Source organism: Lampris incognitus, chromosome 1 (genome assembly GCF_029633865.1).
Source record: "Lampris incognitus isolate fLamInc1 chromosome 1, fLamInc1.hap2, whole genome shotgun sequence".
Classification (NCBI taxonomy): Eukaryota; Metazoa; Chordata; class Actinopteri; order Lampriformes; family Lampridae; genus Lampris; species Lampris incognitus.
The window spans coordinates 79,315,436-79,459,614 of record NC_079211.1 but is presented as its reverse complement, the minus strand read 5'-3'; the positions used below and the strand labels follow the sequence as shown (position 1 = coordinate 79,459,614).

The 144,179-nt window shown below is 47.1% G+C and overlaps 4 protein-coding genes across 5 annotated transcripts in view; 2 read left to right on the top strand and 2 right to left on the bottom strand.

Moving 5' to 3' along the window:
• The window catches only part of LOC130127051 (dynamin-1-like), a 308,168-nt gene extending 301,802 nt beyond the window's left edge, over positions 1 to 6,366 (bottom strand). Inside the window, exon 1 of the mRNA XM_056296600.1 lies at positions 6,206 to 6,366. Coding sequence (XP_056152575.1) covers positions 6,206 to 6,366 — 161 coding nt within the window. The remainder of the gene's footprint in view (positions 1 to 6,205) is intronic.
• Positions 6,367 to 31,571: 25,205 nt separating this feature from the next.
• On the bottom strand, positions 31,572 to 67,791 carry LOC130114893 (transcription termination factor 1-like). Of its 2 annotated transcripts, none has more exons than XM_056282749.1 (12): positions 67,728 to 67,791; positions 63,806 to 64,621; positions 62,985 to 63,180; positions 62,246 to 62,370; positions 55,353 to 55,538; positions 48,310 to 48,388; positions 42,268 to 42,392; positions 39,747 to 39,945; positions 39,444 to 39,536; positions 38,318 to 38,383; positions 34,398 to 34,483; positions 31,572 to 32,554 (listed from the first exon to the last, which is right to left on the bottom strand). In XM_056282749.1, coding segments are annotated over exons 1-12 (2,145 nt in total). In that variant the 5' UTR covers positions 67,729 to 67,791; the 3' UTR covers positions 31,572 to 32,381. The 2 variants fall into 2 exon arrangements, with proteins under 2 accessions (XP_056138724.1, XP_056138725.1); XM_056282750.1 differs by having other exon boundaries at positions 62,985 to 63,177.
• Positions 67,787 to 98,594, top strand: cfap77 (cilia and flagella associated protein 77). Its single transcript, XM_056282751.1, has 7 exons — positions 67,787 to 68,086; positions 69,255 to 69,319; positions 84,630 to 84,729; positions 85,488 to 85,755; positions 94,658 to 94,757; positions 94,897 to 94,992; positions 98,448 to 98,594. The coding sequence occupies exons 2-7, from the start codon at positions 69,257 to 69,259 to the stop codon at positions 98,451 to 98,453; spliced, it is 633 nt and encodes a 210-aa protein (XP_056138726.1). The 5' UTR covers positions 67,787 to 68,086; positions 69,255 to 69,256; the 3' UTR covers positions 98,454 to 98,594.
• Positions 98,595 to 119,351: 20,757 nt separating this feature from the next.
• barhl1a (BarH-like homeobox 1a) lies at positions 119,352 to 141,542 on the top strand. Its single transcript, XM_056278088.1, has 4 exons — positions 119,352 to 119,673; positions 134,216 to 134,420; positions 136,770 to 137,049; positions 141,447 to 141,542. Exons 1-4 carry the CDS (start codon positions 119,352 to 119,354, stop codon positions 141,540 to 141,542), a joined length of 903 nt encoding a protein of 300 aa, XP_056134063.1.
• Positions 141,543 to 144,179: the final 2,637 nt, after the last annotated feature.

Below are 144,179 nucleotides of genomic sequence, written 5' to 3'. Positions count from 1 at the left end.
GAGTCATACCAACATGTCTCCACATCACCATGTCTTCTCATCAACAGGTCTTCTCATCAACACGAGCCATACCAACATGTCTTCTCATCAACATGTCTTGTCATCAACGTGTCTTCTCATCAACATGTCTTCTCACCAACACGTCTTCTCATCAATGTGTCTTCTCATCAACATGTCTCCAAATCAACATGTCTTCTAATCAACACGAGTCATACCAACATGTCTCCACATCAACATGTCTTCTAATCATCAGGAGTCATACCAACATATCTCCAAATCAACATGTCTTCTAATCAACATGAGTCATACCAACATGGCTCTGCATCAACATGTCTTCTAATTATCACGAGTCATACCAACCTGGCTCCACATCAACATGTCTTCTAATCAACACGAGTCATACCAACCTGTCTCCACATCAACATGTCTTCTAATCAACACGAGTCATACCAACATGTCTCCACATCAACATGTCTTCCAATCATCACGAGTCATACCAACATGTCTCCACATCAACATGTCTTCTAATCAACACGAGTCAAACCAACATGTCTCCACATCAACATGTCTTCCTATCATCACGAGTCATACCAACATGTCTCCACATCAACATGTCTTCCAATCATCACGAGTCATACCAACATGTCTCCACATCAACATGTCTTCCAATCAACACGAGTCATACCAACATGTCTTCTAATCATCACGAGTCATACCAACATGTCTCCACATCAACATGTCTTCTAATCAACACGAGTCATACCAACATGTCTCCACATCAACATGTCTTCTAATCATCACGAGTCATACCAACATGTCTCCACATCAACATGTCTTCTAATCAACACGAGTCATACCAACATGTCTCCACATCAACATGTCTTCTAATCAACACGAGTCATACCAACATGTCTCCACATCAACATGTCTTCTAATCAACACGAGTCATACCAACATGTCTCCACATCAACATGTCTTCTAATCATCACGAGTCATACCAACATGTCTCCACATCAACATGTCTTCTAATCAACACGAGTCATACCAACCTGTCTCCACATCAACATGTCTTCTAATCAACACGAGTCATACCAACCTGTCTCCACATCAACATGTCTTCTAATCAACACGAGTCATACCAACATGTCTCCACATCAACATGTCTTCTAATCATCACGAGTCATACCAACATGTCTCCACATCAACATGTCTTCTAATCAACACGAGTCATACCAACATGTCTCCACATCAACATGTCTTCTAATCATCACGAGTCATACCAACATGTCTCCACATCAACATGTCTTCTAATCAACACGAGTCATACCAACATGTCTCCACATCAACATGTCTTCTAATCAACACGAGTCATACCAACATGTCTCCACATCAACATGTCTTCTAATCATCACGAGTCATACCAACATGCCTCCACATCAACATGTCTTCTAATCAACACGAGTCATACCAACATGTCTCCACATCAACATGTCTTCTAATCAACACGAGTCATACCAACATGTCTCCACATCAACATGTCTTCTAATCATCACGAGTCATACCAACATGTCTCCACATCAACATGTCTTCTAATCAACACGAGTCATACCAACATGTCTCCACATCAACATGTCTTCTAATCAACACGAGTCATACCAACATGTCTCCACATCAACATGTCTTCTAATCAACACGAGTCATACCAACATGTCTCCACATCAACATGTCTTCTAATCATCATGAGTCATACCAACATGTCTCCATATCAACATGTCTTCTAATCAACACGAGTCATACCAACCTGTCTCAACATCAACATGTCTTCTAATCAACACGAGTCATACCAACATGTCTCCACATCAACATGTCTTCTCTTTCTTTCAAATTTATTTCGGATTTTTCCCTTTTTTCTCCCAATTTAGTGGCCAGTCGACCCCTATTTTAGTTCAGACACCCACCCTCGTACTGCATGCGTTCTCCAACTGCGTCTCTCCGGCCGGCAGTCTGGAAGGAGACGCCTCGCCACTTCCGTGACAAGGAGAATCCAGGCCGAACCACTGCTCCCCCCCACACCCACACCCACACCCACACAGACTTAGTCATGTGACGGACACAAGCTGACTCCGCCCCCTCCCGAAGACAGCGCTGCCAATTATTGCTGCTTCATCGAGTCCGGCCATAGTCGGATCTGACGAGACCGGGGCGCTAACCCCGGTCCCCAGTGGGCAACTGCGTCGACACAAATCCGATGCTTAGACCGCTACACCACCACCGCGGACCCCCATCAACGCGTCTTCTCATCAGCACGTGAACAGAAGGTGCACCACGTGCCTCATGGTTGGCAGCCACAATTCTTTCTACTGTCAGCAACCTCAGCCGGGACTGTGTGTGTGTGTGTGCGTGTGTGTGTATGGACAGCATCAGCCAGGCGTCATACCAACAAGAAAGAGTATGTTCTCTATTTTAACACCTTTGTCACATTCGTTCTTATCATCAGCTTAATGACCCAAGCAGCTGACGGTTTCACTCCACAGAGAAACAAATCACTGTCACACACACACACACACACATCCATGCACACACTTGCACACACAAACTCACACACACGCGCACACACACACGTCCATGCACACACTTGCACACACACTCGCACACAAACTCACACACACACACACACACACACACACACACACACACACATCCATGCACACACACTTGCACACACACACACACACACACACACACACACACACAGCTGATTTGCTGAGAAGCTGCCTTACAGGAACAAAAACAAAGTGTTGTGGTGTGTGGGTGGTGTATGGATGGTGGGTGGATGGTGTGTGGATAGTGTAAGGGTGGTGTGTGGATGGTGTATGGGTGGTGTGTGGGTGGAGTGTGGATGGTGTATGGATGGTGTATGGGTGGTGTGGGGATGGTGTGTGGGTGGTGTATGGATGGTGGGTGGATGGTGTGTGGGTGGTGTGTGGATGGTGTATGGATGGTGTGTGGATGGTGTATGGATGGTGTGTGGGTGGTGTGTGGATGGTGTATGGAAGTGTGTGGATGTGTGTGGGTGGTGTAAGGGTGGTGTATGGATGGTGTGTGGATGGTGCATGGATGTGTGTGGATGGTGTGTGGGTGGTGTAAGGGTGGTGTATGGATGATGTGTGGATGATTGTGTATGGCTGGTGTATGGACGCTGTGTGGATGGTGTGGGTGGTGTATGGGTGGTGTATGGATGGTGTGTGATGTATGGGTGGTGTGTGGATGGTGTATGGATGGTGTGTGGTGTATGGGTGGTTTGTGGATGGTGTATGGATGGTGTGTGATGTATGGTGATGTGTGGGTGGTGTATGGATGGTGTGTGATGTATGGTTGGTGTGTGGATGGTGAATGGATGGTGTATGGGTGGTGTGTGGATGGTGTATGGGTGGTGTGTGGATGGTGTGTGGGTGGTGTATGGATGATGGGTGGATGGTGTGTGGGTGGTGTAAGGGTGGTGTGTGGATGGTGGGTGGATGGTGTGTGATGTATGGTTGGTGTGTGGATGGTGAATGGATGGTGTATGGTTGGTGTGTGGATGGTGTATGGATGGTGTGTGGGTGGTGTATGGCTGGACTAATGCAGTCTGGATGCCTGCTAGATACTACTGATACTAGTGATACTACTAGATATTGATACTTCTAGATACTGATACTACTAGATCCAACTAGATACTACTGATACCAGTAGATACTGATACTACTAGATACTGCTAGATACTACTGATACTACTGATACCACTACATACTGATACTACTAGATACTACTTGATACTACTAATACTACTGATACCACTAGATACTAATGATACTAGTGATACCACTAGATACTGATACTACTAGATACTACTAGATACTAGTGATACTACTGATACCAGTAGATACTGATGCTACTAGATACTACTAGATACTAGTGATACTACTGATACCACTAGATACTGATACTACTAGATACTACTAGATACTAGTGATACTAGTGATACCACTAGATACTGATACTACTAGATACTACTAGATACTAGTGATACTACTGATACCACTAGATACTGATACTACTAGATACTACTAGATACTAGTGATACTACTGATACCAGTAGATACTGATGCTACTAGATACTACTAGATACTAGTGATACTACTGATACCACTAGATACTGATACTACTAGATACTACTAGATACTAGTGATACTAGTGATACCACTAGATACTGATACTACTAGATACTACTAGATACTAGTGATACTACTGATACCAGTAGATACTGATGCTACTAGATACTACTGATACTACTGATACCACTAGATACTGATACTACTAGATACTACTTGATACTACTAATACTACTGATACCACTAGATACTGATACTACTAGATACTACTAGATACTAGTGATACTACTGATACCACTAGATACTGATACTACTAGATACTACTAGATACTAGTGATACTACTGATACCAGTAGATACTGATGCTACTAGATACTACTAGATACTAGTGATACTACTGATACCACTAGATACTGATACTACTAGATACTACTAGATACTAGTGATACTACTGATACCACTAGATACTGATACTACTAGATACTACTAGATACTAGTGATACTACTGATACCAGTAGATACTGATGCTACTAGATACTACTAGATACTACTGATACTACTGATACCACTACATACCGATACTACTAGATACTAGTGATACTACTGATACCACTAGATACTGATACTACTAGATACTACTAGATACTAGTGATACTACTGATACCACTAGATACTGATACTACTAGATACTACTTGATACTACTAATACTACTGATACCACTAGATACTGATACTACTAGATACTAGTGATACTACTGATACCACTAGATACTGATACTACTAGATACTACTTGATACTACTAATACTACTGATACCACTAGATACTGATACTACTAGATACTAGTGATACTACTGATACCAGTAGATACTGATGCTACTAGATACTACTAGATACTAGTGATACTACTGATACCACTAGATACTGATACTACTAGATACTACTAGATACTAGTGATACTACTGATACCACTAGATACTGATACTACTAGATACTAGTGATACTACTGATACCAGTAGATACTGATGCTACTAGATACTACTAGATACTACTGATACTACTGATACCACTAGATACTGATACTACTAGATACTACTAGATACTACTGATACTACTGATACCACTACATACTGATACTACTAGATACTAGTGATACTACTGATACCACTAGATACTGATACTACTAGATACTACTAGATACTAGTGATACTACTGATACCACTAGATACTGATACTACTAGATACTACTTGATACTACTAATACTACTGATACCACTAGATACTGATACTACTAGATACTAGTGATACTACTGATACCACTAGATACTGATACTACTAGATACTACTTGATACTACTAATACTACTGATACCACTAGATACTGATACTACTAGATACTAGTGATACTACTGATACCACTAGATACTGATACTAGTAGATACTAGTGATACTACTGATACCACTAGATACTGATACTACTAGATACTAGTGATACTACTGATACCACTAGATACTAGATACTACTAGATACTAGTGATACTACTGATACCACTAGATACTGATACTAGTAGATACTAGTGATACTACTGATACCACTAGATACTGATACTACTAGATACTAGTGATACTACTGATACCACTAGATACTGATACTACTAGATACTACTCGATACTACTGATACCACTAGATACTGATACTACTAGATACTAGTGATACTGCAGCAGAGGAAGCCCGGCACCAAGACAGACCATCAGTCAGTCCCTTACAGGAAACCGGTCCACATGAGGGGGTTTGGAGAGAAAAGACGTTCTGCCTGCATGCGGAGTTTAATTTCACCTGCACACTGCGGTCTGGCTGAGGCCTACTAGAACCCAACAGACTACTAGATCCCAACAGACTACCAGAACCCAACAGACTACTAGAACCCAACAGACTACTAGAACCCAACAGACAAATCCTCGGGGGGGGGGGGGGTCCACATTTTCCTGCCCCTCACCCGGAGCTTACATTCCCACACAACATTCCCCTCCAGCTCGTCCGGTGGAGCGGTACTCACTTCCCGACGAAGTTCTCCAGCACCGAGCTCTTCCCGGCGCTCTGCCCGCCCACCACTGCGATCTGCGGCAGGTCCAGGGTGGAGTTCTGTCCGATGGCCGAGAAGGCATCCTGCATTCGGTTCACCAGCGGAATCAGGTCCTCCATCCCCCGGTTCCCCATGTCGACCGCGGACAGCGACACCAGAAGCAGAGAGCGAGAGAGAGCGAGAGAGAGCGAGAGAGAGAGAGAGAGAGAGAGAGAGAGAGAGAGAGAGAGAGAGAGAGAGAGAGAGAGAGAGAGAGAGAGAGAGAGAGAGAGAGAGAGAGAGAGAGAGAGAGAGAGAGAGAGAGAGAGAGAGAGAGAGAGAGAGAGACAGAGAGAGAGACAGAGACAGAGACAGAGACAGAGACAGAGACAGAGAGGGAGACGGGGGCTGCAGACAGACGGACGGACGGAGAGAGACAGACAGGTTCTCTGCAGGGCTGAATGTTGATGTCACGACTGGTGGGTTTTGCAGCAGGATTTGAAATCTCCGCTCGGTTTCCGGGTAAAACCAGTCGATCTGCCGTGACCTTGACGGGAGAAGCCGGATGTCCCATCTGGATGAACCGCCTCCTGTTCTCTCCGCTCCGCAGCGGCAGGAGGTGCAGGGAGGTGATGCAGAGATGCAGCTCCGCTGGACGTTCTGCTGTAACAGCAAGACTTGTCCACAAGGCGGCAGCAAATACACACAAAACAGGACGCGAGAGAGAGCGAGAGAGAGAGGGGGGACAGAGAGGGAGGGAGAACGACAGAGGGAGAGCGAGAGAGGGGGGAGAGGGGGAGAACGAGGGACAGCGAGAGAGAGGGGGGGAGGGAGAACGAGAGAGGGAGAGCGAGAGAGGGGGGAGAGGGGGAGAGAACGAGAGACAGCGAGAGAGAGAGGGGGGAGGGAGAACGAGAGAGGGAGAGCGAGAGAGGGGGAGAGAACGAGAGACAGCGAGAGAGCGAGAGAGGGGGGAGAGGGGGAGAACGAGGGACAGCGAGAGAGAGAGGGGGGAGGGAGAGCGAGAGAGGGAGAGCGAGAGAGGGGGGAGAGGGGGAGAGAACGAGAGACAGCGAGAGAGAGAGGGGGGAGGGAGAACGAGAGAGGGAGAGCGAGAGAGGGGGAGAGAAGGAGGGAGAACGAGAGACAGCGAGAGAGCGAGAGAGGGGGGAGAGAGAGAGGGAGGGAGAGCGAGAGAGGAAAGGAGGGAGAGCGAGAGATACGGGGAGGGGAGAGAATTTTGAATTTTAAAATTCCACTTGATTTAAAAGATACATAGTGATCGTGAAAAAATTAATTGAATTCCAAGATTATTCAGACAAGTTCCATAAAAATGTACTGACATCACCTACCATCCAGCCACCACCTGACGTCACACATTCATCCACAACATTAAAAACATTATTACACCATTATTAAAACATTATTAAACAATTGTTAAAACATTATTACACCATTATTATAAACGTTATCAAAAACATTATTAACCCATTATAAAAACATTATTAAAAATATTATTGAAAATTATTAAAACATTATTAAAAACATCATTAAACCATTAAAACATTATTAAAAATATTATTAAAAATTATTTAAACATTATTAAAAACACGATTAAAACATTATTAAAAACGTTATTAAAACATTAAAAACATTATCAAATATTATTAAAAACGTTATTAAAACATTATTAAACCATTATTAAAAACATTATAAAATATTATTAAAACATTACTAAACCATTATTAAAAACTTGATTAAAAACATTATTGAACATTATTAAACCATTATTAAAACGTCATTAAACTATTATTAAAACATTAAAAACATTGTTAAACCATTATTAAAAACGTTATTAAAACATTATTAAACCATTATTAAAAATATTATCAAACCATTATTGAAAACGTTATTAAAACATTACTAAACCATTATTAAAAACATAATTAAACATTATTAAAAAATTATTAAAAACATCAAAAATATTATTAAAGATTATTAAAAACATTATTAAACCATTATTAAAACATTATTAAATCATTATTAAACATTATCAAAAACATTATTAGAAACAGTATTAAAACATCATTAAAACATTACTAAAACATTATTAAAAACATTATTCGCCTGCCGCCCAGTGACTGCTGGACTAGCCTCCAGCATCCCCCCTGAGAGCAGGATAAGCGGTTCAGTTAATGGATTCATGGATTATTAAAACATTATTGAAACATTATTTAAACACTGAAACATTATTAAATAATTATTAAACGATTATTAAAAAAATAAAACATTATTAAAACATTACTGAAACATTATTAAAAAACACTGAAACGTTATTAAATCATTATCAAATCTTTAATCAGGCTAACCTCAGGGCTGTATTGCCCAAATTCCATCAGCATGTCTCCTGCCCCACTAGGGGACAAAACACCCTGGACCATCTCTATACAAACATCAAGGACTCACAAAGCTACTCCCTGCCCTCATCTGGGGCATTCTGACCACCTCTGCCTGTTTCTGGTCCCAGCATACAAACCCCTAATAAAACGGGTCAAGCCAGCAGTAAAGACAATCACTGTCCGGCCAGAGGGAGCAGTCTCTGAACTCCAGGACTGTTTTGAAAACACAGACTGGAGTATTTTTGCACATTCAGCTCCCCATGGCTCCTATACAGACATTAATGAACAGACATCTGCCATGCTAGCCTACATTAACTTTTGCAATGAGAGTGAGTGTCACAACAAAAAAATCAGTCCGCACCTTTCCAAACCAGAAACCCTGGATGACCAGTGAGGTCCGGCAGCTGCTGAAAGTCCGGGATGCAGCGTTCAACTCAGGTAACTGCGAGGCCTACAGCGCAGCCAGATCCAACCTCAAAAAGGGCATCAGAACAGCCAAACATACATATTCCCTACGAATAGAGGACCACTTTCACTATAACTCTGATCCTCGGCTAATGTGGCAAGGCATTCATTCTATCACAGACTACAAAAGCTCCCATAGCGGTCCCACTGTCCATGATGCCTCCCTGCCAGACGAGCTAAATCATTTCTATGGCCGCTTCGACAAGGACAATACTGACCCGGCAACAAAAATCCCCAGCCACCCAGAAAACCAGGTGCTCACTCTATCAGTCGCAGAGGCCAGAGAATCACTGCGCAGAGTGAACACGGAGGGCCATTGTCTGTTTTTAGGTTTCTCGGAATTCCAGACATGGAGAACTCTTTCTGTATGGCTGGGATTGCTGTGTTGTCTGAAGCGGATCTCACAATGTCAACTGCTGGGTAGCATGTGTATTCATCTATGATAGCTAACAGGTATTCTCCAGTAGGGAGTGGGCCATAGAAATCTGCACTGACATTATGCCAGGGGCTACTGGTAGTTTGGACGTCTTCAAAGGTTCCGACTGTGCTATGGGTGGATTGGCCTGGCATGCTAGACAGTCTTGACAGTGAGTTCTGCTTTCAGGTCAATGTTAGGAAACCATACCTTTGATCTGAGGAGTGTCTTTGTCTTTATAGCGCCCTGGTGTCCTTCATGGGCTAGCTGTAGCACTCTGTGTTCAAGAGATGCAGAGATGACAATCTTTGTGCCTCGCAGGATGATGTCATCAGTGTGCGACAGTGAGCTCACTACTGATTGGTTTGTACTTCTTGAGTGTTTCAGCATGGAGTGTGTCACTTGCAGCTTCGTACCATGTATTGTCCCTAGCGTGGGTCCTGACCTTCTGCAGGACTGGGTCTTTAAGTGTTCCGTCTTTTATCTCAGTGAGAGTCATTGCTTCGGGTGTGGCGTGTTGTGCCACGAAGTTCACATACTCCTCCGCCACCTTCTCTGCTCTTGTGTTTCTGCTTGTCTGCACTGGAACAGGGTGATGGGATATGTAGTCCGCAGGGTTCTCCGCTCCTTTTCTGTTTCCTACCCTGAAGTTGTGGGGCTGTAGTCTCAGTCCCCATCTTTCGATCCTGGCGGGTGGTTTCGATCGGGGGTTGTTCCACATCACCTCGAGTGCCTTGTGGTCTGCGACAGGTGAAAGGGTTGCCATACAGGTACAGGTGGAAGTGTTCACAACTCCAAACAATGGCCAGTGTTTCGCTCTCTGTTTGCGAGTAGCGTCTTTCCACATCACTGAGGGCACGGCTGGCGTAGGCTACGGTGCGTCTCTCCCCTTCTTCCTTGTGGTAGAGAATGGCGCCCAGGCCGACCGGGCTGGCATCCACGACAAGTTCTGTGTCTTTGCTAGGATCAAAACATGACATTACCGTGTTGCTGCGCAGGCTTTCTTTGATGGTCTGTGGTGCTTTGTCTTGCTCTGGGCCCAGTGCCACTGCGGGCCTTTTCTGGCCAGCTTGCGTACTGGTGCAGCAAAGTCTTTGATAAAGCGTGAGCAATAGTTGGCCATACCTAGCAGGCTCCTGACTTCAGTCGGGCCTCATGGCTTGCTGGCTTGCTGAATGGCGGCGACCTTTTTGGGGTCAGCTGAGATTCTGCTGGCTGAGAAGATGAACCTGAAAAATTCGAGCTTGGACTTGTTAAACTCACACTTTTTCCTGTTGAGCATCAGCTCTCTCTCTTTCAGTCTCAGGAACACCGCTCTGAGGCTGTCGTCATGGTCAGTCTGCGTTTTCCCACAGATGATGATGTCATCGCTCAGGTTCTTCACTCCTTTGATCCCTTGTAGTGTCTGGCAGACTGCATTCTCTGCTCCTGAAGATATCCCAAAGTTCAGGTGCTTGTAGCGTCTCAAGCCTAGGTGTGTTGTGAACGCCGTGATGTACCTGCTGTCCGGGTGGAGTTCAAGCTGACGGTATCCAGCTGTCAGCTCAAGCTTGGAGAAGACTGTCGCTCCGTTCGGCTCGTGGATCACGTCGTCCATGGTGGGGGTGATGTGACGTTCGCGCTGGATGGCGGTTTTGGCTTGTCTCATGTTGACACATACTCTCACCTTGTCTGGATCTTTTGGCTTGGGTGGTGTGACGATGGGTGAGACCCAATGCGTAGGGCCTGTGACGTTTCAATGATGTCATCATCTTCTAGCTTTTCCAATTCCTTTTCGACTTTCTGTCGGATGTGAAACAGCACTCGCCTGTGTGGCTGACAGGTCGCCTGTGTGGCTGACAGGTCGGCTGAATGTCGGTGTTGATGTGCAGCTTAACTTGAAAGTCTTGTAACTTGCCAATGCCTTGAAACAGCTCTGGGTAGCTGTCTACCAATTCATCTGCTACTGTTCGGCTGCTTGAGGAGGTCACACTGTTCACGCGATTTTGACGAGGCCTAGCTCCTCAGCTGTTTTGTAGCCTAACAGAGAGCAGCTGTCACCAGTCATCACATAGAATTTGGCTTTAGTCTTTTTATCCCCTGCTTCTGTGTTGCATGTGAATGCACCGGCTATGGGCAGTGGTTTAGTGCAGCCGTAAGGGAATATCCTGATGTCAGCTGGGGTGAGTTGTGGGCGTGGTCTCAGTGTACTGAGCACCTAATAATGTTCACTGCAGCCCCTGAGCCTATCAGTGCTGAAATCCTCACATCGTTTAGTCTAATGTATGTCTGTGGCTGCATAGCATTGTTGCTGCCACTGGCTGCAAACGCATATGCCTCGTCACTGCTAGATGAATCTTGTGTGTTAACGCTATGTGTTGTTGTGCTGTTCATGTTATACACTTTCTTGTGCGTTTTGAATTGCTTACTTGCTTACTGTCTCTGGGTTTCATGTCAAAGTCTTTTCCAGGTTGCTTTTGCTTTGACCTGCACTGCTTCGCTAAGTGGTTCAGCTTGCCGCATGCTTTACAGTCTGTCCCTTTTGCGGGGCATTCTCCATCGTGAGGGTATTTTCCACCGCAATTCCGGCACTGGTTGGTTGTTGGGCTTGGCTCTCCCGGCGCGTCGGCTGGTAGCTGGTCGCCCCTTCTGATGCACTGCGTTCACTGACGCGGCTACACTCTGTTCCATGCCTGCTGCTTGCTGCTCGGACGGGTCCAGCGATGTGCCGTGCTCCGGGACTTCATCCAGGCGGCTGTCAGGCTCCCTGAGCGCCCGTCTGCGTAGCCTCGTTGAAGAGCAGCTTTGTCTCCTCCATCCTTCCATTATCCAAGCCGCTCTAATCTCCTTGCCGACGTTGCTAAACTCACAGTTCTTCGCTAGCATACGCAGTCTTGTACAGCATGTCTAAATGTTCACCTGGCTGTTGCACCGCCTTTCTAAACATGCACACTTGGTATTGCACTCTCCTAGCTTCCGCTTTACCTCAGCAGACTCGTCCGCCTCTGCGGCTCGCGTGTCACGTGTCATCCACGCGCTCTGCTGCTGGGGATGGCGGCAGTGCTTCCTGCCCCGCATGGCCTGTGACGTTCATGGCTGGAGTATCCTTTTCAAACCTGCACCCATTTGGTCCAGCGTGGTCCTGCCGAGCTTGGATCCGCGTCCGTGTCGAAAGCTGGCAAAGTGACGGTGTTTGGAGGGGCATTTTGAATTCAGTCTCCTGCTAGCCACTCATTCAGTCTCCGGTGTTAGCCACTCGTGGTCGTCGTCCGTTGGTTAGCTTAGCACTTGGTTTTTGTTCGGTTTAGTTTCCCTCCCTTTCTGTGCGCGCGTGCAGAGTGGGTCATTCGTCGTTGTTTTGTCTTCGTCCCCAGTGTGATGTCCTCGTGTGTACCACAAATAGACAGACCACTTCTTAAACAAACGCGGAACTGTACTGGAGAAGCTCAGGTTCGGTGCGTACAGCCGTACTGTGAACTGCTGTCTCACTACCTGATTTCGCGGGTTCTGCCTCACGTAATGTGTGACTGCACATGACGGCAACACGTCACTGTCGTAAATACTAATCACTGTAACGTTGTACACAGCCTTAAACATTACAGTGTGCTTTTTCAAAAACAGAGAAAAACGAAATAACATTTAAAAATCACTTTGCTGGAACAATAACAATAAAGTTCAATCTGTGCAAAACAAAAATAAATAAGAAGAAGAAATGCAGATATTTGGGGGAAACGGTGAGCGTTTATGTTCCAGCCCCCTGCAGGCCCGCTTAAGAGCACGTGTCTCATCGTTAACCTCCTGAGACCAGAGCTTTTGTTTGGTATGCGTTTTTAATTTCTCCAAGCTATTTGGGATTACTAGGACCTGATAAGCATAAAAACTAAGCATCGTCTTTGAACAGGAAGTACTTTTTAAAGAAAACGATGTCCTCATACAGTTGGTTTATTTTACTGTATAACAACATGAAATCAACAAATATCTCAAACTCAAACACAAACAACACGAGGTGAAATCACCAGTGTGTAACAAAGTATAAAACTGTCCATTTCAATGCCTGGACATGGCTGTGCAAAAACAAAATTACTGGCCTGTGTGAAATGCTCCGTAACAGTTGCGTTCCCTTTGCCAGCATAGGAACACATTACATGCCATACACCGCACACGACATCTCCCAGAGCAGCCCTTTTGTCGGCAACGCACTGGATTTCTCAGGCTGACCACCCCTGGAAGATGTACGGCAGAAGTTGTGCGGACTGAGACAGGGGGTACTTGAGTGACCTGACGTTTTCTCCTTGTTGTGAAAGGTGTGCGCTCTCTTCCCGTACATGTTCGACATCAGTGTCACACTTGGTCAAGTATGCCTGAGCCACTGCCATGCCAAACACAAGGAACTGCTTTACGCCCTTCCTCGGTGTACCACGTTCAGTGTTGTCTTTGCGATACAATAGCCAACTGTTGGCTAAAGCCAGCTCAGTGAAGTGCACGATCATCCGAATTGTCCACTTCTTGGTTTGGACGCTCATTCTGTCTGTAATAACTCGTCATCCTGTCCAGCAAGTCAACCCCACCCATCTTGGAGTTGTACTCACGCACAATACCTGACAGTCACATATTGTTTGCCTTTCTTTGACCATGGCTGGCAGGTGTCTTCTGGCAGTTCAGCACGAACAGCAGAAAGCATCAAAATGGGTTTGTTGTCATAACACTTCATGACACATACCTTCCCATCTCCCCTGGTAACTGATGCTGATGCACCTCTTCCATGTTGTTTCATGGTTTGGTCACTTGGTAGCTGCTGTAGTGCTTTGGAGACCCGGCTTTTCATCACTGTACCAGTCAGGTTCACCTGCTTCTCCAACATTTAATCCACAGCTTTCGTGGTTATGAAGAACCGATCACAGTATACTTTTGTTGCAGGATGCAGAGTTTTAGCCAGACGCTCAATCAATCAATCAAGTTGCATTTGATATATGACTAAGACTCTCAAACCCAGCCCCTCTGCTCCCTGAACTGTGAACTCATTGCGTTTGCACATTGATAGACTTTGAAGTCCAGCACAATGCCATCCGCTGAAGCCAGCACAAAGTTCTTCATGCCAACTGGATTGGGCTTTAGTGGCACAAACTGTCGAAATGGACAGGCCCCTGTAAATGGGATCATCTGCTCATCAGCTGACACACATTCCGGTTGAGCCTAAAGCAAGCAGCCTGTGCGAATACGATCCAGAAAAGGTCTTGTCTTCCAGAACCTGTCAGTTTTCGTCATCTCTTCTGAAATGTCACTATCAATGACCACTTTCAGAATGTTCCTCACTTTGAAGACTCTTTCGCGCCTTATTTTGTCGGTAATGGTAGGAATTCGTAAGGCATTGCGCCAGAACATCCTCATTCATGGATAAGGCACGCAAGACATATGCGCCAAAGCCGCTCGGGTGGCCGAGCGGAATAAACCGCCGTTCTTGCAGTCCGCTCGTCACGTGGCTGGGAGGTTCGTATCCCAGACTCGCCGTAACCGGTCACGGCCAGAGCGTCCACGGGGTAAGGCCTTCATTAGGCCACCCTTACCCGAGGGATAGTGGGTGTAGATCGGTGGTGTTCGGGGACTCGTCGTTCTCCAGCGACCCCTCTGGCCCATCCGGCCGCCTGCAGCCAAGCACCGAAAGCATTCTCCCTACGCCTCCTTCGCGGCCTGAAGGTGATGCAATCCATGCGAGGAGGCTTCAGCGTGTAAAACAGCGAGAGCAGGCGACACGAGTTTGAAGGAAGCTGGTGTTACGCCTATCTCCTCCCTGTGGAAACGTGAGCCAGGGGAGTTATTCCACAAGAGTTCCGGCCACCTGCCACTGGATTAATCGGCAGGGATAAGGGGAAAAACTAGAGAGAGAAAAAATAGATGCTGCAAAAAAAAAGAAAAAAGATACATCTCATCAACTGAAATGTTGAGAGAACTACCACTGTTAGCTAGTGACATAGCATTTGTGCAGTTAGCAATGACTTTCATCAACTCTATGTCGATGTACTGCTCCACATAGTCCAGCGGCTGCCAGTCTTCTCGCTCATGCAGCCTTTCATCTTCAGCTTCAAACTGAGCTAAGTCTGGAGCAAATACAGCAGACTTCCAGCGCTCTCCGCATCCATCTTTGCTAGGCCCTGGCTCATCATCCTTGTCAGCACTTTTACCATGCTGACGTTTATGCACACGTCCTTTGGATCCCTGTGTAGTAGTGTGATGTTGTTGTGCTGTATTGTGAACAGGGCATGGTATATTTCAGAGGATTCTGTATGGGTTGAAACACAGGCTTTTATTCTGAAAGACACAGGTTTGCGTTTTTTGTTTTCCGGGTTCCTGTGTTCACTCAGTGTTGTTAATATGTGTTAATATGTCCTTATAAAATGTTGTAATGTTTCATTTGGGTTTCCACATTATGAGTGGGCACCTTTCTCTGGGAAATCGCGGGGAATGTATTGTAGCGAATTTGAGGGACAATGTAACCACAGGAACTGCCGCGGCCGGGGCGCGAACCCGTATCGCCCGCACCGCAGGAGGCATCGCTAACCGCTCGGCTAAAGGGTCAGACCCGCGAGCCAGCGGCCAGCGTGTCTTCTAATCCATGCACGTTACAGTATCCAAGCGGAGGTAGCGAGCATTTAATTGTGAAATGCACTTGTCTGGTTTCCGCTGGCTTGACTTCCTCTTTGTCTTGGGATTTCTTGGGGACAGATCACGTATGCGCATCTCGGGAAAGTCTGTCTTCATTAATGACACAACGCAGACTCAGACCTCCTACAAACTGGTGCCGTGACCGTTCGACTGGTCAGCAGGAGCTGACCACCTTCGTCGCTGCAGTGCGAGCCATTGAAGGGTCTGGTGACTCGTCGTCTGACCAATTGGAGCCGACTGCCGCAGCTGCTGCAGTGTTTACCATTAACTGGGTGCCCTGGTGGTGGTGGTGGTGACTGGTTGGCAGGAGCTAACCATCACGGCGATTCACGGACCGACTGTCAGGAACTGCCCTTGGGTGTTGCTGCGCTGCGGTGTCCCTGTCCCTGTCTCGGATGCTTCAAGAGACTTTATCCTTTTCAGTTGATTGAAGAGACCATTCATTCAGTTTGCGTTACAGGCATATGGCGGCTCTTGCGAGGGAGTTGCCCTGGGTCATTTTTGTGTTTTCTGTTTCTTCTGCCCTGGGCAAATGTAATGTTTTCACCGTGACTTTGGGGTAGGGTGACACTATGGAAATGTTTGATGTACACAAGGTGGGGGGTGCTAGTGGTACAAATCCAAGTGTGGGGAGGGGTAGAGGTGTATTGTTGTACACTCCTTTGTCAAGGTCCACACCAGGGAGTCGATCTGAGTCTCAACCAAGCCATTCTACTGTGGAAGGGGGCAGACATGCGAGGGTGAGTTAGGATGTGGTCAATCCCCGAAAGTTCCCTCCGGGAATGTCTACAGTAGGTACCTCACTCCAGAACATGACAGACTCTGGTATTGGGACATCTTCCAGTCAGCTTAGTGATTTGGTTAGGCCAATTGGAGCTGAGATTGGAGAAGCTATCAAGGCTAGCTTACAGTAAAATGTTGCTTCTGACCAAACACCTGTTGTAACCTCTGACCCACCTCAGCGTGTCTCCCACCCGGATCAGTGTAGTACCACTGTTACTGATGCATCAAAGTTGAACTTGGTGTTACATTCTGAAGTCAATGTTCCACCTTATTTTAGGGGGGATAGTTCAGATAAGTACTCTATCGCTGAGTGGGAGGAGTTGATGAGGAGTTACTCTTCAAAACAGGGTTACGGTGGGACAGCGTGTATCGAAGAGGTCATAAATAGACTCATGTCACCAAAGTGTGGTTGCGCTGCAATCCTACTGTCACTGATGTCAATGCACTCTATGGTGTACTTAGACGCTATTTTGGTGACGTTGTGCACTCTGACCTACCTTTAGCCGATTTCTACCCAGTGCAGCCTCTTGCTGGGGAAAGCCCTTTAGACTACTGGGTTAGACTCAACAAAGCAGCCAAAATGACAGAACAGTGCTGTAGTGAGCAGGTTTTGATATGTAACGAGCGCGCATGCGCGAGTGTAGAGCCTTGAAGATTTGCCTAGTGAAAGGTCAACGTTATGCCTTGGTCTCCGCCCGGTCCATTCTTTACTAATATTAAGTACTATAAAGTACAAGACACGGTGTCAGAAGTCGTCGTCCTCGCCTCTGAGATAAACACAATCTCCCGACGCGAGTGACGGGATGATCGGTGCAGTTTGACTACGTGAGAAAGGAGCTTGTGAAGTGGCCGAGTGAGCTAGCAGAGCTAGCAGAGCTAATGCTAACGGGGAGCTGCGTTGACGCAACGTTGGAGAGGAGCACGCGGAAGGTAAAGCAGAATGACTCTCTGTGTTTTCAGTCAGGCCCCCCAAGCAACTCACTTGGGAGCCCTTAGTAGTGGCCTGGTTGGATGCGAGTTTAGAAAGATTCCGCATAGCGGCGGCAGCAGGACTAAATGCAAAGAGGCCAGAGTATCAAGCTAACTCGCTAGTTTACACTATGGGAGACATGGCGGAGGACGTTCTGAACACGTCAGCACTGACGGAGGAGGACAAGACAAAGTACCACCAAGCAAAGCAAGCGTTCATAAACATCTCATATGCAAGCATAATGTGATCTAGGAAAGAGCTAAATTCAACAGGCGTAGCCAGGAGCCTGGTGAGACGGCTGAAGCGTTATTACTGCTGTGCATCAACTGGCTGAGCATTGTCAGTATGTCAGTATTCTCCAAGACGAGATGATCAGAGACCGCCTTGTGGTAGGTACCAGAGACCATGGACCTGCAGAGAAGTTACAGCTAGATTCTGAGTTGACTCTCGTGGAAGCTGTCACACAAATCCGCCAGAGTGAGGAAATTAAAAAGCAGCAGCCTGCATTGAGACAGAGTAGCACAGACGGCACAGATGCAAACATGGATGCAGTTAGATTCAAGTTCAAACAGAAATACTCTCCACACGGAAGAGTGGTTTTAAACCAAAGGAAAGAGGGCAAAATAATGCAAATACTAAATGTGGCAGATGTGGGAAGATCCATGAAAATTCGTTCAATGCATGTCCCGCGCGCACTGCTGAGTGCAGGGAATGTAAGAAAAGGGGGCATTTTGCCGCCGTTTGTAAAACGAAAATGAGAGTGGAAGAAATTAAGGAAAATGACTTCGATGAAAGCGTAGAGACATTGTTCCTGGGCACAGTGAATTGTACAAAATCCAACACATTCTGGCAGAACTCGGTTGCAGTGAATGGTCAGCAGATGACGTTCAAGTTGGACACGGGTGCTGCAGGGACAGCTATCCCGGCACATTTGTATTCACAAAAGCGTCATGGAAAGCTGCTTCTGACAACCAAAAGACTGTGTGGACCAAGTAACTCTCCCATAGAAGTGAAGGGACATTTTACTGCGGATATTAGTCACAATGGAATTGGCTTACCAGCGATACAAGACCTCTGCCTGCTCAGCCCTGTGCAAGCTATCACAGCAGCTGAGGTAAGCTACAAAGAACAATATCCCAGAGTTTTCACAGGCTTAGGTAAGCTAGAGGGAGAATACAAAATTAAATTAAAAGAAAATGCCACTCCCTTTGACCTCGCTGTGCCACACCGTGTGCCATTGCCCTTAAGAGGAAAAGTTCAAGAAGAGTTAAAAAGGATGGAGGAAAGGGCATTATTTCTCCCATAGAGGAAGCTACAGAGTGGTGCTCAGGAATGGTCGTAGTACCAAAACCTAATGGAAAAATTAGAATATGCGTTGACCTAACCCGCCTGAACGAAAAATGTGTACAGGGAGCGATGTATTCTTCCAGCTATTGATGAGACGCTAGCTAAGCTAGCTGGAGCTAGAATTTTTTCCAAACTGGATGCCACTGCCGGTTTTTGGCCGGTGCCTTTGCACAAAGATTCAGCCCCACTCACCACCTTCATCACACCATTTGGCCGTTATTGTTTTAATCGGCTTCCCTTTGGAATATCATCCGCGCCAGAACACTTTCAGAAGTGTTTAACGCAGATGCTTGACGGCCTAGAAGGAACTTTGTGTCATGCGGATGACATCCTGGTGTTCGGTGCCACGCCCAAAGAGCATGATAACAGGGTGCATCAAGTTTTGCAAAGACTGCAGCAGCGGGGCCTAACTCTGAATGACAAATGTCAGTTCGCAGTGAAGCAGGTAAAATTTCTCGGACACGTTGTCAGTTCAGAGGGCATACAAGCAGATCCTGAGAAGATTAGGGCAATTAGAGAGATGCCACCACCCAAAGATGTGGCTGACATAAAACGCTTCATGGGGATGGTCAACTATGTGGGGAAATTCTCTCCTAACATCGCAGAGCTCACTGGGCCAATCAGAGAACTCCTGAAAGCAGAAAACATGTGGATGTGGGGAGCAGCGCAACAGTGTGCCTTTGAAAAGGTGAAAAACGAGCTCAGCTCATCTACTGTCCTTGCCCAGTACAGTCCAGGGAAACTGACCAGGGTGTCAGCAGATACATCGTCTTACAGATTAGGAGGGGTCTTATCTCAGCTTCAAGAACCTGGAGACTGGAGGCCAGTGGCTTTCATATCTCGCAGCATGACTGAAACAGAGTGTAGATATGCCCAAATTGAAAAGGAGGCCCTTGCTGTCACCTGGGCTTGCAAAAGATTTCAGACCTACCTCCTGGGCCTACACTTTGTGATGCGAACCGACCACAAACTGTTAATCAGTCGTCTTAGCTCAAGGCCACTGGATGACGTCCCGCCTTGTATAATACGCTTCAGATTGTGAATTCTGCGTTTTTCATACTCAATCATACATGTACCAGGGAAAAATCTTATTGCAGCTGACGCTCTATCAAGAGCTCCACTCCAGCGTACTACAACAGAGGAAGACCTTGCGCTTCAGAACGACATCACAGCTCAAATCAATGAGGTCATTCAGCAACTCCCGGCCTCACCTGAGAAGTTGCTACAAATAAGAAGAGCACAAGAAGAAGATCCAGTGTGTAAGCAGCTGTCCTCCCTGATCCACACAGGATGGGAAAGAAGCAGTTCTGCGCCACAGTTAAAGCCTTTCTGGCAATACAGAAACGACCTGTTGATGGGGGATGGCCTGTTGGTGAAAGGAATGAGAATACTGATTCCAGCAAGCATGCAACAGGACATCTTGGACAAAATTCGCCAGGGTCACCAGGGAATGGTGAAATGCATGGCCAGGGCCCATGAAGCAGTGTGGTGGCCTGGGCTGACAAAACAGATCAGAGAGAAGGTACGTCAGTGTGAAATTTGTGCTAAAGAGAGTCAAAATGCCACAGAACCTCTGATGACCACACCCTTGCCATCACGCCCATGGGAACGGCTAGCAGCTGACTTATTTGAGTCGAAGAAGGGTCAGTATTTAGTAGTCATTGATTACTATTCAAGATACATTGAGGTTGCCAATTTAACAAGCACTTCAGCAACAGCTGTGATTGTGAAGATAAAAGTCATCTTTAGCCGCAACGGGGTGCCGGATACACTCGTCACAGACAACGGACCGCAGTTTGCTGCTGCAGAGTTCGCAGATTTTGCTAAAGATTACAACTTTCAACATGTTACCAGTAGCCCCCATTAGCCGCAAAGCAATGGGGAAGCTGAACGTGCAGTAAAGACTGTGAAATCCTTGTTGCAGAAGAGTGAGGACCCTCACAAAGCGCTTATGGCGTACAGAGCAACTCCTCTTGCCCATGGAGTATCACCGGTACAGCTCCTGATGGGGCACAACATCCAAACACCCCTTCCAGTGTGTCCACGCACTCTCAAACCAGCATGGCCAGACTTGAGAGCTTTCGAGTTGAAAGACCAGGAGCTTAAAAGACAACAGGCTGAAGGATACAACAGACAACATAGAGCACGGGAGACACCACCACTCCAACCAGGTCAGAGAGTTTGGATACGGAATGTTCAACACACAGGAGTCGTCTCTGGATCAGCAGGGACACCACGTTCATACGTGATCTAAACCTCAACAGGCAGTCTCCGAAGAAACCGTTCTCATTTGAGAGTAGTGCCTTCACCCTCTGGAAGCCAGCCGCACTCTGGACTACACACCAGAGTTGGCAGGGCAGTCAAGCCTGTTAAAAGACTGAATTTGTAGTTTAGTGTTGTGAGTATACACGGAGCAGAATAACCTCCATACCACAACAGAGAGGATCAGGTAGTCTACCCTACCTCTCAGTTAGGTTATGTACTTGTCTTGATATGTTCATAGGTTAAAAAAAAAGAAAAGGAAAATGAGATGTGAAATGTGTGTCTAGATATGAGATGTGAAATGTGAAGTTCATTTAACCAGTTTACATATGCTCACGTTTACAGAGATGTTTAAGGTGCCAGCTGTTCCCCTGCCTTGTTGGTAAAATCAGCATTAGGCTTTATTAACACATGATTTGATTTTTCTGTAAAGATCCTGAAAGTATCAGTTTAAAAGGGGGAGGTGTAGTGAGCAGGTTTTCTATATGTAATGAGCGCGCATGCGCGAGTGTTGAGACTTGAAGATATGCCTAGTTAAAAAGTCAACGTTATGCCTTGGTCTCCGGTCCATTCATTACTAATATACGTAAGTACTATAAAGTACAAGACAAGTGCCTGGTCAGTAAAGGTGAGCCTGTCACTGATTTGAACCGTCATACAAATATTACGTTTATTCGTAACTGCCCTGATAAAAGATATTTAAAACAAAACCACCCCGTTACTGGTCCGCACAGGAAGTGCAAGAACATGTGGATAATCACAGGAAGGTACAGACGTTTTGTGGGAGCCAAATGTCAGTGCAGAAAGAAGTGGCAGTTGGGTCTCGTCGGACTTGTGGGGGGGGGGGGTAGTCAGTGATGCACAGGTGGAAGGGTCCTTCGCATCTGGTCCCAAGATCTCGTCAGACCACCTTTCCTCTAGTGACGAAAAATGTACAATGGACAGAGTTTGAGTTTACTGGAGCACACCTTGTCTGGTAATGCTCAGCTAGCTCGCACTCCACATCAGAACAGAGTGCCCAGACACACTCGCGACTGTAAAGTCTGTGGCAATTCTGACCATAGCACGACTGCACATTGCAGGATGAACAAGTTGTGCTTCAGATGTTACTCACCAGGCCATATTGGTGCTAACTGAAGCCAGTCAGCTTCTGCTCAGTCTGGAAACCCGACTCAGGTTCCCCACACTCAGGGAAACTAGGTAGCTCTTCTTTGGCGGAGGGCAATTTGGAGTTAAGTGGTTTCCCCTCCATTGATGATGATATTCAATCTGTGTTTTCTGCCGCTTGCAAATCAACGCCGCCCATCAAGATGGTGATTTTTCAGAACACAAGGATAACAGGCACAAGTGACAGTTTGTTTTTCACTACTGTGTTAGCGGGGGCTAAAGTCAAGATTCAGGGGATGTTAGATAGTGGGTCCATGGTCACTTCTCTGCGCGCGGACCTTGTACCTCGGCTGAGGGAGGCGGGAGTTGTGCATGGTGATTTAATATCCTCTACTGACATCATTCTCGTTGGGTGTGGTGGGAAGCAAACAGAGCCAGTGGGAATTTGTGAAATGAAACTCACCCTTTTTGACTCTGACTATTTTGTCCCAATGCTGATTGTTGAGGGGCAGGTAGATGAGCTGATCGTGGGCACCAATCTGATTAAACCAATCATCAGCAAGTTCAAGTCTAATGAGGCCTATTGGCGTATTTTAGGCAAACCAGAAGCATCGCAGCAGCAAGAGACAACTGACTTCATCCGTTTCTCGGCCAATCTGGAAAGGTGGAGGGGGGGAGGAGATTCCTGACAAAGTGGGGACAGTTACACTGAAGAAAGCAGGTACACTGGAGCCTATGGGTGAACATGTTGTGTGGGGCTGCCTTCCCCCTGGGACTAAACTTTCGGTTGGTAGTACTGTCGTTGTGGAGCCAAGTGTTGTGGTTACACCGCCCCGAGCTGCCTCCCCGGCACGTTCAAGCCACTCCCCCAGCTCGGACGTGCCGGAAACATCCGAGCACTCGGCTCGTGCTTGCCATCATCCATCAGGCACACCTGCGGCAATCAGGCAGCCCTCTACAAGAAGTCTCCCAGAACACCACTCCGTGCTTCGACGTACTGAACCCTGCGGTAAAGCTCTGACAAGCCCTCCAGCGGCGTTCCTTGCATTCTGTTTATTCCCCAGTGTCTTATCTTCGTGTCTCTGTTTCCCCCCAAGACTCTCCCTCCACGGCTCCCCGCGTCTCCCTCGTCCCCAGCGACCTTCACGTTTTTCCCCGGACCTCTCCTGCGATCTCCCCCCGTGTCTCTCTACCTGGACCCCTCCTTTCGGACTCGACTTCCCGGATGTCGGACCCGGACTTCCTCGGACAACCCCTCTTGGATCACGGACTGGACTTTCCTGCCAGGTGCACGCACATTATTTCAACCCCTCCTGGTCATTTACATACCGCACCACACATAGGCTAAGAACACTCACACATAGTTATACACGCAAACCACGGGACACCACACATAGTTTATTCACACATCCCACTAACAGAACGCTTTTCGCACCATACATTCCCCTCCCACAATAAAACCACTTTTTTTGGATTTTGAAGTCATCCTGTGTCTGTCTGCCTTGGGTTTCGCCACACGGGTCGGGTTCTGGTGCGCGAGCATAACGCCAAGTTCATTCAGCACGCTGTGTGCCCCGAAATGTACTAGTTGGCCGAGTAGTGACCCCTTTGTGGGGAGACGGGTGGGTCCCTGTGAAAACGATCAACTCAACTAAGTCCAAAATCACTTTGCGGAGAAATGCAAAAGTAGCTGATGTTTCCCCATGCATTGCACTGGAGGAGTTTGAGGAAGGTACTGAGCAGACAGTTCACCAAAATGTAGAGAAGGTCAACGGTGACAGCAGCCATGGCAGTTTGACCGCACAGAGCTCATTAAGTGGTAGTGTGGCAAGTGGGGAGCCTAGGCTCAGGGACTTGGAACTCCAGGATTTGTTGGTCGATGACTGAGGTGTCCCCAGCCTGGAAAGAGAAACTGACTGACTTGATCGTAAAGTACGAGAGCGTGTTTTGCAGACACAAATTGGACTGCGGGGCTTTGGTCACCGTATTCGCGTCTTAAGCTATGACGTAGGCACGTCCCTGTTGCGTAGGCGCGCGCGCGCGAATTTGCTTCCGGCTCCATCGACTTGTTGACAATATGCCTCACTGCTGTGTCCCCCTTTGTTTAAATCGATCAGAGAGTAAAACTGAGACCAAACTGTCTTTCTATCGCTTTCCTCCGAAAGACAAAGATAAGAAGAGGTGGCTGCAGTTAATACGGTAAGTTGCTATTGAAGAAATGCATTGAAAATCGAAGTTTGGCGCCGACTTTTGTGCTAAGTGCAGACTAGCTACCCTGCACTGCAGACTAGCTACTACCGGTAGCTACCCTCTTGTTACCGAAATCCACGTTACATACTAGACAGGTATTTAGATTTTTAGCTAATTCAACAAGCGAGGATCAATATATGTGCTTTTCCATATGTTTTTCTGCTCAATAAGGCTTTAATCAGAGTGTAGTGGAGGGTAAACAAGCATCGGTTAGCCACTTATGTTGTTACTACTACAACCCTGTCTGTGAAGACATAGTTACTGTAAGCAAGCATTATGTCAGCTACACACTCGGAAAACTGCATTATTCTATGCATTGTTAGCCCATGATTATCTAAAACGAGATGATGCATCTCAAGGGGATTATCATTAAAGAGACTTGGAGTAAATGCATGAATAAGCAGGGGTACATAACGTTAGATAGTCCAGGTGAATGTGCTGTTTCTGCCTGTTTTGTTACAGTAGTTTCACTTCTGACTTTTCCCATATAAATCAAACAATGAAACTTCATATCTACAAAAAATAATGTTTCTGTAGGGAGACTGACATCTAATTCTAAAGCCTTACTATGTAACCTTTCCTTTATGAAAAGGCTATGAAAAGGCTATAATATTTGCCCCCCCCCCCAAAAAAAATCTGTATTGTATAGTATGTGAATACAATATAACTTGCCCAATCTGTATGGTAGACTGTTTGTATAATATCATTATACAATCTTTACAGTAGAGTATGTTAACACAATAGAAATTGTGTTTTAAATAATTGATGGTTAAAGTGGCATTCTTTAACTTTTTTTGATAAAAAATAAAGTTGATTTTGGTCACAATTTACCACTATCTTTCACTGAAGGAGGTAACGGAGGACTGATTTAGCCTATTTCCCATTCACAAATCCTTCACCATCTGTTACAATGCCCATGTTTGTGACTGTGTCTAACCAGACACAGACACAAAAATGGGCATTGTAGCAGATGCTGAAGATTTAATGAATGGGAAATAGGCTGAATTAGTACAGTGTTACCTCCTTCAGTGAAAGATAGTGGTAAATCTTGACCAAAATCAACTTTATTTTTTATCGAAAAAAGTTAAAGAATGCCACTTTAATTGTTCAAATCCAGGGCAGACGATAAGTTACAATGCAGCTTCAAGTTTTCATTGCCAATCATTTCTAAATCTCTCATTCTTTTTTTTTTTACAGGCGTGATGGCTTTACACCAAGCCCCTGCTCAAGGGTGTGCAGTTGGCATTTTCCAAATGGCAAAGCTGCTGGCCCATCACGTTTTGCTTGGAACGAGGGGAAGACTTTCCCAGGCCACCTCAGCCTTCCACACAAGAAGAGAAAAACAGTACCACTCCCTCCCAGTGGTGAAGAAGGGACAAATGAACTTGAATTACAAAATTCTGACATTGCAACCGCAGAGCCCCCTAGTACTTCAGACAACCCAACCGCAGACACCCCTAGTACTTCAGACAACCCAACCGCAGACACCCCTAGTACTTCAGACAACCCAACCGCAGACACCCCTAGTACTTCAGACAACCCAACCGCAGACACCCCTAATACTTCAGACAACCCAACCGCAGACACCCCTGGTACTTCAGACAACCCAACCGCAGACACCCCTAGTACTTCAGACAACCCAACCGCAGACACCCCTAGTACTTCAGACAACCCAACCGCAGACACCCCTAGTACTTCAGACAACCCAACCGCAGACACCCCTAGTACTTCAGACAACCCAACCGCAGACACCCCTGGTACTTCAGACAACCCAACCGCAGACACCCCTGGTACTTCAGACAACCCAACCGCAGACACCCCTCGTACTTCAGACAACCCTTTTAACAGTGTTGCACTGCTAGAGATAGAGGTTGACATGTTGAGAAGAGAGAATAAAAAATTGAAAAGAGAATTGGAGAAACAAAAACAGACCTTTTCCTTCAGCCAAATATCTTCCAATCGTGTCAAAGTAAAATATTTCACTGGCTTACCAGATGTTGCTACCGTCCTGGTTTTGGAAGCACTCTTATCTAAGTTTGAGCTACAATATCATTCGAATTGGACAGTCCAGTCTATGCCACTAGTCGATCTGTTGCTACTGACTTTGATGAAGCTCAAACTTAATTCTGGTCATGAAGACCTTGCAACCAGGTTTAATTGCAGTACAGCCACAGTTACCAACATTTTTATCACCATTATCAGTGCCCTGTATGACATTTTATATGTTGGTATGCTTGAGAACAACATCCCCTCTATAGAGAAGAACCAGGCATCGTTGCCAGAGTGTTTCCGTCCGTTTCCTAACTGTAGGATTGTGCTCGATTGCACAGAGTTAGCAGTCTCCAGGACAGAGAGGCTTGACAAACAGAATCATTTATGGAGCCAGTACAAAAACGGACCACACACAAAGCCTTAATAGGTGTGGCTCCTAATGGAGTGATAACATTTGTCAGTGACTATTATGGTGGAAGTGCCTCAGACAAGGCTATTACATTAGATTCTGGAGTTCTCAATCATCTACGCCCAGGAGACATGGTGATGGCAGATAAAGGCTTCACAATCCGGGACATCTTGCCAGAAGGGGTTTCACTCAACATCCCGTCTTTCCTTGTTAATGGACAGTTCACACAAGAAGAAGTTAAGAAAAACAAACTCATATCCAGTGCTAGGATCCATGTGGTTAACTGACGACCGCCCGTTTCGGTTGCCTTACAGAAGGCTCTCACCAGCGCACTACCAAGAATCGAGAGGGACACAGGACGAGATGGAAGAGCGAGATATAATTAGGAAGTCCAGCAGTAAGTATGCTTCTCTTTTAGTTTTGTGCTGGAAGAAGAACGGTGAGCTGAGACTGTGCACGGATTTTCGCTGGCTGAACGTCCGCACAGAGGGAAGGATGTGCACCCTCTGCCTCATCAGGCGGACGTGCTGGTAGCGCTGGGGGGCAACGCTTTCTTTAGTGCACTGGATCTGACGTCAGGTTATTACAGTGTGCCACTCCACAAAGACAACAGGAAATACACCGCTTTCTCGTCGCCGCTGGGGCTACATGAGTACAACCGCATGCCTTAAGGTCTTTGCAATAGTCCGGCTACATTTATGAGGATGATGCTAATTATTGTAAACTACTAATAAAGCACGTTAGCCCCTAGCTAACGGGTCTGACACTTTAGCCGAGCGGTTAGTGATGTCGCCTTGTGGTGCAGTACACCTCGTATCGAATCCCGCACCGGGCAAGAAACTAACCGGTTACATTGTAGTTATCTTGAAGTTATCGATGTAGTTATCTTGTAGATGTAGTTATCTTGAAGTTATCTTGCAGTTATCGGTGTAGTTATCTTGCAGTTATCGGTGTAGTTATCTTGAAGCTGATTGGCCAAAAGACTCGACTCGTCTCACCAAAGATGTTTAGTTGCAAAGATCACGACATAACTTCCTGCAACGGTCTCTGGTCTCACGCCAGTCTATGGGGGATTGCGCTGACTGGCCACGTAACCCCCCCCCCCCCACCCCCCCCAAAAAACCAAAACCAAAACTCTTTGGATCTACACGATTCACGTGGATGACGTATTTTGGTTCAAAACGGCGAACTTTGCCGAAAAGTGACAAGTTTGCAGGTATGCTGTTTGCCGCGGATGCTAATTTTAGTTGACTCGATGTTCACAGATTACATCCAGCAAGTGAGAGGACTGTAGGCCAGCAAGCACTGTAAACTAACATTCTGTGGAAGAAATTGTAAGTCCCTTGTATATAGTTGTATTTTGTTATCATTGTTCATTTTACAAAGATATATTTTTGTTATAATTTGATTGAGAGTATTAAATGTGTGTACATTTTTCGTTTGTGCAGTGCTGTATGGGTAGGGTTGCCAACCGTTCCTTAAAACAAGGAATCGTTCCTTATGTGTGTATAGTGTAAGGCACATAATATTTGTTATGCCCGCGCCGCCCCGTCCATCCAACCCCGTCCCTGTCCCGCTCCTTATTTCCATTTCAAGGAGTTGGCAACCCCACGTATGAGGTCCATGGAGGCTGCCACGTGCACCTTACTTACCACAAGGAAAGAATGGAGTACATTGAGACAGACTGCACTACTTATGCTTAAAATATTGCAACTTTTACAGAACGCTCTATTGTGATCGGTCACATTTTTATCGACTACTTCATCATTACAGCCAGTGATCTTGACCCTTCAGACTAGTAATCTGTTTGTATGTTCCTGCCTGTAGCAAGATGACAAGCCAGCCAAAGAAATGTGTTGCAGACATTGCCATGTCGCTGAAGCATGAGCTTGGCGAGAAGAGTTGTGAAGACAAAAACACTGACTACACAAAGTGCATCATATGTCAAGGACAGTCTGCTAAAGACCTGTACTTTATTCATCCCACTACAAAATCCAAGTTTATACAAGCCATGAATGCTCGTCAAGATGAGGTCTTCTAGAGACTGCACCAAGAGTCTGCATCAGAAAAATGGTTGGAAGACAGTGCACCAAAGTGGCACCCGAAATGTCGGAACTGGCACATAAATGAGAAGGGTTACCAGTATACTGAGAAGAAACGTCTTGCTGATGTGAGTGCAAGAGCAGCAGATTTGTCTGATCCAGGATGCAGCTCCTCACACCATGCTGTCAAGTTCACCAGGCAGAACACTGAAGATTTTGAAGCCAAGAAGAGGTGTGTCATTTGCAATAAGCAGTGGCTGTGGGGAAAGAAGCCAACCTTCAAGGTCTCCACAAAAAACAGTCAAAAGGCCACTGAGGAGAAAGCAAAGAAGCTGGGCAGAGATGTCGTATTGCTGAGACTGATTGGGCAAGGTCATGACATGGTTGCCAATAATATAGCCTACCACAAAGCATGCACGGACAACTTCAAGGTTCAGCACGTTCATTCTGGAAAGCCAAGGCTGAACCTGTATGCTGTTGCATTTAGTCGTGTCGTGGAAGAGCTGGAGAGGCTCCTCTTTTCCATGCCCTTTCAGGATTCTTAGTGAAATCACTGCTGACCAGTACCGAGAAATTCTGAGGGAGCTTGGCGTCAAAACTGCAGATCAGTTACACTGAAATTAAAGCTGCAGCAACACTTTGGTTCACGTGTTTCAATCCTTAACCAGACATGCGGTTCAGGTTTCATATGTGCATCAGATGTACCCCTCGGTGATGTCGTAGAGAGGCTGAGGTGACTAGAAGCAGATCATATGGATGAGAAATACCATGCACTGCGGCAAACTGCAAAGATTCTTTGAGCAGATTGTGTGAATTGCAAGGGGCAAACTCATGAGACGCATTCAACTGAGATATCCTTCACATCTGCTAATGACATGGTTCCTGACTCACTCTTCAACTTCAAAGCCATGCTGCTTAATGACAAGATACCAGAACTCAGTGAAGATGGAAGAGTCATTGTTGATCAGCGAACAACAGAGAAAGCTATCATTATGTCTCAGCACGTCCTACAGCATGTCTTTGGGGTACAAACACCTTTGGGCATAGCCAAACTTCTGTTGTGACTGGTACAGTGGACCCAGCCTTAAGTCAGCTGAGCAGGAACAGAGATATGGCCGATCAAAACCAGCCAAAGTATATGAAGTCAGTGAGCAATACACAGCTCCTGATCTAAAGGAGTTTTTTTTGCAGTGTCAGCTAAGAAAGCAAACCTTCTGAGCTTCCTCTGTGAGAAATGGTGTGAGAATGAGAAACCGCAGCCTGCTCTTGGCCCAACTCATCTCGACCTGGGTGGTGGATTGAAAGAAGAGACGAAGAGTGTAGTGCTCACAGAAGTGTCTGTTATGGATGTTCCTGCTCTAGAATCCACACATCAGGAGGCTGATACTAGGATAATACTCCACACCCTCCAGTGTCCAGAATGGAGTTGACAGAGTTGTCATCCATGCCAATGACACCGACATCATTACCATGTGCCTGTACTTTGGTGCAACACACCTCAGCAATTTCCCAGAGCTGTGGGTGAGAACAGCCCAGAATGCATACCTGCCTATACACGAAATGGTTGTGGCACTGGGACCTTCACAGTGTTGTTCCATGCCCTTCGTCCACAGTCTGAGTGGTAGAGATACCACTAGTTATCCATATTTTACTGGAAAGAAGGCATGGCTCAAGAGCAGCATGAGTCTGGACACAGCTGCACTTGAAGAGTTTGGTGAGAACCCCACCAACACCATAACAGATGACCTCCTCAATCAGGCACGAGACCTCACCATAGCTGTGTACACAACCACAGCTGATCACTTTGAAGATTCTGATCTGGGCAAACTGAGAGCATACAAGTTCCTGAACAACAGATCAACGCTCTTAAAGCTACTACACTCAACAGAGAACACATTTCTCCTGCACCTGAAAAGGGCTGCTCTGGCAACCATCATTGACAAGAATGCACACATCGCCAAGCCAGAAATTCCCTCACGCACAGAATTTGGATGGTCTCTGGATAATGGAAATGCAGTTCCGGTTCCATCTACACAGCCAGCCTGGCATATGTCGATGAACAAGACAATCTCATGTAGATGCGTCAAAAGCCGCCAGAAGAACTGCTCCTGTGCAAAGAAGACAGTTCCATGCTACATAGGGTGCCGTTGCCAGGGACTGGCAACCAAATCGGCAGGATACACACTGCAACAATTGAGAGCAGTGACAGCAGCAATGACTCAGAAAATGACTAGAAAGCAAAAACTTACACAAAATAGCTGCTATGACATTACCATGGATACCAAAATTTATTGTAACATTGGACATTTGTATTCAGTGTAGGTTATGGCAATCCTGTTTTCTAGTTCTGGCCAAGTGAAGGATTATTTTGTGTTCAACTTCTGTTAATTCTGTCATATCTGCTGATGGGCAATATCAATCTGTAGTTAATAACCAAGAAGAGATTATTAAAATGAAATAAATGTTTTGCCACCAAGAATTTTGTTTCTTTCATTATCAAAATAGGATATTTTTCATAAAAACAGAGACATTGAGTTGCACAATTAGTAGCAGGGTATTAATTTGGCAGTAACAGCTTAGCATTTCAATTCCCAGATAAGTTTAACTCAGTTTGGTTTGACATACAACACAAATACCTTCAGTTAAAGGGTGGTGCGGAAACCGTGGCGGCCATTTGCAATTTTTGCTGCATGTAGCTTTCCAGTAGCTAGTTGACCAGGTTGTCCACCCAGGTTATGATCCTAGAAGCTGCTAGATATCATTTCTGGGGCACAACCTTTCACAACATTCCACTTTGTAAAACCCATTTGCCCCCTGGGTATTAATCGCGATTATTTGTATGACAATTAATCAATAACTGAAATTTCATGATCGTGACAGCCCTACCCTTACCCAGCCACCGAATAATCAGTTTGGGCAGGGTAGCCTGAAATTGGTCTGGATTTGTTTCAATCAACAGTTTTATTGTCCAATGGGATGCCTTTCTACTATGACAGTAGTAGGGGTGGAACACGAAGTGCAACTCAAAAATGAATGACAGTCTGCAGCAACCAATCATGTCCCCCTTCAGTTCATCATCCCATTGTCTGATTAGGCAGTGGTCAGCCTGGACTCTTCCTCCTCCTCTTCTTTCTTGGAGAAAATATCGGAGAAGAGGTACAAATCCTGGTCGCCCTGTGCCTTCAACCACTCGACGGATTTGACTTTCGACAGTCTTGACTTAAGCTGGGGAACCACATTCTGCTGCAGGAAGTCAATAATCTCTACAGGAAGAAGAATTAGACAGAACAACAGAATCAAGTCATATGGAAAGGAAAACACTCTTCTAACTTAAGCTAGTTTTAATTGCTAAAGCTACAATCCTGAAGCTTTTCATGCAAATATAATTTTTGATATCTTCTGTTCATTGTATTTAAAGGAAAATGTGACCAATAGTTTTGTGCACTCTAGCGTCTGTATTTGTACTTGAAGCGCTCTAGCTTCTGTATCATAAAATCCTCTGTGCTAGTGTTGTGGGATGTCATTTCCACCATCAGACAAGTAGCTGAGAATGAGGATGTTTGCTGAACAATATCTTTAGTGTAGATTAGTGTATTAGAAACCCTGCCAGGCTGGAGTGTTTCAGATTAGTGTATTAGAAACCCTGCCAGGCTGGAGTGTTTCAGATTACTGTATTAGAAACCCTGCCAGGCTTGAGTGTTTCAGATTAGTGTATTAGAAACCCTGCAAGGCTGGGGTGTTTCAGGCCACCAACTGACGTCACAATACATCAACTGGCGGTCGGAAGAAAAAACGTTTTCACTGCCTCCAGAGATGCAGGAACTGCAGGTGTTTTTCATGTGCTATCCCTGTCACAGATATACAGAGATAAGGTGTAAAATCAGTGCATTTTCCCTTTAACACAAGTTCAAGCAAGCTGTCTTGTTTGGGGATGGGGAAGGTGCGCACACACCAACACTGCTGACTCATTCATTCTGAATGGAGGCCAATTAAACACTCACCTTACCAGCACCTACGAAGGACACAAAGACTTGCAATAAAATAACTACATTCAGGAATGTAACTTTCACTAAAGATACCTGAGCTTAACTGGTAATTCAGTTTTTCAGTGTCCAGACATTTTAACAGAACCCAACCAGGTCCAGCTTGAGGGTTCAGGTGTGTGCTGGTTCCAGAGAAATGACCAGATTCAGGAATGTAGCTTTAAAATAGCACCAAGTAACTATTACTTTGACATATCATCAAATTAATTTTTCCCCCTTTTTCTCCCCAATTGTATCCGGCCAATTACCCCACTCTTCCGAGCCATCCCGGTCTCTGCTCCACCCCCTGTGCTGATCCAGGGACAGCTGCAGACTACCATATGTCTCCTCTGATACATATGGAGTCGTCAGCCGCTTCTTTTCACCTGACAGTGAGGAGTTTCACCAGGGGGATGTAGCGCATGGGAGGATCATGCTATTCCCTGCAGTTCCCCCCGAACAGGTGCCCCGACTGACCAGAGGAGGCGCTAGTGCAGCGTCCAAGACACATACCCACATCCGGCTTCCCACCCACAGACACGGCCAATTGTGTCTGTAGGGACAACCAACCAAGCCGGAGGTAACACCAAATCATTTCGGTGGCATATGGGATAATGACACAACCTGTGTTCAGATCTGTTCTCTACAAGTCTCGTTTTCGCTCTGTGTGTTGTCAGCAAACCTCACGGGAAGTACAGAGATTGCTTTACATATAAGCACAAACATTTTACTTGGCTTATGACACAGTAGAGACAGACACAAACAGTAGAGCACAGCAGAGATTAAGATGATAGAAGACGAATAAATAATAATAATAATCACTACATTTATAGAGCGCTTTTCTAGACACCCAAAGCACTTCACATTGAAGGGGGTAACTCACTTCAACCACCACCAATGTGTAGCACCACCTGGGTGATGCATGGCAGCCATAACTACATAAACACATAAATAGCTACATAAAACACGTTTGGTATCGATCAGAAGCTCTTCTGACAAAACCCCTCCAGGGTCATAGAACAGCAAAATACAGATAAAGGTGTGTAGCAACAGTAGTAACATACAGGTAAAGGTGTGTACTGACCACAGTAGGACAGGGTGGGCCAGTTGGGAATACTGGACACCTTCAGTCTGTGAAAGCTCTTCTGGAGGTAGTATGCGGTCACCTTCCTGAAACACATGAACACTCCATGATAACCATGTACATACTAGTACATACTAGTACAGTATCATCATCACTGTACCTCCACACCGCCTACACTATTACTACCAAGTAGCGTAAATTACTTCAGCATTACTGGTAGTAATAATATATATACTACAGTAGTACTATTAGTATTCCAGTGAGTCAAGTAAATTGTGTATGACGGTACAAGCCTGTTTCATGCCATAAACAATCACCAGCTGTCAATAAAGCTACTTTGAAAGAACATACCATCTACTGCCTCGTCATGCACATCACGTGCACAACGTCCAATGGGGAAGGGAGAGGTGCGACATTCAAAACTTCAAAAACATGTGATCGCTAACGGTCCAATGTGGGGGTATTTGTCTATTGTCATGATTTATTTACACTACCGTTCAAAAGTTTGGGATCACCCAAACAATTTTGTGTTTTCCATGAAAAGTCACACTTATTCACCACCATATGTTGTGAAATGAATAGAAAATAGAGTCAAGACATTGACAAGGTTAGAAATAATGATTTGTATTTGAAATAAGATTTTTTTTACATCAAACTTTGCTTTCGTCAAAGAATCCTCCATTTGCAGCAATTACAGCATTGCAGACCTTTGGCATTCTAGCTGTTAATTTGTTGAGGTAATCTGGAGAAATTGCACCCCACGCTTCCAGAAGCAGCTCCCACAAGTTGGATTGGTTGGATGGGCACTTCTTTGAGCAGATTGAGTTTCTGGAGCATCACATTTGTGGGGTCAATTAAACGCTCAAAATGGCCAGAAAAAGAGAACTTTCATCTGAAACTCGACAGTCTATTCTTGTTCTTAGAAATGAAGGCTATTCCATGCGAGAAATTGCTAAGAAATTGAAGATTTCCTACACCGGTGTGTACTACTCCCTTCAGAGGACAGCACAAACAGGCTCTAACCAGAGTAGAAAAAGAAGTGGGAGGCCGCGTTGCACAACTGAGCAAGAAGATAAGTACATTAGAGTCTCTAGTTTGAGAAACAGACGCCTCACAGGTCCCCAACTGGCATCTTCATTAAATAGTACCTGTTAGAGCCTGTTTGTGCTGTCCTCTGAAGGGAGTAGTACACACCGGTGTAGGAAATCTTCAATTTCTTAGCAATTTCTCGCATGGAATAGCCTTCATTTCTAAGAACAAGAATAGACTGTCGAGTTTCAGATGAAAGTTCTCTTTTTCTGGCCATTTTGAGCGTTTAATTGACCCCACAAATGTGATGCTCCAGAAACTCAATCTGCTCAAAGAAGTGCCCATCCAACCAATCCAACTTGTGGGAGCTGCTTCTGGAAGTGTGGGGTGCAATTTCTCCAGATTACCTCAACAAATTAACAGCTAGAATGCCAAAGGTCTGCAATGCTGTAATTGCTGCAAATGGAGGATTCTTTGACGAAAGCAAAGTTTGATGTAAAAAAAATCTTATTTCAAATACAAATCATTATTTCTAACCTTGTCAATGTCTTGACTCTATTTTCTATTCATTTCACAACATATGGTGGTGAATAAGTGTGACTTTTCATGGAAAACACAAAATTGTTTGGGTGATCCCAAACTTTTGAACGGTAGTGTATAATTACAAAATAGGTGCTTATATCTGTGTCTGCAACTGCTGGTCAATTCATTGCTGTTATTCAATGTGGACATTTGTGGTTTGCAACATCAAATAGCATTGAAAACCTTTGCAAACTGCATTCTGATCAACCTAGCTTTAAACGATCGACCTAGCTTTAAACGATCAACCTAGCTTTAAATGATCAACCTAGCTTTAAACGCTCAACCTAGCTTTAAATGATCAACCTAGCTTTAAATGATCGACCTAGCTTTAAACGATCGACCTAGCTTTAAACGATCGACCTAGCTTTAAACGATCAACCTAGCTTTAAACGATCAACCTAGGGTTAAACGATCAACCTAGCTTTAAATGATCAACCTAGCTTTAAACGCTCAACCTAGGGTTAAACGAGGCTAACAGCAAGTCTCCACACACAACGTGAAGGTGAGGGAAAATCATGAGATTCTGAAGGACATGATACGTGCTACTTGCTACTTAGGGAAACAGGAATTAGCCCTCAAGGGAAACAAGGAAAACACCCGCTCATCAAACCAGGGAAACTATGTGGAGCTATGTGGACCATCATGTCACATGTTATTTTCATTGATTGACAATTCATCTCCCACTAATACATCAAAAACTGCCCTGAAAGATGTCAACCATTTTGAAGTTCACAGATTTGTGCAAGTCATCCCAGTTTGTCTTCCATTTCTACAAATCAGTGCAATTAGTCATAAATAATATTTACTGTTCACTTTCACTATATAATTTTTTTGATTATGTTGATTCACTTTTTTAAATGTTTACAGGTTGTTATATGATGTAGCTGAACTGGATGGGGCTCTGACTGGGGAGAGAAACAGAGGGGAGTTATCGATGGTGAGGCAGAAGTTGTGAGTGGTTTAGGTAAGTGATTTGGGACTGATGATGTTCATGTCAGATTTATCACAACTTAGTTTGAGGAAGTTGGCTTTCATCTACGATTTAATTTCAGTGAGGCAGTTGGTCAGACTGGAGTAAGTTGTAATGGTGATGTAGTGGATTTAGTGGAGATGTAGAACTGGACACCACTGGCACAGCAGTGGAAGTGGAGACCGTGACGATGCAACGTATGATCTTACCAAGGGGGAGCATGTAATGGATGAAGAGGAAAGGACCAAGCACTGAACCTTGGGGGATTTCTTTGGACAGAGAAGCGGTGAAGGAGGTGCGGTTGTTGATGCTGATGGACTGTTGTCTGTTTATAAGATATGACTTTAGCCAGGAGAGGGCAGTACCGGTGATGTTGAGGGAGGATTCAAGGCGGGAGAGAAAACTGGTGTGACTGATGGTGTCAAAAGCTGCAGTGAGGAGAATGCTGAGGTGGCTAGAGTCTGAGGAAAGGAGGAGGTCGTTGGAGACTAAGGAGGGCTGTTTCTCTGCTGTGCGTGGAAACCAGATTGAAAAGATTCGAACAAATTCGAGCTTTGCGTTAGGAGGCAACAACATGTTCCAGTAGTTTTGACAGGATTGGAGATGGGCCAGAAATTGCTCATGATATCAAGGTTGAGTCCAGGTTTTTTTTTCTTTCTTTTTTTCTCCCTTTTTCTCCCCAACTGTATCCGTCAATTACTCCCACCTTTCCGAGCCATGCTGGTCGCTGCTCCACCCCCTCTGCCGATCCAGGGAGGGCTGCAGACTACCACATGGTGACTCCACATGTATCGGAGGAGACTCTGATACACGTGGAGTCACTAGGCACTTCTTTCCACTTGACAGTGAGGCAATTTGCCAGGGGGACGTAGCACATGGGAGGATCACGCTATTCCCCCCAGTTCCCCCTCCCCCCTGAACAGGCACCCCAACCGACCAGAGGAGGCGCTAGTGCAGCAACCAAGACACATAACCAAATCTGGCTTCCCACCCGCAGACACGGCCAATTGTGTCTGTAGGGACGCTGGACCAAGTCGGAGGTAACAAGGGGGTTCGATCTGGCGATCCCCGTGTTGGTAGGCAACGGAATAGACCGCCACGCTACCCGGATGCCCTCAAGTCCAGGGTTTTTGAGGCTTGGGGTGACAGTAGCCAGTTTAAGCGTACTGGTAACTGTACCAGAGTTGAAAGAGGAGTTAATGATTTCTGTGATGAGTGAGGAGATAGCTGGGAGGCAGATCCGGACCACTGTATTAGCAGTGTAATACAGTAATATGCTGTATCAGTCGTGTATATAATACAGTGGTACTGAGTGAACAGAAATAAAAGAGGAGCTCACCCTATAACATGAGCCACCTGGTCCCAGTCGATATCAGTGACATCCTCAGCTTTCATATTGTATAACCTGAAAACATGACATTATTATCATCATCAGCACTATTATCAGATATTATCATTATTCTAATTTAATATGATTATTGCAATAATTGTAATGGTCATTTAAGCAGGCTTTGAATTTGGGACCGGTTCATCCGGTGAGAGCATCAGGTCTATTCTCAAACCAGTCTACAGTCTGGAAACCACCCCAACTGAGCTGGAAACAGTCATATGTGACAATAAAGCCTGATCTGGAAACAGTCATACGTGATGATAAAGACTGATCTGGAAACAGTCATACGTGATTATAAAAGACTGATCTGGAAACAGTTACGCGTGATGATAAAGACTGATCTGGAAACAGTCATACACGATGATAAAGACCGATCTGGAAACAGTCACACGTGATAATAAAGACTGATTTGGAAACAGTCATACGTGATTATAAAAGACTGATCTGGAACCAGTCACACGTGATGATAAAGACTGATCTGGAAACAGTCATATGTGATGATAAAGACTGATCTGGAAACAGTCATACGCAATGATAAAGACTGATCTGGAAACAGTCATACGTGATGATAAAGACTGATCTGGAAACAGTCATACGTGATTATAAAAGACTGATCTGGAAACAGTTACGCGTGATGATAGAGACTGATCTGGAAACAGTCATATGTGATGATAAAGACTGATCTGGAAACAGTAATACACGATGATAAAGACCGATCTGGAAACAGTCACACGTGATAATAAAGACTGATCTGGAAACAGTCATACGTGATTATAAAAGACTGATCTGGAACCAGTCACACGTGATGATAAAGACTGATCTGGAAACAGTCATATGTGATGATAAAGACTGATCTGGAAACAGTCATATGTGATGATAAAGACTGATCTGGAAACAGTCATACGCAATGATAAAGACTGATCTGGAAACAGTCATACGTGATGATAAAGACTGATCTGGAAACAGTCATACGTGATTATAAAAGACTGATCTGGAAACAGTTACGCGTGATGATAGAGACTGATCTGGAAACAGTCATATGTGATGATAACGACTGATCTGGAACCAGTCATACGTGTTGATGAGGTTGAGTTTGGCCTCAAGTGTCTTGATTCCTCCACTGAAGGCTGGACGACCACATGCCATCTTCTCTTTCAGGTGAGTGAACCTGAAAACAGACATACAGACGGACAGACAGACAGACAGAATTAGAAAGTAGAAACTTCTAGTCAGAGAAAGACAAAGAGACTACTTGTCTCTTGGTTTTAACCCAACAAATCTCTATGCAGAATTTGCAGTCATGCTGAAACCAGTGAAACCATCTGCTGAGTGACTGGTTGGAGTGGAAACCTGTTTGGAGGCTGCTCGGTTTACTGACCACTTCTCGCGGCACTGCGACCAGGAGCGCGTCTGGACCTGCTCGCTAATGTCTTTCCACGGTAGGTTGTTACTCAGCTGCTCTCTGGAGAGCCAAGGGCAAACAGGACTAGAACCAGCTGCATTTTGACAGAAAAGGCCCATCATAGCCTGCATCAGCCTGTCTACCTCCTCACTGTCCCAGGCTCCATGTCGACAGGCTGATGAGAGACAGAGAGAGAGAGACAGATGTTTCAGGATGCAAGGTTCTACTGGGGTCATATGGAATGAACAAAACATTCATGTTTTGAATTTTGTTACTTCAGAATTAAAGCAAGTTGGATCGCTGTAGAACTGAGGTTTGGCAACATGTGAAATAAATAAACGTGCCAGAGATGCTTCACACTTTAGAGAGTCAGTGTCATTCTCTAAACTTTGAGTCAATATGAAATATGATGCCGGAGGAATTGCAGTCAACAGTAAAAAAAAACCAAAGAAAAACAAGCACCCCCAATCACTAATGATCTTTGATGGCAGCTGACTCTGGGCTCTTAACCATACTTGTCCTCCTTGATCTGAGTGCAGCTTTTGATACCATCTAACATAACATCCTCCTAGAAAGATTAGCTTCCATTGGAATAACTGGCACCCCCCTTGACTGGTTTAGATCGTATCCCTCTGGCCGCACTCAATTTGTCCAAATTAAAAATTTGAGACCACAGTCCTTTCCTGTTACTACCGGTGTTCCCCAGAGCTCCGTATTTGGACCCCTCCTATTTATTATTTACCTACTAACTCTTGGTAACATTTTCAGGGAATTTGGCATTCAATTTTACGCTATGCGGAGGACACCCAGCTTTATCTATCCACCAAGCCTACTTCCACTTTTCCGCCCACTTTCCTTTCTGACTGCTTACTAGAAATTAAATCCTGGTTTTCATACCACTTCCTCAAACGTAATAGTGATAAAACCGAGGTCCTCCTAGTAGGCACTAAATCTACTTTGGCCAAACATGTTAGTTTTTCTCTGACTATTGACAATTCTATAGTTCCTCCATCGCCTCAGGTTAAGAGTGTGGGTGTCATCCTGGACAGCACATTATCTTTTGAAGCCCACATCAACAATGTTACTCAGTCTGCATACTTCCACCTACGCAATATTAATCATCTTCACCCGTCACTTACACCTAACAGCACCGCCATACTCACTCACACCCTGGTTACATCCCGTATTGACTACTGTAATTCTATCCTCTTTGGTCTTCCCCTCAAGGGTCTTCATAAACTTCAATTGGTCCAGAATTCAGCTGCCCATATAATTATCAGAACTCCTTCCATAGATCATATCACTCCTGTTCTTCAGCAACTCCATTGACTCCCTGTTAAATACCGTATTGACTTCAAGACCCTGCTTCTCACATTTAAGGCCCTTAATAACCTAGCACCTTCATATCTTTCCGGACTCCTTCATATCCACACGCTCTCCCGCACTCTTCAGATCCTCTTTTGCTCTCCAGCTTACTACACCATCAGCCCGCTTGACTACCATGGGGTCTAGAGCCTTCAGTCATTCTGCCCCCCATCTATGGAACTCTCTCCCACAAGAAATTCACAACATTGACTCTCTTTCAACCTTCAAATCCCATCTCAAAACGTACCCTTTCAAACTGTCATGTTCAGTCTGATCCACGCTTCATTGAGTTTTGTGCAGATGATGATTTTATACTTGTCTGTTGTGTTCACTTTTTATTGTCTACCCTGCTTTGTTCTGATTTTATGCTGTCTGATACAGTGCTGCGGTTTTTTTTTTTTTTTTTTTTTACTGTGTTCTGTAAGGTGTGCTTGGGTGCTCTGAAAGGCACCCACAAATATATTGTATTATTATTATGATTATTATAGGCGAGAGGCAGTAATACCTCTTTTTAAACAGGATTTAACCATTGTAGCTGAGGTGTGGAAATAAAACTGTTGTGAAAAATGTACAGATAAAGAATTTGATTGCTTTAGTTGTTAATTTTGTCCTGAAACAAAATGCAAACAATTTTGGAACTCTGAAATAGTTACCTGCAAGTTTAAATAGTTGAAGTTATTCATTTGTAGAGCTCAAATAGGTTATACTAGTTCTGCTCATGTAACGACCACAGATGTGTAGACTCACTAGCCCTTGTCTTGGCTAACGGGTCGGACCCTTTAGTCGACTGGTTAACGTAGTCGCCCGTGGTGCAGGAGACCCGGGTTCGCGTCCCACCTGTGTGTGTGTACGTGTGTGTATGTTTAGTATTGTTCATGTAATTTGTAACTTGATTTGACCATTATTACCTCTTGATGAAGCACTCTTACACTCAACACACTTGACATGACGTGCACACTCTGCTGTGATGACCATTTAGTGCTCTTTGATGCCTGCAGGTTAACATTCATTTATATGCTGTCACACTGTGTGTGTGTACATGTGTTGTGTGTGTGTTCGTGTGTGTGGAGGTTAACACATTAATTTATCTGCTGTCACACTATGTGTGTACATGGTGTTGTGTGTGTGGTACCAAGTTGAGCGAAGCGTTTCTCCAGTGCATACACACTGCGGTTCATCTTCTGGCTGATGGTCTTCCAGTCATTTCCGTGCAGCCTCTGGAGTTTCTTCAAGGTGTGGATCTCCTCCTCACTAAACCTGCAACACAAATACACGCGACTAAACCTCAGGTTTGACCAACTCCGGTTCTGCTAACAGGTCTGGACACATTCTGAGTTAACAGATAAGCTCGGGTATTGTTAGTTGAAGCCACAGTCCTGAATCTGCTGGTGTTATTATACCAGTGTGTGTCCTATGTAGGTGGTGGTGAGGTGAGTTTCGGCTGAACTTCATTCCAAATGAATGAGAGTCAGCAGGGCTGTTGTGTCAAAAACAAACCAGAGAACCTGGTAGAATCCGAGTTGTACTTATTGATGTAGTACTATGTGTTGGTAGAACCTGAGTTGTACTTATTGATGTAGTACTATGTGTTGGTAGAACCTGAGTTGTATTTATTGATGTGGTACTATGTGTTGGTAGAAGCTGAGCTGTACTTATTGATGTGGTACCATGTGTTGGTAGAACCTGAGTTGCACTTATTGATGTAGTACTATGTGTTGTTAGAAGCTGAGTTGTACTTATTGATGTGGTACTATGTGTTGGAAGAACCTGAGTTGTACTTATTGATGTAGTACTATGTGTTGGTAGAAGCTGAGTTGTGCTTATTGATGTAGTACTATGTGTTGGTAGAAGCTGAGCTGTACTTATTGATGTGGTACTATGTGTTGGTAGGACCTGAGTTGCACTTATTGATGTAGTACTATGTGTTGGTAGAAGCTGAGTTGTGCTTATTGATGTAGTACTATGTGTTGGTAGAACCTGAGTTGTACTTACTGATGTAGTACTATGTGTTGGTAGAAGCTGAGTTGTACTTATTGATGTAGTACTATGTGTTGGTAGAAGCTGAGTTGCACTTATTGATGTAGTACTATGTGTTGGTAGAACCTGAGTTGTACTTATTGATGTAGTACTATGTGTTGGTAGAAGCTGGGTTGTACTTATTGATGTGGTACTATGTGTTGGTAGAACCTGAGTTGTACTTATTGATGTAGTACTATGTGTTGGTAGAACCTGAGTTGTATTTATTGATGTGGTACTATGTGTTGGTAGAAGCTGAGCTGTACTTATTGATGTGGTACTATGTGTTGGTAGAACCTGAGTTGTGCTTATTGATGTAGTACTATGTGTTGATAGAACCTGAGTTGTACTTATTGATGTAGTACTATGTGTTGGTAGAAGCTGAGTTGTGCTTATTGATGTAGTACTAGGTGTTGGTAGAACCTGAGTTGTACTTATTGATGTGGTACTATGTGTTGGTAGAAGCTGAGTTGTACTTATTGATGTAGTACTATGTGTTGGTAGAAGCTGAGTTGTACTTATTGATGTAGTACTATGTGTTGGTAGAAGCTGAGTTGTACTTATTGATGTGGTACTATGTGTTGGTAGAACCTGAGTTGTACTTACTGATGTAGTACTATGTGTTGGTAGAAGCGGAGTTGTACTTATTGATGTGGTACTATGTGTTGGTAGAACCTGAGTTGTACTTATTGATGTAGTACTATGTGTTGGTAGAAGCTGAGTTGTGCTTATTGATGTAGTACTATGTGTTGGTAGAACCTGAGTTGTACTTATTGATGTAGTACTATGTGTTGGTAGAAGCTGAGTTGTGCTTATTTAGTACTATGTGTTGGTAGAAGCTGAGTTGTACTTATTGATGTAGTACTATGTGTTGGTAGAAGCTGAGTTGTGCTTATTGATGTGGTACTATGTGTTGGTAGAACCTGAGTTGTACTTATTGATGTAGTACTATGTGTTGGTAGAAGCTGAGTTGTACTTATTCATATGGTACTATGTGTTGGTAGAACCTGAGTTGTACTTATTGATGTAGTACTATGTGTTGGTAGAAGCTGAGTTGTACTTATTGATGTGGTACTATGTGTTGGTAGAGCCTGAGTTGTACTTACTGATGTAGTACTATGTGTTGGTAGAAGCGGAGTTGTACTTATTGATGTGGTACTATGTGTTGGTAGAACCTGAGTTGTACTTATTGATGTAGTACTATGTTTTGGTAGAAGCTGAGTTGTGCTTATTGATGTAGTACTATGTGTTGGTAGAACCTGAGTTGTACTTATTGATGTAGTACTATGTGTTGGTAGAAGCTGAGTTGTACTTATTGATGTAGTACTATGTGTTGGTAGAAGCTGAGTTGTACTTATTGATGTAGTACTATGTGTTGGTAGAAGCTGAGTATAACTTATTGATGTGGTACTATGTGTTGGTAGACCCTGAGTTGTACTTATTGATGTAGTACTATGTGTTGGTAGAAGCTGAGTTGTGCTTATTTAGTACTATGTGTTGGTAGAAGCTGAGTTGTACTTATTGATGTAGTACTATGTGTTGGTAGAAGCTGAGTTGTGCTTATTGATGTGGTACTATGTGTTGGTAGAACCTGAGTTGTACTTATTGATGTAGTACTATGTGTTGGTAGAAGCTGAGTTGTACTTATTCATATGGTACTATGTGTTGGTAGAACCTGAGTTGTACTTATTGATGTGGTACTATGTGTTGGTAGAACCTACGTTGTACTTATTGATGTAGTACTATGTGTTGGTAGAAGTGGAGTTGTACTTATTGATGTAGTAGTATGTGTTGGTAGAAGCTGAGTTGTACTTATTGATGTAGTACTATGTGTTGGTAGAAGCTGAGTTGTGCTTATTGATGTGGTACTATGTGTTGGTAGAAGCTGAGTTGTACTTATTGATGTAGTACTATGTGTTGGTAGAAGCTGAGTTGTACTTATTGATATGGTAGTATGTGTTGGTAGAAGCTGAGTTGTACTTATTGATATGGTACTATGTGTTGGTAGAAGCTGAGTTGTACTTATTGATGTAGTACTATGTGTTGGTAGAAGCTGAGTTGAACTTATTGATGTGGTACTATGTGTTGGTAGAAGCTGAGTTGTACTTATTGATGTAGTACTATGTGTTGGTAGAAGCTGAGTTGTGCTTATTTAGTACTATGTGTTGGTAGAAGCTGAGTTGTACTTATTGATGTAGTACTATGTGTTGGTAGAAGCTGAGTTGTGCTTATTGATGTGGTACTATGTGTTGGTAGAACCTGAGTTGTACTTATTGATGTAGTACTATGTGTTGGTAGAAGCTGAGTTGTACTTATTCATATGGTACTATGTGTTGGTAGAACTTGAGTTGTACTTATTGATGTGGTACTATGTGTTGGTAGAAGCTGCGTTGTACTTATTGATGTAGTACTATGTGTTGGTAGAAGTGGAGATGTACTTATTGATGTAGTACTATGTGTTGGTAGAAGCTGAGTTTTACTTATTGATGTAGTACTATGTGTTGGTAGAAGCTGAGTTGTACTTATTGATATGGTACTATGTGTTGGTAGAAGCTGAGTTGTACTTATGGATGTAGTACTATGTGTTGGTAGAAGTGGAGTTGTACTTATTGATGCAGTACTATGTGCTGGTAGAAGCTGAGTTGTACTTATTGATATGGTACTATGTGTTGGTAGAACCTGAGTTGTACTTATTGATGTAGTACTATGTGTTGGTAGAAGCTGAGTTGTGCTTATTGATGTGGTACTATGTGTTGGTAGAACCTGAGTTGCACTTATTGATGTAGTACTATGTGTTGGTAGAAGCTGAGTTGTGCTTATTGATGTAGTATTATGTGTTGGTAGAAGCTGAGTTGTACTTATTGATGTAGTACTATGTGTTGGTAGAAGCTGAGTTGTACTTATTGATATGGTACTATGTGTTGGTAGAAGCTGAGTTGTACTTATTGATGTAGTACTATGTGTTGGTAGAAGTGGAGTTGTACTTATTGATGTAGTACTATGTGTTGGTAGAAGTGGAGTTGTACTTATTGATGTAGTACAATGTGTTGGTAGAAGCTGAGTTGTACTATGTGTTGGTAGAAGTGGAGTTGTACTTATTGATGTAGTACTATGTGTTGGTAGAAGCTGGGTTGTACTTATTGATATGGTACTATGTGTTGGTAGAAGTGAGGTGTATTTATTGATGTAGTACTATGTGTTGGCAGAAGTGGAGTTGTACTTATTGATGCAGTACTATGTGCTGGTAGAAGTGGAGTTGTACTTATTGATGTAGTACTATGTGTTGGTAGAAGCTGAGTTGTACTTATTGATGTAGTACTATGTGTTGGTAGAGGCTGAGTTGTACTTATTGATGTAGTACTATGTGTTGGTAGACGCTGAGTTGTACTTATTGATGTAGTACTATGTGTTGGTAGAAGCTGAGTTGTACTTATTGATGTAGTACTATGTGTTGGTAGAAGTGAGGTGTATTTATTGATGTAGTACTATGTGTTGGTAGAAGTGGAGTTGTACTTATTGATGCAGTACTATGTGCTGGTAGAAGCTGAGTTGTACTTATTGATATGGTACTACGTGTTGGTAGAAGCTGAGTTGTACTTATTGATGTAGTACTATGTGTTGGTAGAGGCTGAGTTGTACTTATTGATGTAGTACTATGTGTTGGTAGACGCTGAGTTGTACTTATTGATGTAGTACTATGTGTTGGTAGAAGCTGAGTTGTACTTATTGATGTAGTACTATGTGTTGGTAGAAGTGAGGTGTATTTATTGATGTAGTACTATGTGCTGGTAGAAGCTGAGTTGTACTTATTGATATGGTACTATGTGTTGGTAGAAGCTGAGTTGTACTTATTGATGTAGTACTATGTGTTGGTAGAGGCTGAGTTGTACTTATTGATGTAGTACTATGTGTTGGTAGACGCTGAGTTGTACTTATTGATGTAGTACTATGTGTTGTTGAAGGTCTTCTACCAGTTTGTTCTGTCATATCTGCTGGTTAGACACAACACCTTCACTTCGTCTTCACACTCAACACCACCTGCCTTCTTCTTCCTCATCTGGCTGCTGTGATTGAAAACACTATGCACCCTGTCATGTGTCTTGGCCAAGTCCTATCAGACACATCCACACCACACACTACTACAGTCTGCAGGATTTGGAGATTTGAGCATTAGTTATTGTCGTAAATTAAATGCAGCTTTAAGATCAGCCATCATGAAGTAGGTTGAAGGTTAAGGGAAAATTCACCGATTTTCAGCCTTATCTCTGTCTATCTGTGACAGGAATAGCACATGAAAAACACCTGCAGTTGTTCCTGATCGTTTCTGCATCTGCATAAAAAACTACAGCCTAGCAGGGTTTGCAATCCTCTAAACAAAAACAATGCATCCTCATTCTCTCAGCTAAGCTACATTTGCGATGGTAGAAATCACATCCAACGGGCATCAGGGTAGCGGTCTAGTCCGTTGTCTACCAACACAGGGATCGCCAGTTTGAATCCCTGTGTTACCTCCGGCTTGGTCGGGCGTCCCTACAGACACAATTGGCCGTGTCTGTGGGTGGGAAGCCGGATGTGGGTATGTGTCCTGCTCGCTGTACTAGCGCCTCCTCTGGTCGGTGGGGGTGCCTGTTCAGGGGGGAGGGGGGACTGGGAGGTATAGCGTGTCCTCCCACATGCTACGTCCCCCTGGTGAAACGCCTCAATGTCAGGTGAAAAGAAGTGGCTGGTGACTCCACATGTATGGGAGGAGGCATGTGGTAGTCTGCAGCCCTCCCCAGATCGGCAGAGGGGGTGGAGCAGAGACCGGGACGGCTCAAAACAGTGGGGTAATTGGCCAAGTGCAATTCGGGAGAATAAGTGGGTGGGGTCCAAAAAAAAAATCACATCCAACAACACTAGCAAGGAGGATTTTTATCAACAATGATGTAGAAACTAGTGTGCAGCAATGCATTCTGGGACATTTAGGTGCTGTGGGAAAGATGCTGTGAGCAGGAGAACACCACTGTTTCCATCAATACAATACAGTGAGGACTCTGCTTCAATTCCGTACATTAGTCACCAGTACTGATAACATACACAAAACCATCCTTCAAGGTTTTAATGTTATGAACACTATTTTTATGGAAGCTGGGAGGTCATCATGGAGATGATCTCTGACCTGCCCATGTGGTTTTGCTTGTCGAACATCTTCTTTGCTCTGATGTGAACCTGATGACACGGCCTGGGGATATCCTCCGCTATAGAGAAAGAGGGAGAGATAAAGGGAGAGAGGCAGAGAGAGAAAAAGAGAGAGAGGGAGAGAGAGAGAAAGGGAGAGAGGCAGAGAGAGAGAGCGATAAAGGGAGAGAGAGAAAGAGAGAGGGGGAGAAAGAGACAGAGAGAGGGAGAGAGAGAGGGGGAGAAAGAGAGAGAGAGAAAGGGAGAGAGGCAGAGAGAGAGAGAAAGAGAGAGAAAGGGAGAGAGAGAAAGAGAGAGAGCGATAAAGGGAGAGAGAAAGAGAGAGGGGGAGAAAGAGACAGAGAGAGAGAGGGAGAGATAAAGGGAGAGAGAGAGGGGGGGGAAGACAGAGAGGGAGAGATAAAGGGAGAGAGAGAAAGATAGAGAGAAAGGGAGAGGGAACGAGAAAGAAAGAGAGAGAGATAAAGGGAGAGAGAGGGAGAGACAAAGGGAGAGAGGGAGCGAGAAAGAAAGGGAGAGAGAAAGAGAGAGAGGGAGAGGGGGGGGAGAAAGAGACAGAGAGAGGGCGAGAGAAAGAGAGAGAGGGAGAGAGAGGGGGAGAAAGAGACAGAGAGAGGGCGAGAGAAAGAGAGAGAGATAAAGGGAGACAAAGCGAGAGAGGGAGCGAGAAAGAGAGAGAGAGAGAGATAAAGGGAGAGAGGGAGAGAGAGTGAGTGAGTGAGTGAGTGAGTGAGTGAGTGAATGCAAGTGTAAAAGACAGGCAGGCAGTACACGTGTGTATAACTGTGGTAGAGACATACGACCCCACTGTTCATAGTTTAATTATTAGCTTCATTCCAGGCTACATATTTTAATTCATGTTGACTCTATTGGTTATGGCCCTGTGATGGACTGGAGGCCTGTCCAGGGTGTCTCCCCGCCTGCCGCCCAACGAATGCTGGGATAGGCTCCAGCATCCCCACGAGCCTGAGAGCAGGATGGGCAGTTTGGCTGATGGATGGATCGATGGATGTATTGGTTATACCACACCTGAATATTGCACCACGTTTGTTGCATGTTAAATCTTCCTTTCAGGTTAAAATTTGTTTTATTCTTTTTTCCTTTTTTTTTGTGTGGAATTTCCCCCTTTTTCTCCCCAGTTGTATCCAGCCAATTATTCCACTCTTCTGAGCCGTCCCGGTCTCTGCTCCACTCCCTCTGCTGATCCGGGGAGGGCTGCAGACTACCACATGCCTCCTCCCATACATGTGGAGTCACCAGCCACTTCTTTTCACCTGACAGTGAGGAGTTTCACCAGGGGGACGTAGCACATGGGAGGATCACGCTATTCCCCCCAGTTCCCTCTCCCCCCTGAATAGGCGCCCTGACCGACCAGGGGAGGCGCTAGTGCAGCGACCAGGACACATACCCACATCCGACTTCCCACCCACAGACACGGCCAATTGTGTCTGTAGGGACGCCCGACCAAGCCGGAGGTAACACGGGGATTTGAACCGGCAATCCTTGTGCTGGTAGACAACGGAATAGACTGCTACGCTACCCGGACGCCCTTGCTCTCTCTATTCCATCGGTTTTCTTACCAGTCACTCAAAACATATGAAAAATGTATGTGCAGATCTGACTTGTTCTACCTATTGTTAGGCCCGTCCGGGCAGAAGCTAGGTTGCTCTGTCTCTCACTTTTACTGCAGTTCTTCGTGCAGAAACCAACATGTGTAAACCAGTACAACAGACTGGACCTATTCAACATCTGGGAGAAATCGTATGGACTATTTATCCCGCAACATCCTTCCATCCCTGATGAATTACAGACTAACACAGTGTCTGGTCATATACTGCCAAAAGGCAGGACTACCGGATGGTCATATACTGCCGATAGGCAGGACTACAGGATGGGCATATACTGCCAAAAGGCAGGACTATCGGATGGGCATATACTGCCGATAGGCAGGACTACGGGATGGGCATATACTGCCGATAGGCAGGACTACCGGATGGGAATATACTGCCGATAGGCAGGACTACCGGATGGGCATATACTGCCGATAGGGAGGACTACCGGATGGTCATATACTGCCGATAGGTAGGACTACCGGATGGGCATATACTGCTGATAGGTAGGACTACCGGATGAGCATATACTGCCGATAGGTAGGACTACCGGATGGGCATATACTGCCGATTGGCAGGACTACCGGATGAGCATATACTGCCGATAGGCAGGACTACCGGATGGCTTGTTGTATATGCCTTGTTGTTCTCTCTTTTTGCAATGGAACTGAGCAACCATGCTGCACCAAAACAATTACCACCAACATTGTTGTGTGGCAATAATAATAATGAATGAATGAATGAATGAATCTATCTATCTATCTATCTATCTATCTATCTATCTATCTATCTATCTATCTATCTATCTATCTATCTATCTATCTATCTATCTATCAGTGTGCATTTTAACTTTTGGAGTGATTCTGGATTGCTGGTTCATCTAGAATAGAGTATCATCTTTCTTGCTTAACAAGTTGCTATTAGTCTTATTCCAGCTGCTTGAGTATTAGACCTTTTCTCTATACATCTGGTGCTGGTTCCTAGTGGGAACTAGTGGGATCTCATTCTTGCTGTAGCTGCCTTATTCTAGCTGTAGCTTTTTTTTTTTCACCTAGTGTGTCCTTAAATATTTCTTGTTGCCTAGCTGTTTTGACTTAGTTATCCTTTTAGCTTATAAATATATTCCTTGGTAACTGCTGTTTGCAGTTTTAATAGTTTTGTGTGAGGTTTGATAGAGTTTTACAGAAGTGACTAGTTTCTGGGAAATAGGCCTATTTTCAGTGTTTCCTTTGGCCAATTGGGTGTTAAGTGGCCAGGGTTTGGCCTGCACTCCTGGCAGACCATTAGCAATCAGTGTTCTTTAAATCACTGCTGCTACTTGGAAGCATTAGCTTCCACGCATCAGGCAAACAAGCCGAGGGCAAACAGGTCTAGGTTGAACGAATGTTAAAGTGAACAAAGGCAAACACGACTTTTTCAAGCCAAGACTTCGTCAGGCAAGGACTGCTCTTTTTAGATCCAGTCAGTCATCTGTACCTTGTGTACCTAGTATAGACCATGTGTTTCCTTCGCATTCCTGTCATTTCCTCTTCCCGGGGTTAGCATAGACGTTGGGTCACTCCTAGGTGCTGTGACCCTACCAATCTCATCCATCCCACTCTCTCCACTCACGTTGAGCAAGTGGTGATGGGAGGGTTCTGGAATTGCCAGTCTGCGGTGCCGAAAGCTGAGTTTATCTCAGGCTACGCATCCTTGCTCTCCCTCAACTTTCTTGCTCTAACTGAGACCTGGATCATGCCAGAAAACACTACCACACCCGCAGCTCTGTCTGATGTGTACTCTTTTTCTCACACTCCCAGAGCTGGGAGGCGGGGTGGTGGTACTGGCCTGCTAGTCTCCCTGAAATGGAAATACTCTCGTTTCCATTCCACAATTTTCTCCGCCTTCTTTTGAATTTCATGCTGTTACTGTCTCTTATCCAGTCAAACTCACCATTGTGGTTGTGTACCGCCCACCAGGCTCCCTTGGTGAGTTTCTGGAGGAGCTTGAAACACTTGTCTCGCACTTCCCTGTTGATGATTCTGCACTTATCCTTCTCGGTGACTTCAACATCCACACTGACAAGCTAGATCCTCTTCTCTCTTTCCCCTCCTCCTTTGACCTTCACCTCTCACCCTCTCCTCCTACCCACAAGGCCGGCAACCAGCTGGACCTTATCTTTACTAGACACTGTCCTATTTCCAATCTCTCTGTTACTCCCCTCCAGCTCTCTAACCACTATTTCATGTCCTACTCTCTCCCTCTCCTCACCCCCCTCAGCCCCTCCCCCTACCCACATGCTTTCCACCCGTAGATACCTTCGCTCTCTCTCTGCCTCTGATCTTTCTTCGTCTGTCGCCTCTATCCTCCCTACACCTGAATCTTTCTCTCTCCAACCCCCTGACACTGCTAATGATCTTCTTTTCTCTACCCTCTCCTCTTCTCTGGACAATCTCTGTCCCCTCACCACCAGGCCGGCATGCCCAACTCCACCTGCCCCTTGGCTGTCTGACTCAGTACGTACTGACAGATGGAGCCTAAGAGTGGCAGAGCGCAAATGGACAAAAGGCAAACTCCCAGAGGACCTTCTCAACTTCCAATCTCTTCTTTCCACCTTCTCCTCCTCCCTTCCTGCTGCTAAGGCTGCCTTCTATCGCTCTAAAATCCTGTCCTCTGCCTCTAATCCTAAGAAACTCTTTGAAACCTCTACAATTCTTCCACCCCTACCACCTCCTCCTACTTCCTCCTTTCTCCCCGATGACTTTGCTAACTTCTTTGAAAAGAAGGTAAATGACATCAGATCCTCCTTTTCTCACCACCCGGTTAGTGCTGCTTGCACTATCCCACCCTCTGCACCTTTCCTCACCTCTCCACGTCCCACCCTATCCCACCTTGCTCTCCTCTCCCCCGATGAGGTCCTCAACCTCATCACATCCAGTCGCCCCACCACATGCTCTCTTGACCCAGTCCCCTCTCATCTTCTTCAGTCTATAGCGCCTGAACTCCTTCCCTTTCTAACCCACCTCATCAACACCTCCCTCCAGGCAGGATGCTTTCCATCTGTCTTCAAGACTGCTAGAGCAGTGTTTCCCAACCCAGTCCTCAAGAAAAACCTATCCTGCAGATTTTCTTTGCAACCCTGAATAGGTACCTGTTTGTAGTTATTCAACCAATCAGCAATGAATTATATCAGATGTTGCACACCTTGCATAATTAAGTGCTGTGAGATGATTGGTTGAGTAAGTACAAGCAGGGCTACCTATGCAGGGTTACAATGAAAATCTGCAGGATAGGTGTTCCTTGAGGACTGGCTTGGGAAACGCTGTGCTAGAGTCACCCCCCTTCTCAAGAAACCATCACTTAACCCCTCTGACGTCAAAAACTACAGACCGGTTTCCCTTCTAACCTTTCTATCCAAAACCTTAGAACGTGCTGTCTGTAACCAACTTTCTTTGTACCTCCACCAGAACAACCTCCTGGACCCCAACCAGTCTGGGTTCAAGGTGGGTCACTCAACAGAGACGGCCCTCCTTGCAGTGACAGAATCACTGCACTCTGCGAGAGCAAACTCTCTCTCCTCTGTCCTGATACTCCTGGACCTGTCAGCTGCGTTTGACACAGTGAACCACCAGATCCTCCTCTCTACCCTCGAGGGGATGGGTGTCACAGGCTCTGCACTCTCAATGTTTGCATCCTACCTGACGGGTCGACATGGAGGGGATCTGTGTTGGAGCCTCGCAGACTGACTACAGGCATTCCACAGGGTTCGGTTCTGGGTCCTCTCCTTTTCTCCCTGTACACGACATCCCTGGGTTCTGTTATTTGCTCACATGACTTCTCTTACCATTGTTATGTCGATGACCCCCAGCTAATCTTGTCCTTTCCTCCCTCTGACACACAAGTAGAGACACACATTGCTGCGTGCTTGACTGACATCTCAAAGTGGATGGCGACACACCACCTGAAGCTCAATCTGGACAAGACAGAGCTGATGTTCCTCCCGGGGAAAGGTTACCTGCACTGAGACCTGGCCATCACCACTGACAACACCGTGGTGACACCAACTTGGACTGCGAGGAATCTGGGTGTCCTGCTCCTGCAGATTTCTGCTCTATAACATCAGGAGGATTTGCCCGTTCCTCACCGACGAGACGGCACAGGTGCTCATCCAGGCTCTGGTCATCTCCCGGCTGGACTACGGCAACTCCCTCCTTGCTGGCGCCACGACGTCGGCCATCAGACCTCTGGAGCTTGTTCAGAAAGCTGCAGGTCGTCTGGTGTTCAACCGCCCTAAGTTCTCCCACACAACTCCCCTTCTCATGCCCCTACACTGGCTCCCAGTAGCTGCTCGCATCCAGTTTAAGACTCTGGTGCTAGCGTACAGCGCAGTGAAAGGAACAGCTCCTTTCTATGTCCAGGCCATGGTCAAGCCCTACACCCTCGCCCAACCACTTCGCTTTGCTGCCTCGGGACACTTGGTTGCCCCATCGCTCAAAGACCCCTGCTGCCGATCGACCCGGTCACGGCTCTTTTCTGTCCTGGCCCCACAGTGGTGGAATGAACTCCCCACTGATGTCAGGACAGCGGAGTCCTGCCCATCTTTCGGCACAGGTTGAAAATCACCTCTTCAAGAACTACTACCCTGTTACTTGTTCTTAGCACTTATTGTATTCACTCATTTAAAAAACAAAAAAAATCTCTTTCTTGCGCTTTTACTTTAGCACTGGTTTTGCTCTTAGATGGTTATTTAGATGCACTTATGACCTCTGATGACTAGTAGTTCTGATTTTCTACGTGAAATGATGCACTTATTGTAAGTTGCTTTGGATAAAAGCGTCGGCTACATGACTGGAATGTAATGTAATCTGCCTATCTACAGTGCTTTGCAAAAGTATTCAACCCTCTTGACAGTCATCAGTAATTTCTGGATTATAAAGATACTCACACATGTGTTTCTGTATCAGAAATTACTGATGACTGTCAAGGGAGTTGAATGCTTTTGCAAGGCACTCCATCCATCCATCTTCATTATACGTATGTGGTTTGGTTTTACAAATTTCACAGTGAATGCAGTCACTAATCCAAAGTCCTGGAATGTGACAACAGACTGATGCTGATCTTTATTCTGAACACGATTCTGAATCTGATCGAAGTGACAGTTGTAGTTTCATTTGCAGCCTTGTAGTCTTTCCACAGGTACAGCCTGGTTTTCATGTGTACTGTAACTATGATCAGTGCAACTGATGTCTTCTCTGATTTTGTTACTATCATCATTCCTATCCACCCCTGTATGTTTGTTTCGAGTGTTAGAAAAGTGCTATATAAGATTGATTTATTATCATCATCGTCGAAAAACCACCAACTAACTAACTGGTCGGAGAAACTCTTCTTTACCTCTATGCATACTTTGTGCATGTGTGTGTGTGTGTGGTACCGATTCTCTCGAAGAAACGGTGTTGTACTCTCAGCCTCCGGATCTCCACCTCCCGCTCCTTGTACCTCTGAGGGAAGAACAGCTGACTGGCCGAGGAGATGCCCGTCAAAACCAGGAAGTCAGCCACGTTGTCTCTGATTTGCTGGTTCTCCTGATCAGAGCACCGTCCACTCCGCAGAGTGATGCCTGGGGCGAGATGTGGAGGGCAGGGGAAGTAGTCATCCATTTTCAGATCTCATAATAACACCTCATTATCACAGTGATAATCATCTCATTATCTCGTGAGGTAACTACAAGAGTGCACTCAGTAGAGTGCAGATCCCCGCCAGGCGTATCTCCCCTTCTCCGGTGCTTGGACTTGGGAACAAACCAGCCCTTTTTTCGCCTACCGGGAAAAAATACAGAGGTACAGAGGCACGGCCTGCGTACCTCCGCTTCTCCGGCGCTCGGACTTGGGTGAAAAACCAGCTGAGGAGTTGGCACTCAATTGGGGTAAAAACAGGTCTTTCAAAGGTTTTGAATCGCCACACCCACGAGAGGTCCTTGATCATACAGTCATAACTGTGCACAAACTTCATCAGGCTGACAGGCCCAGTAGTATGAGCAGTATGAGAGACTAGCAGTGGATAGACACACACATGGACAGAAAAACTAGTGTTTTTCCTGCCATTGTAAGACTTTTGCCCAGCGCCCAAGTCAACTGAATGGGAAATATGGAAAAAAAAGTTTTTAATCCTCAGCGCTCAACCTAAAAAATAAATAAAAAAAATCTACCCAATAAAAATGTTTGCCTGAGGGCGATCTATTCCATTGCCTACCAACACGGGGATCGCCGGTTCGAATCCCCGTGTTACCTCCGGCTTGGTGGGGTGTCCCTGCAGACACAACTGGCTGTGCCTGCGGATGGGAAGCCGGATGTGGGTATGTGTCCTGGTCGCTGCACTAGCGCCTCCTCTGGTTGGTCAGGGTGCCTTTTCGGGGGGGGCTGGGGGGAATAGCGTGATCCTCCAACGTGCTACGTCCCCCTGGTGAAACACTTCACTGTCAGGTGAAAAGAAGTGGTTGTGACTCCACATGTATGGCAGGAGGCATGTGGTAGTCTGCAGCCCTCCCCGGATCGGCAGAGGTGGTGGAGCGGCGACCGGGATGGCTCAGAAGAGTGGGGTAATTGGCCAGGTACAACTGAGGAGAAAAGGGGGGGGGGTGTTTTGCCTGTCAGTCTGTGGATGTGCAGCCTCCTAGATGGACCCTTGGACAAATGCGACTAAGTCTAATATGTACTTCCACTTTCCAAAAAGAAAAGGTTTGCTATGCGACCATTTTGATCTCACCCTAACCCCGTTTTTATTTTCATAATATAATAAAGCTGAGTGCCATGCCACTGGTCGGATGGCCCATTATTTCGAAACCCCGATAGTCCAAAAAAAATTTCCACTGGATCAAAAGCCCATTTATTCAACAGCCCGTTCATTATCCCAGAACAAATGCCCATTGCTCCAAAAATACACACTCTCTCCCTGCAGTTGTTGGTTCAGTGACTGCTGGCCCTGTCCTGGTGCCAAATCTGTGGGGGCTTTGCCGTTAATAGGCTATCTTTATGGCAGTACACCAAATGACATTTCAAGCAATTTCACTGCTCCAGACAAATTTCCAATCCATCCATCATCCAAACCGCTTATCCTGCTCTCAGGGTCACAAGGATGTTGGAGCCTATCCCAGCAGTCACTGGGCGGCAGGCGGGGAGACACCCTGGACAGGCCGCCAGTCCATCACAGGGCCAACACACAAAAACACACACACACAAACACATTCACATCTAGGGACAATTTAGTACGGCCGATTCACCTGACCTGCACGTCTTTGATTCACCTGACCTACATGTCTTTGATTCACCTGACATACATGTCTTTGATTCACCTGACCTACATGTCTTTGATTCACCTGACCTATACATGTCTTTGATTCACCTGACATACATGTCTTTGATTCACCTGACCTATACATGTCTTTGATTCACCGATCTACGTCTTTGATTCAGCTGACCTACATGTCTTTGATTCACCTGACCTACACGTCTTTGATTCACCTGACCTACATGTCTTTGATTCACCTGACCTACATGTCTTTGATTCAGCTGACCTACACGTCTTTGATTCACCTGACCTACACGTCTTTGATTCACCTGACCTATACGTCTTTGATTCACCTGACCTACATGTCTTTGATTCACCTGACCTACACGTCTTTGATTCACCTGACCTACATGTCTTTGATTCACCCGACCTATACGTCTTTGATTCAGCTGACCTACATGTCTTTGATTCACCTGACCTACATGTCTTTGATTCACCTGACCTACATGTCTTTAATTCACCGACCTACATGTCTTTGATTCACCTAACCTACATGTCTTTGATTCACCTGACCTACATGTCTTTGATTCACCGACCTACATATCTTTGATTCAGCTGACCTACATGTCTTTGATTCACCTGACCTATACATGTCTTTGAGTCACCTGACCTACATGTCTTTGAGTCACCTGACCTACATGTATTTGATTCACCTGACCTACATGTCTTTGATTCAGCTGACCTACACGTCTTTGATTCACCTGACCTACATGTCTTTGATTCACCTGACCTACACGTCTTTGATTCACCTGACCTACACGTCTTTGATTCACCGACCTACATGTCTTTGATTCACCTGACCTACATGTCTTTGATTCAGCTGACCTACACGTCTTTGATTCACCTGACCTACATGTCTTTGATTCACCTGACCTACACGTCTTTGATTCACCTGACCTACACGTCTTTGATTCACCTGACCTACATGTCTTTGATTCACCTCACCTCCTTGTCTTTGATTCACCTGTCCTACATGTCTTTGATTCACCTGACCTACACGTCTTTGATTCACCTGACCTACACGTCTTTGATTCACTTGACCTACACTACCGTTCAAAAGTTTGGGATCACCCAAACAATTTCGTGTTTTCCATGAAAAGTCACACTTATTCACCACCATATGTTGTGAAATGAATAGAAAATAGAGTCAAGACATTGACAAGGTTAGAAATAATGATTTTTATTTGAAATAAGATTTTTTTTACATCAAACTTTGCTTTCGTTAAAGAATCCTCCATTTGCAGCAATTACAGCATTGCAGACCTTTGGCATTCTAGCTGTTAATTTGTTGAGGTAATCTGGAGAAATTGCACCCCACGCTTCCAGAAGCAGCTCCCACAAGTTGGATTGGTTGGATGGGCACTTCTTTGAGCAGATTGAGTTCCTGGAGCATCACATTTGTGGGGTCAATTAAACGCTCAAAATGGCCAGAAAAAGAGGACTTTCATCTGAAACTCGACAGTCTATTCTTGTTCTTAGAAATGGCTATTCCATGCGAGAAATTGCTAAGAAATTGAAGATTTCCTACACCGGTGTGTACTACTCCCTTCAGAGGACAGCACAAACAGGCTCTAACAGGTACTATTTAATGAAGATGCCAGTTGGGGACTTGTGAGGCGTCTGTTTCTCAAACTAGAGACTCTAATGTACTTATCTTCTTGCTCAGTTGTGCAACGCGGCCTCCCACTTCTTTTTCTACTCTGGTTAGAGCCTGTTTGTGCTGTCCTCTGAAGGGAGTAGTACACACCGGTGTAGGAAATCTTCAATTTCTTAGCAATTTCTCGCATGGAATAGCCTTCATTTCTAAGAACAAGAATAGACTGTCGAGTTTCAGATGAAAGTTCTCTTTTTCTGGCCATTTTGAGCGTTTAATTGACCCCACAAATGTGATGCTCCAGAAACTCAATCTGCTCAAAGAAGTGCCCATCCAACCAATCCAACTTGTGGGAGCTGCTTCTGGAAGCGTGGGGTGCAATTTCTCCAGATTACCTCAACAAATTAACAGCTAGAATGCCAAAGGTCTGCAATGCTGTAATTGCTGCAAATGGAGGATTCTTTGACGAAAGCAAAGTTTGATGTAAAAAAAATCTTATTTCAAATACAAATCATTATTTCTAACCTTGTCAATGTCTTGACTCTATTTTCTATTCATTTCACAACATATGGTGGTGAATAAGTGTGACTTTTCATGGAAAACACAAAATTGTTTGGGTGATCCCAAACTTTTGAACGGTAGTGTATATGTCTTTGATTCACTTGACCTATATGTCTTTGATTCACCTGACCTACACGTCTTTGATTCACCTGACCTACATGTCTTTGGACTGTGGGAGGAAACCGGAGCACCCGGAGGAAACCCACACAGACACGGGGAGAACATGCAAACTCCACACAGAGGACGACCCGGGACGACCCCCAAGGTTGGACTACCCTGGGGCTCGAACCCAGGACTGTCTTGCTGTGAGGTGACCGCACTAACCACTGCGGCACACTTTCCCAGTGTCAGAATAAAATCATGAGAGGTTTACCTCAGGTGGTGCAAGCCACCGTTAGCCGAGTCATTAGATGTAGGCTGATGAAAGACTCAGTGGGAACTGTCTTAACAGCCTACAGGCTTTTTGTCATCTTTGCTGTTGTGACAAAATCAAACATGTCTGATATTATCGGGAGTTTTAAGTCTGGGCTGATGCAATGTGTGAGACACAACAGAATGATTTACAACCCTACAGTATCAACAGCCAATGAAATTAACTGGCCGGCTGGTCTATTAAAAACTAATGGGTATCCACACCAAAGGAAAACCAAAAATGATCTGGCATTTTGTAGAGAGCCTCTTTAGTGAAATCGTTATTTATACTACGAAGCAAGATTCAGAAAACCTGCAAGCCCCAAGCAACAAGAGCTGATGTCTGATGGACATGTTGAATCTCCCAGTTTTTCTGCAGAACACACCTACATGTGCACACTGCATCAGCCAACTGCTTCTCCATGAAGTCAGGGTAGATGGATTTGCCCCGAGTTTACAAACTCCAGCTTTGAGAGGCCTTCCATTGTACTTTCCCAAGTAGGAGGTTGGAAAATCTTGACTTTCGGACTTGTCTGGAAGCCCTTCGAGGTTGAACCCCTAATAATAATAATAATAATAATAATAATAATAATAATAATATAATTATAGTATAAAAATAAATAAATATTGAAAATATAAATAAATATAGTAAAAATAATAATACAAATAATAAAAGAATAAAATAATAATAAAGAAAATTAACAATAACAACAGGGTGCTGCAGCACCTTTGGTGCTTGGCAGCCTAATAATAATAATAGTGACTTCAATGGCAAAACACTGTTGCCTTTATCCAGATCCTTTAATTACCAGTCTTGAAACTTTTATTAAAGCTCTCTTTATTTGTATAACCCATGCGTTTCTCAGTTCTTGTGAAAAATGGCCAAATTTATTAGGGTAGTCAGTAAAGTTTTTCAAAAAATACCACATCATGTATTTTGTATTTTTCCTGCTGGGCTCTTGTCAAACAAACATTAAACCTGAGGTTCTCTTAGTCTTCTGGTGTGCTTTCATTGGGTCTCATAGTACCACGTGCATTTAATGCTTCACCTCCTATTCACACAAGTTAGGTGGAAAAGGTAAACTACACTAAGACATTAAGGGACAAACAACTCCAGGGAGTGTGTGCTTTCGGAACAACGGACCTTCGGAGCAGTGGCCCTTTGCTTCCGGGATAACAGGCTGTCGGACAAATGGCCTTTCAGTCAAATGGGACATTTTTCGGAGTATTGGGGTTTCACAATACTGGGCCGTCAGAACAATGGGCAGTCCCCCGCGTCACTCACATCTACTGTTGACTCGGATAGGGCAGTGACAATATACAACACTTCCTGTTTTGACTGCATTTTTTGGATTATCAAAATTCTTTTAATAACTTCTGATCTTCTAATAATTCTGAAAATAAAGACAGAGGTTATTAGTTTTGGTTCATCCAGTGTTCCTCCAGTTCTCCTCTGCTGGGATCAGGAGTGAATTATCTGCTTACTTGTGAAATATGATCGACTTCTCGTTTACTTTCAAGACTCATACCCGAGTACATCATGTTCTGACACTGTCGCTGCCCGATCTAAGTCATCCGTGCCCATAACGGACTCACATCTACGGTAGACTTAGATCAGGCAGCGACGAGAGAGCACCGCTGGTCGAGTGACTAGAGCGTGAATGAAGAGAAGGAGCGGCAGTAGCAGAATAAATGTTTGTTTTAAAGGTTATGAATCACCACAGTAGGTTCTTGATCATACAGTCATAACTGCATACAAAAATATTAGGTTACTAGGTCCAGTAGTATGTGAGATGAGCTGTCGCCTAGGGGGGGTGATTCTGATAATGCTCTATGAGGTCTCATTATCTTCTGATAGTTACCAAAGTCAAACAGACTACAAGCATGTCATAACAGAAGGCTGTGGAAAGTTGTTTTTTTTTTATTTCTGATTTTTCCCTTTTTCTCCCAATTTAGTGGCCAATCGCTCCCTATTCTAATTCAAACACCCACCCTCGTACTGCATGCGTTCGCCAACTGCATCTCTCCGGCCGGCAGTCTGGAAGGAGACGCCTCGCCACTTCCGTGACAAGGCGACTCCAGGCCGAACCACTGCTTTTCCCCCCACACACACAGAGACGCATTCATGTGACGAACACAAGCCGACTCTGCCCCCTCCCGAAGACAGCGCTGCCAATTATTGCTGCTTCATCGAGTCCGGCCATAGTCGGATCTGACGAGACCGGGGCGCGAACCCCGGTCCCCAGTGGGCAACTGCATCGACACAAAGCCGATGCTTAGACCGCTACACCACCGCGGACCCGGCTGTGGAAAGTTTAATGGTAGCCTCAGTGTGGTGACAACAGGAAATGAACCAGGCAAAAATATCAATGATCATCGTGAGCAACCACTGAATGCTGAGCTTGACTTGTTACCTTTCCTCCTGAACTCTTGGAAGCGGCTCAGGTCATATCGGAGCAGCTTTTTGATTTGATCCTGGGACTTGGACAAGACATTGGGAATAAAGTGCTGGAGCTCCAACACCTCCGGCAAGATTTCCCTACAGGAGAAACGAGACAAGCAGACTGAGCCACAGAGACACCAGGCGGCCTTGGCTGATCTCTCCGCTCACACCCAGCGGTAGGGTTGGGTGATATGACGGCATATAGTATACAACGGTAGAAATTTGGCAGCAGTGCACACTCTAAACCAGCTGGCAGCAGTAATGCACCATAACATCGTCTGCCAACCGCCATAAAACTCAAGAAGAAGATGTGAGAGCGACAAGGGAACATGGAGGAGGAGAGTGAAATTGTAATTACAGAGCAGGAGGAAGCATCCCAACCAAGCCAAGATGAGGGAGAAGAACCTGTTACTAAAAGGGGTGCGACTTCTGTCGCGTGGACATGGTTTGGATTTAGAAAATCTGACACCAAACACAAAACTGGTCTTTAGGTTTTAACTTTAAAGTGTTGTCTCACATGAGGCAGTTGTTGGAAGTTCAGAATAAAAGAAGAAAATACTCAAACGTGATGAAGTACGGAATGGTTATTTTACACCATTTCTCAACTGAATGTACAGAACAATTACTGCCTTGTGATATACTATACCATTACCGTGATACAGAATTACATATACCGCGACAGAAGAGTCTGCTATATCAGCAGCACTCACATGACTTCCTGCTGAGTTCCTCGGTCCACTAAGGCCATCTGTCCATCCTGTCCTACATTCCCTTCCTTTCTTCTTTTCCTTGGCCCCCTGTTTTGCTCCTCCACCTCCTTTCTTTCTTCATTCTGTTTTCGTTTAGTCTTTTTACTCTTTTCAGTCTTCTCTGTCTTCGTGAGAGGCGCTGTTTCTGGTGAGGCTGCTGGGAGCAAGACACAAACAAATAAACAAACAAAAACAAACAGACGAAACCAGCTCTCAGATGGAACCTGACTGCTGGACTGAAGTGATAAATGCACATTTCGTAACCATGCATTAAGTCTACAGCTAAAATGAGCTGAAGAGTCATCAAACAGTCATACAGTCAGACCACTGCTCAGTGAGCTGCTGTCCAGATGGTGACCTTTCACCCTGTGATGTCAACAGTTTGTTTTTCAAATATGGTGGCTCTCATTTCTTCTGACCACTGATGCTATTACCATGGAGAGCAGGGGCGCAACGGGGGGGGGGGGGGTGCACAGGGTGCAATGCATACAGGCGCCGCATCAGCGGAGCGCCAAAAGACTACGCAAAAAAATATAATTACAAAATGTAACATGTAACTGTATATTCTAATCCAAAATTCCCATCTAAGCAATTATATTTATAAATATTACACTTTTAAAAACAAATAGGCCTATAACCAGAAATTGTTTACTGTACACTATACTTTTGGCGCCCCCGCTGATGCGGCGCCTGTGTGCATTGCACCCTTTGCACCCCCCCTCGTTGCGCCCCGATGGAGACGACAGCAGAGGATTATGGGATACAACGTGATGCCCGTTTACCTTGTGTTGTTCTGGACTGCTGTTTTTGTGGAACCTTCTTCTCTTTTCTGTCATTTCCTCCCATTGTCTTGCTGTTATTATGGTCTGTCATCTCTTCAGCCTGCCCCATGCGCTGCTTCCTCCTGCTCTCCTTGGTTCCCATGGATACACAGCGATCTTGTTCTGACGTGTCTCCCTCTGTCCAGCTGTCTGTCTCTCTTTTTCTGTCATCTGTCTCCATGGCAAGGTTCTCCTCAGTTGGATGATTCTTCTTCTTCTTTCTTGTCTTCTTTCCTGTCCCATTGGTTTCTAAGGTGACCATTATCAATCTGCCCACCTCCTCCTCCTCCTCCTCTTCTTGCACCACTGTCTGCATGTATTTCTTCTTTCGCTTCTCTTTCTCAACAGTCTCATTCCCTCCATTATCCACCTCCTGTGTCTGCCTGTGTTTCTTCTTTTTCTTCTTCTTTTTCTCACCAGTCTCATTCCCTCCATCCTCCACCTCCTCCTGCTGCTCTCCTCTCCCTCCCTCAAAGCTCTCCTCTCTCCCTTCCTCCTCCTGCCTTTTCTTTTTCTTCTTCTTCCTATTGTGGCAATCTGTCAATCTGACCAGAGGAGAGGGAGATACAGGGAAGTCTCCTGCAAGGAGGCTGGTCTCCTCCTCTTGATTTTTCTTTGGTTTCTTCCTGGGCAAGGCCTCATCCACAGGCTGTGAGGATTCTCGGAGATCCGAGGCCAGACTCTCCATCCTCCTCCTCTTCTTTTCCTTCCTTGGACGGGTGTCTACATCACACAGAGCAGGAGGCTTCATGACAAATGGATGGACTTCCAACAGCACTGGAGAAAGACGGGAAACAGTAAAGGTGTTACTGCCCTGCATCTGACGGGACAACTGAGCTGGAGCACACGCTTAGATAAATTCATATATGATAATCTCAATGACATGGAGGACGGTTCTGCCCCAAAAGGAAATTGCAGCTCGGAGAGGCTGTCAAAATCAAATATCCCAACAATTGTGACAGAGTGCCTGGATACTGATAATGTGATAACATGTTGTGGATGACTACTGGTGCTTTCTTTAGATAGTCACATAGCAGAAAATGTTGATGAATGATCATTTATAATGTGGACATGATGACCAAGCAGGTAGAGACCGTCACTGTTCATTTATAAAGACACTTTAATTTGTCTTTGTAGTTTTCTTACAATGAGATTTGTCCTCTGCATGTAACCATCATATTGTATAGCAGCAGGGGGCAGCTGCAGCGTAGCACCTGGGGACCAACTCCAGTTCTTCTTTCCACTGCCTTGCTCAGGGGCACAGGCAGGAGTATTAACCCTAACATGCATGTCTTTTTGATGGTGGGAGGAAACCGGAGCACCCGGAGGAAACCCACACAGACACGGGGAGAAGATGCAAACTCCACACAGAAAGGACCTGGGACGGCCTGGGGTTCGAACCCAGGACCTTCTTGCTGTGAGGCAACAATGCTAACCACTGGGTCACCGCGCCACCCCATTCATTGTTCATTTCACTAAAACGGTCGAATAAGTTCCGAAAATTGTCACACTTTACTGAAATGCAGCCTTTAAGGCCATGGAATGACAACATTTAAGTTATATCACCAGAACCACAATCCAACAACACGTCTAGTCTTAATGACAGTACAATTAATTAACAAACCCTCCATGTCACTGTGACGATGTCTTGATGCATGCTCAATAATCCAGGTAAGAAAACTGAAGAAGGTTGAATCAGTTCATCTGGACACAACGTTTATTGTATCCAGGTGAACTGTGTGAGACATTCTTGTGTAAGAAGTGGGGTTGTTGTGAAGCGTCTGGCGTGTTGGTGTAGTGTTGTGTGTGAGACATTGTTGTGTAAGAAGTGGGGTTGTTGTGAAGCGTCTGGCGTGTTGGTGTAGTGTTGTGTGTGTGACATTCTTGTGTAAGAAGTGGGGTTGTTGTGAAGCGTCTGGCGTGTTGCTGTAGTGTTGTGTGTGAGACATTCTTGTGTAGGAAGTGGGGTTGTTGTGAAGCGTCTAGTGTGTTGGTGTAGTGTTGTGTGTGTGACGTTCTTGTGTAAGAAGTGGGGTTGTCGTGAAGCGTCTAGTGTGTTGGTGTAGTGTTGTGTGTGAGATATTGTTGTGTAAGAAGTGCGGTTGTTGTGAAGCGTCTAGTGTGTTGGTGTAGTGTTGTGTGTGAGACATTCTTGTGTAAGAAGTGGGGTTGTTGTGAAGCATCTAGTGTGTTGGTGTAATGTTGTGTGTGAGACATTGTTGTGTAGGAAGTGGGGTTGTTGTGAAGCGTCTAGCGTGTGAGACATTGTTGTGTAGGAAGTGGGGTTGTTGTGAAGCGTCTACCGTGTTGGTGTAGTGTTGTGTGTGAGACATTGTTGTGTAGGAAGTGGGGTTGTTGTGAAGCGTCTAGCGTGTTGGTGTAGTGTTGTGTGTGAGACATTGTTGTGTAGGAAGGGGTTGTTGTGAAGCGTCTAGTGTGTTGGTGTGGTGTTGTGTGCGTGACATTGTTGTGTAAGAAGTGGGGTTGTTGTGAAGCGTCTAGCGTGTTGGTGTAGTGTTGTGTGTGTGACATTGTTGTGTAGGAAGTGGGGTTGTTGTGAAGCGTCTAGTGTGTTGGTGTAGTGTTGTGTGTGTGACATTCTTGTGTAGGAAGTGGGGTTGTTGTGAAGCGTCTAGTGTGTTGGTGTAGTGTTGTGTGTGAGACATTGTTGTGTAGGAAGGGGTTGTTTTGAAGCGTCTAGTGTGTTAGTGTAGTGTTGTGTGTGTGATATTGTTGTGTAGGAAGTGGGGTTGTTGTGAAGCGTCTAGTGTGTTAGTGTAGTGTTGTGTGTGAGACTGTGTAGGAAGTGGGGTTGTTGTGAAGCGTCTGGCGTGTTGGTGTAGTGTTGTGTGTGTGACATTGTTGTGTAAGAAGTGGGGTTGTTGTGAAGCGTCTGGTGTGTTGGTGTAGTGTTGTGTGTGTGAGACATTCTTGTGTAGGAAGTGGGGTTGTTGTGAAGCGTCTAGCGTGTTGGTGTAATGTTGTGTGTCTGTCACGTCTCACTCTCAACCTTCACCGCTGGCTAGCAGAAATGCCAACAGGAGAGCAGGGCACGTAAGTCTCTCCCTGCCAGTACATAGCCTCTCCAACAGCAAGCCCTATGTAGCGCCTCCTCGTGGCGACACACGGTAACTGGGTACACCTCGGACCCTGGCTGAACCACGAGGGGCTCGGAGGAGGTCTGGCCCCAACACGTGCGGTACGCAGGCCCACCGGTGTGTGGCTATTCCCTGATGCCCTCGACCCACCCCCAGCGACGGGTCAAATAGTGCCACCTAGCGGATACCCCTGGAGAGGACTAGGCTACGGGAGTACGTCCCATAGCCGCAACATCAACGTCCACAGTGCTGCTGTTTTGTGTTTTCTTGCCCTTTTGTGTGTTTCTGTGGGACAGTCCTGCTGGCGTCGTGCGTGGTTTCCGCTTCCGCCTCTCGTAACCCCCCCTCCCCTCCACCCCCGTGTGTTGTGTTGATCCGTTGTCTTGTTTCACCCCGCTTATTGTAAAGCCACTTGGCGTGTTAGAGGAGCGCCATATGAGATTAATGTATTATTATTGACCGTCTTCGTGAGTGTGATGGATGGTTTCCCTGCCGAGAAGTCCAAACCCGGCCTATGTGAACACCCACCAGGCCCCACACACACACACACACACACACACACACACACACACACACACACACACACACACACACACACACACAGCTTCCCGGCGCGCCGTTAAGACGATGCCGGTTTACACTCGCCCGAGCCCAGCACGACATTCACTCCACGTCCGCAGTCCGCATGTACCGGTCAGATATTTAGTTTAGACAGGCGAAACCAACCCGTGGCTTTCAGCTCTTATGATCAGATGTGCTTTAATGATATAGTCAAGTCTACTTACTTCACTTCAGGGTTCTTGTGGGAAACTGTGTCGGAGAAAGCGCGTTGTCAAAACTCGGCTGCTACTTCCTGAGTGTAGCTGCGCATGCGCAGCCTTGCTAGTCGTACGAATACCACCGCCTGCAGGTGACTGTGGGAAATGAGGCAATGAGAGTGGTTGCGTTGTTTTATCAGCGTCGCTTTACAGAAAAACAATATTCCTTTTACACGTATTCAGGATTTATCTTATTTTCCTTTCGAGTCGGGAAGCTGTGAGTTTAAAAGTAACAACTCTTGGGAATATCTGGGGAGATTGTTTTTCTCCTCGCATGTTTCGCGTCCTGTTCCCATAGCGACGAAGACGGGAGAGCTGTCTGTTGTGTGAGTAGTTCAGTCTTCTTCTTTTCTCTCTCTTTTCTTTGTTGTTGAATGAAACGTTCCAGGTGAGATTGTCCCGGACACAGCGCCAAACAGCCGAAGAAGCCACGCCGGAGACATGACGGATGTTTAGTGGCGCGTTCAGCGCTCCTGCGGAGCTGAAGCTCGGCGGTCCGTCACTCTGACAAGTACAATGACGAATGACCCGCTGATTTCACTACACTACTACTACTACTACTGCTACTACTGCTACTACTACTACTACTACTGCTACTACTACTACTGCTACTACTACTGCTACTACTCCTACTATTACTACTACTCAACTACTGCTACTACTACTGCTACTATTACTACTACTACTACTAATATTATTACTGCTACTACTACTATTATTACTGCTACTACTACTACTCAACTGCTACTACTACTATTACTACTATTACTGCTACTACTACTACTACTTCTTCCCCTATTACTACTACTACTACTTCTACTATTACTACTACTACTACTTCTACTATTAGTACTACTACTACTACTTCTACTATTACTACTACAATTACTACTACTACATCTACTATTACTACTACTACTATTACTGCTACTACTACTACTACTACTACTACTCAACTGCTACTACTACCACTACTATAACTGTAGCGACGGGGAGGGCGGTCGCTGGACTATCGGCAATTCTGCGCTGGGGGAGCGCAAGGGATTCTGGGACTGTTAGCGTTCAAGCGGTTGTTTCAGTGATACTGTGTTTGTGTTTGGTTATTGTTGTTGTGTTGTTGGGGGGTTCGACTCGGACTGGGTAGACGGCCGTTACTGACTGACTGAAGCGCCGTGTCCTTCATGGTGACCCCGTAGGGGGAAGCCGTTGCTTGGGGGTACAACAATACAGCGCTCCTGGGGCCGTGGGGTGTATGGGGCAGCAGCCGCCATTCTAACGAGATCCCTGCCTCTTGCCTCCTTATTTCCCGCCAGCTCGCCACAATACTCTGACAAGTAGCTAGTCTGTAATTGTGCGGCACTGTTCTAGTCTTTTCCAGCGTCATGGTAACGGTTGAGGACTGCAAAATTTGAATTTATCATCTGTAATCCAGTTTTACCTCTCTTTTCTCCTCTCCACCCCCACCTTCATCACCACTGTCACCTTCATCTTCAGAGATGACGTCCCCTGGTGTAGGCGTGGTTAGAGATCCGACGCTGACCAATCCACGGCCCGTCAGGGTAACTACAGCATGATTTGCCTCCTCTTTTTAACTTACGGTTGTTTCCATTGTATGTGCTGGGACCCTAATTGGGGTCACGCGAAGACTAAAACGGGTCCCCAAATCATTCTGGAGAAATTAACATGTATACACATAAACAAACAAAACCCCTCATTGAGCCTGACAGTACAAAACCACATCGGAATCACACAGAAATACAGATAGAATAGTTGCACATGTTGTCACAAGCCGAAAAGAAGACGTCGGCGTTAAAGGTTCATGGCTGTATTGTTGTGTTGTGTTCCGTCTGTAACCCCGGAGTTCAACACGAGCTGTATTCTCATTCAGTGTCCTGGGCGAAGGTAAACCACCCGGCTCACAATCGGGTTCCCTCGACTTCTTTGTTGTGTCTCCGACTCCGCCCACTCTCTCTCTCTCTCTCTCTCTCTCTCTCTCTCTCTCTCTCTCTCTCTCTCTCTCTCTCTCTCTCGTTCACGTGTCCTTCACTTACATTTTTTTGTTTATTTTTTTATTTTTTTATTGACACATAAAAAAACATAAGCCTTATAACACATCACAATATTGCAACCATCAAAACAAACGTTGACAGAACACACAAACAAAACAAAACAAATAGGGGGGATCTACAAAGGTACCTACACAAGTTTATTAATTTCTAAATCCCTGGGCAAAGAAGCAAAAGGCTTAAACCATGGGGACACAAATCAAAACAACAATAAACGAGATATATCCCCATAACTCTTTCTTGCCATTTTGTTAGAATATTTTCTTTTAAGAGATGAGAAAAATCATTTGAAATCATTTATGAACCAAACCAAAGGAGGCTTACTGTTTCTTCATTTACTACAATGAATATGATATTTACCCATAAGAATAACGATATTAATAATATCAGAAATAGGTGAGTTTAGGTTATCCATGTAAAACAAAATACGAGAAATGTCAAAGAAAGGAATGTCGTTTACCTTAAATGATATCCAATTCTTTAAATCGACCCAAAATCTTTTAGACACGGGGCAATAGAAGAACATGTGCTCTAAAGTTTCATCTGTTGCATTACAACATGTACAGGGATCCACTTCAAACCTTTACTTAAGAAAATCTGCAACTGGGTAGACCTTATGAATTATTTTAAAGTGGGTTTCCTTTACCTTTGGGGAAATGGGCCATTTAATAAATTTAGAATGTGCATTTGTCACCACTAGTGATTGTTCTGGCCTATTTGTCAACCCTGTGACACGGTTCACAGCATCCCCAAAATACACACACACACAAACAGGGCAGGTAGGTATAACAGCACTAACGTTATTCACAATATTTCATTTCATACCTTTAACAATTCATAAAACACTACTTCAGAATGCTACACCTGACAAATGTATAACACAGCAGTGTAAGGAAGCCCTTCCCGCACCCCTAGCTAAATAGCTCCCTGCTGCCTACTCGTCAGCCCTAATGAGCCCCCCACTGCCCGGACCCCACACTCCAAGAACATACAGGTATAAAGTCAAGTCAGGTGAAGGTTACTTTTGCTATTGCACCCCAAACATTAGCAAACCACCACATACACATGGAAACCAACCGGGTCAACTAACTCCCCCTCTAACCAGGGAACACTCCACTCTAGTCACCTCCGACGCAGGGAGCACTCGCATAATCCCACAGTAAACCTGAGTGCACTAGGGTACTTGGAAGGCTTAAGGCCCGGGCCGCTGCAGCGCCTACTCCACCACTGAGCTCGGCCGGCAGAGGCTACCTATCTAGTAGGCTATTGGGCGCCAGCTCACCTCAAATGAATGTCTCTCCTTTCCTGGGTGAAACGTTTGGTTCCCTGTGCGACAAGGTCCCTCCGACTCCCCGCGGCGCACTCTGTTGACTGGCCCGTAGGCTATACTGTGGGCCCGATTCGGGGACGGGTCTCTCCGGCGTTATCCAGGCGGTCGGCGGAGGAAGACAGAAACAAAACACAATTCAGCCACTGGTTCCAGCTACAACAGAGGGTTCCAGGCTAGCCGTACGATTCTCCCGGCGTCAGATCAACCATAGACAAGGATAGGCAAACTTATCTTGAAGGAGGGGGGGACAAATCCCTATCCCTCCGCTGATGCTTCCAGGCCTCCGGTGGACTCGGCTCCATGGCTGCTGCCGTCCGGTTCACGTTCTGATTAACGGGGGGACCCGAAAAGCCTCCCCTCGAAGCCATCTGCCGGAGCTACAAGTGGTTCGGCGGCGGCCGAGACTTCCACGGTTCGGCTCCGAGGACGACTTCCGAGTGACACTGGCGGAAAGTTTAGATCGGGTCAGCCCCCGCGTCTGACAGGCACGCTCACTGTCAACAAAAAGCTAGCTAGCGTTAGCTTGTTAGCTAGCAGTCCCAAGTTTCCGGGGTTTCGCCACCGCAGAACAAGAGGCCGTGTTTCTCTTCTCGCTTCTGTATGAGCGGCGCCTGTTGTGTATCCGTCATTCCCTACCCTTCCCTACTCATATTCGAAAGTTCACTCCCACTTCCCAACACTGGTTCCCGCTAGCGACATTTACCCCCCCCCCTCTTTAATGATGGTCGTCCCGACCATAACGGGATGGCTGTACCCCAAAATTACTATGGGTAGACCGCCGCACGAAGGGCAGGTCCTCAGCTTGGCCATGAGAATGTTCGGAGCCTGAGCTAACACTTCCTACCGGTTCAAGGGCGTGCTCTACAACTAATGTAGGGGCGGGCCTAACGACCGGGGCAAAGGGAAACACACACAACTCTGGGCCAGAAGTGGGCGTCATGGGATGGGGGCTCACCGCTGGCTCTGTGACTACACCGGCAGGGTATGTCCTCAGGTTATTCCGATGAATGGTGCGACTTGGACCCTCCTTTCCCTCAGGGCGGATACTGTAGACTGGGTGACCAGGGCGTACTTGAGAGACCACCACAAAAGGCAATGGTATCCAATAGGGCTACAGTTTCCCTCTGGCCCGGCGCCTAAAGTTCTGCATCAGGACCCTCTCACCCGGCAGCAGGGGCACAGCTCGGGCCCTCTTATAATATCTGCTACGGTCCCAGGCCTGCTGGTACTACAATGAGTCGTGTTGTTATATGCTTGCACAAGCGTCGGCAACTGAGCCGTCCACTGGGCTTGGGACTCAGGGCTCAAAGTTGCTAGCAAGGACAGTAGAGTCTTATTAAAGCGCTCACACGCCCCATTTCCTTGGGGGTGGTTCGGCTCTTGGTGCACCCATACAGATCACAGAGCTGGCGCATTACCTCTGACTCGAACGCCCCACCCAGGTCCGACAGCAACTGCTCCGGACAGCCAAACGGCTGAATAAGGGAGGTCCATACAGCTCTGGCAGTCCTCCGGGCCGTCTGATCTCTGGTGGGCACAGCTATTGCATACTTAGAGAAGATGTCAGTCATCACCAGGATGTATGGGTAGGAGTCACTTGGTCTCCCAAAGGATAAAAAATCTAAGGCTACGACCTCCCATGGGTAACTAGCCAACAGGGACTGCATCAGTGCCTTTACCTCTGGGCCGGGCTTCCAAACAGCACAGTCGGGACACTCCTCTGTCCATCTCCCCACATCTCTCGTCATCCCCAGCCAGAAGAAACGGCGTCACAGGAGGCTCAGGGCTTTCTCCGTACTGGAATGGCCGGAGGCATGATGGTATTCTTTCCAGACTTCTGGTCGATTCAGAATGGGGACCACAACCTGGAAGACGGGGGCACCCGTGTCCGACTCCCGTCCCTGTCGGACCAGCACCCCATCCTGGATGGCCAGACGATCCCACTCCCGTATCCATCGGCGCATCTGTGGGGACACAGACCTGCGTGCCTGGGAGACAGACATGTCAGCATCCTTCATCCGGCACAACTCACTCACCCCTCAGTCAGCCTGCTGTCTCTCCCGCCAGGAATCTGGTGTCGGGGCCATGGTCCGATCCCCTGGTCCCAACAGCTGAGCCTCCAGTCTTCCACCATTGTCCTGGACGGCGGTCACCCGGACCTCACCAGGCAGGTGGGACAGGGCATCCGCATTCTTATTAGCTGTCCCTGGACGATACTTGATAGAAAAGGAGAAATTAGCCAGCTGCGCCACCCACCTCTGTTCCACTGCCCCGAGCCTTGCAGTGTCCAAATGCACCAGCGGGTTATTGTCTGTGAAGACTGTGAACGTGGCGCCCCATAGGTAGTCCTTAAATTTCTCCGTAATGGCCCACTTTAGGGCCAACAGCTCCAACTTGAATGAACTATAGTTCTGGTCATGCCTTTCGGCAGGGCTGAGGCTCCGGCTGGTGTAAACAATGACGCGCTCCGCCCCCCTCCCTTGCCACTGAGCAAGCACAGCTCCCAGCCCGTCCAGGCTGGCATCAGTGTAGAGTCTGAAGGGCAAACTAAAATCGGCATATGCCAATACAGGGGCACTCAGCAGCGCCCTTTTCAGCTCTTCAAATGCCTGTTGGCACGCTGGGGGCCAGTGGACCTCTGCCGCATTTAACCCAGCTTTACCCTGTAACTGTTGGTTCAAGGGAGCTGCAACCCGGGAGAAGCCTGGGATGAATCTGCGGTAATACCCCGCAAACCCCAGGAAGGAGCAAAGTTGGGTGACAGTCCGGGGGATGGGCCACTCGCTCACCGCCGCCGTCTTCTCTGGGTCCGTGGCTACTGCTTGCTGGCTCACCGTGTGGCCCAGATACTTGACCTCCTTCCGACAGAGACAACACTTCGAAGGCTGGAGCTTCAGGCCGTACTGCTGGAGCTGCTTGAAACCCTGTCTGAGATGCTGAAGGTGGCTGTCAAAACAAGGAGAGAACATGATAATGTCATCCAAGTAAATAAGCAGGAAGTTGTTAACCAACCCTCCCAGACACCTCTGCATAAGGCGCTGAAATGTCGCTGGAGCTTTACACAACCCAACGGCATCTGATTAAACTGGAACAGGCCTATTAGGGTTGTGAATGCAGTCTTCTCTTGATCTGTAGGGTGAACTTTGACCTGCCAATACCCACTTGCCATGTCCAGGATTGAATACCAGGCCGCAGCTTTGAAGTTGGTGAGAGACTCCTCGATCCTTGGTAGAGGAAATGCATCCTTATGGGTTACTGAATTGCGCTTCCTATAGTCAACACAGAATCGCCATGAGCCGTTTTTCTTCCTCACCAGTACCACCGGCGCAGCCCAAGGGCTAGCTCTCTCTTGGACCACCCCACTGTCCAGCATGCCTTGCTACAATGCGCGCAGTTCTGGGTAGAGGCTAGGGAGTACCGGCTGGTACCTCTCCCATACTGGTGGAGCGTCGCCCGTCGGGATTTGGTGTAGGACCGCGTCAGTATGACCAAAGTCATCCTCATCAGCTGCAAAGGCCGATACCCACTCCTGCAGTAGTCCGGTCAATCGTTGCTGCTCTTCTGCATTCAAACCGTCCCCCTGTAATGACAACACTGGGTGATGGTTAGGAGCAACTTCACTCACCCGCCGAATGCCCACCTCAACCTCCGCTGGCCCAGTGGTCCGCAGTACTATGTCAGCTCCAGTCTGAATGCTCTGTGAGTCAGTTTGAGACACCATAGCCAGCGCACCCTGCTGACGGAGTTCAATGGCAAATGGGTGAGGATTACATATGCGTACAGGTACGTTACCCCCTTTCATCCAGCAAAGTGTCAGAGCGACCCTGTACTCGTGGTTGGCCTCGCCCAAATCCTCCACCAGCACCACACAGTCCGGTGCTCCTTTGGCTTGAGGGACTTGGGCCCAGACAATCATCTCAGTTTCAGGGTCCAGATGCACTGCTGACTGCCGGGGGAGCTTGGCGGTACCCTGGAACTCTTTAGAGGGGTTGGCTTGAGCACAGTAAACCTGCCAGCATGCTGCAAAGGCCTTGTCCCATGCCCGACTGGCTGTTGCAGGGAGCTTGGAATTGAATGCCACCGTGCCAGGGTGTTCCATCTGAAAAACAACCCTCCAACACTCCTGCAATACGTTCATGCCCACCACCCCGTAATCAGAGCCCAAACACGAGTCTGCAACAATAACTACCCCCTTGTTCTCTACCTGTACTCCGCCGAGCTTCATGTCCACCACTGCATATCCCACATATGGGATGTGGAGCCCATTAGCTGCGGTCAGCTTCAACCAACTCAGGTCCTGTGTTCCACCCAGTGTTACGTCTGAAAAGTGTTTCTGAAAAAGAGAATGGCTAAACAGGGTGACTTGTGAGCCGCTGTCCAGTATACAAGGGATATCTTTACCCCTTATAGTCACTTCCACCTCTGGACATTTTCCAATAAAAGAGGGCTCATTCAGGGGCACCCGAATCTCTTCCCCCGCCGTTTGCCCAGCAACGACTGAGGAGACTAAAAAAATCTCCTGCTGGGCCTCCCCGCTGAGGGCAAAATCGCTGGGTATGGCCAGCCTGTCTCTGGCCCGCATGGTGAATATGTAACCTGCAAGTAGGTCACTACACACGCCCTCCAGAATTCACCATGACAAAAAAATAAATAAAATCAACGTGGCGGGGGACGAATAATGGGGCCAAAACGGCTCCTCTTGACGGGTGTAGGGGCAGGGGGGCATCCACGCCGAGGGGGCTGGGCCAGTTGAACCGGCCTCTCCAAGTCCAGGTGAGCCGGTCCACCAAAACCCACTCCGGCTTACCACCGACATCCACAACAAAATTCTTAGCCCCTGCTGCCAGGACACGGAAAGGGCCATTGTAGGGGGGCCACACGAACTTGGCCCCCACCAACTTCGTTGACGACTTCACACCTGGGTGTGAAAGGCCATGGATGGCGTCAAAAACCCGTCCATGGGCCGGGGCTGACCCGTGGAGATGTCACAGAGAAGCATGGCCCCGCCGTCGTCAAACACCACATCCTTCAACTGCAGCCCGGTGTCAGCAGTCCGGTAGGCCTGCACTTCTGTGTCAGCAGCCTGGTCTGCAGCCATGGCTGCGTAGTCGAGTCCCAAGTGGACGGCCCCCAACATCGCACGGGAGATGCAGTCGGTGAAGAAGTTGTCTTTGCCGGCGACGTGCCGGATGTCAGTGGTGAACTCGGAGATGTAAGAGAGGTGGCACTGTTGGCGCCCAGACCACGGCTCGGTGGCTTTGGCCATGGCAAATGTCAGCGGGTGGTGGTCCACAAACACAGAGAACCATCAGCCTTCCAGCAGGAACCGGAAGCAGCAGATTACGAGAAACAGGCCAAGAAGCTCCCGGTTGAAGGTACTATATTTCCTCTCACTGCTGTGCACCTGGCGGCTGAGAAAAGCAAGCGGCTGCCAGGCTCCGCCCACCCACTGCTCATACACTGCCCCCACGGCATAATCTGAGGCATCCGTGGTGAGTGCTACTGGGGCAGTTGGTGATGGGTGCGCCAACAAGGCGGCGTCAGCCAGCGCAGCCTTAGCGTCCTCAAACGCCCGGTTTCTCTCTTCCGACCAGTCCACTGGGCCCTTTGGGTCCTTACCCTTCAGAGCCTCATACAGGGAGCGTATGAGATGAGCTACCCGGGGAATGAATCGGTTGTAAAAATTCACCATGCCCAGGACCTCCTGCAGGGACTTCACCGTGTTGGGCGTGGGAACCTGGCAACGGCGTTCACCTTGAAATCAATGGTTGGCAGGCCCAACTGGCACTTTGCCGGGCTGACGATGAGCCCATGCTGGCTAAGCCGTTCGAACAGCTGCCGGAGGTGGACCAGGTGCTCCGCTGCGGACGTACTGGCCACGAGAATGTCATCCAGGTAAACAAACAGGAACGGCATGTCTCGCAGCACAGAGTCCATGAGCCGCTGAAAGGTCTGTGCAGCCCCCTTGAGCCAAAACGGCATCCTCAGGAACTCGAACAGGGGGATTACTGCCGTCTTCGGCACATCCTGTGGGCGGACCGGCACCTAGTGGTATCCGCGCACGAGGTCCACCTTGGAGAAGATGGCCGCCCCTGCCAAATGCACGGAGAAGTCCTGGATGTGCGGGACGGGGTAGCGGTCTGGCGTCGTGACGTTGTTGAGGCGGCGGTAATAACCACATGGGCGCTAGCCGCCATTAGCCTTCGCGACCATAAGCAGGGGGGGGGGCATGGACTGTCGGAGTGGTGCACGATGCCGAGGCACTCCATGTTGGCAAACTCCTCCTTGGCGATGGCGAGCTTGGCTGGGTCGAGGCACCGTGCGCATGCGTAGACTGGGGGGCCCGTGGTGGTGATGTAGGGTTCCACTCCATGCTTGGTGACTGCTGATGAGAAGATGGGCGTTGTGATGTCCGGAAACGCAGCGATCAGACGCTGAAATTCATCCCCGGTGGCAATCCTGTTGGACAAGCCGATGGGACCCGCCTCCCCCAGCGTACATGGGTAGGAGCAGAAGGAGACGGCGTCAGTCAAGCGGCGGTTTTTAACGTCTACCAATAGCCCATAAGCGCGCAGGAAATCCGCACCCAGGAGGGCAACGGACACCTTCGCCATTACAAAGTCCCAGCCGACCTCCAAAAACCAACTCCACATACCTCTTGCCATAGGTGCGTACGGGGGTGCCGTCAGCAGCATCCATAGGGGGGGCCGAATCCGCCAGCCATCGCGTCCACTGGTGTCGCAGGCAGGATGCTCCGCTGCGCGCCCGAATAAACTAGCAACCGCCGGCCGGAGATGGTGTCCTGAATAAACAGCAACCTGCCTTCCAGGCCAATGCTCAGGGCTACTATTGAGCTCCGGCCCTGGCTTTTCCCGCCCTGCTGAAAGTGCATGGTGCACGGCATTGCTTGGCTTTGGTTCCAAACCTAGCATGGCAGAAGCACAGTCCCCCTGAGTCCTGCTGCTGACGAGAAACTGCTGCCGCGGTGACGCCTGCAGCCTCAACCGGCAGTGGTGGAAGAGCGTGGGCAGGCAGCAGAGTGGCCGCACACTGCTGTCGGCTGGCGAGAAAAATCCTGTCAGCCTCCGCGGCCAACTCTCAAAAGTTGCTGGTGGTGGACAACTTGGAGCTGGCCAAGGCAGTACGGACATGCGAGGGGAGCTGATGGAGGAACAGCTGGCCGAAAAGGAAGGCGGGGTCGCACGAACCTAGCATACTCAGCATCTTGTCCATTAGCTCCGATGGCTTGGGGTGTTCAGAGTGGAGTTTCTGGGACTTTATCTGAACAGACTGAACACTCACAGCCGGGCCAAGTCACCGAGACTGTAATCAGAAGGGACCCACCGCGCACCAAGAGCAGACCGGCTTACCTACAGGAATTCGAGACTGAGGATACAGAGGACAAACTGTTAACATGCGTGGACTCTTGTTATAGAGCAGTATACGACATTCCTCAAACCTACCAGGACGCCATAGCATCAACCAAATCAAGGCAGTGGAAAAATGCCATGAACAAGGAGATGCGATCACTGGAGGAGAACGAGACCTTCAGCCTCACCCAATTGCCACCAGGTAAACAGGCGGTGGGGGGTAGATGGGTCTACACACTCAAGTGTGACATTGGTGGATCTGATAAATACAAGGCGAGATTCGTAGCAAAAGGCTAAAGTCAGAAACCAGGAACTGACTACGAGGAGACATTCTCACCCACAGCTGATATGACAAGTGTAAGAGTGGTCATGCAGAAGGCAGCGCAGGAGAACCTAGTCTTACACCAGATGGACGTTAAGACAGCCTATTTGCATTCACCAATTGACTGTGAAATCTATAAAGAGCAACCAGAAGGTTATGAGGAAAAGTCAGAAACGTGTGAAATGCTAGTATGCAAGTTGCATAAGTCTCTCTATGGTCTAAAGCAGTCAGGCAGAAACTGGAATGCTATGTTACATACATGTTTGAGTGAAAATGGTTTTGTACAGAATCCCGCTGATCACTGTGTGTATACAAGATAAAAACATAACGAAAAAGTAATCTTGATAATATGGATTGACGATCTGATCATAGCAGCTAGCGACAAGGGTGTACTGAAAAGTGTAAAGGGGATGCTCACCGAAATGTTCAAAATGAAAGACCTGGGAAAGTTGAAACATTTCTTGGGGATAGATTTTGAGCAAGCAGAAGGTCAAGTTAAAATGTCACAGAAGAGATATGTGAGCAAAATACTGGAGAGATTTAAAATGTAGGATTGCAGGTCCTGAGAGACTCCATGTGAGCCAAAACTTGAGTACTCAGAAAATGCTGAAAAAATGAAACAGCCAATAAAGTACAGAGAGGCAGTGGGAAGTTTAATTTACTTGTCCACATGCACTCGACCAGATATAAGTTTCGTGGTCAGTAAACTATCTCAGCACTTTGCTGAACCAACAGAAGAACACTGAAACACTGTAAAACACGTGTTCAGATAACTCAAAGGTACAGCAGAACAGGTGGTATGCTTCAAGAGAAATGACACAGAGAGTCTAGGTCTAAGAGTGTACAGTGATGCTGACTAGGCATCAGATGTAATGGACAGACGTAGTACATCAGGCTATTGTGTCAGCCTAAGTGAAGGAAGCTCTTTGAGCTCATGGAAGAGAATAAAACAACCGACAGTAGCATTATCTACTTGCGAAGCAGAGTACATGTCCTTAGCATCAGCCATACAGGAAAGTATCTACCTAGAACAGCTCAGAGGTATAGACAAATACCAATATGCACAAAGAAAGGTGTATGAAGACAACCAAGGTACTATAGCCCTAGCCAGAAACCCAGTAAACAGGCAGAGGTGCAAGCACATTGATATTAAGTACCACTTCATATGGGAAACTGTAAATAATGGAAAGGTAATCTTGGAATACTGTCCTACTGAGCAATTGATCGCTGATGTAATGACAAAGCCAGCCACCAAGATAAAGCTAAAGAGGTTTGCTCAAGACATGTTTGGCACTTAGAGGTGCAAAGAGTGTGTTCTCATTGTCAAGGTAAAGAAGAAGCCTTACTTTGTTATTGTTTTGTTTTCCAGGTAATCCAATGAGCTAAGAGCGAGTGGGGGTGTTAAGTGTTATTTGATGGCACCCTTACTCATTGTATTACGGTACATTCGGATGTGATGTCACCACGTTCTCAGTGTGCGAGGATGTGTGTTGTAAGTGTGCGACAGTGTGTGTTGTAAGAGTCAGACCTGCTGTATTTGCCTAAATTATATTACATGACATTACAGTCATTTAGCCGATGCTTTTATCCAAAGTGACTTACAATAAGTGCATCATTTAACGTAGAAAATCAGGAGAACTACTAGTCATCAGAGGTCACAAGTGCATCTAAACAAGCATCTAAGAGCAAAACCAGTGGTAAAGTAAAAGTGCAAGAAAGAGATTTTTTTTAAATGAGTGAATATAATAAGTGCTAAGAACAAGTAACAGGGTAGTAGTTCTTAAAGAGGTGAGTTTTCAACCTGCGCCTAAAGATAGGCAGCAACTCCACTGTCCTGACATCAGCGGGGAGTTCATTCCACCACTGTGGGGCCAGGACAGAAAAGAGCCTTGACCGGGTCGATCGGCAGCAAGGGCCTCTGAGCAACGGGGCAACCAGGCAGCAGAGCGAAGTGGTCGGGTGGGGGTGTAGGGCTTGACCATGGCCTGGAGATAGGAAGGAGCTGTTCCTTTCACTGCCCTGTAGGCTAGCACCAGAGTCTTAAACTAGATGCGAGCAGCTACTGGGAGCCAGTGTAGGGACATGAGAAGGGGAGTTGTGTGGGAGAACTTAGGGCGGTTGAACTCCAGACGAGCTGCAGCTTTCTGAACAAGCTCCGGAGGTCTGATGGCCGACGCCGGGGAGCCAGCAAGGAGTGAGTTGCCATAGTCCAGCCGGGAGATGACCAGAGCCTGGATGAGCTCCTGTGCTGTCTCGTCAGTGAGGAATGGGTGAATCTTCCTGATGTTATAGAGGAGAAATCTGCAGGAACAAGCAACCGATGCCATGTTTTCAGCAAACGACAGTTGGTCATCCAGGATCACACCCAGATTCCTCACAGTCCGAGTTGGCGTCACCACGGTGTTGTCAATGGTGATGGCCAGGTCTCGGTGCAGGCAACCTTTCCCCGGGAGGAACATCAGCTCTGTCTTGTCCAGATTGAGCTTCAGATGGTGTGTCACCATCCTCTCCGAGATGTCAGTCAAGCACGTAGCAATGCATGTCTCTACTTGTGTGTCAGAGGGAGGAAAGGACAAGATCAGCTGGGTGTCATCGGCGTAACAATGGTAAGAGAAGTCATGCGAGCAAATAACAGAACCCAGGGATGTCGTGTACAGGGAGAATAGGAGAGGACCCAGAACCGAACCCTGTGGAACACCTGTAGTCAGTCTGAAGGCTCCGACACAGATCCCCTCCATGTCACCTGGTAGGAGTGACCCGTCAGGTAGGTTGCAAACATTGAGAGTGCAGAGCCTGTGACACCCATCCCCTCGAGGGTAGAGAGGAGGATCTGGTGGTTCACTGTGTCGAACGCAGCTGACAGAACCAGGAGTATCAGGACAGAGGAGAGAGAGCAAACTCTCTCTCCTCTGTCCTAAATAAATATGCATAACGTTAAAGGCTAAAGAGAAAACCGAGTCAAGCTTCGCTTATTCTCCACATGCTTGAAGAAGATTGCACACCCCAGCTCAACATTTGTAAAATGGAACAGGCACAATACATGGGAAATCCTGGACTACAATGATGATAAACAAATCAAATGTGTACGTGGAGAGAGTGACAGCCCTGACAGTGACAGCCCAGGTGAGACTGATGTTCATCCCTCAGTGCAGTGCAGGCAGAATGATTATGACCTGAACTTTGAACTAGCACTTCCTTTCAAAAGATGGACAGAAATCTGGAATGAGAAAATCCTTTACAGCGATAAATTGCGCAGGCGTCGATCGGAACGGCCGCTTGTTGCAGTCAGTCGCTCTCGCTCTTTTTAAATAACTTCTGTCTTGTTCTTACTGTTTAGCTAAGTAACTAGTTAGGTTTTTCTAAGTTGTGCCCTTGTAACCATGCGGTCAGAGATGTTTTGATCTTTTTTTTCTGGTATTTGGAATACTCCTTTCTGAGCGTCGTGTGGACAATGCTCAACAGCACTGCGGCTCCATTGTTCACAGCACAGATCAGTTGTTGGCGCTTTGACTGGCTAGCTTTATGGACCAAACTCACCAAATCCCTGAAGAACTTAGAAGGACGGTTAGGAGGTCTTTTCAGGGACGATGGGGTAAATGATATAAATCAAGAAAGTGGAAGACAGATGCACGGAGAGGTAGAAGGAGATAAGCCGTATGTCCCCTCTCTCGTCATGGGCAACGTGAGATCGCTGGCAAATAAAATGGACGAGAGAACAGCGCCAGTCAGGAATCAGAGAGTTTGGTGACTGTAGCCTGTGTGTTTCACTGAAACATGGCTGCACCAGGACATCCCTGACCACAGCGTTTCCATCGACGGCTTCTTGTTAACAACAGATGGTGTAATCCTGGTCACATTACCATCAAGGTTGCCCGGACATTGAACTGTTAGCTGAATCGAGCCATATAATTTGCCTAGGGAATTCTCACATGCTATTGTGATAGCTGATTACCCCCCCCCCCCGTCATAGCTCATCTACAGACACAACAACCGAGTGCCTTCATCATAATCTCGGGGGACTTCAACCACGTCTCCATGGTGAAAACCCTGCCCAACTTCACCCAGTATGTGAGCTGTACAACCAGAGAGGAGAGGACACTGGACTTGATGTATGCTAACGTGAAAGAGGCTTACATCTCTTCTTCCCTCTCTCCCCTGGGTAGGTCAGATCACAACCTAGTATATCTGAACCGCTGCTATGTGCCTCTTGTGAATCGGCAGCCTGTGACCACAAAAATAGTGAGGAAATAGTCAAGGGAGGTCTGTGTGAAACTTCAGGGCTGTTTTGAGGTAACAGACTGGCAGGCTGTCCGACTATATAAACTACTATGTGGACTGCATTGTCCCCGAAAAGACTGCCCGTTGTTATTCAAATAACAAGCCATGGGTTATGAAGGACATCAACGCCATCCTGAATGAAAAGAAGAGGACCTTTAGAGCTGGCATTAAGGAGGAGGTGAGAAAAATCCAAGGGGGCCTTGGATTTCTATCCTTATCCTGGAGCAGCTTCGGCTCATGGTCAAGCACACTTGGACCCTCTCCAGTTCACCTACCAGCCCTGACTGGGAGTTGAGGATGCCATCATTTACCTGCTTACGCCCACCTGGATAAGCCAGCAAGCACTGTGAGGGTCATGCTCTTTGACTTCTCTAATGCCTTCAACACCATCCAGCCAGCTCTACTGGGTGAGAAGCTGACAGCAATGCAGGTAGATGCCCCCCTTGTGTCCTGGATTGTTGACTACCTTACTGGTAGACCACAGTATGTGCACTTGCAACACTGTGTCAGACAGAGTGGTCAGCAACACTGGGGCTCCGCAGGGGACAGCCCTGTCTCCTTTCCTTTTCACCCTCTACACCACAGACTTCAACTACCACACAGAGTCCTGCCATCTTCAGAAGTTCTCTGATGACTCTGCTATAGTCGGATGCATCAGCAAGGGCAAGGAGGCTGCATACAGGGCTGTGGTGGGAAACTCTGTCACATGGTGTGAGCAGAACCATCTGCAGCTCAGTGTGACTAAGACAAAGGAGTTGGTTTGTAATCTGAGGAGGGACATGACACCAGTGACACCTGTCTCCATCCAGGGGGTCAGTGTGGACATTGTAGAATACTACAAGTACCTGGGGGTGTATATATACAATAAACTTGACTGGATTAAGAACACCGATGCCCTCTAAAAGAAGGGACAGAGCCGTCTCTATTTTTGAGGAGGCTTATGTCCTTCAACATCTGCCAGACAATGCTCAGGATGTGGTATGAGTCTGAGGTGGCCAGTGCTCTCCTCTTTGCTGTTGTGTGTGGGGACAGCAGGTTGAGGGTAGCAGATGCAAACAGGATCAATAAACTGATCCACGAGGCCAGTGATGTTGTGTGGATGGAGCTGGACTGACAGGAGCCATGTACATCACGTGCACAGCGAGATAGTTTTATATATATGTTATGTTCTTTGCCGTTTAGCACTGCTGACAGCTGATGAGTGCATGTAGCATTAAACAGGCTTGTAATATATATATATATATATATATATATATATATATATATATATATATATATACACACACACACACACACACACACACACACACGTGCAGTGTGATGTGCATGTGCATGTGCATGTGTGTGAGGAGTAAAGGATGAATTTCTATCATGATAAGGAGAACCACAACAAAGAACCAATGCAGCGAACTGCTCAATTTTCATCTGTTCTGTTCTATTCCCATCTGTCCTGGTGTGTTCTTCTCCACCTACTAATGATGAAGGTGATGATCTGTCCTCCAGGCCTCCCTGGGTGAGAGCCGGTCCCATGGCATGCCCTGTCCCAGTCCGAACTTTGTCTACGGAACTAGAACAACAGTGAGAGATGGAGGGGTAGCAGAAGGTAAGCAGCACATCAGGATTGATTGACTGATTGATCGATTGATTGATCGATTGATTGATTGTGTACTGACTGGATAATAAGACCAAATTTTTGTCCTGGCGGAAATAATCAGCTCTCATTTCATCAATCATGATCAATATCATCAATACTACTTTGGGAAACCATGACCTGGATGAATGAGAACATTCACAGACACCATCAATCTCATACCTCACTCATGACCTGTCATGCATGGAGCTGCTGACACTCTGTGTGTGTGTGTGTGTGTGTGTGTGTGTGTGTGTGTGTGTGGTCATCTGAGGGTGTTTGTGGGGAGAAAGATGTCAGTGTTTCTCTCCCACACACACACACACACACACTGTGATTCCTACAGAAGATCAGAGTTTAGGGTTTCCCTGGAGCAGTTTTTAGACAGACAGACAGACAGACAGACAGACAGACAGACAGACAGATAGACAGATAGATAGATAGATAGATAGATAGATAGATAGATAGATAGATAGATAGATAGATAGATAGACAGACAGACAGACAGACAGACAGACAGACAGACAGACAGACAGACAGACAGACAGATAGATAGATAGATAGATAGATAGATAGATAGATAGATAGATAGATAGATAGATGGTTGTGATGGTGAAGTCATTAGATGATTTGTTTTCATTGTGTTGATGTTGAGGTTTGAACCCACAGTCAGGGTTTTGGTCCAGGTCCTTTAGCAGCATTCAGTAAAATAACCAATACCCCCCCCCCAGCTCTGTCCTCCTGGCGGATCCAGTCAGCGTGTCGGCATGGTGGCGTTGGATCCTCTCAGCCGCTGAAGACTGATTTCGTGTCTCTGAACAGAGATGGGGTAAAGGCTGGTCTGGTCACCAGCAAAGAAGTCAGCCAATACCGAGCCCAGCGGACCAGATCCAACCAGAATCAGAACCAGAATCACAGAAACCAGGACAGGGCCAGCAGCACCCGCCAATCAAACCATGGTCCTGGAGACAAAGACGAGACGTTTGGAATTAGAACAAGGTGAGTAGGCAGTGGACAGACAGACAGACAGACAGACAGACAGACAGACAGACAGACAGACAGACAGAGAGATACAGACAGAGAGACAGACAGACAGACAGACAGATAAAGACAGACAGACAGAGAGATACAGACACAGACAGATACAGACAGACAGACAGAGAGATACAGACAGAGAGATACAGACAAACAGAAAAACAGACAGAGACAGACAGAGAGATACAGACAGAAAGACAGACAGACAGACAGAGAGATACAGACAGAGATACAGACAGACAGACAGAGAGATACAGACAGAGAGACAGATACAGACAGACAGACAGACAGACAGATACAGACAAACAGAAAAACAGACAGAGAGATACAGACAGAAAGACAAACAGACAGAGAGATACAGACAGACAGACAGACAGACAGACAGACAGACAGACAGACAGACAGACACACACAAACAGAAAGACAGACAGACAGACAGACAGACAGACAGACAGACAGACAGACAGAGAGACAGACAGACAGGCAGAGAGACAGGCAGAGATACAGACAGACAGACAGATACACACCACCAGAAAGACAGACAGACAGACAGACAGATAGGCAGATACAGACAGACAGACAGATACACACCACCAGAAAGACAGACAGACAGACAGACAGACAGATAGGCAGATACAGACAGAAAGACAGAGAGACAGACAGAGAGATACAGACAGACAGACAGACAGACAGACAGACAGACAGACAGATACACACCACCAGAAAGACAGAAAGACAGAGAGGCAGACAGTGGAAAAGACACTTTAATTAAAAGTTTATTTTCATAGAGGAGGTTATTTGAGAGTGGCCAGTTACTGAAGGAGCTGTTCTGAAGTACTGGTGTTATACTGGTTCTGATGTTCTGAAGTAATGGTGTTCTACTGGTCCTAACGTTTTGAACTAATCGTGTTCTACTGATTCTAATGTTCTGAAGTACTGGTGTTAAACTGGCTCGAATGTTCTGAAGGAATGGTGTTATACTGGCTCTAATGTTCTGAAGTACTGGTGTTCTACCGATTCTAATGTTCTGGAGTAACAATGATTCCACCGGTTCTAATGTTGTGAAGTACTGGTGTTCTACTGGTTCTAATGTTCAGAAGGAACGGTGTTGTACTGGTTCTAATGTTGTAAAGTAACGGTGTTCTACTGGTTCTAATGTTCTGAAGTAATGGTATTCTACCGTTTCTAATGTTCTGAAGTAATGGTATTCTACCGGTTCTAATGTTGTGAAGTACTGGTGTTCTACTGGTTCTAATGTTGTGAAGTAATGGTGTTCTACTGGTTCTAATGTTCTGAAGTAATGGTATTCTACCGGTTCTAATGTTCTGAAGAAATGGTGTTCTACCGGTTCGAATGTTGTGAAGTACTGGTGTTCTACTGGTTCTAATGTAATGACGTAATGGTGTTCTACTGGTTCTAATGTTCTGAAGTAATGGTATTCTAACGGTTCTAATGTTCTGAAGTACTGGTGTTCTACTGGTTCTAATGTTGTGAAGTAATGGTGTTCTACTGGTTCTAATGTTCTGAAGTAATGGTATTCTACCGGTTCTAATGTTCTGAAGTACTGGTGTTCTACTGGTTCTAATGTTGTGAAGTACTGGTGTTAAACTGGCTCGAATGTTCTGAAGGAATGGTGTTATACTCGTTCTAATGTTGTGAAGTAAAGGTATTCTACCGGTTCTAATGTTGTGAAGTACTGGTGTTCTACTGGTTCTAATGTTGTGAAGTAATGGTGTTCTACTGGTTCTAAGGTTCTGAAGTAACGGTGTTCCACTGGTTCTAATGTTCTGAAGTACTGGTGTTCTACTGGTTCTAATGTTGTGAAGTACTGGTGTTAAACTGGCTCGAATGTTCTGAAGGAATGGTGTTATACTGGTTCTAATGTTCTGAAGTAATAGTGTTCCACTGGCTCTTACGTTCTGAATTAATGTGTTCTACTGGTTCTAATGTTGTGAGGTAACGGTGTTCTACTGGTTCTAATGTTGTGAAGTAACGGTGTTCTACTGGTTCTAATGTTGTGAAGTACTGGTGTTCTACTGGTTCTAATGTAATGAAGTAATGGTGTTCTACTGGTTCTAATGTTCTGAAGTAATGGTATTCTAACGGTTCTAATGTTCTGAAGTACTGGTGTTCTACTGGTTCTAATGTTGTGAAGTAATGGTGTTCTACTGGTTCTAATGTTGTGAAGTAATGGTGTTCTACTGGTTCTAATGTTCTGAAGTAATGGTATTCTACCGGTTCTAATGTTCTGAAGTACTGGTGTTCTACTGGTTCTAATGTTGTGAAGTACTGGTGTTAAACTGGCTCGAATGTTCTGAAGGAATGGTGTTATACTGGTTCTAATGTTCTGAAGTAAAGGTATTCTACCGGTTCTAATGTTGTGAAGTAATGGTGTTCTACTGGTTCTAATGTTCTGAAGCAACGGTGTTCCACTGGTTCTAATGTTCTGAAGTACTGGTGTTCTACTGGTTCTAATGTTGTGAAGTACTGGTGTTAAACTGGCTCGAATGTTCTGAAGAAATGGTGTTATACTGGTTCTAATGTTCTGAAGTAATAGTGTTCCACTGGCTCTTACGTTCTGAATTAATGTGTTCTACTGGTTCTAATGTTGTGAGGTAACGGTGTTCTACTGGTTCTCATGTTGTGAAGTAACGGTGTTCTACTGGTTCTAATGTTGTGAAGTACTGGTGTTCTACTGGTTCTAATGAAATGAAGTAATGGTGTTCTACTGGTTCTAATGTTCTAAAGTAATGGTATTCTAACGGTTCTAATGTTCTGAAGTACTGGTGTTCTACTGGTTCTAATGTTGTGAAGTAATGGTGTTCTACTGGTTCTAATGTTCTGAAGTAATGGTATTCTACCGGTTCTAATGTTCTGAAGTACTGGTGTTCTACTGGTTCTAATGTTGTGAAGTACTGGTGTTAAACTGGCTCGAATGTTCTGAAGGAATGGTGTTATACTGGTTCTAATGTTCTGAAGTAAAGGTATTCTACCGGTTCTAATGTTGTGAAATACTGGTGTTCTACTGGTTCTAATGTTGTGAAGTAATGGTGTTCTACTGGTTCTAAGGTTCTGAAGTAACGGTGTTCCACTGGTTCTAATGTTCTGAAGTACTGGTGTTCTACTGGTTCTAATGTTGTGAAGTACTGGTGTTAAACTGGCTCGAATGTTCTGAAGGAATGGTGTTATACTGGTTCTAATGTTCTGAAGTAATAGTGTTCCACTGGCTCTTACGTTCTGAATTAATGTGTTCTACTGGTTCTAATGTTGTGAGGTAACGGTGTTCTACTGGTTCTAATGTTGTGAAGTAACGGTGTTCTACTGGTTCTAATGTTGTGAAGTACTGGTGTTCTACCGGTTCTAATGTTCTGAAGTAACAGTATTCCACCGGTTCTAATGTTCTGAAGTAATGGTATTCTACCGGTTCTAATGTTCTGAAGGAACGGTGTTTTACTGGTCCTAGTGTTGTAAAGTAACGGTGTTCTACTGGTTCTAATGTTCTGAAGTAATGGTATTCTACTGGTTCTAATGTTCTGAAGTAATGGTATTCTACCGTTTCTAATGTTCTGAAGTAATGGTATTCTACCGGTTCTAATGTTGTGAAGTAATGGTGTTAAACTGGTTCTAATGTTCTGAGGTAATGGTATTCTACCGTTTCTAATGTTCTGAAGTAATGGTATTCTACCGGTTCTAATGTTGTGAAGTAATGGTGTTAAACTGGTTCTAATGTTCTGAAGTAATGGTATTCTATCGGTTCTAATGTTGTGAAGTACTGGTGTTCTACTGGTTTTAATGTTGTGAAGTAATGGTGTTCTACTGGTTCTAATGTTCTGAAGTAATGGCATTCTACTGGTTCTAATGTTCTGAAGTAATGGTGATCTACTGGTTCTAATGTTGTGAAGTACTGGTGTTAAACTGGCTCGAATGTTCTGAAGGAATGGTGTTATACTGGTTCTAATGTTCTGAAGTAATAGTGTTCCACTGGTTCTTATGTTCTGAAGTAATGGTATTCCACTGGCTCTTACGTTCTGAATTAATGTGTTCTACTGGTTCTAATGTTGTGAAGTAGCGGTGTTCTACTGGTTCTAATGTTGTGAAGTACTGGTGTTCTACCGATTGTAATGTTCTGAAGTAACAGTATTCCACCGGTTCTAATGTTCTGAAGTAATGTGTTCTACTGATTCTAATGTTCTGAAGGAACGGTGTTTTACTGGTCCTAGTGTTGTAAAGTAACGGTGTTCTACTGGTTCTAATGTTCTGAAGTAATGGTGTTCTACTGGTTCTAAGGTTCTGAAGTAACGGTGTTCCACTGGTTCTAATGTTCTGAAGTACTGGTGTTCTACTGGTTCTAATGTTGTGAAGTACTGGTGTTAAACTGGCTCGAATGTTCTGAAGGAATGGTGTTATACTGGTTCTAATGTTCTGAAGTAATAGTGTTCCACTGGCTCTTACGTTCTGAATTAATGTGTTCTACTGGTTCTAATGTTGTGAGGTAACGATGTTCTACTGGTTCTAATGTTGTGAAGTAACGGTGTTCTACTGGTTCTAATGTTGTGAAGTACTGGTGTTCTACCGGTTCTAATGTTCTGAAGTAACAGTATTCCACCGGTTCTAATGTTCTGAAGTAATGGTATTCTACCGGTTCTAATGTTCTGAAGGAACGGTGTTTTACTGGTCCTAGTGTTGTAAAGTAACGGTGTTCTACTGGTTCTAATGTTCTGAAGTAATGGTATTCTACTGGTTCTAATGTTCTGAAGTAATGGTATTCTACCGTTTCTAATGTTCTGAAGTAATGGTATTCTACCGGTTCTAATGTTGTGAAGTAATGGTGTTAAACTGGTTCTAATGTTCTGAAGTAATGGTATTCTACCGTTTCTAATGTTCTGAAGTAATGGTATTCTACCGGTTCTAATGTTGTGAAGTAATGGTGTTAAACTGGTTCTAATGTTCTGAAGTAATGGTATTCTATCGGTTCTAATGTTGTGAAGTACTGGTGTTCTACTGGTTTTAATGTTCTGAAGTAATGGTGTTCTACTGGTTCTAATGTTCTGAAGTAATGGCATTCTACTGGTTCTAATGTTCTGAAGTAATGGTGATCTACTGGTTCTAATGTTGTGAAGTACTGGTGTTAAACTGGCTCGAATGTTCTGAAGGAATGGTGTTATACTGGTTCTAATGTTCTGAAGTAATAGTGTTCCACTGGTTCTTATGTTCTGAAGTAATGGTATTCCACTGGCTCTTACGTTCTGAATTAATGTGTTCTACTGGTTCTAATGTTGTGAAGTAGCGGTGTTCTACTGGTTCTAATGTTGTGAAGTACTGGTGTTCTACCGATTGTAATGTTCTGAAGTAACAGTATTCCACCGGTTCTAATGTTCTGAAGTAATGTGTTCTACTGATTCTAATGTTCTGAAGTAACGGTGTTGTATTGGTTCTAATGTTGTGAAGTAGCGGTGTTCTACTGGTTCTAATGTTGTGAAGTACTGGTGTTCTACCGATTCTAATGTTCTGAAGTAACAGTATTCCACTGGTTCTAATGTTCTGAAGTAATGTGTTCTACTGATTCTAATGTTCTGAAGTAACGGTGTTGTATTGGTTCTAATGTTGTAAAGTAACGGTGTTCTACTGGTTCTAATGTTGTGAAGTAATGATGTTCTACTGGTTCTAATGTTCTGAAGTAATAGTATTCTACCATTTCTAATGTTCTGAAGTAATGGTATTCTACCGGTTCTAATGTTCTGAAGTAATGGTATTCTACCGGTTCTAATGTTGTGAAGTAATGGTGTTCTACTGGTTCTAATGTTCTGAAGTAATGGTATTCTACCGGTTCTAATGTTCTGAAGTACTGGTGTTCTACCGGTTCTAATGTTCTGAAGTAATGGTGTTCTACTGGTTCTAATGCCAAGTACAACTGGGGGGACAAAATCCAAAAAAATAAAGAAAAGAAAAGAAAAAGAAAGTCCTAATGTCGTGCATAAAAGCAACACACTTTATATAGGGGCCAAAATGTCAGCCATCCAGCTTTTGAAAAGCACGAGAAGAGTAAAGAGCACAAGAACATCGTGCCAACTATTGATAACAGGTGCAGCAGGACCAGAAACCCACTCGCCCCCTTGACACGAAGCAGGGCAAACTGAATGAAGAACAGCGTCAAGCACGGCGTAGTTTTTCTGTTGAAACATGCACGCCCGATGCCTTCATGTGAGGAGTGGACCAACTTCTGGTGCAGCGTGTTTTGGGGTTTGAAAGCAACTGAGATGTGGTGTTTGGAAAATACGCATCTCAGCTGTTCCAACACTCCGCCTCATACGGAATCACCACTGGTTTACTCTTAGACAGCTGTTGTCCTTCTCCTCTCTTCGATCGGCTGGTGCACTGTTTGGGGTCTTCCTGGCTTTGACAAGTGCCCAGTTAGGATAACCACACTTAACTAGGCCTGTTTAATGTGTTAATTAAACATCACAGACGCTGGTTTCCTTTACTGTTGACTGAGTGGCATCGAAATCGGCCAGTGGTAAACAGGACTCAGGGGTTTCAATAAAATGGCGTCTCAGTATCCTATAGATTGCCTCGGGATTAATAACTGTGCCAGATGACGAGCTGCTCTTCAATCCTACTTCGACAATACTTTTGCTCTGCTAAGAAGATGGCTCAGAATCTTATCTCTCTGTTCATCAGTTGAGAAATGTCACTTGTACAAATACACCTCCATCATATCAATCGACTCTTGAATGGAGTATTTGTCATCCCCACCACCACGACACATGGGAGGCTCCTTAATATCAGGTCTGACTACCAGGCTCATTTTGGAAAGGCCAGTGGTTGTGTCTGGCACCTGATTTAGCTGATGGGGGCTGCTTTGGGGTGAGTGGGGGCTGATTAGCTAACAAGCGGCTGTCTATTGATTCACCTATCCGATTCCCTAACTCGCTGATGAGTAACTGTCACGTAACTGTTGGGTGGTGTTCTCATTGCTGACAACAGGGGTGGAAAACTGAGCTTCACATGGAGGGGAGGTGGTGTCAGTGATATTGTCTGATTCTAATGGCTCCTCGCTAGTTAACACTGTAGTCCTACTCCGAACTGCTAGTCTACTACATCTGTGTAAAACAAACCCTGCCTCTCCCAACAACTGGTGTAAAAATACTGAAAGTATCCTGACCTCTTCCTGCCATATCTCGCACAATATATGGCTATTTAAGGCTGCAGCAAGCAAACCAAAATAAAGTAGTTTTACACACCTCAGAGAAAAGTATAATGTGTGCTATGATTCCTTTTGTAAGGTTAAAGATTATAAATGTCTGTGTTTATACAGAATATTGTGGTTCATTGATTAAACATAAGGTTGGTGATATACAGACTGTAACAGAAAATTTTACATACAGGTTTTGAGAATGTTCACCAAGAAGAAAACATATAAAATAAAGATAACATGAACAACATATTGACTCAGTTGTAGCGGCAAACTTGCCACAGACAGGTTAGCCTTCCTACACTGTGGAAATTGCAATTGGTGATGAGGGGCATTTGAAAGTTGAGGTGTACCATAAGCCAACACATACTGATCAGTACTTAAGGTTTGACTTAAGGTTTGAAGGGACGAAATCCCACATTAAACAGGCCCTGGTTAAGTGTGGTTATCCTAACTAGGCGTTTGTCCCATGCCTCCCTCAGCCCTTCTGCAAGGGTAAAGAGTTGTCTGTTGTTCCACGGCCTGAATCCACATTGTTCCTCCTGGATCCGAGGTTCGACAATTGGTCGGAGCCTCCTTTCCACTACTTTCCAGCACCCTAGAGTAGACTTTTGAAGGGAGGCTAAGCAGTGCGATGCCCTGATAATTTGGAGCACTACTTCCGGTCCCCCTTTTTAAATATGGGAACCGGCATCCCAGTCAGCCACTCCACAAGTACTGTCCCCGACCTCCACACGACACTGAAGAGGCATATCAGCCAAGACAGACCAACAATGTCCAGAACCTTCAGCATCTCAGGGTGAATGTCATCCACACCTTGCCACCGAGGAGCTTCTCAACTACCTCAGAGACCTCTGCCAACTCTCAACTCTCTCCCAACACACATATTTTCCAAACACCACATCTCAGTTGCTTTCAAATCCCAAAACACGCTGCACCAGAAATTGGTCCACCCCAAGGATCAGGTCCCTGGCACAAACAGAGCAACATAGTGTAGCTGTTAAGTGCCAGGAGGATTGCTGTGACTTGTACACTGGGAAAACTAAACAGACGCTGGCCAAGAGGATGACACAACACAGGAGAGCTAACACACCAGGCCAGGACTCCACAGACTACACCATCTACACAGTCTGCACCATCTACACAGTCTACACCATCTACACAGTCTGCACCATCTACACAGTCTGCACCATCTACACAGTCTACACCATCTACAGGCCAGTGGCCACTCTTTCGGGGATGAGGATGTGCACATCCTGGATAGGGGGGAACGCTGGTTTGAACGGGGAGTAAAAGAGGCCATCTACGTGAAGAGGGAATGACCATCCCTGAACTCGGGGGGGAGACACATAAGAGTACATCTCTCACCATCTTACAATGCTGTGATTGCAAACATTCCTCAATCTTCTGTGAATAGTACACGACCATTGTAACTCTAGTTAATGGTCATGGCAATTTGCATATGAATCTGGGCATTGTTTTTGGTCATTATGCCACTGTATTGTGTATAAGGGTGGGGCACCTGCAGTCAGGCGAGACTGAAGAGGTCACTTAGATGATGATGAAACGGTTCTCCCGCTAAACTTTGCATCCAGATGAACTGGTTCAAGTATCTGGGATTTCAAATATGTCTGTCTTTCTGTGTGTCTCTCTTTCTGTTTGTCTGTCTATCAGTTCCTCCCCTCCTCTCTCAGAACTGTTGGCTCATCAGTACGGTCGACAGTGGTTGGAGGAACAACAGACCAGAAATCAGAACCAGCAGAACTTTAGAAAGGTAAACAGCATGGAAAACAATCTATTTTACTATTTAATAATGCCTGGATATACACTTTTCTGTGTGTGTGTGTGTGTGTGTGTGTGTGTGTGTGTGTGTGTGTGTGTGCGTGTGTGTGTATGTATGTGTGTGGCTGAAGCTTGCCATGGTTCCACACACCAGAACCAGTTTGTTGAGGAGGAGCAAAGCGTTTCCCCAGTCTGGACCTCTGTTTAAACTCTCCCGATACACACAGGTACACACACAGAGAAACACACACACACACCGAGTTTAAAATGTTCTGTTGTTTATGTGAACAGTGTCTGTCTGTCTGTCTGTCTGTCTGTCTGTCTGTCTGTAGGTGTCTCTAGCTCTAGGCACCTTCAGGGATCCAGAAATTGAGCTCTGATACAAACACTGATCCTAATTCTGACATGAACACTGATCTGAGTACTCCTCCAGTCTTCTCCATGTGACCGACTGTTTACATTCCACACTTTCCTTCCGGAACCTCCGTTTCCGCCTATGGTGGCACCCTACAGTCCTGTTCCGCCCACTAGCTCCCTCTACTGGCCTCATCTGTTATTGGCCTGCTCACCGGGAGTTTTCCCCATACAGACTATTACAAACCCCAATTCCGGTGAAGTTGGGACGTTGTGTAAAACGTGAATAAAAACAGAATACAATGATTTGCAAATCCTTTTCCACCTATATTCAACTGAATACACTACAAAGACAAGATATTTAATGTTAAAACTGATAAACTTTATTGTTTTTTGCAAATATTCACTCATTGTGAATGTGATGCCTGCAACACGTTCCAAAGAAGCTGGGACAGGGGCATGTTCACCACTGTGTTACACCACCTTTCCTTTTAACAACACTTAATAAGCGTTTGGGAACTGAGGACACTGCTTGTTGAAGCTTTGTAGGTGGAATTCTTTCCCATTCTTGCTTGATGTACGACTTCAGTTGCTCAACAATCCGGGGTCTCCGTTGTCGTATTTTGCGCTTCATAATGCGCCACACATGTTCAATGGGAGACAGGTCTGGACTGCAGGCAGGCCAGTCCAGTACCCGCCCTCTTTTACTACGAAGCCCCGCTGGTGTAACACGTGCAGAATGTGGCTTGGCATTGTCTTGCTGAAATAAGCAGGGACGTCCCTGAAAAAGACGTCGCTTGGATGGCAGCATATGTTGCTCCAAAACCTGTATGTACCTTTCAGCATTAATGGTGCCTTCACAGATGTGCAAGTTACTCATGATGCCATGGGCACTAACACACCCCCATACCATCACAGATGCTGGCTTTTGGACTTTGCGCTGATAACAATCTGGATGGTCCTCTTCCTCTTTAGCCCGGAGGACACGACGTCCATGATATCCAAAAACAATGTGAAATGTGGACTCGTCAGACCACAGCACACTTGTCCACTTGGCGTCAGTCCATCTCAGATGAGCTCGGGCCAGAGAAGCCGGCGGCATTTCTGGGTGGTGTTGATATCTGGCTTTGGCTTTGCATGGTAGAGTTTTAACTTGCACTTGTAGATCTAGCGACCAGCTGTGTTAACTGACGATGGTTTTCCCAAGTGCTCCTGAGCCCACGTGGTCATATCCTTTACACAGTGATGTCGGTTTTTAATGCAGGGCCGCCTGAGGGGTCGAAGGTCACGGGCATTCAGTGTTGGTTTTGGGCCTTGCCACTTACGTGCAGAGATTTCTCCAGATTCTCTGAATCTTGTGATGATATTATGGACTGGAGATGATGAAATCCCTAAATTCCTTGCAGTTGTACGTTGAGAAACGTTGTTCTTAAACTGTTGGACTATTTGCTCACGCAGTTGTTCACAAAGTAGTGAACCTCGCCCCATCCTTGCTTGTGAACGACTGAGCCTTTCGGGGATGCTCCTTTTATATCCAATCATGACACTCCCCTGTTCCCAGTGAACCTGTTCACCTGTGGAATGTTCCACACAGGTGTTTTTTGAGCATTCCTCAACTTTCCCAGTCTTTTGTTGCCCCTGTCCCAGCTTCTTTGGAACGTGTTGCAGGCATCACATTCAAAACGAGTGAATATTTGCAAAAAACAATAAAGTTTATCAGTTTGAACATTAAATATCTTGTCTTTGTAGTGTATTCAACTGAATATATGTGGAAAAGGATTTGCAAATCATTGTATTCTGTTTTTCTTCAGGTTTTACACAACGTCCCAGCTTCATTGGAATTGGGGTTTGTATATGGCACCGTGCTTCTCATCCACACGGCGTATGTAATTGTAGAAACAACAGACACCTAATATCTGGAGCAAACAGCTGCAGTTAGCGTCCTACTGGTTGTACTCCATTGGTTTGAACTGCTTTGACACCAAGCAGTTTTGGCCTCCTGAATGTGAACTCTCTGGGTAATAAGTCCTTTATCGTTAGCCAAATCAAGTCAAATGTCTTTGTTTCAAACACGCAAAATGAAAGAAAAAAATGACTAAGCATAAACCCATCCGTCCATTATCCAAACCGCTTACCCTGCTCTCAGGGTCGTGGGATGCTGGAGCCTATCCCAGCAGCCACTGGGCGGCAGGCGGGGGGAGACACCCTGGACAGGCTGCCAGGCCGCCAGGCCGAGCATAAATAAATAAAAATAACAACAAATGATAAAAATAAAACCAGAAGAATTCAACAAAAGCATCTCAATAGAGAATCCAACAAAAACTTTGTTTGAAAAGGAGCAGGAGGAAGTTACTGCTTATCATTTCCTGCCCCCGCTCTATCGCTCAATTAATTAACCTCAATAATAAACTAGTTTGTGTCTTTAGTGGGTCATTCTCAATATCTATCACAGAATGACTCAATAAAAAAATAATAAAAGCAATGAAAATAAAAACAATAAAACAACAAACACAAAGAAAACAATAACAATGATTTCCAAAAACAACAATAACAGCATCCACCATGGGTGTCACGGTCATGAGAGGAGCCAAACCTCCTCCGCATCCTTGCACCTCTTAAAAACAATTTTTTGTACCACTTTTGAATTGATTTAAACTTGTGCTTTCCTTGAGTTCTTCGTCTAGACCATTCCCCTAATTGGAGATACACATACTTTTGTGAGTGATATGAACACAGTGTTTCTTAAAATGTAATTTTCCTCTTAAATTGACCCCCCCCCATCTGAGAACAGTTGTTGTATGTTGCCAGGGAGCAGATTATATCTTACTTTGAACAACATTTGTGCAGTCTTGAATTCTACCAGGTCCATGACTTCATAGCCCGTGAGTTTAAAAAGTCTGTTGGTGTGTTCCCTATATCCTACATTGTTTACTATCCTTATTGCTCTTTTTTGTAGTACACATAATGATTGTAGGTTGCTTTTGTAGGTGTTCCCCATACCTCCACGCTGTAATTCAAATATGGCAATACAAGTGAAAAATACAGAATGTACAATGTTTTACGTTCCAGAATGTGCCTTGCCTTTCCCAGAACTCCAATGCCATTTTTGTTCTCATGAATATTATATGAGGTTTCCAGCAGATTTTATGGTCAAGTATCACACCCAGAAATGTATTTTCATATACTCTTTCAATGTTGATATTGTTGATTATTAATTCTACTTGTGTGTCTATTTTACGATTTCCAAATAACATAAACTTAGTTTTATTCAGATAATATGTTTCTGGCAAACCACATTTTTTAATTTTTCATTTCATTTTCATTTCAGCTGTGATCACAACTCCAAAAGCTCCTGTAAAGTCTCCCTGGAACAAAAAATGATTGTGTCATCCACAAATAAAATTAATTTCAATGGACTTGATACCTTACACATGTCATTGATACACAGAACAAATAATTTAGGGCCTAATACTGACCCCTGTGGGACTCCACATGTAATGTCCATGCATGTTGATTTGTAGTCACCTATCTGCATAAATTGTTGTCTGATTCCCATATAACTTTTCAGCCAATTTAGCCCCACCCCTCTGATACCATACCATCTCATTTTATTAAGTAATATTTCATGGTCAATTGTATCAAATGCTTTTTTTAATCTATAAATACTCCCACTGCATATTTCTTGTTATCAATACAACTAGTTATCTCTTCTATTAGCGCCATTAATGCCATAGATGTCGACCTGTTTGATCGGAACCCATACTGACTGTCTGACAACAATTTATGTTTCTCAATAAAATTATCCAACCAGAGAAGGGGCAGCCTACTGAGAATGAAGCCATGGGAGGAGGGGTGAGGCGATGCAGAAGGAGGGCAGAACCAACATCAACCCCCCTCCTGCTCCAGCCAGCCAACGTTTGGTTCTTACTCTTGTTAACAATATCAATGATTTCCATTCTTTCTACAGGTCTCAAAGATTGAGCTTTGAATTCTATCTCCATAATCCTCAATAGCCCCCACCTCTTTTGGCTGTGGGTCATTGATTTCTTTTGCCAGTTTTGGTCCCACACTTAGAAAAAAATTTGTTAAACCCAATTACCACATCATTCATACTGTTTACAGTTTTATCATTGTCCAGTAAATACTGAGGGCAACTTGTGTTTGTTGATCAATTTCGAATAATGCTATTTAATATTCTCCATGTACCCTTGATATTGTCTTTGTTTTCCTCTAATATTTTGTTTTAATGTTCCTTCTTGCACATTCTCATAATATTATTTTGATATCTTTTGTATCTATTTTCTGCCTCTACTGTTCTACATTTTATGAACTGTCTATAGAGAGCATTATTTTTTCCCCGGTCATTTTGCAGCCCCTTTGCAATCCACGGTCTATCCTCATAGTTTTGCTTCCTGTTGTATTGTTTTATTGGGCAGTTTTTGTCATATAGTGTTATAAATAGACTGGGAAATGTACTATAGGCTTTGTCAATATCATTCTCCTCATGTACTTTTTTCCAGTTTTGTTCAAACAATTCATTCCTAAATGCACTCATGGCTTCCTCCGTTCTCACTCTCCTGTATTTTATCACACTGTCTTCCTTAGCCTTCACATATCACAGCCACAGATCACTTGTATCATTCGTTAACAACCCACTCACTATGTTGTCGTCCATATTCTTTTAGAATACAGGTAGTCCCCAGCTTACGAACGAGTTCCGTTTTTGAGTCTGTTCTTGTGTCAAATTTGTTTGTATGTATGAACAGTTACGTACACTTCATATCTAGTGTTAATTAGTCAAATGATTGTCTTAGAATATAGCATATCCATCCATCCATCCATCCATTACCCAAACCGCTAATCCTGCTCTCGGGGTCGCGGGGATACTGGCGCCTACCCCAGCAGGCATTGGGCGGCAGGCGGGGAGACACCCTGGCCAGGCCGCCAGGCCATCACAGGGCCGAATATAGTGTTTTAGCTAACATATCATAAACTTAATAACGCAGTAATAACAATACATGTAACTACAGTACAGTATTTTTAACTGAGAGAGAGAATGTGTATAAAACACTTTAAAGAAACACTTCTCACATTTCAAACTCCCCACCTGCCACTGTCCCGGCTGCGGGTCACGCCGGCGGAGGCTGCTTGACGCCAGAGACGAGAGCCCGCTCGGGGCTGCCTCCCCGCCTCCCCGGGCAGGTGGAAAACGATCTGAGCCTTTCACCCGTCTCTGAACGCCTTACTACTTCCACCTTCATTTCAGTCGTGATCGTTTTCCTTTTCTTCTGTGCGTCACCTGCATCAGAGTTACGCCGCACACAACGTCTACACGATCCCACTTAAATGGCGACGACGGCGTGGCGCGGTTTTCCTCTGGCCGACGAACCGCCTAAAACGCGCAGTGTTTTGGACGCCAAAGTAGTCCGTCCGTTCGTTAGTACGAACCATTGTGTGTAACTCGATTTTTTTTGAAATGACATGCTTTACGGAGGTCGGTTTGTAAGTACGGGAGTTCGTATGTCGGGCGTTCGTAACCCGGGACTATCTGTACGTTGTCGAGTGGCGCAGTGTGATGTTGTTCTGCTGGGATTTGAGATCGTTGGATAAAGACTCGTGCTATACTTAGCGTGGATAAACGCGTCAGTCAATCTGTGCTTGTTGGGATTCAGCAAATCTATATTAAATCCCCACAAATAAACTTAATCTCCTGATCTGACCGAGCAAACATTTCTTCCATTCTTATTGTAAGTCGCTTTGGATAAAATCGTCGGCTAAATGACTGTAATGTAATATAATGTAATGTAATGTAATGTAATACTAGACTACAGCTATACTCAGGAGAGCTAATGAGCTCTTTGGGCATTTTTGAGACCGACTGTGCTATTAGAGGACAAAAGCACAAGCTAAAGTTTGAAATAGTGAACGCCAGTCAATATCCCCTCCTCTCAGGTTCCACATGTGAACGCCCGGGACTGATTCACTTCACAATCCCGAATGACCTGCACGCCATGGAGCATGTTCAGCGTGGCCGTGGACCCTTGTCCAAAGAACAACTGCTTAGCAGGTATGACGACGTATTCAACGGGCCTGTCGAATCAGTACCTGGGGAGGCGCACTTCGAGCTGGATAAGAGCGTCACTCCAGTCCAGTGCGCTCCTCACAATGTTCCCATTGCAATGAAAGCGGCTGTGAAGGCACAGCTAGACGAGTATGAGGCGAATGGCCACATGACATTGGTGACTGATCCAAGTGACTGGATCAGCAATATGGTCATTGTAAAAAAGCCAGAAAAGCTGAGGGTCTGCATTAACCCAAAGCATCTGAACCAGGCGCTGAAACGCTCTCACTATATCATGCCAAAACTGGAGGACATCCTCTACAAGCTTCCCGAGGCCAGTATCTTCACCCTGGTGGATGCTCAAGATGCATTCTTGTAATGCAAGCTAGATGAGGAAAGCAGCCTCGGGACCACCTTCTGGACCCCCTGGGGTCGAAAACGCTGGCTTAAGCTCCCGTTTGGCATATCCGTGGCACCTGAAGTCTACCAGCGCAAGCAGCATGAGTTACTGGCTGGGCTCAAGGGCATCTAACCCATTGCTAATGATATCCTGGTCGTAGGCTGTGGTGACTCTGATGAAGAAGCAGAACATGACCATGATGTAAAGCTCCAGGCTCTGATGGAGTGCGGTGGAGTGATCAAGCTGTGCCTTGGCCTGAAGAAGCTGCAGTTAATGGTGAGAGACATTCACTTCCATGGTCATATTCTCTCAGCCACAGGCCTGAAGCCAAACCCTGAAAAAGTGAAGGCAATCCTCGACATGCCAAACTCGACTGATGCAAAAGGAGTGCAGCAGCTCATCGGCTTTGCAAATTATCTCACAAAGTTCATGCCAAGCTTGTCCGAAGTCTGCGAACCTCTGCAACGGCTGCTGGACAAAGAGACACCATGGCACTGGCTACCCAAGCATGAGGCAGCGGTACAGGGATTGAAATCTCTGGCCTCGTCTATGCCACTGTTGCGTTACTATGATGTAACAAAGCCTGTCACAATCCAGAGCGACTCCAGCCAAAGTGGACTTGGTTGCTGCCTTATGCAGGAGGACCAACCAGTCACGTTCGCCTCAAGAGCCCTCACTCCCACTGAGCAAAACTATGCACAAATCGAGAAAGAGTGCCTCAGTATTGTCTTCATCTGCCAGTGCTTCCATCAGTACTTGTATGGTCATGAGATGATCACTGCGGAAACTGACCACAAGCCATTCATTGCCATATTCGGCAAATCTCTGCCTACTGCGCCCAAAGGGCTTCAGAGCATGCTCTTGACTCTGCAAAGCCACAGCCTGAAGGTCGTTTACAAGCTGGGACCTCAGATGTTTATCAGTGACACACTGAGCAGGGCAATGGTGCAATACACAGGCAGAGATAGGGCATATCAGCAGTATGCTATCTGCTCGCTTCTGCAGGAACAACAAGATGTTCAACAGATCAATCAAGCAGACTATTTAAACATCACAGATCACTGCCTGGCCCAGGTCAGATAACACATAGATAAGGACGAACACCTGCAGTCACTGAAGTCCATGGTTCTAACTGGTTGGCCAGACCTGAAAGAGGAAACACCGTTCGCAGTGAGAAAATACTGGCCTTTTTGAGATGAGATCAGTGTGCACAATGGCATCCTGTTCAGAGGTCAAAAGGTCATTATCCCCAAAATACTATGACCAGAGATGCTCCCCGCATACACTCCAGTCACATTGGCAACAACGCATGCTACTGCCAGGCCAGGGAGACATTATACTGGCCAAACATGCAGGCTGAGATAAAAGACTTTGTCAGCAACTGCACTACCTGCAATGAGTATGCTCAGGAACAGCAAAAGGAAACCATGCTGTCGCATGAGCTACCCACAGGGCCTTGGCAGATTGTCAGCATGGACTTATTCAGCCACAGACAAAAGGATTATCTTCTCATTGTTGATCACGACTCTGACTTCTGGGAGATTGAACTGCTCCCAGACTTGTCTGCAGAGACCGTCATAAAGCACTGCAAGGCACAGTTTGCAAGGCATGGCCAGCCCGACAAGGTCATCACGAATAATGGGCCACAGTTTAACTTCCAGTTCAAACATTTCGCTACAGAATGGCAGTTTGACCACATGACCTCCTCTCCAAGGCACCCAAAGGCAAATGGCAAGGCAGAGTCAGCCGTCAAAATTGCTAAAAATCTGTTACGCAGGGCTGCATATGATGGCAACGACCACTGGCAGGCCATTTTACACTGGCGGGTCACACCAACCGAACACATGGACAGCAGCCCAGCACAGCGCCTCCTGTCAAGGCGTCTGAAGACTTGCATCCCCATAGCCAACAAGCTACTTGAGCCCTGCATCGTGGTCAGGGTCACAAACAAACTGCGTCACAGGAAACAGCTTGCCAAGTGCTTCTACGCCCAGACTCCTCCTGACTTACCAGAGCTGGAGGTGGGTGAGGCAATCAGGATGAAACTGCTGCCGGGTTACCACACAGGACATTGGAGGCAGGACATGTGCCTACAAAAAGTCACGCCACGCTCGTACCAGGTGGCCATCACTGACTCCCTCTACCACTGCAACAGGGGGGATCTGCGCATAGCAGAGCAGACATCAAATCAGGACAACACACCATGCACTCACCTGGATGAGCCAGATCATAGTCCAGACCTGAGGGCAAGGTGCACAGAGCTGAGGTATGAGCAAACTGGGGGTGAGGCTCCTTCCCCACTAAGTTCACCAGCTGACAGCCCTAACCCTACCCCTGCCAGAGCCCACACTTACTCTCGGGTGGGACGGCTGTGCAAGCCACCGGACAGGCTCAATTTGTAAGCAAGGACTGAAAAGAAAATTTAGATGGCAATTTAGTGAACAGTTGTTGGGTGGTTATGTTTGTGTTCAGGTTAAATTTGTTATGTTGCGAAATGGCAGGAAAGTAGAAACAGACAGTTTCTCTCATTGGCTACATGAACACGTGTCTTTTATTTTCTCTACAAACCAACAGCCCCAGCAACATGGCACTGCTCCAACCAATCATCGCCGTAGCTCCCCCTGTCAACCCGGAAACACTTTCTCTTAAAGCGACCAGAACCTATTATGGTGAATAATTTCTACAGAGTCCGCTACATATGTCCCCCCCAGAATTCACCATAATAGAAAAAGTCAGCGTGGAGGGGGGCAGATGGCCTGGCTGCAATGGCTTCACCGAACAGGTGCGGAGGCCGGGGGGCCCACAGAAGAGGCCTTAGGTACCCTGCGGTGGCGTGGGGGTAGGGTGGGGGTGGAGGATCCTTTGGGGCCTTGTTAAGCGGTGGGGGCAAGGTAGCAGGGAGCCCCCACCGTGGGGGCTGGGCAAGTCCAACCGGTCGGTCCAAGTCCAGGTGAGCCAGTTTGAGGGGATCCACTTGAATACGCTTTGGCTTGTTGCTGACTTCCACCACAAAGTGCTTGTTCCCGGTCTCCAGGACGTGGAATGGCCCATTGTAGGGAGGCTGCAGGAGTCCACGGTGGGCATCGTGGTGGATGAAAACATATTCCGACTGCAGACTTCCAGGGATGTGAGACTGGGGGAGGCTGTGTTGCGAAGAGGGGACCGGTGTGAAAGCTCTGGTGTTATCCAGGAGTGTGGCCTGTTAATGGGCTGCAGACCAGGCAACCGTGGTGTTGGGGACGAAGTCCCCTGGGACCCGCAGTGGCTGTCTGTAAACCAGTTCAGTGGATGAGAACTTGAGGTCCTCCTTAGGGGTGGCCCTGATGCCCAGCATAACCCATTGGAGCCTGTCAACCCAGCTGCTACCCTTGAGACTGGCCAGAAGAGCGGCCTTCATAGAGTGATGACACTGCTCACACAACCCATTGGCCTGCGGATGGTACGCAGTGGTGTGGTGGAGGTTCACCCCTATGCTCTCTGTGACTGCATTCCAGAGCTCAGACGCAAACTGTTATCCCCAGTCCGAGGAGAGGTCAGATGGGGTGCCGAACCGGGCAACCCAGGTCCCGATGAACGCCTGGGCTGTGTCAGTGGACGTCGTTGATGACAGTGGGACGGCTTCTGGCCGTCGAGTGGTCCTGTCTACCATGGTGAGGAGGTAAGAAAACCGTGGGAGGTGGGCAGGGGGCCAACGAGGTCCCCGTTTACATGGTCGAACCTCCTTTCAGGGACCGGGAACTGTGCCTGGGCTCTGGTGTGGCGGTGCACTTTAGCGCGCTGACACTCCACACAGGTGTCAGCCCAGTCTCTCATGTCTTTTTTGACTCCGTGCCAGATGAACTCGGCTGCCACTAGTATTTGAGACGGCTTTTTGCCAGGGTAGGAGAAGCCATGGACAGCGTCGAAAACATGCCACCTCCAGCCATCGAGAATGATTGGCTGGAGCTGGCCCGTGGAAACGTCGCACAGGAGCATCGTGCCAGTGTCGTCAAAAGCCACATCCTCTAACTGCAGCCCTGTTACAGCTGTCCTGAAAGCCTGCATGTCCGGGTCGGCAGTCTGGTCAGCTGCCATGCGGGCATAGCCAAGACCAAAGTGGATGGCCCCCGCAATGGCCCGGGAGAGGAGGTCGGCAACGAGGTTGGTTTGCCAGCAACATGCTGTACGTCTGTGGTGAACTCCAAGATGTAGGAGAGCTGTCGTTGCTGGTGGGCGGACCACGGCTCAGCCACCTTGGCCATGGTGAATGTAAGTGGTTTGTGGTCCACAAACGCCATGAACTGGTGGGCCTCCAGCAGGGAATGGAAGTGTCGAACGGCGAGGTAGAGAGTGAGGGGCTCCCGATCGAAGGTGTTATATTTCCTTTCGCTGGGGCGTAACTGTTGGCTGAAGAAAGTGAGCGGCTGCCAATCGCCGTTCACCCACTGCTCGTGCACTAGCCCAACCGCCTAGTCCGAAGTATCTGTGGTAATGGCGACCGGAGCCTTGGGTGATGGGTGCACCAGCATTGTTGCGTCAGCCAGAGCAGTCTTAGCATCCACAAATGCCTTGTCCCTCTCCGCGGACCAGTCCACTGTGTGTTTGGTGGCCTTGCCTTTCAGGGCTTCATACAGTGATCACATGAGTTGAGCAGCTCGGGGAATAAAGCCGTGGTAAAAATTCACCATGCCGAGGAACTCCTGTAGGGACCTGGCTGTGAGTGGTCGCGGGAAGTTCACGACGGCGTCCACCTTTGACGGGAGGGGTACCGCCCCATCTTTGGTGACTCGGTGTCCGAGGAAGTCGATGGTGGTCAGCCCGAACTGGCACTTCACTTGGACTTGGCTGGATTGACCATCAGCCCGTGCTGGCTGAGCCGCTCGAAAAGAGTGCTGAGGTGGGACAGGTGTTCCGCTTTGGAGGTGCTGGCGACGAGGATGTCGTCTAGATAGACGAAAACGAAAAGCAGGTCCTAATCCATGTGGCGCTGGAATGTCTGCGCAGTGTTCTTGAGGCCGAGCGGCATGTGCAGGAACTCGAACAGTCCAAATGGGGTGATCACCGCTGTTTTGGGGACATCCAGTGGGTGGACGGGAACCTGATGGTATTCATGGACGAGGTCCACTTTGGAAAAGATTACTTTTCCAGCCAGGTGGGCGGAAAAATCCTGGTTGTGTGGGACTGGGTAGTGGTCCGGTGTCGTTGTATTGTTGAGACAGCGTTAATCACCGCATGAGCGCCACCCGCCACCAGGCTTCGGGACGATGTGGAGGGGTGAAGCCCACGAGCTGTTGGAGCAGCGAATGATGCCGAGACGCTCCATATTCTCGAACTCCTCCCTGGCGGCGGTGAGCTTGGCCGGGTCGAGGCGCCGAGCCCGAGCACAGACTGGTGGGCCAGTGGTGGCGATGTGGTGCTCCACTCCGTGCTTGGCGGTGGAGGACGAGAAAGTGGGCTGCGTGAGGACCGGGAACTCGGCGAGAAGCCGGGGAAAATCTTCTGTAGCAGGGAGAATGCTAGACAGTTCGATGGAGTCCGCTCCGCTGAGAGTACACCCATACGAACAGAAAGTGACAGCGTCGATCAAGCGGCAAGTTTTGACATCCACCAGCAGCCCATTGTTTCAGTAGGCTATCTTATAAAGAATGACACACACACGAGTTGCTCAGTGCAGCCAAGTATAATCAAAGTGTTGTGACATGTTCCTGAGCGCGGGTCATGTGTATCTAAGGTAAACTAGTGGATAGCCGATGGCATCGATCTATCTAGACCCGTAACATCCTCCTTTTCCAAGTATAAACACATACACATGAAGTTAGTGCAAAATAAAATTACTTTCATATACGAACAACCAATAACAGTGCAACAGCAGTAAATCTCTTCATATCCCATACCAGTTTAATAACCACAGTAGCGTATGATAACATTTCTCCTCTTTTCCCCCTCTCTCCCACATAGCAACCATCAACATTATTCAGATTACATAGTGAGTTTCAGTGGAGGTTTAGACAGCCGTCCAAACCTTGTGTAAGTGTGTCCATCCGAACGCGGAGCGCCAACAGGAGTAGATGGCGCCTTGGGCATGGACCTGATGGGGCTCGGCTCGAACACAGCCTGGGGGGTCTCAATGACAGTTTCTGTAGCTGGATCCCCGTCCGGTGTGTGTGCCGCAGCGGGTTCAACAGGATCGTGCGCGGCTCGTGCAGCTGGCTCAGCCACTCTGAGATCGATCCTGTTACGACGGTACAGGGAGCCATCAATGTCCACAAGATAAGACCTCGGCGCAACCCTGCGGAGACAAGTTCCGACTCTCCAGCGGCCAGTGTTATCACCTGTCATGGGCTTCATCCGTACGACTTCCCCAATTTCAAGTACCGGCAATTCACGGGCAGATCTGTCATAGAAGGATTTGGCGAGTTGCTTCCTGTGGCGCAGCTTTTCAGTGACGCCCACGACAACAGCTGGTTCCAGGAGCTTGCTTGCCGCTGGGATGGACGTCTTCAACCGGCGGGACATGAGGCGTTGTGCTGGGCTGCTGCCCATGTGTTCCGTAGGTGTATTCCTCCAGTGAAGCACGGCTTTCCAGGGGTCTTCACCATCATGCGCGGCCTTACGCAGAAGATTTTTTACAATCTTCACGGCCGACTCGGCCTTGCCATTCGCTTTCGGGTGTCTGGGAGAGGAGGTCACGTGCTCAAATTCCCACTCAGAAGCGAACCGTGTGAACTGAGCTGTGAACTGAGGGCCGTTGTCTGTAATAACCTTCTCTGGCTGACCATGTCGGGCGAACTGTGCCTTACATCGCTTGATGGCTGTCTCTGCAGACATGTCGGGTAGAAGCTCAATCTCCCAAAAATCGGAATAGTGGTCGACTATTAGGAGATAGTCTTTCTGTCTGAAGCTGAATAGGTCCATGCTCAAGACCTGCCATGGCCTGGTTGGTACTTCGTGAGAGAGCATGGTCTCCTTTTGCTGATTGTGGGCGTACACATTGCAGGTCGAGCAGCTGCTTACAAAGTCCTTTATCTCTGACTGCATGTTGGGCCAGTACAATGTCTCTTGAGCGTGTCGGTAGCATGCATCACCCCCTGTGACTTGAATGTATGCGCGTCAACATTTCTGGGCGGAGTGACTTTGGGATGACTACTTTTTGCCCCCGGAACAGAACTCCATTCTGCACACTGATTTCATCCCTGAAGGGCCAGTACTCCCTAGCGATGAGGGGCGCTTCCTCCTTTACATCTGGCCAGCCCACGAGAACAGTGTTCTTCAGTGCCTGTAAGCATTCATCTCTGTCGGTGTGTCGTCTGATCTGTTCCAGCCGCTGGTTAGTCACATTCAGGTACTCTGCCTGGTTCACGTGCTGTATGTCTTCCTGCTCTTGTTGCAGAGAGCAGATAGCGTGTCGCTGATATGCAGTCCCTATGCCGGAGCATCCAGTCGTAGCTCTGCTGAGCGTGTCGCTTATGAACATCTCTGGGCCTGGTTTGTAGGTTACCCTCAGGTCGTAGTTCTGCAGAGTCATGAGCATGCTCTGGAGTCTCTTGGGTGCATTGAGAAGTGGCTTGCTGAAAATAGAGATCAGAGGCTTATGGTCCGTCTCTGCTGTGATTGGGTCGCGGCCATATAGGTAATGGTGAAACCTCTGGCAGGCGAAGACGATACTGAGACACTCCTTCTCAATTTGTGCATAGTTTTTTTCGGTGGGGGTAAGAGCCCTCGAGGCAAATGCGATGGGCTGACCTTCCTGCATGAGACAACATCCGAGACCGCTCTGGCTGGCGTCGCTCTGGATTGCGATTGGCTTAGTTACATCATAGTAGCGCAGGACGGGCATGGCTGTCGCCAGTGCCTTAAGCTCATGAACCGCCGCCTCGTGCTTAGGCAGCCAGTGCCAGGGTGTGTCCTTGTCCAACAGGCGTCGCAACGGCTCGCAGACAGTAGATAGATGAGGCATGAACTTGGCTAAATAGTTAGCGAAGCCAATGAGATGCTGCACGCCCTTGTTATCTGTTGGGTTCGGCATGTCAATAATGGCTCTCACCTTCTCTGGATCGGGCTTCAGTCCAGCAGATGAGAGAATGTGGCCATGAAACTGCACCTCAGCCACCTTGAACTGCAACTTCTTCAGGCCGAGGCGAAGCTTGACCTCGCGGCAGCGTTCCATCAACGCCGCAAGCTTGACGTCGTGGTCGTCCCCAGCCTCCTTGTCTGTGTCCCCGCAGCCGACGACCAGGATATCGTCTGCAATGGGCTCAACGCCCTTCAGACCGGCGAGGAGCTCGTGCTGCTTGCGCTGATATACCTCGGGCGCCACCGATACTCCAAATGGTAACTTGAGCCACCGCTTCCTCCCCCAGGGGGTCCAGAACGTGGTCATGAGGCTACTCTCATAGTCCAGTTTGCATTGCAGGAATGCATCCCGAGCGTCCACTAACGTGAAGACTCTGGCCTTGGGCAATTTATACAAAATGTCCTCCAAGGTAGGCATGATGTAGTGAGAGCGCTTTAGGGCTTTGTTCAATGGTTTAGGGTCAATGCATATTCCCAGCTTCTCCGGTTTTTTAACAATCACCATGTTGCTGATCCAATCTGTAGGATCTGTGACAGGCGCAAGGTGGCCGTCAGCCTCGTACTTGTCCAGCTGGGCTTTGACTGCTGCTTTCATTGCGATTGGGACATTGCGAGGGGCACTCTGTACTGCAGCAACACTAGGATCAAGGTCAAAATGGACCTCCCCAGGCACGGATTCCACAGGGGAGTTGAACACGTCACTGTATCTGTTGATAAGCTGTTCTTTAGTTAGGGCTCCTGGTTGTGTGTGTTCCATTTTGAGCACATCCTCTGGAATTGTGATATGCATGAGCCCTAAGTGTTCACAGGTGGAGCCTGACAGAAGAGGATGTTGGCTGGTCCTCACTATTTCGAATGAGAGCTTGTGTGTTTGGCCTCTCACAGTACAGTCAGTCTCAAAGGTGCCCATAGAGCTCAGTGTTTCCCCCGAATACAGCTTCAGTCTGGTGTCACTCGGGCGGAGAGGTGTGTTTGGGGCCAGCCTTTTCTTGTCTTGAAAGCCCATTACATTGCAGGTGGCTCCAGAGTCCAGCTGACATTGTTGTGGCTTGTCGTGGAGTTTCAGAGTCACAAACCACTTCTTTCCTTTGGTGTGCACTGCGCCGATTGACTCAAACATGTACAGATCATCTGCATCATTACTATGCTCTGGGGGTTCTTCTGTGTATTCCACACAGTTTACCTTGCCCTCAGCATGCCCCTTTTTGCTCTTTAAGCACACTTTAGAAAAGTGATTAAGTGTCCCACATGACCTACATTGTTTCCCGAAGGCCGGGCAATGCTCTCTGCCCCTTGAATGCGAGCTGCCACAATATTTGCAATTGCCTGCATCTCCTGCTGTTCTGGGTGGATTGCTCTGTTTCCATTGGTTTTGTCTGGGTTGCCTAGCAACGGCATGCACTGCCTCCGGCTGCGGTGTTGTTGCAAACTCCATTGCTCTCATACGGATGTCAGTTTGCTCTGCTGCGCGACACATGTCAATAGCTGTGACCATTCACCTTCCTGCTTTCAGCCACCAGGATCATGTGACTGAAAAGGTTTCTATCTGCCTTCAGAACCACATCCTGTGCTTTCTTTCCATGAGCTTGTTTTGTGCTGACATTGGAGAATGTTTTCAGACTTTGCTTGGTCATCTTGTCGTGGAATTTCACAGGTGGTGGGTCTGCATCTAACCTTGTTTGCTGGAATGCTTGGTAGGCCTCTTCTCCTTTCTCAAGAGCTCTCAAGAGATCTATGGTCACATCAGGTGGAGCCATGTTGCCACTGGAGAGGCTAACCAAATCAATCTCATCAGGGGACATAGGATTGAGCCAGTTATTCTCCATAAGGTCCATGAGAGACTGGACATCTGCTTCATCTCTCTTGATCCTTGGACTCTGTAGATCTGGATGAGACCATTTGCACCTGCCTTGACCTGTCAGGTCTCTCAGCTGTCTGAGGTACATGCTTCTATACTCAGCTGTGAGATAATATTTGGTCACAGCTCCTGGCTTCAAGCTGAATCCCTTTGTCCCTCCAGCTGTTTGGGTGTCTTTGTTCACCGTTTCTTCTATAGCTTGGTCAACAGGGATTCGGCCAAAGGGATTGGTGGAGCCCAGTTGGACTGAGAAGCCTCCTTCCATGAATTCTGTGTACACATCTGGGTGTGTGATGGGCAGCTCAGACATCTGGGCGTAGTAGTAGGGGAGGTAGCGTGCATAATTCATCCTGTCATAAGCAAAGCACCATGGGATCATTGCTCGAATGCTAGCCAAGTGTAGCATCCAGTCTCCCTCTCTGGATGCTCGGATGAGCCCCAACAAGATTTCAACCATGTCCAAATAGGACATCCAGAAGTTCGAGAGGCTGCCGTTTCCACCTCTAAGGAACTCACAGTAGACTTCAAATAGATCCATGATGCGTGTACAAGAGCTGTTCTCGAGGACCTCCTTCAAAGCATGTTGTGAGACTTCTTTCCCAAGGCTGTCAATGGTCTTCAGTGTCTCATTCAGGTGAACCATGTCATTCCTGTGAGTTTCTTCCAACCAGGACAGGAAACCATTCAAGGTCAGTCGCATGAGAGCCTCATACAGGAGCTTGCGTAGTCGCACTGCCCTGTTGTACTTGCGGCCATCCATAACACCAGCAATTGAGCCTTCTGCAATCATGCCAGACTCAATGCAGAGGTCTTTGAGTCCAGCATCTTGGAAACGCCTTCCTATTATTGCCAGCAGTGTGCAGATGGTGTGGAATACCCCAAGCCTAACGATGATATCATGGAACTTGTCATGGTGTTTCCATGTGATCTCGACAGCCTTCGCATACAGGGCTTGGTCAAAGACACAGACAATCTTCCTCAGGCCTAAGCACTGCATGATGCTCAGTGACTGGTTAAGCACCTCGTTGACAGTAGACATTTGTGTCGCTGGAGCATTGATGGTAGGCAGATAGCCTATATTGTCGGGGATGACCGTCATCTCTCCTCGAGTCAGGATGTTGAAGCCTGTCCAGCTGCTGACTGACTGTTCTTCTTGTTGTGACATGCGTGCTAGGACCCAAAGAAGGTTTTTCTCTCTGGCAAGCTTAGTATTGGCTGCAGTATCGGCATCTGACTTTTTGCTTTGTGGTGGCCCTACCCGTTGTCCAGCATTGTAAGTTGGTAACATTGGTGGGGGTCCATCAATGCTTCTCTTCTTTGTTTTGGGAACAGTGGGCATGGGTTGGACAGGAAGTGGGTTGACTGGCTTTGCTTGCACAGCAATCCCATTGACTCTGTGAGATGTTCCCTCACCACTGACAGTTTCTTCAAGACGGTCGATATTGTCCCAGGCTAAAGTTGTGAATATGCCAGGATGGATGTTAGCTGGAAGGGCAATGCCACTCCCTGATGATGAGAGTTTCTGGAGACACAGGGCAGTGTTGATCTCTTCCATCTGTGAATAGGACACACTGTGACCAAGTCGGTTGAGGATGTTTATCAACTCTACATTTCCTGTCAACGATTTGACACTGAATGGCAGAACAATGTGCTTGGAAGGCTTGGTATTTCCACATGTCACTGCATATACTATGTCATGGCCAAATGACTGCAGAAGGCACTGCACTCTCTGGGATGCATGATCAGGATCATTTGAGCCTGTGAGCAGAGAGTACAGGAAGATAATGAGCGACTCTGGAATGGTAGGACATTCTGCTTCTGGTTTGACTTCAGGCGGCCAGGTTTGAGGAACATCTTGACTTTTAATGTCTGCTCTCAATTTCATGGCTGCTTTGGCTATAACATCTTGTGCACTGACACTTTTCAGGGTCTGCAGCTCCCTTTTGAGAGACTGATTTTCTTTGGCAAGTTCCCTCATGGACAAGTTATCGGGATAGAGGAGGAATTTTCCTTTCTCATCAGGGAATATCTGCAAGGCTCCAGCAAACTCACTCTCCAGGTTTCGCCTTATGTGCTTCTTGGCTGATTCCTTGACTTGGGCAATGCCTTGGGAGTTCATTGAAGCTACCAGTCTAGAAGAGAGATCAGTCATTGTCATCACTTGAGGATTGCCAAAAAGCTCCATCCTGATGAAGAGGAACAGCTCATTGTATGCCTTATTCACAGCAGCTTCATACTGGGCTGCAGCATCATCATCATCTTCATTGCTGGCAACCTCTCCTTTGGAAACCTCTTCTTTGGTGTAAAGTCTATAGCATGACCTGTGGTAGTGCCCTTCAGCTGCTACAAGGTCTCTACTCACAATGGCAAGGATTCTGCTGTCCCTTTTCTTTGTGGCTGGACTCCTGATCTTTGCATCAGCTCGCAGTTCTCGACACTGCACCAGTACTTCTCTCGTATTCTGTCTCTTGGAATATTTGCTGTTTTTCTGACAAAATATGCACTCTGCATCATAAGTCCTAGATGTACTTGGAGCATGTCGAGCTACTCTCTTAGATTGTTTCTCTTCAGCAGAGACACAACTTTTCTTTTCTTTTGCAAGGAGGCCATCAAGAATTTGCTTCATAGTGAAGATACTGCGACACTTTCTGTGGTAGTAGATTGCTGGAATCTGTCCCTCAGGAATGTCTTTTGCCAGTTTCAAAACTGGTGCATGATTTCGTATCTGAGCTGCCCTGAGCAGAGTTCTCCATGAGTCGACACTTTGTAGTGAAACCAGCTTATCTGTATCATCAGAACAGTGGATAATGCACTCCACCCGTGGGCGCTTTGGTATTGGGTAAAAACTTGCTTGTTCACCAGTGGCCATATTCAGTCAGTTTTCACCTGCCACATACAAACAAATACATGTAACTTAGGTGTATGAACACTACTAAAACAAAGTTTACTTTGCTTCACCAGCGTCATATTACCATTATTTATCTTACATAGCCACAAATAGATACATTATCTAGTTGCTATGCAACAGCTGTATTTTGTCCACATGAGGCCGCTAAAATCAACACAAGATGAAAGTTCCTTGTAGCCACTTTAACTAATCATATTAACATATACATTAAAAGAACATGCTAACATTATGGGAAATTAGCTTACAATCTTCTCCAGAGTGAGACAAGAAGATAGATACCAGTTTCCTCTATATGTGTTTAGTAGAAAGCTATCTGGCTGCACGTTAGCCTAGCTTAGCACAATGAATGGAAGTACACAGTACTGGTTATCCTTGGTTGTTGGCCAACTAAGAACTGTCCCAGAGTTTAAGCTAGGCTAATCAGTACAAGGGGTGTTGAAATGCTATATTTGTAAAAATCTGGGCAAATACACAATCATGAGAGGCACCGAAACAGGTTTCCTGAAAGAAAAATGAAATAGCTGCTCATTTGGAAAGGTTATCATGTATTATTTTACTTCTGTTAGTGTACCAAATAAAATGGCACCAGTGAAGTTGTGTCACCTTGGGTGATATCGATATCTGGTCTGACCCATGGACTAACTGGCTTTGGTCTAGTTAGTTTCTTAGTAATAATGTCCTTCTAATTTAAGGTTCACAATCACCTCACACAATGAAATAGTATGGGTATATTATACATTTCCTGAATCTTTACAGTCCTGTGAGTATTCCAGTTTTTGTGTTTTGTGTCCCTGATATTCCTAGATGCCACAGGGCTAAAAGAAAGTATATAGTTTAGGCGAACATTGCAGAAAGATGTGTGTTATTGACGGGTTGAAGAGCTCAAGTGACCTCTATATTTGTGAGAAATATCCACAACAGGGCTTGAATGAAAGCTAAGAAGGTCCCCTTTAAAATGATACCAAAGACAATATTATAGAACATTGAAAAATGTCCTGACCATGAGGCTAAACCAGGATATGCACCAGCGTCTAAAATGCAATTTACTTTAGGGGGTGGTTAACTTCATGAGCTGATAACTGTGATACAGCTGCCACTCAGGAATGGTTATCATACCAAAATATCATCTACAGACATGGATCCTTTCAAAAATTATAAGTAAGTTTTGCCACCTTGAGTGTACCGAAATAGGAAATTTTGGGCTCTGGCCCATGGACTAAAAGGGTCCGACCCGTTAGTCAAGGACCAACGTGTCTACTTATCCATGCACGTTACAGTATTTTGCGCTTCTGTCTGGGCGAGCCGAGGCGGACGTCGCGGTCACCAATGTGGAAATTGCAGGGAAGTAGAGACGGACACGCGTGTGTCTTTTATTTTCTCTACAAAGCAACAGCCCCAGCAACATGGCGCTGCTCCAACCAATCATCGCCGTAGCTCCCCCTGCCAACCCGGAAACGCTTTCTCTTAAAGCCACCAGACCCTGTTATCGTGAATCGTATGAGCATAGAGTCCGCTCCAATGTCAGGACGGGTTTGTATTCTAAGAACTGAATGTGACGCTGCTGCGTTTGCACTTTCTATTGAGAAGGATGATGTTACGGGATCTAGGTGATAGGTAATCGACTAGCCAGGCTGTCATACTCCGGAAGCAGTTAGGAAGCTATCGACCCCGCACACAGGGACTTGTGTCTGTTCTAACGTGGTTACTTAACTTGACACCGCGCGTCTGTCTTCATTCGTTATACTGAAACAACTGACAATTACACTTGTCATGTTTTCCATGTGAATGTAAGTGGGGATGCATTCCATTACGTCATCAATAGTTGTAGACATGTTTTCTACTACCTTATAACTGAGGTTTCTGTCTACATATAGAGAGCCACACCACCCCCTTTCTTGTTCTTCCTATTGTCGCGGGACTGGGTTTAGATGTTCTTATATTAAGTAGTTGGAGGCTGGGAATTATGGTGCGACAACACAGTCTCTGGCGTTAATTAGCCGGGCTAGGCTACGGGTTTAGCAACCCACCTTGCACTGCTCCTGCAGTCTGCAGACGATGACGGACGCTGGCTAGCCTGGCTGGGATGGTCTCACTCTGCAGACACTCGCACTGTCACTGGCTGCACACTCTGATCTCTCTCTGGGGGCTGGTAATCACTCTTACTGGTTCTATTATGGTCGTCGCTGGTTAGTCACTGTCTAGCGTCAGCTCAGTCGAGGTGTAGGAGTCAGGAATGTTACGTCTGATCGCTAACACGTTATGCTAAGCTAACACTGTGTGACAGTCTGTAAACCACTATAACAACTAACTCACGCTGTGCTGTGCAATGGATAACAATAGGCAGCACGCACGCATTCCTAAGTCTCTTCTCATTGGCTAACAGGGTCTCGCGTTACTTTAGTCAGACTGTCTGTCTGTCAGGGAGCTGTCCCGCAACACTATTCATGTGATTTAAGACATATCCGTCCATCTCAAAATCCATCCCTTTCTCGTTGTTGAGCCAGGTCTCAGACATCGCTATGATACTGAACAGTTTCTTGACTAGATATAAATATTCTTTATGTTTTGAAAGTTTGCATATAGACTTCTACTGTTAAAGTGGATGATTGACAAACCATTCTCTGAATTAACATTGTTGTTAAATAGTTCATCAGTGTGATAACAACAATTATTGTTTAGATCATGGAAGAAGTTAACATCAGGATCGATGTCTTGTTCAAGGTTCATGAGTTTTAGTGTCCAGTAGTCCAATATATTACTTTGCTTACTTGTAGTTACTGGTACTTGTCCAGCTCTACGATCTCTCTGACACAGAGCACCTTTGCTCCCTCTGGTGTTCCATTAAGCGTGATGAAATCTTTTCAGTTGGTCGTCCACAAAGATTGAATGTCTTTCTGCTTCCTTAGCAAGCGAGCTTTACTGGCAATGTTCGTGTGTTTCTTGGTCAGGTGCTCATTCACCTAGACACTGGTTCCCTTCAGCTTCCTTCCTTGTTTTAGTGATGCAGTTTTGTTTTTTCTGTTCGTAAATGGGATTATTATTGCTGGTTTGCCCCCATCTTTTCTTGGGAGAGGGTGACACGCTTCGATAAAGTTGTTGTCCACGGATATGCCTGGTTTGGCAACGAAACAGTCACCTGTTGCTCCAGAAGATCCAGCTCGGTTTCGATGCACACCGCCGCGATCGGTCCCGCCACCCTGGCGTATGACCTAGTCTCCAATCCGCTGATTATTACATGTTCATGCGAGTATATTGCTCAAGGTCTTACAGTCTGTACTCTAACTGGGCGACCGTCTTGTGTTTCTCATCATTCTGGTTTTTTAGATCCGATTCCCTACTAATCCGGTTCTGCTGGTTCGCGACATCTGCCATTAGCCTCGTGACATCCTCCATCTGTGCTGACACAAAGTTGAGCCAATCCTTCATCTCCGGGATTTCCTCCTCTGTAGTTGACCTCTTCTTTGGTGGCGCCACTCTTGTTTGTGCAGTTCTTCGTAATTGTGTTTAGGAAACGGAAAGAGGGCCGTCCGGGTAGCGTAGAGGTCTATTCCGTTGCCTACCAACACGGGGGGCGCTGGTTTGAATCCCCGTGATACCTCCGGCTTCCCAACAGACACGATTGGCCGTAATTGCGGGTGGGGAGCCGGATGTAGGTATGTGTCCTGGTCGCTGCACTAGCGCCTCCTCTGGTCGGTCGGGGCGCCTGTCTCCCCCCCGCCCCCTTCAGGGATGAGAGTAAAGGAGATGTAGGGGAGGGCAGGAGGAACAGAGAAAAAGATCAGCGTTATAAAATTAGGGAAAAAACGTCAAATAAGCGGCTTAACAAAATCCATGAAGCCAGAAATAAAGCATGATTCAGTTTCAGCTCAGCACGGCAGCGGTTCCTCCTGGATCATCTCAGCATCCGCATCATCCGTCACTCATCTGACACCTGACCTGGGTTCCTGGATCATCTCAGCATCCGCATCATCCGTCACTCATCTGACACCTGACCTGGGTTCCTGGATCATCTCAGCATCCGCATCATCCGTCACTCATCTGACACCTGACCTGCGTTCCTGGATCATCTCAGCATCCGCATCATCCGTCACTCATCTGACACCTGACCTGGGTTTACATGTTCTCCCAACTCCTCTGACTGAACTGTCTTCTTCTGTCCGAGTCTCTAAAAAATGAAGACTTCTCTTCATCTTCCTTCTTCTTTTTCTCACTACCTCTTCCTTTCCCCACCAGTCGTCCTCTCTGTTTTTCTTCCCTGGTTTTTCTCTCTCCTTTTCCTCCTCCTCCTCATGAGTCAGTTAGCGTCCAATCAGAGTGGCCGTGGGGGAGAGACAGCCGGAGGAGGAACGGAGTCCCAGGGAGGAGATGCTTCTTCCTCTACTCCTCCTAATCCTGTCTGTCATCCTCTATAACCCATCCATTTCTCTCTCTCTCTCTCTCTCTCTCTCTCTCTCTCTCTCTCTCTCTCTCTCTCTCTCTCTCTCTCTCTCTCTCTCTCTCTCTCTCTCTCGCTCTCTCTCTCTCTCTCTCTCTCTCTCTCTCTCTCTCTCTCTCTCTCTCTCTCTCTCTCTCTCAGGTTTTGTTGGAATATACAGGACGTGTTTTGTCACTGCAGCTGAATAGTTGATGGACCATTAGAAAAAATACTTTTTAAATCTACTTTTCATTCCAATCACGTGGTTTCAGCTCCGGGAACTTTTCCCGAAGTATTTCAGTTTTTCTCCTGAAGTATTTCAGTTTTTCTCTCGAAGTATTTCAGTTTTTCTCCCGAAGTATTCCAGTTTTCCCCCGAAGTATTTCAGTTCTTCTCCCGAAGTATTTCAGTTTTTCTCCCGAAGTATTTCAGGTTTTTCGAGGTATTTTGGAGAGGAGCGTCCTGACGCAGCAGCCTGCACGGAGTCCTCAGTAGATGCTGCTTTTATTGTTGCCATGCTTTGTACTGGACACAGAGAGATGAATGAACCTACTTCTGGTTCTGAAGACTGGACTCCGTCCGGTACCACGCAGCTCTCCCGCGCCTCCTGCTCCCGGTTCGGCGTCGACTTTCTCCTCTCCCCGTGGCCGTGCAGCCCTCACCTCCTACCGGGAGAATCCGGCAGGGAGAGCCGCTCCTCCCCGGAGCTCAGCCCGCGCTCCGACTGCACCTCCTCACCTCCTCCTCTCACCCTGCAGCCCGGACAGCTGGTGCCGCTCCGGCGCCGCTCCGGCGCCTCCTTTCTGATCCGAGACATCCTGTCGGACTGTGACGCGGGGTGCGTGGAGGAGTCCGGCAGAGGTTGGCGGGAAAAAACTGTTTTCACACTCGACCGTTATAGTGCCTGAATTTAAAGAGTTGTTTACACGTTCTGAATTTAAATATTTAAAGAGTTTTTACACGTTCTGAATTTAAATATTTAAATGGTTATTTACACGTTCTGAATTTAAATATTTAAAGAGTTGTTTACACTTTATGAATTTAAATATTTAAAGAGTTGTTTACACGTTCTGAATTTATATATTTAAATGGTTATTTACACGTTCTGAATTTATATATTTAAATAGTTATTTACACTTTATGAATTTAAATATTTAAAGAGTTGTTTACACGTTCTGAATTTAAATATTTAAATAGTTATTTACACTTTAAGAATTTAAATATTTAAATGGCTATCGACATATTCTGAATTTAAATATTTAAATAGTCATTAACACGTTCTGAATGTAAATATTATTTACACGTTATGAATTTAAATACTTAAATTCTTATTTACACGTCCTGAATTTAAATATTTAAATAGTTATTTACACGTCCTGAATTTAAATAGTTATTTACATGTCCTGAATTTAAATATTTATTTACACGTCCTGAATTTAAATATTTAAATAGTTATTTACACGTCCTGAATTTAAATAGTTATTTAAACGGAATAAAGACGTCGTCTTGTGGTGTGACGTCCCAACACGTCTGAAAAGTGGTAAAATAAACGTTACGTCCATAATTATTATTAATGCAGGACGTGAAATGATGACGATTACTTTTGTTAGAAGGCATATTGATGGAAACAGGACATTGTGGTGACCCACATCTATATAACTAGAGACATTCACCTAAGAGAGAATGCACTTCCGCTTCCGGTCCAGAGAGTTCAGTGTCGTTGTCGAATATATGACATGTAAAGTTGGAGCTAGTAAACTACCTCGACTACGTCTACTCTCACGTCTCCTGTCTCGTTGTTTTCTAACTCCACATTGGTGACCCCGACGTGATCGAACAACTAATACGAGTATGTCTGACAACGACGACGCCGGTGCTAACAACATGGCTATTGCTAACGCTAGCATTTACACCGCTACTGTGAAGCTACCCGACTTTTGGCAGCATAATCCACGGCCGTGGTTTCAACATGTGGAAGCCCAGTTCCAGCTGAGAGGGATAACGCAGGATGCAACGCAGTACTTCCACGTAGTGGCGGCGTTAGACGCATCGACAACGGCGCGAGCAATGACACTGTTGGAAGCTCCGCCAGCTGCTGGCAAGTACGATGCTATAAAGACATTCCTCCTGAAACTATTTGAACTGTCGGAGCTGGAGAAGGCAGACCGTTTACTGTCCCCGAATGGCCTCGGCGACGGCAAACCGTCTGATTTAATGGAAAAAATGCTGTCTGTGCTGGGATCGGCTGATCCGGCCTTTCTTTTCACACACATTTTTCTGAGGCAGCTCCCCGCACCTGTACGCACAGCACTGGCCAGTTCTCCTCTCGCCGCCTCCAAGGACTACTGTTCTCTGGCTGCTGAAGCAGACAGGGTTTTCCTGGCCAACCGGCAACAGTTTGTGCATGCCCTGCTACCCCACCAGACCACCCCACCACCACCTGTGTACGACTATATGGACACCGCGGCTGCGGTGACAGCCCGCCGCCAACCTGACGACGGGCTCTGTTATTACCATGCCAGGTTTGGGGCAAAAGCAAAACGGTGTCGCAAACCCTGCAGTTACAGGGTTCAGGGAAACGCCAAGGCCGGCGCTCGTTAACGGCTATGGGCGCCGGCCGTGACTGCAAGCTGTTGTTCATCAGAGACTCCTTGTCGGGCCGGCGGCTGCTGGTTGACTCTGGCGCTCAACGCAGCATACTACCAGCACGAGCTGTGGACACGATGACCGACAGTCACGGCCCCCAGATGGACGCCGCCAACGGCACGTCCATTCGGACGTACGGTATCAGACATGTGGACGTGTGTTTTGGCGGCCGACGTTTCGGCTGGGACTTTGTGATGGCTGCTGTATCCACCCCGCTCCTAGGTGCGGATTTCCTCTGTGCTTTCAACCTGCTGGTGGATGTTAAAAACTGTCGCGTGATTGATGCCGTCTCTTTTGCGTCATACCCCTGCACGCTTGGGGGCGCTGGAGCGCTGTGCCTCGCTAACACACTCTCCACCGGGGATCCATACCAACGCCTGCTCGCAAATTTCCCCGAGCTGACCACACCCACCTTCTCCTCGGCGGTGGCCAAGCACGGCGTGGAACATCATATCACCACAGTGGGGCCCCCAGTTTACGCCCGGGCCCGACGCCTCGACTCGGCCAAGCTCGCAATAGCCAGGGAGGAGTTTTCGACTATGGAGCGCCTCGGCATTGTCCGCCGTTCTGACAGCCCGTGGGCTTCCCCTCTTCACATGGTTACTAAGGCCAACGGGGGTTGGCGCCCGTGCGGGGACTACCGTCGCCTAAACAATGCCACGACCCCCGACCGGTACCCCATACCGCACATACAAGATTTCTCTACCCACCTGGCGGACGCTGCCATCTATTCCAAAATCGACTTAGTGCGGGGGTATCACCAAGTGCCGGTCCACCCACTGGATGTCCCAAAAACGGCTGTCATCACACCCTTTGGGCTCTTTGAGTTTTTACGTATGCCTTTCGGCCTTAAAGGGGCGGCGCAGATGTTTCAGCGCCTTATGGATTCTGTGCTCCGTGACATGCCATTTTTGTTTGTGTACTTAGACGACATCCTCGTGGCCAGCGCGTCGGCGGAGGAACACATGACGCACCTCAGACAGCTGTTTGACAGGCTCAGCGAACACGGCCTCATCATCAACCCAGCTAAGTGTCAGTTCGGGGAGTCGTCCATCACCTTCCTCGGGCACCACATCACTCCACAGGGGGCCGTTCCCCTCCCTGCCAGGGTTGAGGCTGTCACCATGTTCCCCCGCCCCCGCACTGTACAGTCGCTGCAGGAATTCCTGGGCATGGTGAACTTTTATAACCGTTTCCTGCCCCGTGCCGCCCACATCATGCGTCCCCTGTATGAGGCCCTGCGGGGTAAGAAGTCTAAGGACGAGCTGGACTGGTCTTCGGGGATGGACGAGGCTTTTGTGGCCGCCAAGACCGCGCTGGCCAACGCTGCGCTGCTAGCTCACCCGTCGCCTGCCGCCCCCATAGCCCTTACAACGGATGCCTCCGACTACGCCGTGGGGGCCGTGTGTGAGCAGTGGGTGGGGGGGGGCTGGCAGCCGTTGGCGTTCTTCAGTAAACAACTCCGTGAGAGCGAGCGCAAATACAGCACCTTTGATAGGGAACTACTGGGTCTCTTCCTCGCAACCAGACACTTTAGGTTCCTATTGGAGGGCCGACAGTTCACCGCTTTCGTGGACCACAAACCGCTGACGTTCTGTATGGCCAAAACCTCAGAACCGTGGTTCTGAGGTTCTGAGGCAGCGTCATCTCGCGGCGGTTTCCGAGTTTACCACGGACATACAACACGTGTCGGGCAAGGATAACTTCGTCGCCGACTGCCTTTCACGGGCGGTTGTTAACGCCGTTCACTTGGGACTCGACTACGCCGCTATGGCAGCGGACCAAGCCAAGGACGCGACCGTTCAAGACTACCGGTCGACCCCTACGGCGCTACGGCTGGAGGACGTGACGTTCGACGCGGCCAACACCACCCTCTTCTGTGACATCTCCACCGGTCAACCGCGCCCCCTGGTGCCTACTTCCTGGCGGCGCCGAGTTTTCGACACCGTCCACGGCCTTTCCCACCCGGGAGTGAAGGCCTCGACCAAGCTGGTGAGCGTCAAGTTTGTTTGGCCTGGGCTCCGTAAGGATGTTAGAGCCTGGGCCGGCTCTTGTGTGGCGTGCCAACGCGCCAAGGTGCACCGCCATACCAAGGCCCCTTTGGCGCCGTTTGTGGTTCCAGAGAGGCGGTTTGACCACGTCAATGTTGACCTGGTGGGTCCCCTGCCCCCCTCCCGTGGTTATACGTTCCTCCTCACTATTGTGGACAGGGCCACCAGGTGGCCAGAGGCTATTCCCTTGTCCTCCACGACGGCAGCAGAGGTAGCACGGGCGTTCATCGGCTGCTGGGTGGCCCGTTTCGGCACACCGGGTGACATCACGAGCGACCGGGGCTCCCAGTTTACCTCGGAGCTCTGGACGGCGGTCGCTGAGCACCTGGGGATGAAGATCCACCGCACTACGGCGTACAACCCGCAGAGCAACGGACTTTGTGAGCGGTTCCATCGGGACATGAAAGCCGCTCTGCGGGCAAGCCTCACTGGCTGCGACTGGATGGACCGGCTCCCATGGGTCATGCTCGGCCTGCGTTCGGCCCCGAAGGAAGACCTCCAGACCTCCTCCGCTGAGCTGGTGTATGGCCAGCCCCTGCGAGTTCCGGGGGAGTTTCTTCCGGATGCTACGACTCCCTGGTCGGCCGCCTCTCACCTCAGTGCGTCCCGGAGCGCTGCCGGTGCCTTCGCTCCCGTTCCGATGTCTCAACAGTGCCTCCCCCGGTCCTACGTCCCCAAGGATCTGCCATCGGCGAGGTACGTCTTCATTAGGCACGACAGCCATCGGTCCCCGCTGCAGCCCCCATACGATGGGCCCTTCCGCGTCCTGGAGGCGGGGGATAAGAACTTTGTGGTGGACATGGGGGGCAGGCCGGAGCGGGTCGCTATAGACCGTCTCAAGCCTGCTCACTTGGACATTGGGGAGCCAATGCAATTGGCCCTACCCCCGCGGCGGGGACGCCCTCCTAGGTCGGCCCCGGCACCTGCCTCTGTTCCTGCTTCGGCCCCGCCTATGGCCCGGGTTTCGGCCCCATCTGTTTCCCCTCCTGTGAAGCGCAGCCGTTATGGCCGCAGGGTCCACCCCCCGACTCGTCACTTGTTTTCCCCGTGACTTTGCACTATGTCATTGCCTGTTCTGTTGTAGAGTCTATTTTTATGTTCATGAGTTGCGCTTTTGCTGTTTTGCATTGTTTTGTGTAGGTGAATTCTGGGGGGGCCTGTGTGGTGACCCACATCTATATAACTAGAGACATTCACCTAAGAGAGAATGCACTTCCGCTTCCGGTCCAGAGAGTTCAGTGTCGTTGTCGAATATATGACATGTAAAGTTGGAGCTAGTAAACTACCTCGACTACGTCTACTCTCACGTCTCCTGTCTCGTTGTTTTCTAACTCCACAACATGACGTTTTTCTTCTTGTCTGGTCATCAAGAGACATTTGATAGAAATCTAAAAGCCGGTTTTGTGGGTTTGGGAAAGAATTTGAATCGATCAAGTTGTTTGAGTTTTGGGCTAGTTTCATGACTTGAATGCAAAACATTTTACATTCAAACTGTGACCACAGATGAAACTAGTTTGTCTACATTTTATACCAGGACTGTCTTTACTCTACACGTGCTATACAGGCCACAATGGAGTTTTTGTTTTGTTTTTTCCCCCATTTATCTCCCCAATTGTATCTGGCCAATTACCCCACTCTTCCGAGCCACCCCCTCTGCTGATCCGGGGAGGGCTGCAGACTACCACATGCCTCCTCCCATACATGTGGAGTCACCAGCCGCTTCTTTTCACCTGACAGTGAGGAGTTTCCCACCCGCAGACACGGCCGATTGTATCTGTATCTGTAGGGACGCGGGGACTCGAACCGGCGATCCCCGTGTTGGTAGGCAACGGACTAGTGCCATGCCACCTGGACGCCCCTATGTTAATTTACATGTTATTTTACATGTTTAGATGTTATTTTACATGTTAATTTTAATTGGACTTTATATGTTTACATGTTACTTTGCATGTTATTTTAAATGTTTACATGTTACTTTGCATGCTATTTTACGTGTTTACATGTTACTTTACATGTTATTTTACGTTTACACGTTACTTTACTTGGTACTTTTAATGTTACACTACATGTTTACATGTTACTTTGCATGTTATTTTACACGTTTATATGTTACTTTACATGTTAATTTTCATGTTCTTTACGTGTTTACGTTATTTTACATGTTTACATGTTAATTTTCATGTTACTTTACATGTTTACATGCTGCTTTGCATGTTATTTTAAATGTTTACATGTTACTTTGCATGTTAATTTTCCACGTTTACATGTTACTGTCGCGGTTTTTCTATAGCCCGGATAACTATGGATGGAGGCGGGGACTTTTAGGTGCGACAAACCGGGCTTCACCACCGTTAGCTAGATAGCTGCGCCAATGCTAGGGCTAGCCTGCTAGTTAGCTAGTTAGCCGTGTGCTAATGGGTTAGCAAGCTCACCTTGGGACCAGGGCTGGTGATGGAACAGGGCGGCTGAGCTCTAGGCGGGGCGGGAGATGGATGGCTGCTCTCCGGGGTGCGTGTCTCTCTCTCTCTCTGTACTCTGGCTCCGGTGTGACCGGGTGAATGTCTCTCTCAGTCTCTCTGGGGAAGCTCTCGGGGGTAGTCAGCTAGCTACAGGTACCGAGGCAGTCTGCTGCTAACACTACCACTGCTAGCCACCGTATCTACTGTCTAGCCCAGGATACGCTAGGTTTCCCTGCTCTATCCCACGCTAAGGTGACAGTCTACGATATGGTTACTAAACAGTTCTGGCGCTTTGTCTCTCCCGCGGTGTCTAATATAGTTGCGTCTGTGACAGCGCGAGCTAACCTGTTATTGGTCCTCTAGCTGCACGAGCCCAGTGCAACATTCCAAGTACATCCCCAGGCATTTCCCACTACACTGCCCCCCTCCAGCACTGTTGAGTCCCTTCAACATAAATGAACAACAGACTACAAAGATCAGTCTGATTAATCTAACACGATAAACGGGACAGAACACCCGCGAAATGAACTAGGCCCGGAACAAAGGGCGTCAAACAAATGTGGGTGGTCGCTATCCATACTGGACTCTTGTGACTAGCCTAGTAACCCCCAAGTCAACTAGTCACGTCCGTCAAAGTTAGTCTAGTAGCCAGGCGGGCCTCCGGACTGGCCGGCCCCGTCTGGTGGTGTACGGGAGATGGGACTCAGCGGCGTCGGCTTCGTCTCCTTCTGGGTCAGGGGCGTTGGACTGCCCGCCCGGAGCACAGGCTGCTGTCCCACGACGTTGGGTGATTGTCGACTCGCCTGAAGAGTAGCTGGCAGCAGTATGTTGGAGCGGCTGGAACCGAGCCGGGGAGCCTGGTGTGCTGGGTCCTCCATCGTCGTTTGCGTGGAACAGGTCCTCCAGCCGGAGATCAAGGTCTTCATCGATCTCCTCCTGCTCTGTCACTCCTTCGTACTCCTCTGTTCTCTGCGCCCCCGGCTCCTCCATGTCAGCAGCGGGAGGACCTCCTTCAGGTGTTTCCCGCGGCCCTATGGCTGGTGCTGGAGCAGACAACAGAGCATGGCGCCTCCGCTGAATCCAGACCGGCACGTCGTCTGAGAGGTAGGGTAGCAGTCGATCGTGGTGGAGGACTCTCTCCTTACGACCTTCCTGGACTCTGTACAAGACGTCTCCCATCTTCTCTGTGATGAAGCCGGGACCTCTCCACCGTGGCTTCAACTTTGGAGATTGACCCTTCTTCCTGGTGTCGTCCCGGACATACACTAGATCTCCAGGGTGAAATGTGCGTTGTCGAGCACGTAGGTCGTGGTCCTTCTTGTTCCTGAGCTGGGCAGCACGGAGATGCTGGCGCGCCACTTCGTGGGTGTCCCGCATGTTCGCCTCCAGGTCAGCAACGTACTCGGCTGGGGAAGTGCGATGAACGTTGGCTTCCTGCACCCTCAGGGTGAGTCCTTGCGGCTGGTTGACTTCTCGCCCAAGCATCATCCGGTTTGGTGTGTAACCCGTACAGGCATGGGGTGAGCTGCGGTAAGCCCCGGCGAGGAGGTGGAGGTGTTGGTCCCACTCGCTCTGGCGTTTCCCCACGTAACAGCGGATCATTTGCAGGAGAGTTCGGTTGAACCTCTCGACTTGACCATTCGACGCAGGATGGTAGGGTGTCGTTCTGGTCCTGGCCACCTGGAGAAGTTCACAGAGCTCACGAAACAGGGCACTCTCGAAGTTGCGTCCCTGGTCTGTGTGGATCTCCAGGGGTACTCCAAACCTGGAGAGGAACTCCTGTAGCAGCTTCTGAGCGGTGATCTCTGCAGTTTGCTCGGGGATCGGGGCCACCTCCACCCAGCGCGTGAACTGGTCCACCATCACAAGGATGTATCGGTTCCCCATCTTGGATACTGGGAGCGGTCCAACCACGTCGATGTGAACCCTGTCCATAGGAGCGCCGGCCTGGTACATCTGCAAGGCAGCTCTGCCTGTTCTTCCAGAGGATTTACACGCCTGACATTCAGGACAGCGTCGGACGAACTGGTTCACACTGTCAGTCAGACCAACCCAGTAGAACTCTCTGCGAACTCGATGGTAGGTCTTCTCACGGCCCAAGTGACCGGACAGCAGGGCGCAGTGACACAAACGTAGGACCTCTTCTTGGAGCGCTGTTGGAACAATGAGACAGAGGATGGATGGCGTGTCAGCTCCTTCGTCCCAGCGGTAGTACAGGACTCCATTTCGCCTTTCTACTTGCGTCCAGACCAACCAGTACTTCCGTGCAGCAGGTCCTTCCAGCGCCATCTCCTCCTGTGACGGTAGCTTCCCCTCATCCTTCCACTGGTGCAACTTCGCTAGCACGGCGTCTCCCCTCTGGCGCTCCGCTAGCTCGTTGGTCGAATGCTGGGCTAACCAGTTGATAGCAGGTGGTTCACTCTCTTCAGCACCATTCTGATGTTCATTGACAGGTTGTGACATCGTTAGGCCTCCTGCCTCTCCTCCTGGAGCCGATGGTGGAACGCCCTCTTCTGCCGCTCCGGAGGTGTTCTCTTCCGAGTCAGTTCGACGGATCGCTAGCGGGACCACATCATCCACATCGTCGCTGAAACTTGCCCAATGGTGGTGTTCACGGTGACAGTAGGAGCAACCTCCACAAGGCAGCGAGTCCAGACTCTCCCCAGCATGATAGCAGTCACAGGCGGGTTTGGGTGACCTGGACAGCGCGTCCGCGTTGCTGTGCTTGACTCCTGGCCGGTGTTCGATTTTGAAGTCGTACTGGCTCAGCTCCTCGATCCACCTCGCCAGCTGGCCTTCTGGGCTCTTGAACCGAAACAGCCAAATCAAACTGTTATGGTCCGTCCGGATGATGAACGACCGGCCCAACAGGTAGTGGCGAAACTGCCGTGTGAAGCGGACTACAGCCAGAAGCTCTCGGCGTGTGACGCAGTATCGCTGCTGTGTGCTTTGCAGATGTGCACTGGCGTAGGCTATGACCTTTTCTTCTCCTGCTTGCATCTGTGACAGGACAGCTCCGACGCATGTGTTGGACGCGTCAGTGTCAAGCAGAAACAGTCCATCTCGAGTGGGGTATGCCAGAAGAGGTGCCGTGGTGAGTCTTGCCTTTAACTCCTCGAAGGCTACTTGTTGTGTGTCGCCCCACTTAAACCCCTCCCCCTTTTTCTGAAGTTCGTAGAGGGGGCTGCACAGATGGGCAAATCCTCGCACAAACCGTCTGTAGTAGTTACACAAGCCGAGAAAAGCCTGGAGCTCAGTGAGGTTTCTTGGGGTCCTCCAGTCGTTCACAGACTTCACAAGCTCCGGGTTCGGGCTGACTCCGTCTCCGCTCACGACATGCCCCAAGAACAGGACCTCCCTCCGCAGCAGGTGGCATTTAGATGGCTTGAGTTTGAGACCGTACGCCCGGATGCGCTCCAAGACCTTCCCCAGGCTCTGCAGACCCTCTTCGACTCCACGCCCCAGCACAATGATGTCGTCGAGGTATACAAGCAGGTGTCTCCACTGTAACCCTCTCAACACCACCTCCATCGCACGTTGAAATGTGCCGGGCGCATTGCACAGCCCGAAGGGCATTCGGGTGTACTCGAACAGCCCATAGCGTGTTATAAAGGCTGTCTTTCCACGATCATCCGGGTGCACTCCAATCTGCCAATATCCACTTTGCATATCTAAAGTCGAGAATACAGTGGCCCCCTCGAGGGTGTCCAGACACTCTTCGATCCGCGGCAGTGGATATGCATCTTTGAGAGTCAGGTCGTTGAGTCTTCTATAATCTATGCACCACCGCACACCTCCGTCCTTCTTTCTAACTAACACCACTGGAGAGCCCCATTCCGAAGTGGATGGTGTAATCACTCCGGCCTCTAGCATGCTCTTCAGGTGCCGCTCCTCTTCTTGTTGAAAGTCCAGGGGCGTGCGCCGAGCCGGTTGTCGGACAGGTTGGCCTTCGCTAGTGTTGATTCGGTGCTGGACCGCATCGAAGCGCCCCAGGTCCGCGTCACTGGCCGCGAACACGCCCTGGTGTTCAATCAGGAGTTGTTGCAGGGCCCTCCGCTGATCCTCATCCAACCCTTCACTGGCGGACTCATACAGGGACGACAGATGGTCGGGCAGACCCATAGTTGGTGACGACTCCATCCGTCGGACGGTGGCTGGTTCATTTTTTCGGCTCATGTCGTCCTCTTGGGGGGCCTGAAGCTCCTCTTCCGCCTCCACTAGCACGCCGAGGCAGGCTCCTTTCTTCAGCCTAACTTCTTTCGGCATCAGGTTACACAGTCGCACAGGGACGTGTGGGGCAACGTTGACCAACACACTGCCAGATGAAACTCCCTCGGTGAGGCCAGCAGGCTCCAGGACGGCGGAGATACCTGCCTTGGGGCTTTCCACCACACCCCAGACGTCCTGCTCGCTCTCCGCTGATAGTGTCAAAGAGTCCTGCAGCAGTACGCGAGAGACGGCGTACTCCCCCACGGACGTACCCACGATAACTGTGGCCACTGGCTCCCCTTCGACGTAGACCTGGCCTCCCCCGGATACAGTGACATGAGCGGCCAACATGAGATCTAGGCCCAGGAGGAAGGGGTCGCGGATGGGCGCGACGAACACATCCCATTCGATGGTCTTGGGGCCCAAGCGGATGGTCACCCTATACTTCGGGGTTTCAGCCATGTCTTTACCCTCTTCAGCGTTACGCAGAATGGCGATTCCGACGCTCGGCCAGATTTAATCGTTGGAATGTGTCTCGGGACATCACCGTGGCTTCGGCCCCTGTGTCAACGATGCACTTCACCTGCAGGCTGTTCACGGTGATGGGAATGACGAGACTGGGTCCATTCCCCGAGGCTCGGCCGAGATTGACTGATGGCTGCTCGCTGACCTTCCTCGGAGCCCTCGGGCTTGGTGACCGTGAGTTACACTCTCGCTTGAAATGGCCCTCCTCTCCACACTGGTAACAGGTCCCTTTGCTGCGGGAACTTGGGCTCGGGGACCGCTGCGCGCGTTGCCCCGTGTGCGCGTAGGTAGCCCGCTCAAGCGTCCCTCCCCGTTCCACTCCTACTTGTTCTTTGGCCATGTACCGCTCGATATTTAAGAGCACCTTGTTAATGTTGTCGATGCCACTGGCCAGGGTCTTGAGCTCGGGGGTGCTCATGCTGTCTCCTACCGGCGGAGGACTTGGAGAGCTATCGCGACGCCGCTCGTCTTCCAATGCTACTCGCCGGATTCTCCCTTTTCCTTCAACCTCTCGCCCCAGCGTCGCTTTAAAGTCATACTCGCGTGCCTCAACCTTCCTGATTGCTCCAGCTAGTGTTTTGGGTTCTGCCCCTAGGACTTCATACGCGATGTTTTGGTTCTTCAGCCCGCGCAGAAAGGCTTCTGCAGCGTAGGCCTCCTGCAGTGTAACACCAACCTGCGGGTATGCCAGTGTGACAAGTCTCCTCACTTCCTCGCCAAACTCATAGAGGGTCATCTCTCTGGCCTGCTTAACCTCGCTGAGTTTACGGCGCGCAGTTCCCTCAGGCAGCTCTTTACCGTAGCGGCGGCGTAACTGGGTGATGAGCGCGTGGTAGTCATCTTTTATCGGAGCCGGCTGCGCGATGACAAAAGACATGGCGTTGTCCCTCAGTCGGAGATACAAGGCGTCCAAACAGGTCTCGTCGGTCCAGCCCCTCTTTCTCGCCATCCGTTCGAATGGTCCAACGAAACTATCCTTGTCGCCCTTACCATCAAAAGTGGCGAGGAGCTTGATGTCATTTTCGTGTCCTCGGTCGGGACCTTGTGAGCTTCGGTTGCCGCTCCGACTTTGAAGGTCTCCTGTCTGGCTCTGTTGACCTCTAGAGGAACCTGCCTGCCCTCCAACGATGTCATCCAGCAGGTTTCGGCCGCCGTTGCTGTCCAGGGACATTTGGCCACCCTGCATCCCGTCGGGGGGTGGTACTGCAGTCGCTCCATTTTTTCCACCATGACCGATCGGAGTGCTGGTAAGTGGTGCGGGCTCACTGGGTCCATTTCCTGTATAGCGCAGGGCTGCTGGGGCCGCTTTGCTGCTCGGCCTGGCTGGCGTCTCCTCGTTGCGCCGGTCGCTCAAGTTAGCCACTGCGGCCATAGCTGCTGGCAACAGGTGATCAGCGCCGTCTCGCTGTCTGGCCCCTGGGTTCTCCCGGGCCGGGGTGAACTGCGAGAGTAGGCTCATGTCTTGCACCGTTCGGCTAGTTCGTTCTCCGAGCACAGCCCCTGCCGACCCTACACCACTATCGCTTTGAGGGCTACTAGGAGAAACCCCTTGCTTCACTACTTGAGCGATGGGCGACAAACCGGGAGGCTCACCTTGGATATCTGAACGATGACGGGCCCAATCGGTGCGCTGAATGGGAGGACGAGATCGCTTAGCCACCGCTTCCGCTAGTCCATCGATACGCGCTGTGAGGGCCTCCATCTGCATCTCTATCTGGCGTTGCATCTTAACCTGGGTCTGGCGTTCCATGTTTTCCATCTGGCGTTGCATCTGAACCTGGGTCTGGTTCATGGTTTCCATCTGCGCCAGGAGGAGCTTCATCCAGGCGTGCTCTCCGGGGTCTTCTGTCCCCACACCAGCACCATCCAGACTCAACTCAGACTGTTCTTTTACATTTTCTTTGTCCTGTGACATTTTTATTTTTCCACTGATTTACGTGACTACTGAAGAAATTACAGTGTTTCACAAAATGGCTTCTTGCTAGCTGGGTTAGCTCACAGTGTGCAGGCTGAATTATGCCGCCATGTGACCGGGGCAGGATCCTCCGGTGTTGAGATTATGGCGAATCCCAACCTTTTATCCCACTTCTGACACCACTTGTCGCGGTTTTTCTATAGCCCGGATAACTATGGATGGAGGCGGGGACTTTTAGGTGCGACAAACCGGGCTTCACCACCGTTAGCTAGATAGCTGCGCCAATGCTAGGGCTAGCCTGCTAGTTAGCCGTGTGCTAATGGGTTAGCAAGCTCACCTTGGGACCAGGGCTGGTGATGGAACAGGGCGGCTGAGCTCTAGGCGGGGCGGGAGATGGATGGCTGCTCTCCGGGGTGCGTGTCTCTCTCTCTCTCTGTACTCTGGCTCCGGTGTGACCGGGTGAATGTCTATCTCAGTCTCTCTGGGGAAGCTCTCGGGGGTAGTCAGCTAGCTACAGGTACCGAGGCAGTCTGCTGCTAACACTACCACTGCTAGCCACCGTATCTACTATCTAGCCCAGGATACGCTAGGTTTCCCTGCTCTATCCCACGCTAAGGTGACAGTCTACGATATGGTTACTAAACAGTTCTGGCGCTTTGTCTCTCCCGCGGTGTCTAATATAGTTGCGTCTGTGACAGCGCGAGCTAACCTGTGATTGGTCCTCTAGCTGCACGAGCCCAGTGCAACATTCCAAGTACATCCCCAGGCATTTCCCACTACATTACTTTACATGTTAATTTTCATGTTCTTTACATGTTTACATGTTACTTTGCATGCTAATTTTCCACGTTTACATGTTAATTTTCATGTTCTTTACATGTTTACATGTTACTTTGCATGTTATTTTCCACGTTTACATGTTACTTTACGTGTTAATTTTCATGTTACTTTACATGTTTACACGTTACTCTACATGTTATTTGACGTTTACACGTTACTTGTTACTTTTTATGTTACACTACATGTTTAAATGTTACTGTGCATGTTATTTTATGCGTTTACATGTTACTTTGCATGTTAATTTTCATGGTACTTTACATGTTTACATGTTGCATGTTATTTTGCGTGTACATGTTACTTTACGTGTTAATCTACATGTTTACATGTCACTTTACATGTTACTGCCGTGTTTGTAACGCAGCACCGCATTTAGGCCGAGAAATGGAAGGCATATTAATGAAGAAAAACTACTAACTGATATTGGCCGAGTTGAGCATCAAAGGCATTTTATTAAAACGTTCAGTTTGATTAAAATGATCAATAATCACTGACTGACTGAGTTCATTTCTGCGGTTTAAATGAACTTGTTCTACAATAAACCCGGGCTGTTCTAACGGCTTCCGGGTGACCTCCGCCCTCGGCGGCTCATTTGGCGCGATTACCGGAACCGGTAGCGGGAAGATAACACATCCTGTTTTGGATCGTTATGAATGCAGGAACCTACGTCTCATCCGTCTCTTCGCATCTTTAGCGTTTGAAAGCTGTCCTCTGTCTTCTACCTTTTTTGCTAACGCCGCTTCCGGTCCGCTCCGTTTCAGACACACAGCTCCAGCGTGCCGCTCCGGCGGGCGCGCGGCGGAAGAAGCCCCGGAAGTCGCGCACGGCCTTCAGCGAGCAGCAGCTCGCGCAGCTGGAGCGCAGTTTCCAGCGTCAGAGATACGTCAGCGTGCAGGAGCGCGTGGAGCTCGCGGCATCGCTGCAGCTGAGCGACGCTCAGGTGAAGACCTGGTACCAGAACCGCAGGTGAGATCCGGAACCGAGACCGCCGGTCCACATCCAACACACACACACACACATTCAGTAAATCACCGAGGAGACATTTATTCATGAATAATGGACCGAGCGCGTGGCTTATCAATAATTCAGGGCGCGTGCTGAAACTACATAATCGGCTGTAATGATCAATAATTCAGTCCAGTCAGCTGTCAGACTGCTGACACGCCCAGCCAACGCCCGTCCAGACCGCCGTAACGAACCAGATCCCCACTCGTAAAAACAGCTCCTTGGATGAGGTCACTGCAGTGTGGACAAGATGTCCACCCATCAGCACATTCAGCCCCAGCTCTCAGCAAGCGCAGCCGTGCAGTATGATCTGAGGTAGGCCAAGTCGCTCTTATCACACACAGCTAAATAATCACCATAACTACGTGAAACTGATTCACGTTTGCCCAACTCAAACTAACACAATTAACTGGTCATTAAATAAGGTGAAATTCCTTTTCATTTGACAAAACCTGGTTGAGATGTTTTTCTTGAAAATGCTCAGAGACAAAACCAACACGCTCAACACCAACCATCCACGACACCAGAGATAAACGGCAGCTGCAGAAGGGTGGAGGGTAGTCACACTCCAGGGGTTAGGATGGGAGGTGAAGTGGGCAAGCTTTCCATGTGTAAACACTCGTCTGAGCCCACGGAATTCCAATCGTAAGCCCCCGTCAACCGTTAGCTCGTCAGGGAGGAGCAATTGCAGTAAGTCCCTCCCCTCCGCGTGGCTGCACGTCATACACTCACCGTTACATTCAAATAGAGGCCTGCAGTCGTACGTGACGGTTCAGTAAATTACAGCCCCTGGCCTGCCTCTGTGCAGCGTACTCAATTCCTTCAAAATGTCAGAAGAAGGAAAGCGTCCACGACGTCACTGATTACCGTTGTCATTGACTGGGCAGAAGGTGAAAGTGGAAAACAAAACAAAAACCGCTCTCAGAAGACCTGGTAAAGAAACTTGTCAATGCACCTTGTCACCTGTGTTCGCCTCTTATGCAAACAGCTTGGTGATCAGCAGCAGCATGTCTGCAGTCAGCTTCTGCCCGTCCAAATCCATTATGACCTTCTGCAAAAACCCAAAGGTGTACTTGAGGTTTTCTGGAAAGCTTGCTCAAGGGCATAAATGAGCCCAAACAGTTTGATGAACCCCATGATGACACCGCCTGTGTTGGTCAGGACTCCAATGCCTTGGATGACAATTCCCACAGCCTCTGGCTCTCCATCCTTCGATGGTGTTTTAAGCCCCCAGCGTACTCTTCCAGGTAGCGCTGCATGGAAGGCACTCCCCGCCACCAACAGTTTCAGCCAATCACAGCACTGGTTAGGGTTAGGGTTAGGGTTAGTGCCAGTGCTGTGATTGGCTGAAACTGTAGGGGGCGGGGAGTGCCTTCCATGCAGCGCTGCCTTGGAAGAGTACGTTGGAGGCTTAAAACACCATCGGGCCTCCCCATCCCATCTCTCAGGATCGTGTAAATCCCCGTGACTGTGACTGCAGTGCCCCACTCTGCATCCTCAGCAGTGGAGGCCTGAACAACACAAACACAGAACACTCGTGTTAAGTAAAGTGCTGAACACCCCAAACAGAAAACTATACAAAATTATAAATAAGCATTGTTAGAGCAACAGCTCCAGAAGCAGACTAGATGCTAAGGTCATCAGTTGTCAGGCTCAAAGTCAGATTGCCAATTGCTGCCAAATCACATTTTGGTGCAATTGCTAGATGGACGTGGCCTAAGACATCAGCCATGGGTAGGGATGGTGGTGGGCCGCAGGAGTTGCTCACTAGTGTGCGGATTCAGAGGACTCTCAGGATGAAGGAACATGCGCAGTAGGCTTGGAAGCCTGGACGAATATGTCTGCAATCGCGATCTTTTTTCTATTTGTTGCATGATGTTTGTCCTTTTATTTAGTTAATTTAATGGTCTGCCTCCTTGAGAGTTCAACTGTGTAGATAATGAACTTGTAAAGCGAGACTCAAAGTGCATGCGAGTGGGACATGGCAGTGGGAACTGGCAGTGGGACCTGGCAGTGGGAACTGGCAGTGGGACCTGGCAGTGGGCCCTGGCAGTGGGACCTGACAGTGGGACCTTGCAGTGGGCCCTGGCAGTGGGACCTAGCAGTGGGACCTTGCAGTGGGCGTTGGGCGATGCTGCCTCGATTAAAACAGACAGAAAACAGGAATCCATTTTCTGTGGGGTAAACTTGTGTCACTGATTCTTACTAAACACAAAGCCTTCCCAGACCTGTTGGCTGGTTTAGTCTTGTACTCTGGTTCGTTTTTATTGTTGTGACGTAGTTTGATGTAGTTTCTTAAATCTCCATCAGGACCAAGTGGAAGCGGCAGACGGCGGTGGATCTGGAGCTTCTGTTGGAGGCGACAACCTTCTCCGCCCTGCACCGGATGATCTCCTTCCCGCCTCGTTTCAACCACAGTCTTGTCGGATTCCCCAGCGTGGACCCAGTACCGGCACTCTGTCTGTCCCGGGACTCGGTCTGTCCCGGGACTCGGTCTGTACCGCAGCTCGGTAGGTTTGCGCACCGCCGGCAGGCCAACGATGCCCCGGGTTGTTGTGCATGGACAGCCGGGGGTGGGATCGATGCTCCTGTGAGATGGACAAAACTGGATCGGATCGACGTGAACCACGTGTTTAAGGGAAGTGATACCGGACCGAACAGGCCGGCGTTTAATTAAAAGGTCCTGGACCAGATTCGGATCGAAAAGGGATTTATTGGGTCGGTGTCCGGGACGACTTTCATGTAAACCGGACCAGACGATGTAAAATATTCAACGGCTTATCCCCCCCCCCTTTCTCACACACACACACACGCACACACACGCGCGCGCGCGCACACACACACACACACCTCTCTCTCTCTCACACACACACACACACCTGTCTCTCTCACACACACGCACGCGCGCGCACACACGCGCACACACACACACACACACACACACACACAACTCTGGGATGAATTGGTTCCGTGTTTTTCTCGTGTCGAGACCAACACGGCGCCTGTCAATCATCCCGTCAGAGGATGATTGACAGGCGATGCGAGGATGGTCTGATGTATGACGGGTTGTGATGTGTGTTGTCTGTCTGAGCTTCGTTATTAATGGTTATTAACTTGCGTGACCGGAAAAGGATGAAAATGTCTTTCTGGTTCTGTAGAGTCATCAGTCTGGATCTGAACCGTCCTGAACGGACCGGCCCGCTCCGGTTCTGCGGGTCTCAATCTCACATTGACGTTTTATGACTTAAACACCTTAATAAATTTCTTGAAAAGCAGCAGAATCTGAGCAGTTTGTCTGACGTGAAGTTAAAGATGAACAATTGTGCAGACGGGGGCAGTGGTGGCTCTGCCGAGTCTCTCGGAGGGGGAGGGGGATGTGAGGATGACTAAGGTGACTCGTTCAGTGGCTGAATCAACCTAAGTCACCTAGCTAACTTGATATTGTCACATTGCATTGTACAATTCCCCCCCCCCCCGGTCACGCCACATAACAATACCACCAGTAACCACTAGATGGCAACATAAGGAGGATTGTTCCTTAGGCTACATACTGGAGTACAATTTGTGGACAGCTACATCCAGGAGTTCATTGTGAATGTCTTGAATGAAATCATTTTAGCTCTCTAATGACCGAACAAGCCACTGTGGTCATCAACAGAAATCGTCATCTATCGGTTTGTACCTTTGAATGTGAAGAGAGAGAGAGAGAGAGAGAGAGAGAGAGAGAGAGAGAGAGAGAGAGAGAGAGAGAGAGAGAGAGAGAGAGACTGCTTTACCTTTAATCAAATAAAATAAGTAAGGTCTTCACTCTCACAGCAGCCGGATTCAGCCCTCATCAGATATCCTTCCAACGCGCCTCAGCATCTCCCACAGTCCATGAGACGGGCTAGAATGTGGCGGTTCTTGCTCGCCTCATGGTTGTGGCGATGCTGCAGCTCTGTGCGGACATGTGGACCCTCCCGGAAGCTGAACGTTTCAGCCAACCGTGCATATGCATCTCCAATGCTTCATGCGTCTCACCTTCTCCGAGAGATGATGCACACCGCTGACACCCATCGTGCTCCAAGCCACCAGGCAGTTTTGCAGCAGCATAGCAGATGTAGAGAGCTACGTTTTTGGAGAAACTCACAAAAACTGAAATTCTGCATTTACAGTTTACACTCCGTGTTGCCTATTCACAGACCGGAGCCTGCATGTTCCAGAGGAAGTTGGGGCTGTTCTGGAAGTTAATGGTTCGGTATAGACCCGCCCCCAGTACTAACTGCATTTAACTGCAATAGGAAACCAGTAAATGTTCAAATCCTCATGTTTATAACGCACCAGACTTAATGAAAGTCGGTTCAGACTTCGGCGAGTCGGTCCATTTGGTAGGGAGGTCTGCGGCTCTCAATACACGTTGCGGTTGTTTCCTTGCGGGTCTGGAACGCTCCAGTATGGCGGACACGCAGACGCACAGCGGCGACATACAGCAGTGGCCGATGACGCACGGCTGCTGCCCCGGATTCATGTGACTGAACCACGGTCCAGAACCCACAGTTCGCATTGCGGTGTCTGCCGTTACAAACAAAGAAACAACTGCCTCACCATGGACGTCTGCCAGAGCCACTTTCAACCAGACCGATACCGCCCCCAAGGGGCGGTACTCCACGGAACACGACTTGGCACCGGCTGGTCCTTGATATTCAGACTACTACTACTGCTACTACTACTACTACTACTACTGCTACTACTATTGCTACTGCTGCTACTACTACTACTACTACTACTGCTACTACCACTACTACTACTGCTACTACCACTACTACTACTACTGCTACTACCACTACTACTACTAGTACTGCTACTGCTACTACTACTACTACTACTACTGCTACTACTACTACTGCTACTGCTACTACTGCTACTGCTACTACTACTGCTACTACTACTACTACTGCTACTACTACTAATACTACTGCTACTACTACTGCTACTACTGCTACTACTACTGCTACTACTACTACTGGCCGAGCGGGAGGTTCGTATCCCAGACTCGCCGTAACCGGTCACAGCCAGAGCGTCCACGGGGTAAGGCCTTCATTAGGCCACCCTTACCCGAGGGATAGTGGGTGTAGATCGGTGTAGTGTTCGGGGACTCGTCGTTCTCCAGCGACCCCTCTGGCCCATCCGGGCGCCTGCAGCCAAGCAACTGAAAGCATTCTCCCTACGCATCCTTCGCGGCCTGAAGGTGATGCAATCCATGCGAGGAGGCTTCAGCGTGTAAAACAGCGAGAGCAGCCGACACGAGTTTGAAGGAAGCTGGTGTTACGCCTGTCTCCTTCCTGTGGAAACGTGAGCCAGGGGAGTTATTCCACAAGAGTTCCGGCCATATGCCACTGGGTTAATCGGGTGGGACAAGGAGGAAAACTATAGGAATACATTTTTTTTAAAACAACAAACTTTCGGCTGCTCCCGTTAGGGGGCGCCACAGTGGCTCACCCGTTTCCATCTCTTCCTGTCCTCTGCATCTTCCTCTGTCACACCAGCCACCTGCATGTCCTCCCTCACCACAGCCATAAACCTCCTCTTTGGCCTTCCTCTTCTCTTCCCTGGCAGCTCCATATTCAGCATCCTTCTCCCAGTATACCCAGCATCTCTCCTCCACACATGTCCACACCATCTCAGTCTTGCCTCTTCCTTTGTCTCCAAACTGTCCAACCTGAGCTGTCCTTCTAATGTACTCGTTCCTAATCCTGTCCTTCTTCATCACTCCCAGTGAAACTCTTTATCATCTTCATCTCTGCCACCTCCAGCTCCTCCTCATGTCTTTTCATCAGTGCCACTGTCTCCAAACCATACAACATAGCTGGTCTCACCACCATCTTGTAAACCTTCCCTTTAACTCTTGCTGGTACCCTTCTGTCACACATCAATCCTGACACTCTTCTCCACCCACTCCACCCTGCCTGCACTCTCTTCTTCATCTCTCTTCTGCACCCCCCATTACTTTGGACAGTTGACCCCAAGTATTTAAACTCATATGTCTTCGTCACCTCTACTCCTTGCATTCAGACTATTCCACTGTCCTCCCTCTCATTCACACATAGGTATTCCGTCTTGCTCCTACTGACTTTCACTCCTCTTCTCTCCAGTGCATACCTCCACCTCTCCAGGCTCTCCTCCACCTGCACCCTACTCTCACTACAGATCACAATGTCATCCACAAACATCCTAGAACAGGGGTCTCAAACTCAAATTGCCTGGGGGTCACTTGACAGGTAGTGTTATGGAGGAGGGCCGGTGCAACAGGGATGAAGAAAAAACTGTTCGACTATATAACCTTCACATCGTTTTCTATTATTATTTCACATTTTTTCAGTTTTCACATGAATAGGTAAGTATGTACATAGTGTCGCCTGACCTAGGCCTAGCCCACTTCTTGCCAGAAACCTGGCACTTCTTCTGCTGACACAGGTGAGGCCCATTTGTTTTCAGAGACTGGGCAGTGGACACCCTTAGGACAGCCTAGAGATGTTCATTGGTCAGTCTGGACGTATGCTTTTATTTATTAAAGTTCATAGTTGAGAACAGTTTCTCACACAGACAAGTTCTGCAGAAAAGACACATGACCTGCCTGAACAGTTTGGACAACTGTGGGAATGTTTCGGGAAGCTCTCTGAGAAACTGTCCAAGCATCTCCTGCTTTCCTTGTGCTGCTCTGAACTTTGCCTTGACCTCAGTGCTGTGCTGCAAGTCTGTGAGCTCCATGTGAATGTGTTGGAGCACTGTCCACATCAGAGGAGAAGAGGGCTGAAAATAACTGGAAAGTGGTGCTGTGAGTCTTAAAATCAGAAAAGTGATGCTCAAACTCCTGCTGCAGATTGTCAGTGGAAGTCACATACTCATCAGCATTGACTCTGGCACCATCATCAATAATTGACTGGCATGTTGGGAAGTGGACAAATCTTTTCTCTGTGAGCTGTGTTTTCTATTATCTGAGTTTCACAGAGAAGGCTTTCACACTATCAGATGCTGCAGGGACAAGTTGGTCTGGCCCTGCAGTTTTACATTAAGAATGTTAAGTTCCTGTGTGATATCAACTAAGAAAGCTAAACCAATGAGCCATGTGGGATCATCAAGCTCAGGAACATGTAGCCCGTCTTCTGTCATGAATTCTCTGATCACCTCCCTCAATTCAAAACACCTTTTCAGGAAACTGCCCCTGCCCAACCAGCACACTCCTGTGAAGTACATCACATCTCCATATGTTGCATCTATTTCCTCCAGAAACACACAGAACTGACGGGGTTGTAAACCTCTTGATCTGTTGTGATTCATGCATTTCACCACAACAGTCACAACACTGCCACATTTCAAGCATCTGCTGCAGCGTGCCTGCTGGTGAATGATGCAGTGCAATGTCATTGCAGGGTCTACATCCTCTTCCCCCAGCTTTCTTTGAATCAGTGCTACAAGGCTATTTTGTCTTCCTGTCATTGACGGGGCACCATCAGTGGTTATTCCAGCCAATTTATTCTAGGGTAGACCAGCACCCTCAATTGCATTGCACAGCACCTGAAATATGTCTTTGGCTGTAGTCTGTCCCTGCATGGGACATAAAGTTAGCAGTTCTTCTGTTAACACAAAACAGTCATTGATACCCCTTACAAATATAGTGAGTGGAGCATTGTCCTTTACATCTGTGCTTTCATCAAGTGCCAAAGAATACAGCATGAAATTGTTTGTTTTAGTGCACAACTGTCTGTAAATGTGGCCTGACAACTCACTGGTCCGTTCTGCCATTGTATTTGTGCTGAGACTGACGTTTCTGAATAAAGAGGCCTTCTCCGGGCAAGCCATATTCACTACCTGCAGCATGCATTCTCTCAGAAACGGGCCCTCCATAAATGGCTTGCCAGCCTTCACTACTGCCTCGCGTACCACATAGCTAGCTTACCACATATAGCTAGTTTACCACATAGCTAGCTTACCACATATAGCTAGTTTACCACATAGCTAGCTTACCACATATAGCTAGCTTGGACAGCTGCATCACAGTCTTGTTTGACTTTGTAAACAAAGTTCTGCTGACAGGACAGATTTTTTTTCGAACATGTAATAAGCAGGATGTAACGTACCCATAATCCACTGCCAGTAACGTGGCGTGATCAACAAACCCACACATCAACTAAGTGAACACATCTCCGTATGCATCAGATTATTTGGTACGTGTTGGAAAAGCAGTAGGAGGAAGTGCACACTTATTTATTCCTACCCCTCCCCACCTACTCTTAAGTCAACTCAGCTACTGTACATTACACACTCACTTCCCACTGTACTGTGTAGTTCACACTCAGTACAAGTTGAGCTGCACAATACAAACTCACCCACTGTGAACTATAAGAGAAGTAAAAGAAAAACACATGCTGATGTCATGTAGCAAGAATAATCACATCTCAGTGCTACGCACAACCCAGATATCCACTCACTGCCATAGAAAGAAAAATGAAAAGACTGTAATAAGAAATGTTTGGAGATAAATAAAACTTAACAGTTAACCCAACTCTTCATCGTCCATATATCTCTTGATAATCAGCACTTTGTACTTCTTCTTGAACTGTGTAGTGTTTGTACTGCGTTTGAGTTCCATGCTCACACTGTTCCACTATTTTACCCCTCAGACTGAGATGCCCATGCCCTTCACAGTTGTACCAACACGTCAGTTCTTGAGGTTTAGTGTCCCTCTCAGATTATATTCCCCTTCTCTGTCTGACAGTATTGTTGTGCATTACTGGGTAGTAGCATGTTTCTCGCTTTGAACATTTGTGCTGTGTTAAATTCTACCAAATCCATGAACTGCAAGACACCTGACTTTAAAGCAGCTTGTTGGTGTGTCCACGATACCCTGCATTATTAACTGTCATTATGGCTCTTTTTGTAGTTTACATAACAGTTGTAGGTTGGTGTTGTAGTATACATCATGGTTGTAGGTTGGTGTTGTAGTGTACATAATGGTTGTAGGTTAGTGTTGTAGGTGTTACCCATACCTCCACACAGTAGATCAGATATGGTAAAATAAATGAACAATACAGAGTGTACATGTCTGTGAATGTTCTCATTCATCCAGGTCGTCATGGTTATCCAAAGGAGTTGAATCAAGTGCAACTGGACTTGGTATATATATCCGTGAAGACGTTTCGCCTCTCATCCAAGAGGCTTCCTCAGTTCGTGCCTTTCTGACTAGACCAAGCTAGTCTGACTGGCTGCTGATGAAACTCGGATATTTAGCCTCTTTGGAGTCGTTTCCTTCTCTTCTACCACTCTAAGAAAAATGGAACTTGGGTTTCTGTCCCCACAATCACCATCATTCCCCTCTGTGATCGTTTGTGTGTCACTGATTTTTCCTGCCACAAATTTACAAAGAATGTGTTGAAGCCACATGACCACGTCTTCCATATTATTTATAGTCTTATCATTATCTGTCAAGTACTGAGGGCAGCTTGGGCCTATAGATCCGTTTCTAATAAAACTATTCAACACATTCCACATATCTGTGGTGTTGTTCTTATTGATCTCTAATTCGTTATTATAGCACTAGCAGAGGTACCCGGCGTTGCCCGGGAAAAAAGTTCTCACCAAAACAACCAACACCATCTGATCTTTACGATATAATCGATGATGAAATATAGGATAATTTATGATATGATACATGTGATAAAAGAATGTTGAATAAATGAATCT

Excerpts from the sequence above, each read along its gene's own strand:
- LOC130114893 (XM_056282749.1), bottom strand. Across the intron at positions 48,389-55,352 it reads CCGTTTCTTCGAGAGAATCG|CGGAGGATATCCCCAGGCCG; the intron begins GTACCACACACA and ends CTTTCTCTATAG. Across the intron at positions 39,946-42,267 it reads GAAACGCTTCGCTCAACTTG|CCTGTCGACATGGAGCCTGG; the intron begins GTACCACACACA and ends GTCTCTCATCAG.
- barhl1a (XM_056278088.1), top strand. The coding sequence starts at position 119,352 with ATGAATGAACCTACTTCTGGTTCTGAAGACTGGACTCCGTCCGGTACC. Across the intron at positions 134,421-136,769 it reads ACCTGGTACCAGAACCGCAG|GACCAAGTGGAAGCGGCAGA; the intron begins GTGAGATCCGGA and ends AATCTCCATCAG. Across the intron at positions 137,050-141,446 it reads GGGGTGGGATCGATGCTCCT|AGAAGGCTTTCACACTATCA; the intron begins GTGAGATGGACA and ends TGAGTTTCACAG.
- cfap77 (XM_056282751.1), top strand. The coding sequence starts at position 69,257 with ATGACGTCCCCTGGTGTAGGCGTGGTTAGAGATCCGACGCTGACCAAT. Across the intron at positions 85,756-94,657 it reads ACGTTTGGAATTAGAACAAG|TTCCTCCCCTCCTCTCTCAG; the intron begins GTGAGTAGGCAG and ends TCTGTCTATCAG. Across the intron at positions 94,758-94,896 it reads ACCAGCAGAACTTTAGAAAG|CTTGCCATGGTTCCACACAC; the intron begins GTAAACAGCATG and ends GTGTGGCTGAAG.